Source organism: Coregonus clupeaformis, chromosome 2 (genome assembly GCF_020615455.1).
Source record: "Coregonus clupeaformis isolate EN_2021a chromosome 2, ASM2061545v1, whole genome shotgun sequence".
In the NCBI taxonomy this organism is placed as follows: Eukaryota; Metazoa; Chordata; class Actinopteri; order Salmoniformes; family Salmonidae; genus Coregonus; species Coregonus clupeaformis.
The window spans coordinates 33,778,402-33,900,297 of record NC_059193.1 but is presented as its reverse complement, the minus strand read 5'-3'; the positions used below and the strand labels follow the sequence as shown (position 1 = coordinate 33,900,297).

The 121,896-nt window shown below is 43.0% G+C and overlaps 1 protein-coding gene across 1 annotated transcript; it reads right to left on the bottom strand.

The window, feature by feature from the left end:
* Nucleotides 1–266: 266 nt before the first annotated feature.
* Nucleotides 267–101,655, bottom strand: LOC121537320 (relaxin receptor 1-like). The gene is made up of 17 exons (XM_041844978.2): nt 101,541–101,655; nt 53,893–53,976; nt 38,116–38,221; nt 36,968–37,039; nt 28,746–28,817; nt 28,490–28,561; nt 28,216–28,287; nt 27,690–27,758; nt 27,530–27,601; nt 27,212–27,283; nt 22,894–22,965; nt 22,690–22,761; nt 16,537–16,608; nt 9,053–9,282; nt 3,272–3,682; nt 1,669–1,887; nt 267–994 (listed from the first exon to the last, which is right to left on the bottom strand). The coding sequence occupies exons 1-17, from the start codon at nt 101,653–101,655 to the stop codon at nt 690–692; spliced, it is 2,187 nt and encodes a 728-aa protein (XP_041700912.2). The 3' UTR covers nt 267–689.
* Nucleotides 101,656–121,896: the final 20,241 nt, after the last annotated feature.

Here is a 121,896-nt window from a genome sequence, read left to right as displayed (position 1 = left end):
CCAATCAAGTTGTATAAACAGCTCAAGAATGATCAATGGAAACAGGATGCACCTGAGCTCAATTTTGAGTCTCATAGCAAAGTGTCTGAATACCTATTTAAATAAGGTATTTTATTTTGAATACATTTTCTAAAAACCTGTTTTTGCTTAGTCATTATGGGGTATTGTGTGTAGATTGAGGCAAATGTTTTATTTAATCAATTTTAGAATAAGGCTGTAACGTAACAAAATGTGGAAAAAGGGAAGGGGTCTGAATACTTTCCGAATGCACTGTATTTGAGACAAAATAAAAATCATTAAAACATACATGATGACAAATCCAAGTCCAGAACAGAGAATGACAGTGATTGCTTTATTCTATACAATACTGTATACAGTCTGTAGGCTACATTACATATGGAGCAATTAACTATACAGAAATGAATGCTCATGGGAGTGATTTGTTTTTTCTTATATTCATAAATCAAAGGCATAAGTGTGTCAATAATCACATCAAACTGAAGGCATTCACAAATCCAAAGTCTAAGCGTCAGCAGAGTAGAATGGCACATAGTCAAATGTGTACAAATGAGCTCCTTTTGATGTCTGTACAAATCACAGTGCAAAATGTTAATCGACTCTACAACCGTCAACATGCTGTAAACGTACTATTCACATGAACCCACATGAATTGTTGAAACCGAAGGGCATTATACACCGTTTGTACTTTCCACGGGCGGTAGCTGAGACGTGCAGGATATTTTTGAGGGACGCGCCAGGTAGGCGCCGGGCTTAGTCAGGGTCTGGCTGTTCTCTTGGAGAGGCCACATCTCCTGCAACGTGAATGAGGGTTGATGGGCTGGGTGGTTGCTCATCAGAGGTCTCCTCTGCCTGTAGTTGGCCCACACCTGGAGGATGGTCTCTTTGAATGGCCGTGTGGTCAGGGTGTACAGTATGGGGTTGAGGGCGCTGTTGATGGGCAGAATGAAGATCACCACCCAGGAGCTGATGGTTCCTATTCGGGAAGAAGGAGAAGATTACATTATTGTCCATTTACTATATGAGCAACGGAAATATGTTTTTTAAAATGCCATTCTCCCTGAAGACAATATGTATAACATACAGTCAGGGATGGAAATCAAGCTAGAACTAGCCCGCAAGTACTTTTCAGACCAGGCTAGGAGAAAATGTGCCAAACTAGCCTGTCAGGCCAGTGAAATGTTGTCTTTTCAAATATTGCATGGCAGAAAATGTGCACCCTAATTTACCCAGGCTAGTTGAAATCATGTTCTAGTAACTCGGCGGGCTAGTGCTCAAAAGTTCCATTCCTGTATACAGTACATACATAGGAAGTAGGGGTGAGGTGATGTGACGTGGGTTGGTGGGCTGAAAGAGAAGTAGATGGATGGAGGATGTTCTGTGATGCTGGTCCATTTGTAAACATGCAAACACCCATCTGCCTGGAAGTTTGGTATTCAATTTACAACCAGGAAATAGGATTGATTATGGAACTAATCTGAATGATGCAAATATAATATCTGTAAAAAGGACTTATATTTTGATGTAAGATGGCACTGCATAGTAGCCTACGTACGTTTAATAGGCTACACATTGAGCCTGTCTGGGTTTCCAAATGAAATGTATGAAATTATACAAATTGTCAGATTATGACAGTACTGAAACTCCTACCTGGAATCTCCACCTGCAACAGTGATAGAATCTTGAGGACAAAGATGGGTATCCAGCAAAGAGAGTCTGTGATGACGATGGAAAAGAACCTCTTGGCTATGGTCACCTCCTTTTTGATGTGGTTACTATATTTTGTCGTCTGTGTCCCTGTCCTCTGGATGTTGTAGAACATACTCCCGTAGGACAATATGATTATGAGGAACGCAACCAGGTTCAGGCCTGTTGAGGGAAAATAAATTAATCAGCTCCTTGGAACTTATTCAATGGTAGATCCATTATCATACAAAGTAAAACATGAAATTGCTTTTACAGCACAATTCAAACAAGTATTGCAGTTGTACACACATGGGACAAAGGCCAGTGTGGCAACTTTAATGAGACAAAAGCAATGCATTTATTTTAGGGGCCTAATGTGGTACTGCCTTTGTAACGGATAACAAAATAGATAATAGAAAAACACTTTGAAACATTTTGCGATAATGGACATTTGTCTTCTCTACCAAACCCTCATTGAAAGGCTGATAGTGGAACACTAGCACCCACAGTGTAGAAACCCTGAAGAAAACCGCTCAAGGGCACAATGGAAGTATACACTGAGTGTACAAAACATTAGGAACACCTGCTCCTTCATGACAGACTGATCAGGTGAAAACTATGATCCCTTATTGATGTCACTTGTTAAATCCACTTCAATCCGTGTAGATGAAGGGGAGGAGACAGGTTGAAGAAGGACTTTTAAGCCTTGAGACAATTGAGACATGGATTGTGTATGTGTGCTATTCAGAGGGTGAATGGGCAAGACAAAATATTGAAGTGCCTTTGGACGGGGTATAGTAGTAGCAGAGGAGGCTGGTGGGAGGAGCTATAGGAGGACAGGCTCATTGTAATGGCTGGAATGGAATTAATGGAACGGTATCAAACATATGGAAACCACGTTTGACTCCGTTCCATTTATTCCATTCCAGCCATTGGAATGAGCCCGTCCTCCTATAGCTCCTCACACCAGCTTCCTCTGGGTAGTAGGTGCCAGGCGCATCGGTTTGAGTGTGTCAAGAACTGCAACGCTGCTGGGTTTTTCCCGCTCAACAGTTTCCTGTGTGTTTCAAGAATTGTCCACCACCCAAAGGACATCCAGCCAACTTGACACAACTGTGGGACACATTGGAGTCAACATGGGCCACCATCCCTGTGAAACGCTTTCAACACCTTGTAGTACATGCTCCGACAAATTGAGGCTGTTCTGAGGGCAAAAGGGGGTGCAACTCAATATTAGGAAGGTGTTCCTAATGTTTTGTACACTCAGTTTATATGGTAGTTTGGATTCTGACAACAGCAGCCTTGTTGCCAGGCTTGGGAGTTGAACCAGGCAGCAACCCTCCGGCTACTGGCATGCTTCTCAAACCTCTGATGTAATAAGAGAGCCCCGTGATTAGGACATTAAAATGTAGGCTACATCTAATAACAGCAGCACTTGGAACTATATTGAAAAAAACAATGCTCTTGTCAGAGTGACATTGGAACAATTGTCATTTCAGAATGACATTGGAAATAGACAACACTCATTTGACCTTGACAGTAACATTGAATTAGATAAGACACCCACCCAGGAAGATGACGATGGAGTACACCTGCGCCCCCGTTGTCTCAGGCTGCTCCGAGTGTAACGGAAAACACACGCCGTTGGTACCATAGAAGTTCCTGAACAATCCTTTGAAGACCAGGGGGAGGAAGGCGATGATGAAGCCAATAAACCAGATGCTCAGAAGGATCGAGACAGTGCGCCGGCAGCCCGGGGTTAAATACCGGAAGGGGTAGACGATACAGATGTACTTCTCCAGGGTGAGGTAGGTGAGAAGGAGGACGGAAACCTCAGTGGAGAGCATGGCGAGGGAGCCGATCACCTGACACTGGACGCTGTCCATCCAGGCCTGGGCGTGGCGGTTGTACTCACCGCGGAACTTGAGGTCGTAGGCGCCAATCATGAAGAGGTAAACGCCCATCAGTCCGTCGGCACCTGGGTGGTGGAAGTGAGTTGCTAGAGTAATTACTATTACCAAATTGAACTCAGTATGTGCATTAATACTATCTGCTCAACTTTTTACAGTGAAACGTCGTACTTCGGTTAGCGCTAATTTCTTTTCAATCTAACTCCTTGGTTACATGGACTTACTCTATAGTCAATTAATTCTAAAGTCATTTAAGAGTCATAAAGTGCAGAAAATAGTAACTGTAGACTTGGAGCAATGCAAACTTCAGTAATGTAATGGGCCAAGCTTTTAGTCTCAGTAGTAGGCCTTCAGAGCATCTACAAGTGGAATAAAAGCACAGCTCAACTTCGACACTTCTGAGGTATAAATGTGAAGGACAAATTGATTTCAGAGTGAACAATCCATTCAGGGTTAATAGCATTGTCATGTACAAACTTTGTAATACAACCAGTGCTTAATTTGAGCCGGATCAGAGGATCAAGAGCTTATTTTAAAAAATAGCCTAGCTGTGGATTGAAAATATTTCAAATACAATTTAGGGAAAACACAGGTTGGAAAGCAAATGGCCCATGCTGAAAAGAGAAGACTATGCTGTAGGCTACCAAAATATTTGATCAACTTCCAAATATTGTTTTACAAAATAAAACAAGAAAGAGAGAGGCTTTTGGCACGAGTGCATCAGCCATCACCAGCGAGTGAGCTGCGCATCATTGGGTGAGTCAGTGAAACTGGAATGCATTTTTAGGACTAATTTCCTCCTCATTGTAGCCTACAATATGTGTCTCCACACACCTAGTCCTGGGCTATTGATGGATTCAAGTCAAGGTCGTTTTTTTTATCTCAGATTCTCAATTTGTCAGTGTCAAAGTACCATTTTGATCATTTGTGCGGTATTAAAAAAGATTCTGCCATGTAAAATGATGTAGAATTGCATGAAAGGCGTTTATAAAAGGCCCAATTTTTCCCGGACCCTAGGCTACTAAAGATATTCCCCATGTGTGCAAGTTCTGTAAGTGCCTCTACTCTACTGCTCTATGCCACTTTTTTTCATGCGTTCCAGTACCTCACAACCTCAGAACTCCCCAGGTCACCCCCCTCTCGCGCTCACTTTTTGTTCCGGCACCTCCCGAATTTACAATGACAAACTTTTCTGGTAATATATTAACTTTATCTTAAACCTCCATATTTGCAATAAGCTTTAACCAAACTTTGAAGTCTGTTTGACTCTGCTGAGATGTCCCCTTTTTCAGTAAGCCATCAATCAACTTAGAGATGAAATATTTGCGCAAGGAAATCAAACAGAAATGTCACATGGAAATTGAATACATATGACATTTTGGTCCAAGACAAATTCATCTGGCTGGTTTTTGACTGCAGTAACGGTGATGCCAAAACAGACAACAACATATTTACAGCTCACATTTCCTCTGTATGGCACTGGGCTCTCTCTCTTACACGACTCAGTGACTCATTCCATAACATAGCTCTAGACCGTGTCATTGCACATCCTTTGATGTGGAAAGGTACCAAATGTGCAAATCAAAAAAGCTTTTTTCATCTGACACCTACCAACATTAAAGTGTAAAGGATGGTGGGGGGTCTGCCAAACACATTCTGATCTTCACAAGGATAAGTCCTAAATACATAGAGAGCTTGGGACTATAAGGTTCTATCTGCATTTTTGTTTAGTTATTGACATAGCCTTGTTCTGTTCAATGTTCTCTACCTATATAGTCCTATTAATACCCCAATTCATGTTGTTAAGTTCAAAAGAATAAAATATAAAAATTGCTGACACCATTCAAACCAATGAGGGTTCGGAACTTTAAAGCCATTTAATATTTTTGCAGATTGAACCTTATAGTCCCAAGCTTTCGACATACTGTATATCTCAAGCTTTTTCTTTTTTGGGGGATGGGGGGGTGGTGGTACAGTGAGGGGAAAAAAAGTGTTTGATCCCCTGCTGATTTTGTACGTTTGCCCACTGACAAAGAAATGATCAGTCTATCATTTTAATGGGAGGTTTATTTGAACAGTGAGAGACAGAATAACAACATAAATCCAGAAAAACGCATGTCAAAAATGTTATAAATTGATTTGCATTTTAATGAGGGAAATAAGTATTTGACCCCTCTGCAAAACATGACTTAGTACTTGGTGGCAAAACCCTTGTTGGCAATCACAGAGGTCAGACGTTTCTTGTAGTTGGCCACCAGGTTTGCACACATCTCTGGAAGGATTTTGTCCCACTCCTCTTTGCAGATCTTCTCCAAGTCATTAAGGTTTCGAGGCTGACGTTTGGCAACTCGAACCTTCAGCTCCCTCCACAGATTTTCTATGTGATTAAGGTCTGGAGACTGGCTAGGCCACTCCAGGGTCTTAAGGTGCTTCTTCTTGAGCCACTCCTTTGTTGCCTTGGCCGTGTGTTTTGGGTCATTGTCATGCTGGAATACCCAGCTACGACCCATTTTCAATGCCCTGGCTGAGGGAAGGAGGTTCTCACCCAAGATTTGACGGTACATGGCCCCGTCCATCGTCCCTTTGATGCGGTGAAGTTGTCCTGGCCCCTTAGCAGAAAAACACCCCCAAAGCATAATGTTTCCACCTCCATGTTTGACGGTGGGGATGGTGTTCTTGGGGTCATAGGCAGCATTCTTCCTCCTCCAAACACGGCAAGTTGAGTTGATGCCAAAGAGCTCCATTTTGGTCTCATCTGACCACAACACTTTCACCCAGTTCTCCTCTGAATCATTCAGATGTTCATTGGCAAACTTCAGACAGGCATGTATATGTGCTTTCTTGAGCAGGGGGACCTTGCGGGCACTGCAGGATTTCAGTCCTTCATGGCGTAGTGTGTTACCAATTGTTTTCTTGGTGACTATGGTCCCAGCTGCCTTGAGATCATTGACAAGATCCTCCTGTGTAGTTCTGGGCTGATTGCTCACCGTTCTCACGATCATTGCAACTCCACGAGGTGAGATCTTGCATGGAGCCCCATGCCGAGGGAGATTGACAGTTCTTTTGTGTTTCTTCCATTTGCGAATAATCGCACCAACTGTTGTCACCTTCTCACCAAGCTGCTTGGCGATGGTCTTGTAGCCCATTCCAGCCTTGTGTAGGTCTACAATCTTGTCCCTGACATCCTTGGAGAGCTCTTTGGTCTTGGCCATGGTGGAGAGTTTGGAATCTGATTGATTGATTGCTTCTGTGGACAGGTGTCTTTTATACAGGTAACAAGCTGAGATTAGGAGCACTCCCTTTAAGAGTGTGCTCCTAATCTCATCTCGTTACCTGTATAAAAGACACCTGGGAGCCAGAAATCTTTCTGATTGAGAGGGGGTCAAATACTTATTTCCCTCATTAAAATGTAAATCAATTTATAACATTTTTGACATGCGTTTTTCTGGATTTCTTTGTTGTTATTCTCTCTCACTGTTCAAATAAACCTACCATTAAAATTATAGACTGATCATTTCTTTGTCAGTGGGCAAACGTACAAAATCAGCAGGGGATCAAATACTTTTTTCCCTCACTGTAGATCAGCTTTAATATTATCTCAAGCCTTGCATACTGTAGCAAAGTTTAGTTAAATTGAACAGAAAGGTGTGCCTCACTGTGCAGGGCACAGATACAGGGAAAATGCAGGTAATATAGCTATCCTGCTGACTTCCAAGGAAGTAACCATTAATATGTCTATCTCATTCCCTGCATCACCGCATTTGTGACAAAGCTAGTTTAATTGAGCAGAAAGGTGGGCCTGGCTTGTAGCGAAGGCACAAAGACATGTTATGTAGCCAGATAATGTAGCCCTCTCTCCGACTCCCAGGGTAGTAAGACATAAACATACTATGTACCAATGGTTTGGTGGTGGCCACTGTGAATGTCGACAGTTCAAAAGCTAAACCTGCATATCAAAGCTAAAGACCCCAATTCATTTGTTTGCTGAAAAGAGAAACCTGCACTTAGAGTTCAATAAGAATGTTCACTCTATCTGAGGTGTTCACCACGTCTTAAATGACACACCCAGAACGCTGTCCCTCTCGCGGACATTGTCACTGGATATTGACGCAAAACCTCACCTTCCCTTACAATACAGCATAAACATTCTGATTGAAGCTGCAGTGTGGTTTTTCTTTATTTTAATGAAATTGGGCTGTCCCCCCCCCCCCATTGAGCTTGTCTGATGCTTTAAGCTCACTGTTTGATGAAATAAATCACAAATTACTCAAGAGGGAGCCAAAGATCAAGATAACTTGAAGAAAAAAACCTTAACCTGTCCCGACCATCATCCTCCAGCTCCTACTGGCTTTCGCAGATTCTGCAGTTACTCTCCTGAAATTGCCGGTAATAGGCTACACGAGGAGTCGGCAAACTTTCTCATGTGGAATGCCAATTTATCTTACCATTTCTACTGATCTGCGTGCCAGTTATGGTTTTCAGATGCACATTTTCGTGGAACAGTTTAATTTAACAACTAAAAACATTGCAGCCTGCCCGTAGAAAATATCCAGATTATTTATTTTGATCTTATAAATCACATTGGCTACGCATGGCCTGTCTGCAACAAACTTGAACCATTGTATCAACTATTAACTTGGGTCCAGCCTGAAGATCCTTGCCACATTGTATAAAATATTCTGGGCCCTCAGAGTTTCCTGTGCCAGTGAGCTCCGGACAGACACAGCTGTAGGCTATTTCTACAACGGATAAGAAGTTATCAGGTAGGCCTATTTTATGACGTTTTATGGATCAGAGCATGACATTTTTCCCTTTCACGCTGAGTGGTTATCGAAAGGGAGAGAGCTGGAATGATTTTTCAAATACATTGAAGAATTGTCATTCTCAATGGATGTAAAAACAGACTTTTTTTTCTTGCTGTGTGAGGTGAAGAAAACATTACTTGTTTCTCACAAGTGTAGCATAGGTTGTGCACTCTGCAAACAATGTGTCCACTCCGACAATGTGAACGGTAAAAGACTAGAATAATAATATATTGAATGCATTAACAGACATTACCGTAACCAAACAAACATTGTAGATTAGAAATGATAGGAATTAACGGGAAATGTACTAATGGTGATATGTAATGGGGACTTGATAGACACTAACAATCAAATGCAAACAATTCACACAATGAAGTTATGAAACAATGAATGTGCACAAATTGACGGGAGATAGACGTGCATTGCGCAGCCACACTCCCCTTCTACTGTGCCATCACCAAGGCCTTCGCAATGGATTAGTCTTGGCCTCCGCAATGGATTAGTTCACTGAGATGGGCACAAATAAGACAGGTGTCTCGTGTGCCATAAAAAAATAATATATATAATTGGGGTCAGCCCTAAAATCTATTGAATCGGGGCCTGAGTTGAATTGATATGAAAGGTGTCTCTTACAACATAGGGAGATGATACACATGGCATGGAGCTTGTTCTCCGATCGGATGTAGGAGCGCATGCAGATGACGAAGACGTTGCCGAAGCACGTGGTGGCAGACACCACCCAGACGAACACCCTCAGGACGATGTTGGCCAGGAGGTCCTCGAAGGACGAGATGCCGTCCGTGTTGGGCTTGCAGCTGCGCACGTGAGGGGCGTAGCCGCAGTACTGGAACTTCTTAAAGTAACTAAACACAAAGAGGGAAATCAATGAACAGGATGAAAGCAGGAGACTCCAGATACCATTCCTAGCCCCTAGCCTCTAAGCCAGTGGTCACCAACCTTTTCTGAGTCAAGATCACTTTCTGAGTCAAAATGCAAGCCGAGATCTACCGCTCAGATATTTTTTTTAAACATGACTTCAAAAACTAAAAACATTAACCAATTAAAAACAGATCTGTAGCAATGAGGTTTGTGCAGTAGGCCATAGGCCCAATACATTATCACTGCATGTTGTTCTTCTCAGACCATTTTGAAATTATATTTCAAAATTGTAGGTAGCCTATATGATTACACTGGTAATATATAATTTGTTGTATTACCTGTGAGGCACAGCTGAGTGAGCATAATATATATATAATATATATATATTTATATATATATATTTTACTGGACTGATGGCCTGCATCTGATGGTAAGTCTGAGGGGAGGGAGCAGCGGTCTATGGCGCAAGGTAACTGTGCAGACACTGTGATCTGAGCTATCTTATTGGCCAGCGGTAGGCCTATAGGCAATGTTCCCTCAAATGTTTTCGTGCACTGAGCAAATTTTTGGTCTTGTGAGCGGAAAACTTGAACATTGCGAGAATTTTGAACACTGAAGCTGAACCCTTACAGTTTTAGACAGCAGCCAATAGGCTATTGTGGCTATTTGAGCATAATGTAGGCCTTCCAACAAAACCAATGGAGCAAATCCCATAACATTTTCACATGAAAATAGCTTTTGATTTCTATGGCCTACAGTAGCCTATATGTGGTGTTCAATGCAGGCCTACATTGCATGAGACTTTAAAACAGTTTTCATGTTATGAAGGGCTTGACATTATTTATTTTTATTTTTTACTTGGTCTGTAAAACCATGGGTCAAATTGGTGACTGTAAATTGCATTGTTGCATGATGCAAGAAACCACTTTACAAAATCAAATGAATTATTATTACCATACAGAGAATTAGACAATGCAGGCTTCCCCTCTCCTATTGGCTTATTTACATATTCAAGCCTGTCTCAAAATACAACACTGCCCTTTAATTAAGACACCGGACTGGCTTTTCAAAGACACATTTTGTGCTTGCATGAAGCAGTAACTCCCCATTGCTGACCCATACTTACCTATAACTGGGCTAATAACTCGCTAACTAGCAAATAATATCAACAAATGTGCGCACGCTTGGCTCTGCGCTCTGATCTAAACTGATCTGAAAAGCGCATTTACTCACAGGTGATTGAAATAACGCTCATGGGCTACCCCGCCAAGAGAATTCTTCTCCATTGCACTCTATCTCTGCCTACAACAAAATCAAAGACGCAATCTTACAAAGTTAGATTTGTTGCATTGACAAGGGCCTGATATAATGTTGATTCGATCACAGAAAAAATCTACAGTACCAGTAAACATTTTGGACAGACCAAAATTTTGGACAGACCATTTTTTTTCTTCTTTGCTTTGATGATAGCTTTGCACACTCTTGGAATTCTCTCAACCAGCTTCATGAGGAATGCTTTTCCAATAGTCTTGAGGGAGACTACATATGCTGAGCACTTGTTGGCTGCTTCTCCTTCACTCTGCGGTCCAACTCATCCCAAACCATCTCAATTGGGTTGAGGTCGAGTGATTGTGGAGGCCAGGTCATCTGATGCAGCACTCCATCACTCTCCTTCTTGGTCAAATAGCCCTTACACAGCTTGGAGGTGTGTTTTGGGTCATTGTCCTGTTGAAAAACAAATGATAGTCCCACTAAGCGCAAACCAGATGGGATGGCGTATCGCTGCAGAATGCTGTGGTAGCCATGCTGGTTAAGTGTGCCTTGAATTCTAAATAAATCACTGACATTGTCACCAGCAAAGCACCCCCACACCATCAAACCACCTCCTCCATGCTTCACGGTGGGAACCACAGATGCGGAGATAATCCGTTCACCTACTCTGCGTCTCACAAAGACACCGCGGTTGGAACCAAAAATTGCAAATTTGGACTCATCAGACCAAATGACAGATTTCCACCAGTCTAATGTCGATTGCTCGTGCTTCTTGGCCCAAGCAAGTCTCTTCTTCTTGATGGTAGTGGTTTCTTTGCAGCAATTCGACCATGAAGGCCTGATTCACGCAGTCTCCTCTGAACAGTTGATTTTGAGATGTGTCTTTTACTTGAACTCTGTGAAGCATTTATTTGGGCTGCAATTTCTGCGGCTGGTAACTCTAATGACCTTATCCTCTGCAGCAGTGGTAACTCTGGGTCTTCCTTTCCTGTGGCGGTCCTCATGAGAGCCAGTTTCATCATTGTGCTTGATGGTTTTTGCGACTTTACTTGAAGAAACTTTCAAAGTTCTTGACATTTTCTGGGCAGTTCATGCCTTTAAAGTAATGATGGACTGTCGTTTCTCTTTGCTCATTTGAGCTGTTCTTTGCCTGTCATCAAGGCAAAGGGTGGCTACTTTGAAGAATCTCATATATAAAATATATTTTGATTTTTCATGGTTTTGATGTCTTCACTATTATTCTACAATGTAGAAAATAGCCAAAATAAAGAAAAACCCTGGAATGAGTAGGTGTGTCCAAACTTTTGACTGGTACTGTATATAGTGCAAACTAATGGGTTGGTCAGGGAATTTCAATCTCTTGCCTCTCTGCGCAGCATGGCATTTCTTCTGCCCAGCAGTCCTGGAGGAAGTGTGCGGTCACTCACGTGCGTAGCTTAGAGGGAACATTGCCTATAGGTGCACTTGATTTGCACTCTGGGCCTGCCAGGTAGGCAGAGTTCTATCTTCAGACACATGAAATGGTTCAAAATGGGAACACTATGCCTTCCCGGCACAAGGGCTGCTGAATCTAGTGCACCTACCGACAACAGCGCGAAACACATTTAAAAAAAATAGGAACGCAAGGCTTTAACATTGTTTTTTTCCAGAAATGTTTGGTGATCAACTAGGAATGGCTTGGAGATCGACCAGTCGATCGCTATCGACCGGTTGGTAACCACTGCTCTAGGCAGTTCATGATCTGAAGCAATATGTGATTAAGCTCTACCTTGCGCTCTGATAGGCTAGGTGGTATTTCTGCCATATTGCTTACATCTATCATGTCCTTTCAGATCTACACAATTGCCTAGGGTGTAGGGGTTAGTGATTGTTTCAGGGCCCCTATCAGGATAGGGGATAGTGCACATCCAAAGGTTGCATAGAAGCGGAGCAAAAAAGTATATGATACAAAGTTGTGCAGCACACGGTGAGAGGACAAGGATTGGTTTTTCAATTAATCTCATCCTGGACCAACAGTGTTTTGGGATGACCTTACTCACAGGCATGTCAATTATGTAACGCACAGCTTGGGATCTGTCACGGATTCAGCCGAGGCTGCTCCTCCTCCTTGCTCGGGCAGGCTTCGGCATTCGTCGTCCCTGGAGTACTAGCTGCTACCGATCGATGTTTCGGTGTTTGTCTTGTTTGGTCTTTATTGTTTACACCTGTTTCCCATTATGTTGGATTGTATTCCCTATATTACCCTCTGTCTCTCATTGGTTATTTTGTGTGTTATTGTTCGTTTGTCATTCCGGCAGTTTCTTGTATGTACGGGTCTTTGTGTTTTCCTCCCTGTTTGGAGGTTTGTTGTTTTTGTACGTTTATTTTACTGTGTTCAGTAAAGAACGTTGCCAGCCGCTCTGTGTCCTGCATTTGACTTCGCTAACCGCATACACGTCGCCTGACAGAATAACACACCAAGACATGTCAGCAGGAGTGGCGGTGCCAGATGGATCACTGGAGGAGCGTGTAACACAACAAGCGGCCATGATCCAGGCTCTTGGCACCGCCATGGAAGGGGTGATGAACACCTTGGAGCGATGGGAAAGAGGAGGTTTGCCCACACCTCCTCCGAGGATACCACCACCATCAACTATACCCATCGCCTCACCTCCGGAGTCCAGTGGGATTCGGCTCTCGCTCCCGAGGGCTTATGATGGCACCGCGGCCGGGTGTCAGGGTTTCCTGCTCCAAGTGGAACTCTACCTGGCAACCATCCACCCGGTGCCCTCGGGATACGAGAGCGTGTCCGCCCTCATCTCCTGTCTGTCCGGCAAGGCACTGGAGTGGGCCAACGCCGAGTGGGGGGGAATAGACGCCGCTACAGTCAACTATGCAGAGTTCACCCGCCGCTTCAGGGCAGTGTTCGATCATCCCCCCCAGAGTGGAAGACAGCGTTCAGTACCACCTCGGGTCACTATGAGTACCTCATCATGCCATACAGTTTAATGAATGCTCCTTCAGTCTTCCAATCATTTGTGGACAAGATTTTCCGGGATTTGCATGGACAGGGTGTAGTGGTGTATATTGATGACATTCTAATATTCTCCGCTACACGAGCCGAGCATGTGTTCCTGGTGCGTCGGATGCTGGGTAGACTGTTGGAGCATGACCTGTATGTGAAGGCGGAGAAATGTCTGTTCTTCCAGGAGTCCATCTCCTTCCTGGGACATTGGTTGTCCGCGTCAGGGGTGGAGATGGAGATTGACCGCGTTTCAGCCGTGCGTAATTGGCAGACTCCCACCACGGTGAAGGAGGTGCAGCGGTTTTTGGGTTTTGCCAATTACTACCGGAGGTTTATCCGGGGTTTTGGACAGGTAGCAGCTCCCATCACCTCCCTGCTAAGGGGGGGCCCGGTGCGTTTGCAGTGGTCGGCTGAGGCGGACAGGGCGTTTAGACATCTGAAGGACCTGTTCACCTCGGCTCCGGTGCTGGCACATCCGGATCCCTCTTTGGCGTTCCAAGTTGAGGTGGATGCTTCCGAGGCGGGGATCGGTGCTATACTGTCTCAGCGCTCGGGCACGCCTCCAAAACTCCGCCCCTGTGCTTTCTATTCTAAGAAGCTCAGTCCGGCGGAACGCAATTATGACGTGGGGGACAGGGAGCTGCTAGCGGTGGTCCAAGCCCTGAAGGTGTGGAGGCATTGGCTTGAGTGGGCTAGACACCCTTTTCTCATTCTGACTGACCATCGTAACCTGGAATACATCCGGGCAGCGAGGAGACTGAACCCTCGTCAGGCTAGGTGGGCCATGTTTCTTACCCGGTTTGTATTTAAGCTCACTTATATACCAGGGTCACAGAACGCTAAGGCAGACGCCCTGTCCCGACGTTATGACGCAGAGGAGAGGTCCATTGAGCCCACTCCCATACTTCCAGAGTATTGTCTGGTGGCACCGGTGGTGTGGGAGGTCGATGCGGACAACGAGCGGGTGTTACGTGCCGACCCTACTCCCCCAGAGTGTCCAGAGGGACGGAGGTACGTGCCGCTCGAGGTTCGTGATCGACTGATATATTGGGCTCACACGTCACCCTCCTCTGGTCATCCTGGTATTGGTCGGACAGTGCACTGCCTTAGTGGGAAGTACTGGTGGCCCACCTTAGCTAGGGACGTGAGGGTTTACGTTTCTTCCTGCTCGGCGTGCGCCCAGTGTAAGGCGCCTAGACACCTGCCCAGAGTGAAGTAACAACCCTTACCCGTTCCACAACGGCTGTGGTCTCACCTATCGGTGAATTTTGTCACGGACCTTCCCCCCTCCCAGGGGAATACCACGATCTTGGTCGTTGTGGATCGGTTTTCTAAGGCCTGCCGTCTCATTCCTATGCCAGGTCTTCCTACAGCCCTACAAACGGCTGACGCCCTGTTTACTCACGTCTTCCGGCACTACGGGGTGCCTGAGGATATAGTGTCTGATCGGGGTCCCCAGTTCACCTCTAGAGTCTGGAGGGCGTTTATGGAACGTCTGGGGGTCTCGATTAGCCTTACCTCGGGTTTTCACCCTGAGAGTAATGGGCAGGTGTAGAGAGTAAACCAGGATGTGGGTAGGTTTCTGAGGTCCTATTGCCAGGACCGGCAGGAGGAGTGGTCGGGGTATATCCCCTGGGCAGAGATAGCCCAAAACTCACTCCGCCACTCCTCCACTAATCTTACGCCTTTTCAGTGTGTGCTGGGTTATCAGCCGGTCCTGGCACCCTGGCATCAGAGCCAGATCGAAGCCCCTGCGGTGGATGAGTGGTTTCGGCGCTCGGAGGAAACATGGAACGCTGCGCATGTCCATCTGCAGCGGGCTATTAGATGGCAAAAGTGAGGCTCCGGTTTATGCACCGGGAGATCGGGTCTGGCTCTCGACCCGAAACCTGCCCCTCGGTTTGTGGGGCCATTTAAAGTCCTGAGGAGAATGAACGAGGTATGTTATAGGTTACAACTGCCCATTAATTACCGCATTAACCACTCGTTCCATGTGTCTCTCCTCAGGCCGGTGGTAGCTGGTCCACTCCAGGAGAATGAGATACGAGAGGCTCCTCCGCCCCCACTAGACATCGAGGGGGCTCCGGCGTACTCAGTCCGTTCCATCGTGGATTCGAGGCGTCGGATGGGGGGTCTGCAGTATCTCGTGGAGTGGGAGGGGTACGGTCCGGAGGAACGGTGCTGGGTCCCTAGGAGGGACATCCTAGATCCGTCCCTGTTGAGGGATTTCCACCGGAGTCATCCGACTCGCCCTGCTCCGCGTCCTCCTGGCTGTCACGGATTCAGCCGAGGCTGCTCCTCCTTGCTCGGGCAGGCTTCGGCGTTCGTCGTCCCCGGAGTACTAGCTGCTGCCGATCGATGTTTCGGTGTTTGTCTTGTTTGGTCTTTATTGTTTACACCTGTTTCCCATTATGTTGGATTGTATTCCCTATATTACCCCCTCTCTCTCATTGGTTATTTTGTGTGTTATTGTTCGTTTGTCATTCCGGCAGTTTCTTGTATGTACGGGTCTTTGTGTTTTCCTCCCTGTTTGGAGGTTTGTTGTTTTTGTACGTTTATTTTACTGTGTTCAGTAAAGAACGTTGCCAGCCGCTCTGTGTCCTGCATTTGACTTCGCTAACCGCATACACGTCGCCTGACAGGATCACACCGTTGGGAGTGAACATCTTGAAGCTTCAGATAAGGACCTGGGGCCAGATTGACTAGGACACTTTTACAATAGTGGTGGAAAAGTTTGCAACTGCAATGGTTTGAAAGATAAAAGGAAGAGCAAAAGTTAAAGTAAATATTGGATGAGGGATAAGAATTAAGAGGTGCAAATGCTTTTTAAATAACTTACGAAAGCATTAAACTCAATCTTTTTGCCAGATAAAAATGATTTTGTTCATAGTGTAATTTCGGATTGGTCTTCAATTTAATTTCCAAAAACGTTATGATAAAACAAAATGAACAAAGTACATACATGTGGGTCAATTGTTTGAGTGGTTCAAACATCCTTCGTTGTATGTTCCCAATCTCGATTCCCTCTATGCTCCTAAAAAACACAAACAAAAGTTGTTCCCCTTAGGAGCTCACATAGAAAAACAAAATATTTGAATTTCAGAGACCCTCTTTGCAACATTCTTTCCCCAAAATTGTTGGTCTTTTACACATTTGTTTGGTGGGGGAAGCTTTGATGTTTGACCTAAAATGCTATTTGTTGTCTTTCCTGATATGTGTGAATAAGGGAATTCCTCATGTATGGGCCAGTAAGTGCACTCTGTTCCAATAGGATAACACATAAAACACTGCATGTTATGTAGCCACATAATTGTCTTGTATTATAAAAGGGTGCACATTGGAAGGTCACGTGCCTTTGTTCTGGGGATGATGCAAGCTATGATTGTATGTGAAATTGCATGGAGTAGATCATGGATTTCTAGTTAGTCTGAAAGGGCCACAGAAAGGGATGTATAGAGAAGATGTACTACCTCTACACAACTTCCCTTTATCAATCTCTCATGCTTGCCTAATTGTTAATTTTTTATTATTATGTACATTTAATTTAAATGGCCCCTTGCATATTTACTAGAACTATATATATATTTTAAACATGGTATTACTACTGATGGGTAGCACTTTATAATAACTCCACATAATCAAGCATTAATAATGGATTAGTAAATAGTTAATCATTTATTAATCATTACTCCCACATTTGTTCATGTTAGGTAGCTAGTTATTCACACATTTATAAAAACTTTTTAAAGTAGGCTATGTAATAATGATTCATAAGATGTTTAATATAGGTCCTTAAACCATTTACCAATCATTAGTAAAGTATGTTTGCATGGTCTCATCTAAAGTGAGGGCTATTTATACTTTGTTTCAAGTGACCAGTTAAATTTCTCACAAAAAGATGGATATGCCATTGGTAGACATTCCAGCAGTACCTAATGCTCATTAATGTCGCAAAATGGACCCTAGAACATATTAATGGTTAAACAATAAGCATACAATACAGAGGATGTGTACCCCTTTCTTGCAGTCGAATGACCAAAGCAACCTCTAGTGGCCTCATGGGTTGAGGGAGTGTTATTAGAATTTAAAAGAAAACACAGAACATCCAGTGTTTCTATGTCAAAAGATTTTGTTATATTTCAGTCTTCTGTGATGTACAGTACCAGTCAAAAATTTGGACACACCTACTCATTCAAGGGTATTTCTTTATTTTTTACTATTTTCTACATTGCAGAATAATAGTGAAGACATCAAAACTATGAAATCACACATATGGAATCATGTAGTAACCAAAAACGTGTTAAACAAATCCAAATATATGTGTGCAAAGCTGTCATCAAGGCAAAGGGTGGCTACTTTGACGAATATAAAATATATTTTGATTTGTTTAACACTTTTTTTTTGGTTACTACATGATTCCATATGTGTTATTTCATAGTTTTGATGTCTTCACTATTATTCTACAATGTAGAAAATAGTAAAAGTAAAGAAAAACCCTGGAATGAGTAGGTGTGTCCAAACTTTTGACTGGTACTGTATATAAAGTGTAATATTGGGATGCAAACACAAAATTGAACAATATTTCAACTCTATATCTGACATGGTAAAGGTGTCTTCTTTTTTTAAGCCCATAACCATACTTTTGTTTCAAAGTAGATTTGTTTAAGACAAGAAACACTCTGTGTGACCCTGATTTAGCCCAATGTAGTAAAAGGTTTTAAGAAAATATATTGAGCATTTTATTCCAAAACAGCCACACTGTTGTAATAGTATGATGTGTGACTATGCTGAGTGAAGTGCTAACATTAGTAGAGTTGCATTCTTATGCTTAGTTTGGCAATGCTAGTCCCTGTGTATTTTGCTTTGTTAGGTATCCAATGTTGGCTAACTAGCTAGCTGTGCTAATTTGCTATTGTTGTAGAAAGCCCTTGTTGATACTAGCCAGATGGCCACAGCTAGATAACTAGCTAGCAAGATGACAAAGGAACAATTTAATTAACTCTCCATAATCCCATACTGCCAGTGCCAGCCCATATATACAGTGGGGAGAACAAGTATTTGATACACTGCCGATTTTGCAGGTTTTCCTACTTACAAAGCATGTAGAGGTCTGTAATTTTTATCATAGGTACACTTCAACTGTGAGAGACGGAATCCAGAAAATCACATTGTATGATTTTTAAGTAATTAATTTGCATTTTATTGCATGACATAAGTATTTGATACATCAGAAAAGCAGAACTTTAAAATTTGGTACAGAAACCTTTGTTTGCAATTACAGAGATCATACGTTTCCTGTAGGTCTTGACCAGGTTTGCACACACTGCAGCAGGGATTTTGGCCCACTCCTCCATACAGACCTTCTCCAGATCCTTCAGGTTTCGGGGCTGTCGCTGGGCAATACGGACTTTCAGCTCCCTCCAAAGATGTTCTATTGGGTTCAGGTCTGGAGACTGGCTAGGCCACTCCAGGACCTTGAGATGCTTCTTACGGAGCCACTCCTTAGTTGCCCTGGCTGTGTGTTTCGGGTGGTTGTCATGCTGGAAGACCCAGCCACGACCCATCTTCAATGCTCTTACTGAGGGAAGGTGGTTGTTGGCCAAGATCTCGCGATACATGGCCCCATCCATCCTCCCCTCTATACGGTGCAGTCGTCCTGTCCCCTTTGCAGAAAAGCATCCCCAAAGAATGATGTTTCCACATCCATGCTTCACGGTTGGGATGGTGTTCTTGGGGTTGTACTCATCCTTCTTCTTCCTCCAAACTCGGCGAGTGGAGTTTAGACCAAAAAGCTCTATTTTTGTCTCATCAGACCACATGACCTTCTCCCATTCCTCCTCTGGATCATCCAGATGGTCATTGGCAAACTTCAGACGGGCCTGGACATGTGCTGGCTTGAGCAGGGGGACCTTGCGTGCCCTGCAGGATTTTAATCCATGACGGCGTAGTGTGTTACTAATGGTTTTCTTTGAGACTGTGGTCCCAGCTCTCTTCAGGTCATTGACCAGGTCCTGCTGTGTAGTTCTGGGCTGATCCCTCACCTTCCTCATGATCATTGATGCCCCACGAGGTGAGATCTTGCATGGAGCCCCAGACCGAGGGTGATTGACCGTCATCTTGAACTTCTTCTATTTTCTAATAATTGCGCCAACAGTTGTTGCCTTCTCACCAAGCTGCTTGCCTATTGTCCTGTAGCCCATCCCAGCCTTGTGCAGGTCTACAATTTTATCCCTGATGTCCTTACACAGCTCTCTGGTCTTGGCCATTGTGGAGAGGTTGGAGTCTGTTTGATTGAGTGTGTGGACAGGTGTCTTTTATACAGGTAACTAGTTCAAACAGGTGCAGTTAATACAGGTAATGAGTGGAGAACAGGAGGGCTTCTTAAAGAAAAACTAACAGGTCTGTGAGAGACGGAATTCTTACTGGTTGGTAGGTGATCAAATACTTATGTCATGCAATAAAATGCAAATTAATTACTTAAAAATCATACAATGTGATTTTCTGGATTTTTGTTTTAGATTCCGTCTCTCACAGTTGAAGTGTACCTATGATAAAAATTACAGACCTCTACATGCTTTGTAAGTAGGAAAACCTGCAAAATCGGCAGTGTATCAAATACTTGTTCTCCCCGCTGTATATAAATAAGATGTTGTGCAAGCTAGCGAATAAAAAATTATATATATATATATTAATTTTTTTATTCGCTAGCTTGCACAACATATTTTTTCCTTTTTGTTGTCACTCCTGTCAGCTCTCCCACTTGGAGGTTCATGACCTCTGATTGGCTTTAAGTCAAGTTGTTGGCCACTGAGGAGCATTGCGATTCTACAAGTAGAAATGGCAGGTTCGTCAGGTATGCAGCAGGTACGTCTTTTGTTCTAGCAAGAGAAGGAACGGCCTCCTACTGTAATGAGTACTTATCGGCAGTCAGATTCTCAGTGTGTTTCATGGTTTAGAGCAGTCCATAGACTGCTTACGAGGTAAGGAAACAAATACACTGAATCACCAAAAGTATGTGGACACCTGCTCGTCGAACATCTAATTCCAAAATCATGGGCATTAATATGGAGTTGGTCCCCCCTTTACTGCTATAACTGCCTCCACTCTTCTGGGAAGGCTTTCCACTAGATGTTGGAACATTGCTGCGGTGACTTGCTTCCATTCAGCCACAAGAGCATTAGGGAGGACGGGCACTGATGTTGGGCGATTAGGCCTGGCTCGCAGTCTGCGTTCCAATTCATCCCAAAGGTGTTCGATGGGGTTGAGGTCAGGGCTCTGTGCAGGCCAGTCATGTTCTTCCACACCGATCTCGACAAACCATTTCTGTATGGACCTCGCTTTGTGCACGTGGGCATTGTCATGCTGAAACAGGAAAGGGCCTTCCCCAAACTGTTCCCACAAAGTTCCCTTCAATGGAACTAAGGGGCCGAGCCCGAACCATGAAAAACAGCCCCAGACCATTATTCCTCCTTCACCAAACTTTACAGTTAGCACTATGCATTCGGGAAGGTAGCATTCTCCTGGCATCCACCAAAACCAGATTCGTCCGTCGGACTGCCAGATGGTGAAGCATGATTCATTACTCCAGAGAACGCGTTTCCACTGCTCTAGAGTCCAATGGCAGTGAGCTTTACACCACTCCAGCCAACGCTTGGCATTGCGCATGGTGATCTTAGGCTTGTGTGCGGCTGCTCAGCCATGGAAACCCATTTCATGAAGCTCCCAACGAACAGTTCTTGTGCTGACGTTGCTTCCAGGGGCAGTTTGGAACTAGGTAGTGAGTATTGCAACCGAGGACAGACGATTTTTACGCGCTTCAGCACTCTGCGGTCCCATTCTGTGAGCTTGTGTGGCGTACAACTTAACGGCTGAGCCGTTGTTGACCTAGACGTTTCCACTTCACAATAACAGCACTTACAGTTGACCGGGGCAGCACTAGCAGGGCCGAAGTCCACATACTTTTGTATATATAGTGTATCTAAATACATTATTTTGCTGAACTAGCCAAGAGTTACTACCTTCAAATATTATTAAAGGCCCAGTAAAAATGCCGCCAAACAAAGCAAAGTGTGAAAATAGTTAAATGGTTAAAACACTGACGCACTGGAAACATTTAAAGGTTATACATGTAACATATTTATACCTGAATCACATATCAGTAGTAATGAAGGAATAAAAATCTACTAGAGAAAAACTGGCCGGTCCAGCCTAATGTTGTGTGTGAGGGTACATCTCCCTGTTTTATGATTAGTTTGCATTTGCGAGGTTGACATTAGACATTCACAAATAAGAATTTGTTCTTAACTGACTTGCCTAGTTAAATAAAGGTTAAATAAAAAAAATTTAAAAAAATAATTGCAACTCTTCCTTACGTCCTTGCAACAGTTGTTTTACAACAGTTTTTGTGAATAAAATGTTAATAAATATTTCCTTAAACATCCTGTGTTGTGTGCTTATTCTTTTACCATTTTGAGACCTTAAAGAGCATCAGGTACTGCTGGAATGTCTACCAATGTGAGAAATTACACTGGTAATTCAAAAGTATCTCAGCATGGACACCGAATTAGCATAATAATTAAGAAACATGAACGTTTAAGCTATGGTACCTCCATGGAAAGAGGAGACTCACGAACAAGAACATGTTGGTTGTTTTGCTCTAAGATGCCCACAAGCCTCACAAGCCTCATCTGAAGGTAACATGGTACCAGTTTATTTTAAAATATGGAAGTATACACTCACCGGCCAGTTTATTAGCTACACCACCCCGTTCAGAAAAATGGATCGCTCTTACAGACAGTGAGTCACGTTGCCATGGCTTGCTATGTAAAGCAGGCAGACAGGCATCAAGGCATTCAGTTACGGTTTGATTGAATGTTAGAAAGTTACGGTTTTGATTGAATGTTTTTTTTTTTTATCAATGTGTGAATAACTAGCTTACTAACATTAACACGTGGGTGTAATGATTCATAAATGATAAACAAACTATTTACTAAACCATTATAAATGCCTTATTACAAGGTGTTATTATAAAGTGCTACCCTACTGATTCTTTTCCCTCTCAAGTGTAACATTCATGCACAAAGTGAGCAGTAAAACAAACATAAAGGTTACTTACAATGATTTCAATTTATGCAAGTTATCAAAGTGGTCAACTTGGAGATCCACGATAGGGTTATACGAGATGTTCCTAAAAAACATGTAAAAGTATTGACATCAGAGCTCCAATAACAGCATCAATTATAAGACATAATATTCAACGATAACTATAGCATAACATATTCAAAGAATGTGCATATAGCAGAGTGTGGATCTGACTCACAGTTGTAGTAAATCTCCCAGATGAACAAAGAGATTGGGAGGGATTGCCACGAGTCTGTTGCTGGACAGATCTCTGTGTAGACAAAGCTATTTACTGGAAACAAACTATAAGAACCATTTATACCACGGCATTGTTGAATACTCATTTCCGATTGTCCAGAAGTGCATTCTAGAATGGGCATTAAAACCAGATAATGGACAGTTGGAAAAGATATTGGGACACCTTGGAATCATGACGCAATATGCGCCTACACATGCAGACCGTACTTGCTACAAAGATACAGAAAGCTAAACCAACAACTGCACAAACCAAAATTGGATACATTGTAAACGCAGGTCCAACGATGAAAAACATAGCTAGCTAACATTGATTTGTTTTTGCAGAGAGATATATTTTTGGAGCATCTGATGACCTAAAATGGTGAGTGATGAACATGACTTTCTCTGGTCCTTACTGTTGCAGTCATGACGCAAGTGGCGTTACGCTGTCAAATCCTCCCACGTTTCTAGTTTGACCAGCTGTTTTCAGCAACTTTTATTTTTTTATTCAGTTGTCATATTGGCAGCTAGCAACAAACTATTTAGCTAGCTTCTAGCCTAGTGTTTGATATGCAGTACGATCTCCTCGTAATGAACAGTGTCGAGTGTCCTGACGAGAAGGCAAACCTTTCTAGCTATGCCACGCAAAATCGGGCATTATCAGCTCATTGTTATGGATGTATCTAAATGAATGTCAATAGAAAACAGCTTAAACAAACACATATGCAGCTAGTTTGCTGTTATTCTGGCTGTAGGGGTCGTGACTGTGTTAGCCATAGCTAGTTGGCGAGCTAGCAAGCAAGGGATAAGAACGTTGCCAGCGAGCATGGCAACGGAACATATACAGTTGAAGTCGGAAGTTTACATACACCTTAGCTAAATACATTTAAACTCAGTTTTTCACAATTCCTGACATTTAATCCTAGAAAAAATGTCCTGTCTTAGGTCAGTTAGGATCACCACTTTATTTTAAGAATGTGAAATGTCAGAATAATAGTAGAGAGAATGATTTATTTCAGCTTTTATTTATTTCATCACATTCCCAGTGGGTCAGAAGTTTACATACACTCAATTAGTATTTGGTAGCATTGCCTTTAAGTTGTTTAACTTGGGTCAAACGTTTTGGGTAGCCTTCCACAAGCTTCCCACAATAAGTTGGGTGAATTTTGGCCCATTCCTCCTGACAGAGCAGGTGTAACTGAGTGAGGTTTGTAGGCCTCCTTGCTCGCACACGCTTTTTCAGTTCTGCCCACTGATTTTGTATAGGATTGAGGTCAGGGCTTTGTGATGGCCAATCCAATACCTTGACTTTGTTGTCCTTAAGCCATTTTGCCACAACTTTGGAAGTATGCTTGGGGTCATTGTCTATTTGGAAGACCCATTTGCGACCAAGCTTTAACTTCCTGACTGATGTCTTGAGATGTTGCTTCAATATATCCACATCATTTTCCTTCCTCATGATGCCATCTATTTTGTGAAGTGCACCAGTCCCTCCAGCAGCAAAGCACCCCCACAGCATGATGCTGCCACCCCCGTGCTTCATGGTTGGGATGGTGTTCTTCGGCTTGCAAGCTACCCCCTTTTTTCTCCAAACATACAATGGTCATTATGGCCGAACAGTTCTATTTTTGTTTAATCAGACCAGAGGACATTTCTCCAAAAAGTACGATCTTTGTCCCCATGTGCAGTTGCAAACCGTAGTCTGGCTTTTTTATGGTGGTTTTGGAGCAGTGGCTTCTTCCTTGCTGAGCAGCCTTTCAGGTTATGTCAACATAGGACTTGTTTTACTGTGGATATAGATACGTTTGTACCTGTTTCCTCCAGCATCTTCACAAGGTCCTTTGCTGTTGTTCTGGGATTGATTTGCACTTTTCGCACCAAAGTACATTCATCTCTAGGGGTCAGAAAGCGTGTCCTTCTTGAGCGGTATGACGGCTGCATGGTCCCATGATGTTTATACTTGCTTACTATTGTTTGTACAGATGAAAGTGGTACCTTCAGGCGTTTGGAATTGCTCCCAAGGATGATCCAGACTTGTGGAGGTCTACAATTATTTTTCTGAGGTCTTGGCTGATTTCTTTTGATTTTCCCATGATGTCAAGCAAAGAGGCACTGTGTTTGAAGGTAGGCCTTGAAATACATCCACAGGTACACCTCCAATTGACTCAAATGATGTAAATTAGCCTATCAGAAGCTTCTAAAGACTTGACATCATTTTCTGGAATTTTCCAAGCTGTTTAAAGGCACATTCAACTTAGTCTATGTAAACTTCTGACCCACTGGAATTGTGATACAGTGAATTATAAGTGACATAATCTGTCTGTAAACAATTGTTGGAAAGATTACTTGTGTCATGCACAAAGTATATGTCCTAACCGACTTGCCAAAACTATAGTTTGTTAACAAGAAATTTGTGGAGTGATTTTGCAGGTTTTCCTACTTACAAAGCATGTAGAGGTCTGGATTTCTATCATAGGTACACTTCAACTGTGAGAGACGGAATCTAAAACAAAAATCAAACAGACTCCAACCTCTCCACAATGGCCAAGACCAGAGAGCTGTGTAAGGACATCAGGGATACAATTGTAGACCTGCACAAGGCTGGGATGGGCTACAGGACAATAGGCAAGCAGCTTGGTGAGAAGGCAACAACTGTTGGCGCAATTATTAGAAAATGGAAGAAGTTCAAGATGACGGTCAATCACCCTCGGTCTGGGGCTCCATGCAAGATCTCACCTCGTGGGGCATCAATGATCATGAGGAAGGTGAGGGATCAGCCCAGAACTATATGGCAGGACCTGGTCAATGACCTGAAGAGAGCTGGGACCACAGTCTCAAAGAAAACCATTAGTAACACACTACGCCGTCATGGATTAAAATCCTGCAGCGCACGCAAGGTCCCCCTGCTCAAGCCAGCGCATGTCCAGGCCCGTCTGAAGTTTGCCAATGACCATCTGGATGATCCAGAGGAGGAATGGGAGAAGGTCATGTGGTCTGATGAGACAAAAATAGAGCTTTTTGGTCTAAACTCCACTCGCCGTGTTCGGAGGAAGAAGAAGGATGAGTACAACCCCAAGAACACCATCCCAACCGTGAAGCATGGAGGTGGAAACATCATTACATCATTCTTTGGGGATGCTTTTCTGCAAAGGGGACAGGATGACTGCACCGTATTGAGTGGAGGATGGATGGGGCCATGTATCGCGAGATCTTGGCCAACAACCTCCTTCCCTCAGTAAGAGCATTGAAGATGGGTCGTGGCTGGGTCTTCCAGCATGACAACCACCCGAAACACACAGCCAGGGCAACTAAGGAGTGGCTCCGTAAGAAGCATCTCAAGGTCCTGGAGTGGCCTAGCCAGTCTCCAGACCTGAACCCAATAGAACATCTTTGGAGGGAGCTGAAAGTCCGTATTGCCCAGCGACAGCCCCGAAACCTGAAGGATCTGGAGAAGGTCTGTATGGAGGAGTGGGCCAAAATCCCTGCTGCAGTGTGTGCAAACCTGGTCAAGACCTACAGAAAACGTATGATCTCTGTATTTGAAACAAAGGTTTCTGTACCAAATATTAAGTTCTGCTTTTCTGATGTATCAAATACTTATGTCATGCAATAAAATGCAAATGAATTACTTAAAAATCATATGATGTGATTTTCTGGATTTTTGTTTTAGATTCCGTCTCTCAAAGTTGAAGTGTACCTATGATAACAATTACAGACCTCTACATGCTTTGTAAGTAGGAAAACCTGCAAAATCGGCAGTGTATCAAATACTTGTTCTCCCCACTGTACTTTTTTATTATATATATACCGGTAAATGAGTGCTTTAGTATTGTTTTCTTTGGCAACTGTTGTATAAGCAGTATAAACGCCTCCGTTCTGTACATTACCTTGGAAATAATGGGCAATGCAGCGGGACGAGGCGGAGCCAAGTCCCTTTGTGGAGTTCATTTTTCCAAGGTAATGTACAGAACGGAGACATTTATCCATTACATATATGAAACTTACACAAGGTTTACATGGCTTACATGACCACCTGTTCTGCAAATCCGGAAACCAGTGGAAATGCATGTCAGAATAATTGTTAGAATTAACCAAAACTCATGAAATATAAATCATAATGAACATCTTCTTGGCCTGGGAACATGTTGTATATTTATAGTGCAGTCTGAACTGATTATATGGTATTATCTGAATTCTTCAAAAAGTCAGTGGAATAGGTGAAGATGTGCAGTATCACTGTGTCTGGGTATTTCTGAGGCATACAAAACATAACAACTTACAATTCCCCAAGTTTCTGTAGAAATGAGAACGCCTGTTCATGTATGTGACTGATTCTGTTACTCTGTAGGACACTAGAAAGAGTTAAGGAAAGAATTATAAAACAGACAAAGACATTTTCTCACTTTATTCCCCTCATCTTCTTTGTTGGTTCTAAAAGCAATTAAACAAGATTGTTGTTTTGGGGTCCACTATTTAGAATCCCTTGTGGAAACAAATAGATATTTGGCATTTGAATGGGTTATAGCCAAGGACACAATAACAAAAATGGGGAAAACAAAATCTATTCTAAAGATTGAAAATAATTAAGTCACACTTACAGCACAGTCATCATGTTGCACGACCAGAATGTTACGTTTCCGACACTTTCAATTTGATTTCCCTCCATGTCCCTGGAGACACACAAGTGCACAAAAACATATTTAAAAGTCATATCATGCCGATAACAAAGCTCTTTGATTTGCTGACTTCCAAACTTACAGCCAGTTTAGTCTTGGCATTTCCAGGCAGATGTCATCCAGCTTTGTCAGAGCGTTGTTCAACAAAACCCTGCGAACAAAAACATCAAAACAAGAGAGGTCAGATTTTTGTGCCATTCAAAGAAACAACACTCGCTGACAATATGCTTTAGCATATCACATTGGCCCTTAATAATACTGGGGCACTTCAATAAAGTGCATATGAAAGCATAGCCGCGGGAAGTAGTTTTGGGGGTGGGGGTGCTGGTGCTGGGATATTTTATTTTGCCAGCTGGGGGGGTTGGGCTGATTGTCTCTATTTATTTTATTTTTTACAGCACTAGTAAAGGCAATACTTTAGTGATTTTTTTATTTGATTTTTTTAAATAAATACAAATAATAATAATGATTTTCTTTTTATTTATTTTTTCAGGGGGTGAAGCAGCACCCTCAGCACCCCTACTTCCCACTGCTATGTATGAAATAACTTATTAGATGGAAAAAGCAAAAGCCCAACTCAAGAAGGTAAAGGTAGAAATGAAACTCACAGGAGTACCAAGGAACGCAAGCCTGAAAAGGTCATGGGGGATATCTCATGGATACTGTTGTTTTCAAGGATCCTACAACCAAAGGGTAGAGTTTATTTTCAGCTCACTTAATAAATTAAGTATTTGGTTGAACATTGGTTTAAAGGAAACTGCAGCGACACAAGCTTTATGCGAGAGTTCTGAAGGCTGTCTAAAAATGTAGTCTTTGTACGCATTTGTTAGCAGTATGTCTTGCAAACAGGATATACAGAATGTGCCAGTTAGGGAAACCTACAACCACTCCAGTTTGTGTAGATCTTGGAACACCCCGGGCATCAGGATGGATATCTTGTTGTAGCTTAAATATCTGGGGCAGAAAATACTAATTTGAAATATGCACAGTTCACTGATACAATTCATAGGAATTATTTACCCTTTATTTCAAACATAAGCAACTTTGATAAGGAAAACTTAAATCAACAAAATTCATTATAAAGTCCAACATAACACGGTCAAGTGCACGGATGGATGGATGAATATAATGAACTTACAGTCTTGTTAGATTGTATAGTCCTCTGAATGCGTTAGGGCTCACAGCTCGAATTCTGTTATGTTGTAAATATCTGAAAAGTAGTACGTTAGAAGTATGTTAAAAAATATATTGTTTAAAATAACATTGGCTGTGTCCAAAATATGTACTACTTACTAAAACGACATACTGTGTACTAATAGTACTACATACTATTTAAAACGCTTTGTTTAGCAAAAACGTATGCAGTAAGCAACAAATATCAACAATCCATACTGAGAAGTATGTGCAATTGCGCTTCTAATGCACAATAGCGCTTGTTCCCTGCCATTTGTATATTTTTGTAAAGCACCCCTATTTTGATTATCCGCTGTTGTCAAAATACGTGAGTGTGAAATGACAATTCTCAATAGTGTGCATCGACTTCTACTTGATGAAAAGCCGAAATGAGTATGACATCCTGGCATTTAAAGCCTACTATTAAGAATGCAAGGACAGGTATTCGGACACGGCCATAGTCTTATATTCATTTGTGTGTTGAGGAGAACAATTGTCACGATGACAAACAAGTGAAAAATGAGTTACAACAAGTATAGAAGCCTCACATGTATACATTAAATACCTAAATATAAACGGGTCCCTGTAGAACAACAAAATAAAAATACCAATTGGTACATACTTTTATGGTATGTGGTTTGATAACAGTTTTTTTAGAAGAAGAAAATTACCCAAACAATACTGCATAGCTGACTTTATTCTATAGATAGTTATTGGCAGTCAATGAGGCATGTTTTTAGTCTCCTCATCATGCTACTACTTCCATGCTGCCAATATGTTTCAAGGCCAATGTGATCCAGACTACTGCATTTGGGGCCACGGGGCACCTACCTCCAGAGGCACCCCCTCCTGTGCTGTTTTATAGCTTACCCTATTTTTTATTTATTTATTATATTATTTTTTTTTAATGGTGGGGGGTGGGGGAGGGGGGGTAGAAGGATTACTGTTATACTATTCCAGGTATTCTTTAAAGAGGTAGGGTTTCAAGTGTCTCTGGAAGGTGGTCAGTGACTCCAGGACAGCGTAGTCACTGACCACCTTCCGGAGACACTTGAAACCCTACCTCTTTAAGGAATACCTGGAATAGTATAACAGTAATCCTTCTACGACTTAGTATCTCATTCAAATTTACTCTTTTTTTTTTTTTTTACGAAGTCGTTCAAACGAGATACTAAGTCGTTCAAACCAGATAATTCCAATAGTCTATTATATATTTTTTGCCTTGCGCTTCAGGGCATTTTGTACAAAACGTGTAGAATAGCAGGAAATGAACTGCAAGATGTCCTCTCATCCTCATGGCAAAATGTGAAGAAGAGCATGAAATTGAACATTTAAGTCATTTAGCAGACGCTCTTATCCAGAGTCCGAATTAGTGTCTCGTTTGAACGACTTAATTGTTATTTTGTCTAATTAGGCCTCATTTGTAATGCAGCTTGTCAGACCATGTAATGGTTGCTGCAGCCATTCATTCACTGATTCCTTCCATTGATATGATTATTCATTGCCAGTTCTTTGTCAGCCTAAAGCAGGGCTGCTTTTAGGGCCAGGACGTTTTTTTTTTAAAGCAAAAATGTAAACACGAAGCAGACCAAACACTTTGGTCCTTTAAAAACCTGCTGTATGTCAAATATTGTGTGCTATAGCATGGAAAATAAATACATGTGACTCTGGATGTCAACATAATGATGTTTGTTTCCAACATTAGGGCTGTTTTCCTGAAGAAGTTAAATCCGCCTCGTGTTTTGTTTCCTTGCCATGACACTGAGTATTGCGATACTGGTATTGTTCTGCCACTAGCTGCTTTTGAATGCCAGAGCATGTAAGTGGGCGAGTGTGGAGCGAGGAGCACAGTGTAATTCGAGCAGATAAAACAAATTGTGTCGACCTTCTCTTTAAAATACACTGAGATTAAGCCTCCCCTGTGTGTGGATTCTATAAAAATAAAAAATACAGAGATTTCGTAGTGTCTATTGTGCTAAAATATATATATATATATATATATTCGACAAAGAAACCAAGTAGGCGGCCAGTATGGTGCAATAAACTTGAGTGAACTATTTACAGAAAATGCAGTGCCTTCGGAAAGTATTCAGACCTTTTCACTTTTTCCACATTTTGTTAGGTTACAGCCTTATTCTAAAATTGATTAAATTGTTTTTTTCCCCTCATCAATATACACACAACACCTCATAATGAAATTGTTGCTAATGTATTACAAATAAAAAACTGAAATATCACATTTACATAAGTATTCAGACCTTTTACTCAGTACTTTGTTGAAGCACCTTTGGCTAGGATTACAACCTCAAGTCTTCTTGGGTATGACGCTACAACCTTGGCACACCTGTATTTGGGGTGTTTCTCCCATTCTTCTTTGCAGATCCTGTCAAGCTCTGTCAGGTTGGATGGGGAGCGTTGCTGCACAGCTATTTTCAGGTCTCTCCAGAGATGTTCTATCGGGTTCAAGTCCGGGTTCTGGCTGGGCCCCTCAAGGACATTTAGAGACTTGTCCCGAAGCCACTCCTGTGTTGTCTTGGCTGTGTGCTTAGGGTCGTGTCCTGTTGGAAGGTGAACCTTCGCCCCCAGTCGGAGGTCCTGAGCGCTCTGGAGCAGGTTTTCATTAAGGGTCTCTCTGTACTTTGCTCCGTTCATCTTTGCCTCGATCCTGACTAGTCTCCCAGTCCCTGCTGCTGAAAAACATCCCCACAGCATGATGCTGCCACCACCATGCTTCACCGTAGGGATGGTGCCAGGTTTACTCCAGACGTGACTCTTGTCAATCAGTTCAATCTTGGTTTCATCAGACCAGAGAATCTTGTTTCGCGTGGTCTGAGAGTCCTTTAGGTGCCTTTTGGCAAACTCCAAGCGGGCTGTCATGTGCCTTTTACTGAGGAGCGACTTCCGTCTGGCCACTCTACCATAAAGGCCTGATTGGTGGAGTTCTGCAGAGATGGTTGTCCTTCTGGAAGGTTCTCCCATCTCCACAGAGGAACTCTAGAGCTCTGTCAGAGTGACCATCGGGTTCTTGGTCACCTCCCTGACCAAGGCCCTTCTCCCCCGATTGCTCAATTTGGCCAGGTGGCCAGCTCTAGGAAGAGTCTTGGTGGTTCCAAACTTCTTCCATTTAAGAATGATGGAGGCCACTGTGTTCTTGGTGACCTTCAATGCTGCAGAAACGTTTTCGTTCCCTTCCCCAGATCTGTGCCTCGACACAATCCTGTCTCGGAGCTCTATGGACAATTCCTTCGACCTCATGGCTTGGTTTTTGCTCTGACATGCACTGTCAACTGTGGGACCTTATATAGACAGGTGTGTGCCTTTCCAAATCATGTCCAATCAAATGAATTTACCACAGATAGACTCCAATCAAGTTGTAGAAACATCTCAAGTATGATCAATGGAAACAGGATGCACCTGAGCTCAATTTCGAGTCTCATAGCAAAGGGTCTGAATACTTATGTAAATAAGGTATTTCTAAAAAACCTGTGTTCGCTTTGTCATTATGGTGTATTGTGTGTAGATTGCTGAGGAATTTGTTTTATTTAATCCATTTTAGAATAAGGCTGTAACAAAATGTGGAAAAAGTCAAGGGGTCTGAATACTTTCCGAAGGCACTGTATATACAAAATAATACATATAGGATTATACAGCCTGAATATCAGGACGCACAACTGCAACGCTCTTCGACTACTAATTCATACGCACATTGCATCTGAAACTGTTCTTTAGAGATTGCAACCCCTTTGTCTCCAATAAAAGTGTTTTTAGGTCTCCATCTACGTTCAATCCACCTGGGCCTATTGACCAAGCTGTGGATACGTACTACAGACTGGTGCGTATAGACATATCCAATGGTGATATCACCGAAAGAGAACACAGATTATTGGTGCATAATATGAAATCCACGCTGGTAATCTGCAGTCCCTAAAATAAGGGAAAAAAGTATTTGATCCCCTGCTGATTTTGTACGTTTGTCCACTGACAAAGACATGATCAGTCTATAATTTTAATGGTAGGTTTATTTGAACAGTGAGAGACAGAATAACAACAAAAAAATCCAGATAAACGCATGTCAAAAATGTTATAAATTGATTTGCATTTTAATGAGGGAAATAAGTATTTGACCCCCTCTCAATCAGAAAGATTTCTGGCTCCCAGGTGTCTTTTATACAGGTAATGAGCTGAGATTAGGAGCACACTCTTAAAGGGAGTGCTCCTAATCTCAGTTTGTTACCTGTATAAAAGACACCTGTCCACAGAAGCAATCAATCAATCAGATTCCAAACTCTCCACCATGGCCAAGACCAAAGAGCTCTCCAAGTATGTCAGGGACAAGATTGTAGACCTACACAAGGCTGGAATGGGCTACAAGACCATCGCCAAGCAGATTGGTGAGAAGGTGACAACAGTTGGTGCGATTATTCGCAAATGGAAGAAACAAGCAAAAGAACTGTCAATCTCCCTCGGCCTGGGGCTCCATGCAAGATCTCACCTCGTGGAGTTGCAATGATTGTGAGAACGGTGAGTAATCAGCCCAGAACTACACGGGAGGATCTTGTCAATGATCTCAAGGCAGCTGGGACCATAGTCACCAAGAAAACAATTGGTAACACACGCCGTGAAGGACTGAAATCCTGCAGCGCCCGCAAGGTCCCCCTGCTCAAGAAAGCACATATACAGGTCCGTCTGAAGTTTGCCAATGAACATCTGAATGATTCAGAAGAGAACTGGGTGAAAGTGTTGTGGTCAGATGAGACCAAAATCAAGCTCTTTGCCATCAACTCAACTCGCCGTGTTTGGAGGAGGAGGAATGCTGCCTATGACCCCAAGAACACCATCCCCACCGTCAAACATGGAGGTGGAAACATTATGCTTTGGGGGTGTTTTTCTGCTAAGGGGACAGGACAACTTCACCGCATCAAAGGGACGATGGACGGGGCCATGTACCGTCAAATCTTGGGTGAGAACCACCTTCCCTCAGCCAGGGCATTGAAAATGGGTCGTGGATGGGTATTCCAGCATGACAATGACCCAAAACACACGGCCAAGGCAACAAAGGAGTGGCTCAAGAAGAAGCACATTAAGGTCCTGGAGTGGCCTAGCCAGTCACCAGACCATAATCCCATAGAAAATCTGTGGAGGGAGCTGAAGGTTCGAGTTGTCAAACGTCAGCCTCGAAACCTTAATGACTTGGAGAAGATCTGCAAAGAGGAGTGGGACAAAATCCCTCCTGGTGGCCAACTACAAGAAATGTCTGACCTCTGTGATTGCCAACAAGGGTTTTGCCACCAAGTACTAAGTCATGCAGAGGGGTCAAATACTTATTTCCCTCATTCATATTGCAAATCAATTTATAACATTTTTGACATGCATTTTTCTGGATTTTTTTGTTGTTATTCTGTCTCTCACTGTTCAAATAAACCTACCATTCAAATGTATAGACTGATCATGTCTTTGTCAGTGGGCAAACGTACAAAATCAGCAGGGGATCAAATAATTTTTTCCCTCACTGTACTTATCTAAATCCCCAAAGGGACAAATCTTCTTTGCGATATCAGACCAGGTTTGGCAGAAGGCATGAAGATCACTGCTCGGCTTCAAATGCCCTGACTGATAAATATGCCCCTATGTATTGTGACACTTTTGTTTACCAAAGACCCCACAATTAGACATTAGTTTAACTTCTTCCCGCTAATAAAAACGACTCCACACAACATTATTGTCCAAATAATCAGACCTCAGACATTTTTTGCCCAGTAGGTGGCTTTTGACTCCTGGTAGCTTGAAGTGTTTGAAATAGCTTAATCGGTCTGCGTCAGCCTGCGCAGAATAGAAAGGTAGTAATCAATGTATTATTATTATTATTATTATTATTATTATTATTATTATTATTACTGCTACTAATGCATGAGGCTATAAAACTGCCACAGCAAGTTGATCCCTGCAATGCAAGGATTTATTTCGCAACCCGTCTGCCAAATCTATCCATGCACGGTTCTCCCTCTCAAGCAGTCCATCTCAAGGATGCTTTCAAATCAATACTTTTTCTTTGCCTTATCATCAAATTAATAGGTTGTTATCATCGGTGCGATTGAAAATCGTATAGCTTACTTATGTTTCAGTAAACCGTTAGCCAACACTTCAAAGATTAAACCAAGTAATAATATAATAATAATATGCTATTTTTTTGCCTTTTATCCAAAGCGACTTACAGTCATGTGTGCATAAATCTTTACATATGGGTGGTCCCGGGGATCGAACCCACTACCCTGGCGTTACAAGCGCCATGCTCTACCAATTGAGCTACTGAGGACCACCAGTGTCATCATGAAAGTTTACTATCTCTTCATTTTAGTTCAGTGATTTAAATGTACTTTTTCCTGTTATGGTAAAACCTTTCAATTGAAGGCCTATCACAAACCTCTTTTTGTAGGTGATTCTGGTAGGCTAATAAAAGCATGTTGTTCGCAGCATAAACCAGCCTATTATCTCTGAAGTTCATTCATTTATTAGTGATGGATCCTTTAACTGTACGTTTAGGCTACTATTAAAGCGCTCACATAGGCTTCTTCTCTGCCAGAGTGTGTGAGATAACTAGTCTTAGCGGTAAGTGTGGTCTAAGCAATTCCCATATGATATCACGTTACCTCCCAACATTGATTCCACACATTTCATTCTAGCTCACAATCAAGGACGGCTGTGTATTCCCTCCAGCAGTGGTGAAGTGTAGGCTTATGGCTATGTAGCCTTGTGACACTGTCCTACTGGACTCTGTGCCAGTCCCTACTTAAATGAAATAGATTTTTGAGAAATAGCATCCTCACATGGGGCGGCTTCATTTCAATGCATTTTTCAATTTTAGGCTTTTTAAATATATTCCATTCTCCTTTCTCTTGTTTATATTTTGGCTATAATACCACTTATATTCCTTAATGTAATTTAGCTTTTACGTGTATTTTTTGCCTTTATTATTATAATAATAATAATAATAATAATAATAATAATAATAATATTTAATTTGTAGAGCGCATTTGACCGCTGCAGTTTGAGATGATTTATTCTCTTTTATTTATGAAATGAAGCTGATACTGGCCTTTATTATTAACGGTTTTGTTCTGATATTTTAACTTCATTAAATAGATTTATATTATGATGTTTCTATTCCAAGATAAACCAAAATACATTTTACAGTAGCCTATGTATTGCCTACCTAAAACATCCGTTAATACATTTGAAGTCCTTCAAAATAAACAACATATCCTAATGTTAGAAAGTCAAATATAATCTAGATATAGGCTACTGTGGGTGGGCAGGCTAAATAATTACAACCGAATAGGCCTAATTAAAAGAATAGTGATAAAGGAAATGAAAAATGCTAGGCAGAGCATGCCCAGAGCTTGTGGCTGAGCAGTACCAGAGCGAAATTGGAGCGGGAGAGAAGGCCGACACCATTTTAAAAATCTGCTCGTATTAAGCTCTGCTCCTTGCTCCACGCTCGCCCACTTACATTCTCTGGCATTCAAAAGCAGCCCTGCTTTATATCAAATAACTTTTCAATGAATAATCATATCAATGATGAAATCAGTGAATGAATGGCTGCAGCAACCATTACATGGTCTGACAAGATGCATAACAAATGGGGCCTATAATGTTTGAACGACTTGATACATTTTGCCATGAGCCTGAGAGAAAATGTGGCAGTTTTAAAGCGAACTCCCTGCAATTCTACATGTTTTGCCATTGCTTATGATGTGTTCATATGCTATCTGGGGGGGGGCCCTGACCTCCGGGGGCCCCCAACAACAAAAAAGTATAATACGGTAATCCGGCCTCGAATGTGATGGCACAACAAGATGGACTGAATGATGTGCTGAACAATTGTGAAAGTCTATTTTCCTCACACCATCATCTAAAGGTAAGTCTTGCTGAATTAATGTTAAAAACAGCCAATGTAAGCTTGTTTTGGCCATCACAAGCATCAAAAGGGGACGGAAAATGCTTTGAATTTTTTCCGCGGCTATCAAAGTGGCCTTGAGTGGTTAGTCTATCAGAAAGTGTTTTTGAAGTGCTATCAAAAATATTTTCTGAATGACAAAATGCTTTACTTGCTGACTACAACTTAATCAAGTGACTTCTCTCGCCTGAAGTCATTTTTAAAACGCAATAAATAATTCAACGACAACTTACAGTTTCTGAAGACTCTGGTACTTATAGAATATGTCGCCGTTCAATATCCGGAGTCGGTTCCTTTGCAGGGACCTATGGGATGTGAATAGTTCATAAGGTCAACCAGGTTAAAAAAAACATCATAAACACAACATTGTGCCACCAAACAATACTGTGTGAATTAAAAAAGGCCAAAACCTTTTATTCATTTTAATTACTAGGTTCTCGGGCCATTGTCTGTTTGAGGTTGGAACTAATCACATTTCTATGTGACCACACATTGTCCCGAATACAAACAATCTTCCAATTACATTTGAAATGGAATTGGTGATAGAGCATATCATTATTCCAAACAGAAGGAGCATCTTTCTTTATAGTGTGACAGAGATCATGCATAATTTTGCCATTTTAATCATTATCTAAACTCATTCCACCTCGATTAGCACGGTGACCACGTTTACCCGAGGTTTTGGAGATAAGCTTTAAATTAGCGAAGAAAGGATTTTAATTGAAAGTGAATAATGCGGAGCATGCCGCAGCAGTCTACAGGACCTTGATGAAAGACGAGCCAATTTGAGAAGGAGGAGGCGGCAATGATATGCAATTGGGCTTTCGAGGTTTACCCATCGAGCAAATGAATAGTGAAGTGGAACTGGATGGGGACAGATGAGAAATATAGGGCCCCAATGTGCCATTATCTAAACAATGTGGGGACAATATGACAGGCAGACACACACAATTGTGAGACCAAGTAAGGGCGAGCTCTATGTGATAATTTATAGTCATTGCAGTCATTCTTTTGCATAATGTATGGATTGAAATGATAATGTATATAATATATCCTCCTTTGATAAATTACTTCTGTCATAATGATTTCCTTGTTTTCAGTTTTTCTCACATTACATTAGGCTTCAGTAAAGAAGTTAATGTCTCGTTTTACTCTTCCAATTCAGAAAAATAATGTTCCATTACAGGAGAGAACAGCCCTAAGACTTAAACCAACCTTCACAAACAAACTTCCATCGAGACACTCATTAGCTAAGTGCGAGAAACGCTTGGATAACTGCAAGAGACACTTTCTTTGAATCCTTCTCTTCTAATTCATAGAAGTATCTGCACACTTCCAGTCAGATGCAAATGTGTGTGTTTGTGTGTGTGTGGCAACTCACATCATGGTGACGTTAACGGACACCGCTGGGACATGGTGAAACTGGGCGCCGTCACAGTCTAGCTCCAGGTCTCTGCACTGGCACAGCTCTGGAACGGCCACCAGCACTGGATGAGGAAGAGACAAGATAGAGGGAAGAAAGGTATTAATGACTGATGCACATCCACGTGTCATATAGGAACTGGACCAAAAAAGATAGCATTGTTGTTGTAGAACTAGCTTTACTTAAGATTACAGGGAGACATAGGAGAGCATCAGGGACCAACCTCAATCACTGCATACAGTAGAGCCACACGTGACGGATGTCACTGTGCTTGCTTTGCAGTTTAGTTTCCTTCCCTGTCTGGGAACACTGTCCTTGCAAAGGCTCCAGGTACCCTCTGCTTCGCAAACACACGTTACCGCCCACTTGACAACGTCTTAGCCCATTATGCCACCGAAAAGGTACCAATTTGTTAGCATGAGTGGAGACATTTCAAGATGTGGAATGAGGTTACTGCACAATCTCAACACCGTTACACATGGCCACAGAGAATTTAATTGAAGCTGCAATCGATTGAATTGGGGCCTCATGCCAGAGGAAAAGACAGACTGGGTAGCTCCAGAAATGGAGAGAAGGACTGTGATTACGAGATTAGTTTATGGATTATTTGTTAAAGACAAGAAGTCCAGGTTCCGACAGGAAATTTGTAAAGGGATAAGGGACTATGTTTTATATAGCATTCAGTAAAGTAGGTATCAGAAATAATTCCTTTATAATGTATCTGAGGGGATTTATAATCAGGCATAAAGGAAATGATTAGACTCCATGGGAATACTAAAATATCAAGGGTATTCAAATCACATCTTCACGTTCTGTAGTGTTGATTTCCTTTTACCTTGCTAGTTAATTGATTGATCAATGTCATCGAGTACACTCATTGGGTCCTGACTAAATTAGTCTCTGATTAAAAGGGAAGAATGGAAATCAGCGGTCTGGTTTTGAATACTGATGTTCTGATGGGGACATATTTGAGAACACATTTGAATCATGTTCTGATATTCAAATAATTAAATACACTGCTCAAAAAAATAAAGGGAACACTAAAATAACACATCCTAGATCTGAATGAATGAAATAATCTTATTAAGTACTTTTTTCTTTACATAGTTGAATGTGCTGACAACAAAATCACACAAAAATTATCAATGGAAATCAAATTTATCAACCCATGGAGGTCTGGATTTGGAGTCACACTCAAAATTAAAGTGGAAAACCACACTACAGGCTGATCCAACTTTGATGTAATGTCCTTAAAACAAGTCAAAATGAGGCTCAGTAGTGTGTGTGGCCTCCACGTGCCTGTATGACCTCCCTACAACGCTTGGGCATGCTCCTGATGAGGTGGCGGATGGTCTCCTGAGGGATCACCTCCCAGACCTGGACTAAAGCAACCGCCAACTCCTGGACAGTCTGTGGTGTTGGTGGATGTAGCGAGACATGATGTCCCAGATGTGCTCAATTGGATTCAGGTCTGGGGAACGGGCGAGCCAGTCCATAGCATCAATGTGTTCCTCTTGCAGGAACTGCTGACACACTCCAGCCTCATGAGGTCTAGCATTGTCTTGCATTAGGAGGAACCCAGGGCCAACCGCACCATCATATGGTCTCACAAGTGGTCTGAGGATCTCATCTCGGTACCTAATGGCAGTCAGGCTACCTCTGGCGAGCACATGGAGGGCTGTGCGGCCCCCCAAAGAAATGCCACCCCACACCATGACTGACCCACCGCCAAACCGGTCATGCTGGAGGATGTTGCAAGCAGCAGAACGTTCTCCACGACGTCTCCAGACTCTGTCACGTCTGTCACATGTGCTCAGTGTGAACCTGCTTTCATCTGTGAAGAGCACAGGGCGCCAGTGGCGAATTTGCCAATCTTGGTGTTCTCTGGCAAATGCCAAACGTCCTGCACGGTGTTGGGCTGTAAGCACAACCCCCACCTGTGGACATCGGCCCTCATACCACCCTCATGGAGTCTGTTTCTGACCAATTGAGCAGACACATGCACATTTGTGGCCTGCTGGAGGTCATTTTGTAGGGCTCTGGCAGTGCTCCTCCTGCTCCTCCTTGCACAAAGGCAGAGGTAGCAGTCCTGCTGCTGGGTTGTTGCCCTCCTACGGCCTCCTCCACGTCTCCTGATGTACTGGCCTGTCTCCTGGTAGCGCCTCCATGCTCTGGATACTACGCTGACAGACACAGCAAACCTTCTTGCCACAGCTCGCGTTGATGTGCCATCCTGGATGAGCTGCACTACCTGAGCCACTTGTGTGGGTTGTAGACTCCGTCTCATGCTACCACTAGAGTGAAAGCACCGCCAGCATTCAAAAGTGACCAAAACATCAGCCAGGAAGCATAGGAACTGAGAAGTGGTCTGTGGTCACCACCTGCAGAACCACTCCTTTATTGGGGGTGTCTTGCTAATTGCCTATAATTTTCACCTGTTGTCTATTCCATTTGCACAACAGCATGTGAACTTTATTGTCAATCAGTGTTGCTTCCTAAGTGGACAGTTTGATTTCACAGAAGTGTGATCTACTTGGAGTTACATTGTGTTGTTTAAGTGTTCCCTTTATTTTTTTGAGCAGTGTATATGAAGAAAGAATAATCTTCTGTACATCTGACATCTAATGCAATGCATGTCTAATGAATAAAATGAATCCAAGATTTGCATTTCACCTAAAGTGTGAAATCCCATACTCGTCACTCATTTCAAAAGTATTTTTGAAAGATGGAGAATTTGCTATTTTAATACTTTCTTATCAGTGACCTCTGTTGTACTAAGAATAAAGTTACTAATTAATTGAAAACCTCTGACTCTGCCAAGGAGAATTGAGAGAACATTGGATATAATCAAAGAATTACAGTGAGGGAAAAAAGTATTTGATCCCCTGCTGATTTTGTACGTTTACCCACTGACAAAGAAATTATCAGTCTATAATTTTAATGGTAGGTTTATTTGAACAGTGAGAAACAGAATAACAACAAAAAAATCCAGAAACACGCATGTCAAAAATGTTATTAAGTGATTTTCATTTTAATGAGGGAAATAAATATTTGACCCCCTCTCAATCAGAAAGATTTCTGACTCCCAGGTGTCTTTTATACAGGTAACGAGCTGAGATTAGGAGCACACTCTTAAAAGGAGTGCTCCTAATCTCAGCTTGTTACCTGTATAAAAGACACCTGTCCACAGAAGCAATCAATCAATCAGATTCCAAAATCTCCACCATGGCCAAGACCAAAGAGCTCTCCAAGGATGTCAGGGACAAGATTGTAGACCTACACAAGGCTGGAATGGGCTACAAGACCATCGCCAAGCAGCTTGGTGAGAAGGTGAGAAGGTGACAACAGTTGGTGCGACTATTTTCAAATGGAAGAAACACAAAATAACTGTCAATCTCCCTCTGCCTTGGGCTCCATGCAAGATCTCACCTCGTGGAGTTGCAATGATAATGAGAACGGTGAGGAATCAGCCCAGAACTACACGGGAGGATCTTGTCAATGATCTCAAGGCAGCTGGGACCATAGTCATCAAGAAAACAATTGGTAACACACTATGCCGTGAAGGATTGAAATCCTGCAGCGCCCGCAAGTCCCCCTGCTCAAGAAAGCACATATACAGTGGGGAGAACAAGTATTTGATACACTGCCGATTTTGCAGGTTTTCCTACTTACAAAGCATGTAGAGGTCTGTAATTTTTATCATAGGTACACTCAACTGTGAGAGATGGAATCTAAAACAAAAATCCAGAAAATCACATTGTATGATTTTTAAGTAATTAATTTGCATTTTATTGCATGACATAAGTATTTGATCACCTACCAACCAGTAAGAATTCCAGCTCTCACAGACCTGTTAATTTTTCTTTAAGAAGCCCTCCTGTTCTCCACTCATTACCTGTATTAACTGCACCTGTTTGAACTTGTTACCTGTATAAAAGACACCTGTCCACACACTCAATCAAACAGACTCCAACCTCTCCACAATGGCCAAGACCAGAGAGCTGTGTAAGGACATCAGGGATAAAATTGTAGACCTACACAAGGCTGGGATGGGCTACAGGACAATAGGCAAGCAGCTTGGTGAGAAGGCAACAACTGTTGGCGCAATTATTGGAAAATGGAAGAAGTTCAAGATGACAGTCAATCACCCTCGGTCTGGGGCTCCATGCAAGATCTCACCTCGTGGGGCATCAATGATCATGAGGAAGGTGAGGGATCAGCCCAGAACTACACGGCAGGACCTGGTCAATGACCTGAAGAGAGCTGGGACCACAGTCTCAAAGAAAACCATTAGTAACACACTACGCCGTCATGGATTAAAATCCTGCAGCGCACGCAAGGTCCCCCTGCTCAAGCCAGCGCATGTCCAGGCCTCCTGAAGTTTGCCAATGACCATATGGATAATCCAGAGGAGGAATGGGATAGGGACATGTGGTCTGATGAGACAAAAATAGAGCTTTTTGGTCTAAACTCCACTCACCATGTTTGGAGGAAGAAGAAGGATGAGTACAACCCCAAGAACACCATCCCAACCGTGAAGCATGGAGGTGAAAAAATCATTCTTTGGGGATGCTTTTCTGCAAAGGGGACAGGACGACTGCACCGTATTGAGGGGAGGATGGATGGGCCCATGTATTGCGAGATCTTGGCCAACAACCTCCTTCCCTCAGTAAGAGCATTGAAGATGGGTCGTGGCTGGGTCTTCCAGCATGACAACAACCCGAAACACACAGCCAGGGCAACTAAGGAGTGGCTCCGTAAGAAGCATCTCAAGGTCCTGGAGTAGCCTAGCCAGTCTCCAGACCTGAACCCAATAGAAAATCTTTGGAGGGAGTTGAAAGTCCGTGTTACCCAGCGACAGCCCCAAAACATCACTGCTCTAGAGGAGATCTGCATGGAGGAATGGGCCAAAATACCAGCAACAGTGTGTGAAAACCTTGTGAAGACTTACAGAAAACGTTTGACCTGTGTCATTGCCAACAAAGGGTATATAACAAAGTATTGAGAAAGTTTTGTTATTGACCAAATATTGATTTTCCACCATAATTTGCAAATAAATTCATAAAAAATCCTACAATGTGATTTTCTGGATTTTTTTTCCTCATTTTGTATGTCATAGTTGACGTGTACCTATGATGAAAATTACAGGCCTCTCTCATCTTTTTAAGTGGGAGAACTTGCACAATTGGTGGCTGACTAAATACTTTTTTCCCCCACTGTATATGTGCTAATATGCATCTACTTCATCTACCCACAGTCGAATAGAGGAGAATATATTATTTCTAATAATGCCTATTTTAATTCTCAACTCCTAATATTGAGCAAATTACACTCATTTGAGCCTGTATTGGAGTACATTGGAGCCTGTATTGGATACATTGGAGTATCTGACATGCAGTGCATTCAGAAAGTATTCAGACCCTTTGACTTTTACCACATTTTATTACGTTACAGCCTTATTCTAAAATTGATTAGATTGATTAAGGAAAAAAAACAATCTACACACAATGCCCCATAATGACGAAGCAAAAACAGGTTTTTAGACAATTTTTGCTAATTTGTAAAAAACAGAAATATCATATTTACGTAAGTATTCAGACCCTATACGCAGCACTTTGTTGAAGCACCTTTGGCAGCGATCACAGCCTTGAGTCTTCTTGGGTATGATGCTACAAGCTTGGCACACGTGTTTTTGGGGAGTTTCTCCCATTCTTCTCTGCAGATCCTCTCAAGTTCTGTCAGGTTGGATGGGGAGCGTCGCTGCACAGCTATTTTCAGGTCTCTTCAGAGTTGTTAGATCGGGTTCAAGTCCGGGCTCTGGCTGGGCCACTCAAAGATGTTCAGAGACTTGTCCCAAAGCCACTCCTGCGTTGTCATGGCTGTGTGCTTAGGGTCGTTGTCCTGTTGGAAGGTGAACCTTCACCCCAGTCTGAGGTCCTGAGTGCTCTGGAGCAGGTTTTCATCAAGGATCTCTCTGTACTTTGCTCCGTTCATCTTTCCCTTGATCCTGACTAGTCACCCAGTCCCTACTGCTGAAAAACATCCCTATAGCATGATGCTGCCAACCCAATGCTTCACCGTAGGGATGATGCCAGGTTTACTCCAGACGTGACGCTTGGCATTCAGGGCAAAGAGTTCAATCTTGGTTTCATCAGACCAGAGAATCTTGTTTCTCATGGTCTGAGAGTCCTTTAGGTGCTGTTTGGCAAACTCCAAGCGGACTGTCATGTGCCTTTTACTGACGAGTGGCTTCCGTCTGGCCACTCTACCATAAAGGTCTGATTGGTGGAGTGCTGCAGAGATGGTTGTCCTTCTGGAAGGTTCTCCCATCTCCACAGAGGAACTCTGGAGCTCTGTCAGAGTGACCATCGGGTTCTTGGTCACCTCCCTGACCAAGGCCCTTCTCCCCTGATTGCTCAGTTTGGCCGGGCGGCCAGCTCTAGGAAGAGTCTTGGTGTTTCCAAACTTCTTCTATTTAAGAATAATGGAGGCCACCGTGTTTTGGTACCCTTCCCCAGATCTGTGGCTCGACAAAATCCTGTCTCTGAGCTCTACGGACAATTCCTTCGACCTCATGGCTTGGTTTTTGCTCTGACATGCACTGTCAACTGTGGGACCTTATATAGACAGGTGTGTGCCTTTCCAAATCATGTCCAGTCAATTGAATTTACCACAGGTGGACTCCAATCAAGTTGTAGAAACATATCAAGAATGATCAATGGAAACCGGATGCACCTGATCTCAATTTCGAGTCTCATAGCAATGGTTCTGAATACTTATGTAAGTAAGGTATTTTAAAAAAACGGATTGTGCTTTGTCATTATGGAGTATTGTGTGTAGATTGATGAGGAAAATGTAAAAAATGATTTTTAAAAAATTATATAATCCACTTTAGTATAACGCTGTAAAGTAACACAATGTGGAAAAAGTCAAGGGGCCTGAATACTTTCCGAATGCACTATAGTTTTTGAAAAATCACCCACGAATAGACTGGCTTAGACATACATTTTTGCCAACACATGGCTAACCTTTGTTTAACCAGCTAAACAGCTGCTCTTAATGTTAAGGGAGTTACCTTTCTAGCTAATAGGCTATGTTAGAGTTTATACTTCCTCTTCCAATTATAATGTGGGGAGGTCAAAATAATGAAAAACTATCTACCAAATCTATTCATTTTTAAATGTTGATTACTTCTCCTTGCCATTATTATTCACCTGATGATAAGACAAGATGTCTTTTTTATTTTATTTTGCTAATATATGATGGAGGTCCCTGGGTCCCCAGTTTGCCTGGGAGGGGGTCCCTGGGCAAGGAAAGATTGAAGACCCCTGATCTACTGGTATAGTGTGGCCATCTTATAATTCATCAACATTATTTTCTCAAACTCTTTAGGGACTATTGTGATGAGTCCAAAGACCAAATTTGGAGTGAATCTGACTTTTAGTCCATGAGAAGAAGATTTTATATGATTATTTTAAGCATTAGCGTTACATAGTGAAAAAAGTGAATTGTTAATAATTTCCTTATTCTTTAAGATATCAATGCCAAACTTAACATGGTTCATCATGGTGGCCCCAAATAGTTAAGTTATAGGCCATTGTGGAGTGGATTTAAATGGATATGTAAAATCTGAGTTCCTGATTTATTAATAACTCAACCATCTCTTAACCAATCCCTTAGCTTTTCTCAAACTAATTTAAGATATGTACCATGGGCCTACGTACCGAATTGTCTTATGAGAATATGTTTCTTTCAAATGTTTTCCCAAATTTCCAAGAAGGAGGAAAATGTATCCTGACAGATCTTATGGGTCCTTGAGGCAAATTTGTTCAGCATTAGGAAAGACACATAAAGTTTCAAGGTCAAACGGGGCAACAGATATGAGGGTTTAAATGAGTCTGCTTTTAACAGCACCCCCTTTAGGCCAATTATTATTAACCTTTATTTAACTAGGCAAGTCAGTTAAGAACAAATTCTTATTTACAATGACGGCCTGCACCGGCCAAACCCGGATGACGCTGGGCCAATTGTGCGCCGCCCTATGGGACTCCCAATCACGGCCGGTTGTTATACAGCCTGGATTCGAACCAGGAGGTCTGTAGTGACGCCTCAAGCATTGAGATGCAGTTCCTTAGACCGCTGCGCCACAATGCTATTCTTTTTAACCAAGTTACTCATGGCCTCTAGTTTCTGTGTTCTGACTTAGAAAAAAAGTTAGCAATCTATGCTTGAGTTATTACACCATTTCAAGAAAACAAAATCTAACAATAGGTTTCACAGCTTTGCTGTGAACCCCTAATAAATAAAGGCATCTGAATGTTTGAATTGGAGATTAGGGATTAATTAAATACCTGGACAGGACATCGAGCGAATTGGAATGAAGCAGTTGTTATATCAAAACTTTGCTTCAGTCGATATGTTTTTGTCTACATTCAAAGATAGTATAGTTGTTCTTTCACATTACAATACACAATAGGGGTTCAAACAACTAGCTTACACATTTGGGAGGAACACAGGGTCAGTTAAAGGGTCAGCTGCAGTGCAGCGGCTCTGGAGATATTTAGCTCACGAGCACATATTGGTACCTTGGATCTCAAACCCTGGCTGGTAGGCATCCACCCCCACATTTTTTACTTTAATTGAATAAGCAAAATATAACTTGTAAGGGTATTTCTTACCCATGGCTGTTTAACCATTCACTATCATATGCTATGTCAAATACATCAAAGTATTAATATTCTAAGTAGCTCCTCATTAATTAATGCATATCATGGATGTGTAATAAATACTTTTTATATACATAGTTTATGTAAATTACTAAAGGGCATTTATAGTATGCTCTTGGACGAATTTCTCATGTACAGTAAACAATCCAATAATACAATCTGAACTGTGTGAACTCCTGTTTATCATTCGGACTTTTGCAAATCAAGTTCGCGACAACTACAATTGCTTCATAAATCTGTCAAGCATTGCTTGATAAATCTAAAACTGAATGTGGAGATAGCTAATTGACTGAGATTGTGTTTTTTGGTCCAATACTTTTGAAGAGTACCAATTGTGCACGACCCACATCCTACACAGAGTGCTATATGGACATCTGATGAAAGGCCTAATACTGAGTCGATATTCACATGATAACAAGGAATTCCCCTCGACCACGCCCACAAATTAGGGAAAACAAACATACTTTCCTATTGACCCCCATTGTAAAAAAGCAAACTTTGTTATACAGAAATAACAAAAAATGCTGAAAATCTACTGTTGTTCAATGTACATGTAACCAGGTAAAAAAATCCCGACCTACGGTTTCACAATTCTCCCACGAAGGGAAATAGAGCCTCGAGAAGAGCCCTGTGGCTTCAGGCTATTCGGCATGAGAGTATGAAATGTGGGGACCCGGTGTCCAAGTAGGTTACACGTAGTTATGTGTGGAAAAGATTTAATCACAGGTAAAACATTTAACTTGTTTAGTATAGTCCGTTTTTAACTCCAATTTCTACTTCTAGCTACTGTATATAGTCAGTTTGGCTAGCTTAATGTTCCGTATTATGTGTAGATGGGCGAGAGAAAAAAACGATTGAATCCATTTTATATTCAGACTGTCACACAACAAAATGTGGAATAAGTCAAGGGATATGAATACTTTCTGAAGGCACTGTATCTAATACCGACTGGGACTATATAAATGTGATACTCTTATTGTCTATTTGATTCCATGGTTGCCATGGCGCCCTTATGGCAGCCTTATTCTGCCCTACAAAGGCAAAATGCAGTGCTAAGTAATTTTCTTTAAAGCAAAATCTGACTTCAAAGTCTTTTTCTGTCTAGACAGACAGCAATTTCTGATACTCTATGATATATTCTGATCAACTGGCTTGTTCTTGTGTCAGGAAACTACATACCACATTAATCAGATAATATACCTGGCCATTAGAACAGATGAAATACTTTTAACCAAATTAGTAGTTACTGCGTTTTGCCTTTGTAGGGCAGTATTGCTCTACTATTTTAGTTGCAATTTAGTGTTAAGTGTTTTTTAAATGTGCATTTTTCTTGAATAACCTTTTGTTTTTGAGTAGCTAATCAAGTACGGATCGTTTTAATTTAGTAATTCTGAACCTCAATGTTAAAATCAGTTAAGAAATTGGACTTTCCTGCCACCAACAAAGTATAGATAGCTGTTTGTTTTCTTTGTAATACCTGCATTGAAGAGTGTTTCACCTACTATCTCCTGAGGACTGCAAAGGACTACAAAGTACAGAAATGGGGGACACTCGCATATTTTACTCAGGAGGATTCCTTCATAGTTTCAAGAGGATTAAACAAACCCTGAGTAAGGAGTAAAAAAAATGACTTTTTCAACTTATATACTATGGAAAAAGCTCACAAATTGAGGACGGAGAAGCGGTACGAATTCCATTCATAAAACAAAAGAGTCCACACAGAACTGTACGTCTTCCATTCTTCCCCCTCTATGCAGCGCAGATTCTGACTCTGCAGCCTGTTAAAAAAGTCCATGTACCGCCTCTATCTTAGGCCCCTTTAAAACTAGGCACTGTTTAATGTGTAGTCTCTAACAAATAAGTCTCTACTAGTACAAGAGTTCATCACTGACAATGACCTGGGACTAATATGTTTGACGGAAACGTGGCACAGAAATTGTGATTTATACCTACTCAATGAAATATCTCCACCTGGTTATAAATATCTGGAAAAGGCCCGTGCCCATGGCAGGGGTGGTGGTCTTGCGGTTTTCCACATAGACTGTTTTGACCTGAAAATGTTGCCTGCCCCTGCTGTCTTATCATTTGAGTACATGGCTTTTAGAATGAAATCTCAGTCCTCTCACTGTGATACATATCTATCGCCTCCCTAAAATAAACAGTCTCTTTTAACAGTTTTCTGAGTTGATCACCTCTCTGTGTCCTACCCTCTCCAATGTTGTTATCCTAGGTGATTTCAACATTCACATTGATTCAACAAAATGTTCCTCTGCTACTGACTTCCTGAATGTGCTTGACTGTCTCAACTTGGTACAGCATGTCAATGTCCCCACACACAATCGTGTGCATACAACTAGACCTCATCACTGGAGAAGTCCTGGATGTACATGAGCTAGGTGTATCTGACCATAGGGCCATGACAATGTCTGAGTACTCCTTCACTTCAGCTCCGCCCCAAGCACACTATTAAAAAACATCCCTTGACACATCCCTCTTCCAGGAGTCTGTTCGCTCTGCCCTACAAGCTGACTGACTGCCTTGAGTCCATTCCTGACGAGATGGTCGACCTGTAAAATAGCACTCTAAGCAACAGCCTTGCCCCTGAAAAAACATGTAAAGTATCCTTCCAACGGTCCTCCCCATGGTTCACAGAGGAGCTGCGCAGCATGAAGACCCATGGCCTCAGTTTAGAGCGTCTGCCAAACTGTCCACCTACTGGCCTAACTGTCCACCTACTGGCCTTAATGACCACCAGGCTTGCTATTTCCCGTGTGGCTCAGTTGGTAGAGCATCGCGCTTGCAACGCCAGGGTTGTGGGTTCGATTCCTATGGGGGACCAATATGAAAATGTATGCACTCACTACTGTAAGTTGCTCTGGATAAGAGAGTCTACTAAATGACAACATTTGTAATGTATTTCAAAGCACTAAAAGAAGCCCGGTCCACTTTCTACTCTGCCATTATAGACAATGACCGAGGAAATCCCAGGATCTTGTTTTCCACCATCAGTCACCTCCTCCACCCTACAGACTCTGGCCCTCCCACAGCAACTACCGAACAATGCAACCGATTTGCTAAGTTCTTCAAGGCTAAAATCAACGCAATCCGACAGAACATTGTATCCTCAACTCCCCCCCCGTGAACCCCTCGACCCTATTCCAACATCACTGTTCAAAACATACTCAGCTGCTCTCATCCAGTTTGTAACCAACCTGTTCAACAAGCCCCTCCACACTGGGCAGGTGCCATCACTGTTCACAATCACTGCCATCACCCCTTTGCTCAAGAAACCATCCCTTGACCAAGACCACCTCTCAAACTACAGGCCTATTTCAAACCTCCCATTTTTATCTAAAGTCCTGGAGAAGACAGTGGCAACTCCACTTCACTTACACCTCAGTGCTAACCAGCTTTATGAGGCTCTCCCATCTGGCTTTAGACCCATGTTCAGTACAGAGACAGCGCTGGTGAAGGTTGTAAATTACCTGCTCATGGCTGCAGATCCAGGATCCTCCACTATCTTGATTCTTCTGGACCTCAGTGCTGCTTTTGACAGAGTAGATCACACCATTCTACTGCAGCGCCTCAGAGAGCACACTGTCGTCTGTGGGACTGCACTTAACTGGTTCACCTCCTACCTCTCTAACCGCAAGCAGTACATCACCCTCGGTGAGGCAAGATCAGAGGAGGCCACCATAACCTGCAGTGTCCCACAAGGGGTCGGTGTTGAGACCTGTCCTCTTCCTTTACGTCTCTCCCATCTTCAGACAGCACAGTGTCCAATTCCACTGCTACGCAGACGACACACAGGTGTACTTTAAAACAAAGCCTGACACAAAATCTGCTCTGTCAACATTGTCCAACTGTCTGGAAGAGGTAAAATATTGGATGCAAAACAACTTCCTCCAGCTCAACAGCAGCAAGACAGAGGCAATGCTGATAGGCACCCCCCAGCAGATCACCAAATCCTACAGCATCTACCATGTCATGGATGGCTGTAGGGCAGCCCCCAAAGTTACTCTTCTTATCAACACTCTTATAAAAAAGGTTTTATTTTCATCTCAGGAATTCAGCCTTCTCTGTATTATTTCTCGAACCTCCAATCAGTCACAGCTCTGAGAAGCAGAGGCTCCATTGTCGTTATAGGTCTGTAGTTCTGATGTCTGATTGGAGGTTAACTTTACAGTAATACTATTGGTCAACAAATCAGATTTTGGATCCAAACAACTCAGATGTTATGAAGGGTCATAGATTCACTGTCTCTTTCTCTTATGGTCCTGACCTGCGTTGGTGAGATACCTATACTCTTTCTTTCTCTCTCCCTCTCCCATGAGCTATGGGCCATGGCACAAGCCATGATTTCTTTGTCTCTTTCTCTCTCTGATCATGCTTACAATAACGCCTTGTAATGCTTGTTAATGCTTTGTAACTTAAGCTTCATGCCTTGTATGTGAATCCATTAATTTTACAAAGTAATGAAATACACTTGTATTTAGAATTCCATTCTCAGACATTTCCTGATTGCTTGTTACTGTATCAACTATAGTCTCAAGCATATTGCTAAATCATCTTCTGGATTCAGATAATAAATGTAATAGACTTTGTTAACATATTAATTGCATAGTCTTATTACGAGTCACATGTGAGGTGTATATAATATGCATATATGATCATTATTACCCTACTACATGGACACATCATCCCTCTCTCCTCAGTCATCACTAATTTGGGTATGAAATTCAACTCCGCTCTCTCTTTCCATGCCCACATTAGTCACGTCTGTAAAACGTCATTCTTTCACCTGAAGAACATCTCCCGCCTAAAATCGTCTGGCCTACCTTTAATGGCCTTCCTCCTAGAGTCTACCAAGACGACATTGAATGTGGCCGAGTTACAGTTTTGTCTTAAATCGTCTTAAATCTATGCCAAGACTTGAAAATAGCTGTCTACCAATGATCAACAACCAACTTGACAGAGCTTGAAGAATTTTTTTAAAGAATGTGCAAATATTGTACAATCCAAATGTGCAAAGCTCTTAGAGACTTACCCAGAAAGACTCAAAGCTGTAATCGCTGCCAAAGGTGATTCTAACATGTACAATGCACTCTGAAAGTATTCAGACCCCTTTACTTTTTCCACATTTTGTTACCTTACAGCCTTATTCTAAAATTGATTGAATTAAACATGTTCCTCATCAATCTACACACAATACCCCATAATGACAAAGTGAAAACAGGTTTGAATAAATTTTGCACATGTATAAAAAATAAAAAACAAATACCTTATTTACATAAGCATTCAGACCCTTTGCTATATGACTCAAAATTGAGCTCAGGTGCAACCTGTTTCCATTGACCATCCTTGAGATGCTTCTACAACTTCATTGGAGTCCACCTGTGGTAAATTCAATTGATTGGACATTATTTGGAAAGGCACACACCTGTCTATATAAGGTCCCACAGTTGACAGTGCATGTCAGAGCAAAAACCAAGCCATGAGGTCGAAGGAATTGTCCGTAGACCTCCGAGAAAGGATTGTGTTGAGGCACAGATCTGTGGAAGGGTACCAAAAAATGTCTGCAGCATTGAAGGTCCCCAAGAACACAGTGGCCTCCATCATTCTGAAATGGAAGAGGTTTGGAACCACCAACATTCTTCCTAGAGCTGGCCACCCGGCCAAACTGAGCAATCGGGAGAGAAGGGCCTTGGTCAGGGAGGTGACCAAGAACCCGATGGTCACTCTGACAGAGCTCCAGAGTTCCTCTGTGGAGATGGGAGAACTTTCCAGAAGGACAACCATCTCTGCAGCTCTCCACCAATCAGGCCAGACGGAAGTCATTCAGTAAAATGCACGACAGCCCGCTTGGAGTTTGCCAAAAGGCGCCTAAAGGACTCTCAGACCATGTGAAACAAGAATCTCTCTCAAGATTGAACTATTTGACCTGAATGCCAAGCTTCACGTCTGGAGAAACGTGGCACCATCCCTACGGTGAAGCATGGTGGTGGCAGCATCATGCTGTGGGGATGTTTTTCAGCGGCAGGGACTGGGAGACTAGTCAGGATCGAGGGAAAGATGAACGGAGCAAAGTACAGAGACATCCTTGATGAATAGTCCCATGTAGCTAAGTTTGTAGAGCATAGCGTTTGCAACGCCAGGGTTGTGGGTTTGATTCCCACGGGGGACCAGTATGAAAATGTATGCATTCACTAACTGTAAGTCGCTCTGGATAAGAGCGTCTGCTAAATGACTAAAATGTAAAATGTAATGAAAACCTGCTCCAGAGCGCTCAGGACCTCAGACTGGGGTGAAGGTTCACCTTCCAACAGGAAAATGACCCTAAGCTCACAGCCAAGACAATAGCTGTGCAGCGACGCTCCCCATCCAACCTGACAGAGCTTGAGAGGATCTGCAAAGAAGAATGGGAGAAACTACCCAAATATAGGTGTGCCAAGCTTGTAGCGTCATACCCAAGAAGACTCAAGGCTATAATCGCTGCAAAAGGTCCTTCAACAAAGTACTGAGTAAAGTGTCTGAATACTTATGTAAATGTCATATTTCCGTTTTTGGAATACATTTGCTACAATTTCTAAAAAGCTATTTTTCCTTTGTCATTATGCGGTATTGTGTGTAGATTGATGAGGGGAAAAAAACGATTTACTCAATTTTAGAATAAGGCTGTAACATAACAAAATATGGAAAAAGTCAAGGGGTCTGAATACTTTCCGAATGCACTGTATTTGCTTGGTAGTATTTCTGTCAAGACGACTTGAAGAAATGTTCCTGTATACTGCTTGTGAGTTGTGAAGTTATAAAACTGCCAAAAAAGATTGACGGATAAAAAATAAATAAAACTAAAAGCACTGATCCAGTAGGTAGATAGGTTGTCGTTCTGCACTAATGCACTTGCTTATTGGTTCCTTGAATACATTTGACTCAACTTACCTGTCATAAGCATAATGGATATTGGCGAAAGGGGAGACAGTACATTTATGAACTGTACAGTACTTACAGCATTTATCAGATTTGGTCCCAATGTCGATGTTGGGCATCCCAAAATACTTGTCAAAAAGATGGGGCCATCCGTTGTTATCTCCTAGGAAACAAAATATAAACACATTATTTTACTGGTCAGAAATAATACAAAGTATGTCAAATCAAATCAAATCAAATGTTATTTGCCACATGCGCCGAATACAACAGGTGTAGACATTACAGTGAAATGCTTACTTACAAGCCCTTAACCAACAATGCATTTTTTAAATAATCTTTTTTTTAAAAGTGTTAAGTAAAAAAATAAAAGCAAATAACTAAAGAGCAGCAGAAAAATAAAATAACAGTAGGGAGGCTATATACAGGGGGGTACCGGTGTAGAGTCAATGTGCGGGGGCACCGGCTAGTCGAGGTAATTGAGGTAATATGTACATGTGGGTAGAGTTAAAGTGACTGCATAAATAATAAACAGAGTAGCAGCAGCGTAAAAGAGGGGGGTGGGGGGGCAGTGCAAATAGTCCGGGTAGCAATGATTAGCTGTTCAGGAGTCTTATGGCTTGGGAGTAGAAGCTGTTGAGAAGCCTTTTGGACCTAGACTTGGCGCTCCGGTACCGCTTGCCATGCGGTAGCAGAGAGAACAGTCTATGACTAGGGTGGCTGGAGTCTTTGACAATTTTGAGGGCCTTCCTCTGACACCGCCTGGTATAGAGGTCCTGGATGGCAGGAAGCTTGGCCCCAGTGATGTACTGGGCCGTACGCACTACACTCTGTAGTGCCTTGCGGCCGAGCAGTTGCCATACCAGGCGGTGATGCAACCAGTCAGGATGCTCTCGATGTGTAATGATCATGCTGTTTAATCATCTTCTTGATATGGCACACCTGTCACATTTACATTTACATTTTAGTCATTTAGCAGACACTCTTATCCAGAGCGACTTACAGTTAGTGAGTGCATACATTTTCATACTGGTCCCCCGTGGGAATCGAACCCACAACCCTGGCGTTGCAAGCGCCATGCTCTACCAACTGAGCCTGTCCATCTTCCACAGAGCAAACATCAATGTTGTAGCATGCTTCTATTAATAATTTAGATGCATGCCAAGGTGTTCTTTTAATACCTTCTACAACACAGCAGGAAAAATCTACTTTCAGCTTGACATCAGCTTGACATCCATAAACAAGCCAGTAGGCCTCAGGTTTTGACACTGCAGATTCTCCCTTAAGAAGTCTTAGACTAGGTGCCAATCTGTTTCTGCTCTCTTGCCAATTCCTTATGGAATTATCATGTTTGGCTTGACAATGACAGCAATGGAGTTGGCAGGAGCACTACGGGATATGGGACCAGGCTTTCTAGGGCTCATTCATTTAACCTATTTCGGTAGATCAATCTGGAATGAAGTTTGGGATTGCCAATATACACTGAACAAAAATAAAAATGCAACATGTAAAGTGTTGGTCCCATGTTTCATGAGCTGAAAGATCCCAGAAATGGTCCATAAGCACAAAAAGCTTATTTCTCAAAGATATGTTGTGCACAAATTTGTTTTCATTCCTGTTAATGAGCATTTCTCCTTTGCCAAGATAATCCATCCACCTGACATGTGTGCCATATCAAGAAGATGATTAAACAGCATGATTATTACACAGGTGAACCTTGTGCTGGGGACCAAAGGCCAATCTAAAATGTGCAGTTTTGTCACACAACACAATGCCACAGATGTCTCATGTTTTGAGGGAGTGTGGAATTGGCATGCTGACTGTAAGAATGTCCACCAGAGCTGTTGCCAGAGAAATTAATGTTAATTTCGCTACCATAAGCCACTTCCAACGTCATTTTAGACAATTTGGCAATATTGTCCAACTGGTCTCAGAACCGCAGACCCCATGTATGGTGTCGTGTAGGCAAAAAGTTTGCTGATGTCAACAATGTAAACAGTGCCCCATGGTGGCGGTGGGGTTATGGTATGGGCAGGCATAAGCTACGGACAATGGACACAATTGCTTTTTATCTGTGGCAATTGAAATGCACAGAGATACCATGACGAGATCCTAAGGCCCATTGTCGTGCCATTCATCTGTCGCCGTCACCTCAGGTTTCAGCATGATAATGCATGGCCCCATGTCTCAAGGATATGTACACAGTTCCTGTAAGCTGAAAATGTCCCAGTTCTTCCATGGCCTGCATACTCACCAGACATGTCACCCATTGAGCATGTTTGGGATGCTCTGGATCAACGTGTACGACAGCGTGTTCAAGTTCCCTCCCAATATCCAGTAACTTTGCACAGCCATTGAAGAGGAGTGGGACAACATTCCACAGGCCACGATCAACAGCCTGATCAACTCTATGCGAAGGAGATGTGTCGAGCTGCATTAGGCAAATGGTGGTCACATCAGATACTGAATGGTTTTGTGTTCCACGCCCCTACCTTTTCTTTTTAAGATATCTGTGACCAACAGATGCATATCTGTATTCCCAGTCATATGAAACCTCTTCCAAGATCCAAGATGGCGTAGCAGTGCGGTCGTGTTCTCTGTTGTGTCCATGTAAATAGCCAGTTTTTTGTATTTTTTTTGTTGTATTTTATGTATATATTTCCCTATCACACATTTCATCCTTCTACTAAATATACTTTCCTGCAACCCACCTCATTCAATGTGGAACAGATTCTATTATTTACTCACCTTTATCTAGAATCTCCAGTTGAAACTAGCTAGCCAGCTAACTAGCTACTTGCTATTAGCCACCGTTAGCGGTTTTCACCCAGAACATCGGATTTTCTGCCGGAATAACTGAATCACTGGACCTTAACACCGGATCGCAACTAGCTAGCCGCAACCAAATGGATGTTGCTGTAGGCTAATCACCACTGCCCCCGAAGCAAGCACCAGTTAGCCTTGAGCTAGCCTCGAGCCAGGCCCATATCCCGGCTATCTACCTCTTTGTCTACCGGACGGGAGTAGCCAGCTAACTAGCTACTTGCTATTAGCCACCGTTAGCGGTTTTTCACCATTGTCCGTGGCCTGCACTACCTACCAGCCAGCTCTAGCCTGGACTATTATCGGCCAGTCTGCACTGTCTGCACAGTGCGTTATCGACCCAGAACATATAGAATTTTCTGCCAGAATCACTAAATCACTGGACCTTTAACACCAGATCATCACAACTAGCTAGCTGCAACCAGCAGCAGCGGTCGGGAGAGGTTGTGTTTTTCTCTAGCTCTCTAGCTGGAGGTAAGCAGGAGGTAAGCTTCTCATTTGGTGTTGAGTAAAGCTTAACCATGTATTAGATCGTAGGTTGGTAGTTAGTTGTAGTTAGGTATTGTATTTATTATAGGTTAGTATTGTTGTTATTGTAGGTTTCCGTAGGTAATTGTAGGTTAGTATCGAAGCACGAGGCTAGCTAGCTAGCGGGTAGCTACTGGTAACGATTAGCTGTTTCCAATGTTAAATGTGCTGCTAGCCAACGTTTAATTTTTGCTGCGTTATGCGTTATGAAAGGAACTAGACACGGACATGAATTATCTGTTTAGTGTGCTAACACACTCTTGGCAGTTTGTTGTAACCAAGTATTGGTGCTAAATTGTGTGTTAATGGATGCTAGCTTGCTAGTTAGCTACGGCGTCATAGCTAGGTATCGTGGGTAGTTACTGTGTCTTGGCAGTGTCTTCCGCCGTGCCGGCTGTAGCACGAAGCGAGCTAACTAGCCGTTTTTTCGAACAGAGTCAGAGTCAACACAGTAGCCATTGTGTGCCGGGTGTATCACGAAGCTAGCTAGCTAGCCGTTCTTCAAACAAAGTCAACACAGTGGCCATTGCTAGCTACCCAACACGACCAGCGAACTGTACGGTAGTAGCTAATTACAATATACTTGTCCTAGCTAGCCAACGTTGAATCATTGCTGCGTCATGAAAGGAACTTGACACAGACACGAATGATCTGTTTAGTGTGTTATCACACTATTGGTGGTTTGCTGTGACCAAGTGTTTGTGCTAAACTGTGTGTTACTGGATGCTAGCATGCTAGTTAGCTAGTTAACACACTATTGGTGGTTTGTTGTGACCAAGTATTGGTGCTTAACTGTGTGTTAAACTGTGTGTTATTGGATGCTAGCATGCTAGTCAGCTATGGTGTCATAGTTAGCTAGCTGAATAAAGTGGGTTGAGTCTATTCCTTTAAACATTGAACAACTGTGGTTCACAACAATTTCTGATTTCTAAAGGTGGAAGTTGGGAGAGTTTTTTGTTCGGGTGGTTCAGTGAAACAATTTTAGTTTCTGAGGTAGAAGTTTTTGGTGAGGGAGGCCCCCCTCTCTCCTCTCCCAGATGCTTAGCTCATTTCATTCCGATCTCCTCTGCATTTTTGTAGCCATTTGCTACAGCCTGTCAACTATGCCTCTGCCTATCCCTGTTCTCTCCTCTCTGCACAGGCTACACAAACAACGCACCACACCGCGCGGCTGCTGCCTCTCTAACCTGGTGGTCCCTGCACGCACCCCTCACCTGGAGTTCCAGGTCGCAGGCAGCCTCTGGAACTGCCGTTCTGCTGCCAACAAAGCTGACTTCATCCCAGCCTATGCCAACCTCCAGTCCCTCGACTTCCTGGCGCTGACGGAAACATGGATCACCACTGAAAACACGGCTACTCCTACTGCTCTCTCCTCGTCTGACCATGTGTTCTCGCATACCCCGAGAGCATCTGGTCAGAGGGGTGGTGGTACAGGAATCCTCATCTCTCCCAAGTGGACATTCTCAATTTTTCCCCTAACCCATCTGTCTATCTCCTCATTTGAATTCCATGCTGTCACAGTCACTAGCCCATTTAAGCTTAATATCCTTGTCATCTATCGCCCTCCAGGTTCCCTTGGAGAGTTCATCAACGAGCTTGACGCCTTGATAAGTTCCTTTCCTGAGGATGGCTCACCCCTCACAGTTTTGGGGGATTTCAACCTCCCTATGTCCACGTTTGACTCATTTCTCTCTGCCTCCTTCTTTCCACTCCTCTCCTCTTTTGACCTCACCCTCTCACCGTCCCCCTACTCACAAGGCAGGCAATACGCTTGACCTCATCTTCACTAGATGCTGCTCCTCTACTAATCTCACTGCAACTCCCCTCCAAGTCTCCGACCACTACTTTGTTTCCTTTTCTCTCTCGCTCTCCTCCCACACTACTCACTCTGCCCCTACACAGATGGTAATGCGCCGCCGCAACCTTCGCTCTCTCTCTCCCACTACTCTCTCCTCTTCCATCCTATCATCTCTTCCCTCTGCTCAATCCTTCTCCCTCCAATCTCCTGATTCTGCCTCCTCAACCCTCCTCTCCTCCCTTTCTGCATCCTTTGACTCTCTGTGTCCCCTATCCTCCCGGCCGGCTCGGTCCTCCCCTCCAGCTCCGTGGCTTGATGACTCACTGCGAGCTCACAGAACAGAGCTCCGGGCAGCGGAGCGGAAATGGAAGAAAACTAAACTCCCTACCGACCTGGCATCTTTTCACTCCCTCCTCTCTACATTTTCTTCATCTGTTTCTGCTGCTAAGGCCACCTTCTACCACTCTAAATTCCAAGCATCTGCCTCTAACCCTAGGAAGCTCTTTGCCACATTTTCCTCCCTCCTGAATCCCCCCCTCTCTCTCTGTGGATGACTTCGTCAACCACTTTGAAAAGAAGGTTGACGACATCCGATCCTCGTTTGTTAAGTCTAATGACACTGCTGGTCCTGCTCACACTGCCCTACCCTATGCTTTGACTTCTTTCTCCCCTCTCTCTCCAGATAAAATCCTGCGACTTGTGACTGCAGGCCGCCCAACAACCTGCCCGCTTGACCCCATCCCCTCCTCCCTTCTCCAGACCATCTCCGGTGACCTTACCTCACCTCACCTCCCCTACCTCACCTCGCTGATCAACTCATCCTTGACCGCCGGCCATGTCCCTTCCGTCTTCAAGAGAGCGAGAGTTGCTCCCCTTCTCAAAAAACCAACACTCGACCCCACTGATGTCAACAACTACAGACCAGTATCCCTTCTCTCTTTTCTTTCCAAAACTATTGAGCGTGCCGTCTTTAGCCAACTCTCTTGCTATCTCTCTCAGAATGACCTTCTTGATCCAAACCAATCAGGTTTCAGGACTGGTCATTCAACTGAGACTGCTCTCCTCTGTGTCACGGAGACTCTCCGCACTGCTAAAGCTAACTCTCTCTCCTCTGCTCTTGTCCTTCTAGACCTGTCTGCTGCCTTTGATACTGTGAACCATCAGATCCTCCTCTCCACCCTCTCCGAGCTGGGCATCTCCCGGCGCGGCTCACTCCTGGATTGCGTCCTACCTGACCGGTCGCTCCTACCAAGTGGCGTGGCGAGAAGCTGTCTCCGCACCACGTGCTCTCACCACTGGTGTCCCCCAAGGCTCAGTTCTAGGCCCTCTCCTTTTCTCCCTATACACCAAGTCACTTGGCTCTGTCATATCCTCACATGGTCTCTCCTATCATTGCTACGCTGACGATACACAACTAATCTTCTCCTTTCCCCCCTTCTGATAACCAGGTGGCGAATCGCATCTCTGCATGTCTGGCAGACATATCAGCATGGATGACGGATCACCACCTCAAGCTGAACCCTGGCAAGACGGAGCTGCTCTTCCTCCCGGGGAAGGACTGCCCGTTCCATGATCTCGCCATCACGGTTGACAACTCCGCTGTGTCCTCCTCCCAGAGTGCGAAGAGCCTAGGCGTGACCCTGGACAACACCCTGTCGTTCTCCGCCAACATCAAGGCGGTGACCCGCTCCTGCAGGTTCATGCTCTACAACATTCGGAGAGTACGACCCTGCCTTACACAGGAAGCGGCACAGGTCCTAATCCAGGCACTTGTCATCTCCCGTCTGGACTACTGCAACTCGCTGTTGGCTGGCCTCCCTGCCTGTGCCATTAAACCCCTACAACTCATCCAGAATGCCGCAGCCCGTCTGGTGTTCAACCTTCCCAAGTTCTCTCACGTCACCCCCCTCCTCCGCACACTCCACTGGCTTCCAGTTGAAGCTCGCATCCGCTACAAGACCATGGTGCTTGCCTATGGAGCAGTGGGGGAACGGCACCTCTGTACCTTCAGGCTCTGATCAGTCCCTACACCCAAACGAGGGCATTGCGCTCATCCACCTCTGGCCTGCTGGCTCCCCTTCCTCTGCGGAAGCATAGTTCCCGCTCAGCCCAGTCAAAACTGTTCGCTGCTCTGGCACCCCAATGGTGGAACAAGCTCCCTCACGACGCCAGGACAGCGGAGTCACTCACCACCTTCCGGAGACATTTGAAACCCCTGGGATAGGATAAAGGAATCCTTCCCCCCCCCCCCAATTGTAAAGTGGTTATCCCACTGGCTATAGGGTGAACGCACCAATTTGTGAGTCGCTCTGGCTAAGAGCGTCTGCTAAATGACGTTAATGTGCCCTTGAGCAAGGCACTTAACCCTAATTGCTCCTGTAAGTCGCTCTGGATAAGAGCGTCTGCTAAATGACTAAAATGTAAATGTAATAATCGTCTGTGCTTTCAACAGGCTTCCCGTTGCGACGACCACGAAGATCCATCTGCTAGCCCCGGCCCGCTAGCACACGCAAACAACAGCCGTGCTTCCTGCTCGCTGTGCTGTAGCACCAATTCGAACTGCTCTCGGACTCACATATTGCTGTTCACTGGACCTTATGATCACTCAGCTGCACAGCTGATGCCTGCTGGACTGTTCCTTTACACGGTACCCTGTCCTGTTTATCTGTTTAGCCTCAGCCCAAACTTTCATCGCCATTACCAGTTGTTGTCTTAGCTCTCTCTAATAACACCTGTGATTGCTTTATGCCTCTCTCCCATGTCAATATGCCTTGCCTATTGCTGTTCCAGTTAGTTATTATTATACAATTTCAATATAGAACCCCAAGTCATTCTCAAACTGCCTCAAATAGCTCCTTTGTTCCACCCCCCATACACGCCGAGACCGGCTCAATCGGTGCCTCCAGTGATGCTATCGCTTTCATTGTTACCCAACGCTTAGGTTTACCTCCACTGTACTCATATCCTTCCATATCCTTGTCTGTACATAATGCCCTGAATCTATTCTACAACGCCCGGAAATCTGCCCCCTTTATTCTCTGTACCCAACGCACTAGAAGACCAGTTCTTAAAGCCTTTAGCCGTATCCTTATTCTAGTCCTCCTCTATTCCTCTGGTGATGTAAAATCAGAGGGCCTGTTGTCTGGACCTATGGCAGTCTCTATGGGGGTGCCACAGGGTTTAATTCTTGGGCCGACTCTTTTCTCCGTGTGTATCAATGATGTCGCTCTAGCTGCTGGTGACTCTCAGATCCACCTCTACGCAGACGACACCATTTTGTATACATCTGGCCCTTCATTGGACACTGTGTTAACAAACCTCCAAACGAGCTTCAATGCCATTCAACACTCCTTCCGTAGCCTCCAACTGCTCTTAAACACTAGTAAAACTAAATGCATGCTCTTCAATCGAATGCTGCTGGCACCCGCCCACCCGACTACTCTCGACGGGTCTGACCTAGAGTATGTGGACAACTACAAATACCTAGATGTCTGGTTAGACTGTAAACTCTCCTTCCAGACTCACATTAAGCATCTCCAATCCAAAGTTAAATCTAGAATCGGCTTCATATTTCGCAACAAAGCCTCCTTCACTCATGCTGCCAAACATGCCCTCGTAAAACTGACTATCCTACTGATCCTTGACTTTGGCAATGTAATTTACAAAATAGCCTCCGACACTCTACTCAGCAAATTGGATGTAGTCTATCACAGTGCCATCCGTTTTGTCACCAAAGCCCCATATACTACCCACCACTGTGACCTGTATGCTCTTGTTGGCTGGTCCTCACTACATATCCGTCGCCAAACCCACTGGCTCCAGGCCATCTATAAATCCCTGCTAGGCAAATCTCTGCCTTATCTTATCTTATTGGCCACCATTGCAACACCCACCCATAGTATGCGCTCCAGCAGGTATATCTCACTGGTCATCCCCAAAGCCAACACCTCCTTTGGCCACCATTCCTTCCAGTTCTCTGCTGCCAATGACTGGAACGAACTGCAAAAATCTCTGAAGCTGGAGACTCTTATCTCCCTCACTAACTTTAAGCATCAGTTGTCAGAGCACCTTACCGATCACTGCACCTGTACACAGCCCTTCTGAAATTAGCCCACTCAACTACCTCATCCCCATATTGTTATTTATTTTGCTCATTTGCACCCCAGTATCTCTATTTGCACATCATCTCTTGCACATCTATCATTCCAGTGTTAATACTAATTGTAATTATTTTGCACTATGGCCTTTTTATTGCCTTACCTCCATAACTTGCTACATTTGCACACACTGTATATATATTTTCTGTTGTATTTTTGACTTTATGTTTTGTTTTACCCCATATGTAACTCTGTGTTGTTGTTTTTTATCGCACTGCTTTGCTTTATCTTGGCCAGGTCGCAGTTGTAAATGAGAACTTGTTCTCAACTGGCTTACCTGGTTAAATAAAGGTGAAATAAACAAAATATTTTAAAATATCCATAGACTAGGGCCTAATTTATTTATTTCAATTGACTGATTTCCTTCTATGAACTGTAACTCAGTAAAACCTTTGAAATTGTTGCAGTTTATTGTTGCAGTTGCAGTTTATTGTTGCTGTTTATTTTAGTAAATACTTTCTTAACACTTATTTTTCTTAAAACTGCATTGTTGATTAAGGGTAAGAATTTCACTGTAAGGTCTACACCTGTTGTATTCGGCGCATGTGACAAATAACATTTGATTAGATTTTGATTTTACATTTATATTTTTGTTCAGTACAAATACTACAAGCTTTTAGGATAAACCATCTCAATAGATCCATTCATTTTTTTTTTTTACTTCCTTAGACACAGAAAGATGCCATTATGTTAACAATGAATAATGTATCCTTTCTAACAGCTCCCCCATTACCAGTGCAAATGGTTATGCTGTTTTTGCTGCCCTTCAACCTACTGCAGCATCATCAATCACCACAGTCACATATTTCAAAAGTTCAGCATGGATCTTCTGCTTCACTGATCATATACAGATGTAGGATCATAATTTGAGCCAGTTTGCTACAGCAGGAAAATAATCCTTCAACAACAGCAAATGTTAATTATTATGTGCATTATAATTAATGGACATTTTTGTAGGGGTTGATGCATTTTCAGTAAGGGAAAATTAAATCTGAAATTTCAAAGTGGAAATTATTAACTTCAGTAGCCTTTTTAAACCTCAAATTCACTACAAGTAAAACATTTCCAACAGGGTGATCAAATTATGATCCTATTTCTATACAAGTTAGGGCCTTAAACACCATGTACAGCAAACACACATACTCACAAGCCCAGGCACATACCCAAACATACATGCACCCAAACATACAGTATACACACACGTTTGATTTACTATCCCTCTGGAGACCAAACATTTGATTCCCATTCAAAATCCTATTTTCCTTAACCTTAACCCCAAACCCCTAATCCTAATTTCTAACCCTAAACCTAACCCCTAAGCCTTAAAATAGGCTTGTGTGGACCGACGAAATGTACCTGCTTGTCCAAATTTTCCTTGTCTTATCTTCCTTGTGAGGACTTCTGGTCCCCACAAGAATAGTAAGACCAAACACACGCACGCACACGCATCTTCACGGTCACTTTCAACCTGTCCTTGTCCCAGTCTGTAATCCCCACTAGAATTCACATTCTCAGCCCCAACCCGACGGGCCCGGTCTTATACCGGCCTCAAATTCTGTGAATTGATTCGGGTAGGGCGGGTCTCAGGCTTGCGGTGCTGTGTGAATAAAAAATGTACTACGTGTCTGCACTCCTTTTAGCCTACTACGGCTCTTTCTCAGCCACAGCTGCCACTAGCGGCGACAGGATTCCGTTATTGGCTGGGCCAGGGAAATTTGTGGATATGCTGACATTTATTTTTTTGATGACTGTCATGTTTCAAATTGCGATACAAATAGGCTGGGGTGCACTCGGTAGAACGATGAACCACAAGACCACGATAGGCAGTGCATTTCAGTATTAGGAGAAGCCCATATTCCAATGGCATCATAACGCCGATATAGCCTAAAAAATACTGACCTGCTAATGTGCCTTGGTGAACCTTGAAAACTATTGAAAGTAGACCCATAACTGATCCGAATGGATGTTTGGCGGAAAATTGTATTTATTTATTCAAGGCTCCCTTTGTTATTTCACTTCAAAATAAAATGCTTGATTTCAATTAAAGGCATGAATGACTCATATGCTGTGTAATGAAATGAATTAATTATTGTTTCATTATATTAAACTAAGCAAAGTTACGTTAAGAAAGATAAAACAGGACACGCTCTTACAGCTTGATGATGGATAGATTATATTAGGCTACTAGAGTCCAGAGCAAAATAATACACTTGATTTCGGCTACATTATTGCATGCTAAATGTTTCTGGTCAGTGATAGATGAGCACACAAATAAATGAGCTACCACCTCCATTTGCCCAGCCAGAGATCAAGTAACCAAATATACGAAGATTCAGTGAAACAATATCACATTGATTGATTATCAGACAAGTCACAGGCTTTTGGTCAGGAGTAGGACCGGCTACTAAATTATGTGAGTGAAGAGCAAAATTAACTTGTTAAGCTACATAACATGCTAGCAAAATGTTCTGATCAGCTAATATATGAGTAAACTAAAATAAAGATGATCATGAGCACTCACCTTAACTTAGCTAACATCTTCCTAGCCTAATTGTTACCAAATATCCAAACGGAGATTCAGTGAAAACATAAATCTGACATTGATTGATTTATCAAGACGAGTCCCCCATGCTTGTCTCAAAGCTGTGCAATGGCGCTGTCCCAATCTAACTGGTGGTGCTGAAAGTATTATCTAGGTGACCACACACCACTATTGCTTGAAATTAGCATAATGGTTTGATATGACTTTGGGGGCTCTATTTTCGGCTGCCGTTAAGGCGGCGCTAGTGTCTAATGCTAGTCTGTAATTTTGTCATGTAAAAACTGTCGTACAGGCATTTTCCGGCCCTAATGTCAGGTTCGGCCATTTACCTGTCTAACATCAGCAAGCTTGCGCTCAGATGGGAGGGGTGGAAATATTTGAGGCGTGTCCTTAAAAACATGACCCAAAGTCCTAATTTCAGGCAGCGCTGGTAGGGATATTTAAGTCCAACCAAAAGCTGGTTTTAGCGGTAACGAAGTTGGTAATGGCATGAATTTTGACAGCAGAAACGCAGCCTATCCAGCCGTGTCGCACACTGCCCATATGCACATGGAACAAAATGTGATTTGGTGCCTGTATACTTAGTATTTAGAAACATAAAACACTAATGTTTCTTCCCCATTTTGTTTTATTTGATTAAAAACCAAGCATAGGCTCCCCTTCTCTCAATTAAGTTTGTTTTATTTTTGTCCTGCCAAATGTAATCAAGTAGGCTAGTCAAGCCCATTGACCATTGATAAAGTGTTTGGGTCATGAGACTGCTTGGAAATAAATCTTAACCACCCAAGCTAAAAACGATCAGATTGCTTGTTTTTCGTTGAATTTGATTAAAACCAGATTTATGAGAATGATTCACTGTCCTGGTTTTATGGTGAGAACGTCCATGGCACGCATGCAATGCAACTTCTGAAGAATTGTGAATGCGTTCCAATATGTACACTACCGGTCAAAAGTTTTAGAACACCTTCTCATTCAAGGGTTTTTCTTTATTTTTTACAATTTTCTACATTGTAGAATAATAGTGAAGACATCAGAACTATGAAATAACACATATGGAATCATGTATTAACCAAAAACGTGTTAAACAAATCAAAATATATTTTATATTTGAGATTCTTCAAATGGACACCCTTTGTCTTGATGACAGCTTTGCACACTCTTGGCATTCTCTCAACCAGCTTCATGAGGTAGTCACCTGGAATACATTTCAATTAACAGGTGTGCCTTCTTAAAATTTAATTTGTGGCATTTCTTTCCTTCTTAATGCGTTTGAGCCAATCAGTTGTGCTGTGACAAGGTGGTATACAGAAGATAGCCCTATTTGGTAAAAGACCTAGTCCATATTATGGCAAGAACAGCTCAAATAAGAAAAGAGAAACGACAGTCCATCATTACTTTGAGACATTAAGGTCAGTCAATACGGAACATTTCAAGAACTTTGAAAGTTTCTTAAAGTGCAGTCGCAAAAACCATCAAGCGCTACGATGAAACTGGCTCTCATGAGGACCGCCACAGGAATGGAAGACCCAGAGTTACATCTGCTGCAGAGGATAAGTTCATTAGAGTTACCAGCCTCAGAAATTGCAGCCCAAATAAATGCTTCACAGAGTTCAAGTAACAGACACATCTCAGCATCAACTGTTTAGAGGAGACTGTGTGAATTAGGCCTTCATGGTCGAATTGCTGCAAAGAAACCACTACTAAAGGACACCAATAATAATAAGAGACTTGCTTGGGCCAAGAAACACGAGCAATGGACATTAGACCGGTGGAAATCTGTCCTTTGGTCTGGAGTCAAAATCTGACATTTTTGGTTCCAACCGCCGTGTCTTTGTGAGACGCAGTGTGGGTGAACGGATGATCTCTGCATGTGTATTTCCCACCGTAAAGCATGGAGGAGTAGGTGTTATGGTGTGGGGGTGCTTTGCTGGTGACGCTGTCTGTGATTTATTTAGAATTCAAGGCACAATTAACCAGCATGGCTACCACAGCATTCTGCAGCGATATGCCATCCCATCTGGTTTGGGCTTAGTGGGACTATCATTTGTTTTTCAACAGGACAATGACCTAATACACCTCCAGGCTGTGTAAGGGCTATTTTACCAAGAAGGAGAGTTATGGAGTGCTGCATCAGATGACCTGGCCTCCACAATCCCCCGACCTCAACCAAATTGAGATGGTTTGGGATGAGTCGGACCACAGAGTGAAGGAAAAGCAGCCAACAAGTGCTCAGCATATTTACATTTTAGCAGACACTCTTATCCAGAGCGACTTACAGTAGTGAGTGCATACATTTTCATACTTGTCCCCCGTGGGAATCGAACCCACAACCCTGGTGCTGCAACCACCATGCTCTACCAACTGAGCTACACGAGACTACAGTTTTAGAACACCTACTCATTCAAGGGTTTTGTGGGAACTCCTTCTAGGCTGTTGGAAAAGCCTTCCAGGTGAAGCTGGTTGAGAGAATGCCAAAGAGAGTGTGCAAAGCTGTCATCAAGGAAAAGGGTGGTTACTACATGATTCCATATGAGTTATTTCATAGTTTTGATGTCTTCTCTATTATTCTACAATGTAGAAAATTGTAACAATAAAGAAAAGCCCTTGAATGAGTAGGTGTTCTAAAACTTTTGACCGGTAGTATATATAAAACATTATATTTGGGAGCAGTATAACATTGAGTGGACATTCTATTTTTTTGTTTATTATTATTATTATTATTATTATTATTTTTCACACCAATTTCGTGACATCCAATTGGTAGTTACAGTCCCATCGCTGTAACTCCCGTTGCGTTCTCCAAAACACGAATCTGCCAAGCCGCACTGCTCGCTTAACCAGCTGCACCAATGTGTGGAAGGAAACACAGAACAACCGAAGTCAGCGTGCATGCACCCGTCCGCCACAAGGAGTCGCTAGAGCACGATGGGACAAGGACATCCCGGCTGGCCAAACCCTTCCCTGGACAACGCTGGGCCAATTGTGCACCGCCTCATGGGTCTCCTGGTCTAGGAGACCCATGAGGCGGTGCACATCCTGGGATCGATCCCGGGTCTGTAGCGATGCCTCTAGCGCTGCGATGCAGTACCTTAGACCGCTGCGCCACTTGGGAGGCCATTGAGTGGACATTCTCCCTTTCTCTTTATATTGGATCTTTGTCCAGCTACTGTGAAAAGTTTGGATGTGTGTTAGAACCTCCATAGTCTGCAATGTTTTAATATTATATGCCCAAGGGAAGCAATTATGGCTGCAGTGGAGAGGTTCAAGAGCTTTAAGTTCCTCTGTGTCCACATCACTGAGGACCTAACATGGTCCTCTCGAACCAGACGTTTTGAAGAAAGCATGGCAGCGCCTTTTCTCACTCAGGAGGCTGAAATGATTTGACATGTCCGCTCAGATCCTCAGGAACTTTTACAGCTGCACCATTGAGAGCATCCTGACTGGTTCTATCACCATCTGGTATGGCAACTGCACCGCACTCGACCGGAAGACACTACAAAGGGTGGTGCGGACGGCCCAGCGCATCACTGGGGGTGAGCTCCCAGCCATCCAAGACGTATATGCCAGGCAGTGTCTGAGAAAGTCCACAAAAATTGCCAAAGACTCCAGCCACCTGAGACATGGACTGTTCTCCATGCTCCCGTCTGGAGCATCAAGGCTTAGACAAACAGACTTCTAAATAGCTTCTATCCCCTGGCCGTAAGACTGTTAAATGGCTAACAGCTACTGCTCTCCCTCTCCCACAGACTATCCACACTGACTATGCCCATCCACACACACCTACGCTGCTGCAAAAATGATTATTGATTAGATTTATTACTACCATTACGATGCTGTTCAATTATTATTGATTTCCATTACCATGCGTATCCATCTATTTGTCACTATTACTCCTGTTTACATATATTATCATTAATATATTACCATAAGTATTTATACATTCCTGCAGCAGGAATCCTGCTACCAGTTGCTTTTCAGCTCTGTTTACACTGCTATATTGTTTATTATTATTATTATTATTATTATTATTATTATTATTATTATTATGTATTATTTATCCTGCTACCAGTCACTTTCTCCTAATCCCTGCCAACATGTAAATATCTAGCTCAGCTACTGCTCCAGTTGTTGAAACTGCTGCTGTATCCTTCCAATATAAGCAGCATAGACATATCATTTATAATTTCATGATGAAATCTTGTATTCACAAACCAAAAATAAAATGCATATATATTGAGAGCATAACAAATGGCCCCAAGAAGACTTTGCGGGTAAATCTTTGTCATTTCAACGTTTTATCTGCATTCTATTTAGGGTGAAATATGAATGTGACTCATATATTGGATGCACAGATACCCCCAACACACACACAAAAGTTATTGTTTTCCTTCCTTGTCAGGACATTCGGGTGAATTGTTAGGACATTGGGGTCCTGATAAGGTAGGAAAACAAGTACACACACACACACACACACACACACACACACACACACACACACACACACACACACACACACACACACACACACACACACACACACACACACACACACACACTTCCTTTGCTCAGACTAGGCTATTGCAATGTTCCTAGGATACAGTACATTAACTACAGACAGACACTGAGGCCACCAACACGACCCAAAATGAATTGGTTTGGGTCCTCTTTCCTCTCGTCAAAACAGTAGTTGGCCACATCTGGCCCACAGCAAATAGGCCACAAACTTCCCAATGTTTTTCCAGTATGAATGGTGACAGGAGAGTGTCATCAAAAATGTACATTCCAATGACAGAATGGTGACATGCAGGATTAGTAATTAACAGATTGTTTTTAAACACAGTGTGAATTTTCACAAGCTATAAGTCTGACAATAGTAAAGACCGAGCACATATTGTTCTCCTGACATTCTCCTGTATGGTGCCAGGCAAAACTATTCAACATATTAGCATGCAGAGCATGTGTTTCTTTAGATAATCAATTTACAAGGTAATAATATGAACTTTTGCCGTATGCTTTAATTGCAGGCAAAGGCCACCATTCAATAACCGTTATGTAGTACTGTTTCATTTATTTCTGTAAAAATCCACCGATTTTTATGCTCTTCTCTTTTGAAAAGCGAGATTATCCCGATTGCTTTGATGTTGTCTAGAGGAGTGTCAAGTTATGTTCATTGCATATAAAAAATCCGCTACAAAAAACACAAAGTCCAATGATTTTCAGACTTTCCAATTCTCCACGAATTTGTGACCAAAGTATCTATTATCAAGTAAATATTTGTAGTTGCTACCAACAAGTTGTGAGTCCTTCGGCTGATGGGAGTAGTACTTTACTTATTTTTCACATTGCATACTGTAGTTGTTAACGCTTAAGCACTCAGACCGAGTCATTAGTAACAGAGGTAATGGAAATTCATATCTCAAAAGGATTGCACCTGATTGACTAGTCAATGGAATTGGTATGCTAAACAATGGATTGATGCAGGTGATCATGATATTCTCCCAGGTAGGCATAGACTACTTTGTAGTTAACATTTAATTGAGAAGGTTTTTGGGAAAGCGTTTTCATCTACCAGAAGATGGTTAGCATCATCGCTACGGACTACACAAAGTGGTAGACAAACGCGCTCACACAGACAGGGGCATTCCTGTGCCATTGCCTCTTCAGAAACTTGAAGGAAAATACAAAACACTGATGCATTTTGTTCATGGCATGATTATCTTGGGCACATTTATGAATGTTCCAATAAGTTCAATTCATTTAGTTGATTTCCTACTAAGTTCAATAAATACATATATATTGTTGAATTCCGTTTGAATGTCTGGATTCCGTGATTCCGTCCGTGCTCTCCGCATCGCAGATTTTATAGGGCCCTACAAAGAGTGACTGTATTATTGTGTTCTATTAAGTGTGCAGAGAGAGAAAGACGGAGATGAAATATATTTATGTAGAACACCACCCCGCCGCTTAGACAGGGCTTTGACTTTTGAGGATTAATGGACCTTTTAAGAGCAAAGATGCCCTCCTACTATTTTGATGGCTAAAGCCCAACATGAATAACTGTTGAGGTCTGAAAAAGCATGCACACCCACACAAACACATGCACACCCACACTCAATCACACACACACTTTCGTGAACACGTACACTCATACACCCAACCGCAATGGGGATGACTTATCTACTTTCCCCAGACCGTTAGGACCAAGACCATCTATCTGTGTCGCGCATATGGCCGCCTGCTAAGCCTCATGGTCCTCTGCCCTGGCGAGACATTTCCCAAGCACATTTGTCAAAGAATACCACCATGCATAAAGATAAAAAAAAATATGTTTTAATGATACCTGCAGAGACTGACACACACAGCCACCAGACATGAATCATAATTATCTAGTATCTAGCAGCCGATGCGAGCCACCATTTGACAAATTATCATGATTATATGCACTCCACCTCCTTGAGAGGATCTCTGGCAGCTAGGATGAGAGAGTGCAGCACACATAAGAAAGGGGGGATGAAAACAACTTGAAAGAAGAGGATGAAGTTCAAGGGAAAAGGGTGATTCAGCTTTGCAATTATGCAAGAGTATGTTGGGCCAAATATAGAGAGAAGGCTCCCCTGCCTTTCTTCTTCCAATTTGGTTCTGACTCATCAACGAGCAAAGGGGAGACATTTCGACAATCGTGGGCTGATCTCAATGAACTCAATCCCACCTTGTTTGGGAGAGTAAAGGTCCGCGCAGCCTGTATGATTTTAGCAATCTTATGCCACGATTTTGCCTTCCTAGACCCAATATCCACGTTGTGTGCCAATTCTTAGGTCGAAACGATTGTCGGACGTCTTGGCTCATTCAGTATGACAGGGTCTAGGTCTGCCAATGATCCTGTTTTGTAGTACACCCCTCTGGTCTAAGTGGGCATAACAATCCCACTCTCACCTGGACCAGATGGTGATAAGTCTGGCAGACTGGCAATAGAAGCTGGATCAGCCCAGGAGGCTCCTCCACTTAGCTGAAAGGTGGGCCCAGGTGGTCAGTTTCTAAAACAGACGTGGCTTCTTATTATATTCAGTGCTATGAAAAAGTATTTGCCCCCTTTCTAATTTTCTCTACTTTTGCATATTTGTGATACTGAATGTTATCAGATCTTCAACTAAAACCTAATATTAGATAAAGGGAACATAAGTGAATAAATAACACAACAATTACATATTTATTTCATAAACAAAGTTATGCAACACCCAATTCCCCTGTGTGAAAAAGTTATTGCCCCCTTACACTCAATAACTGGTTGTGCCACCTTTAGCTGCAATGACTCCAACCAAATGTTTCCTGTAGTTGTTGATCCGTCTCTCACATCGCTGTGGAGGAATTTTGGCCCACTCTTCCATGCAGAACTGCTTTAACTCAGTGACATGTGGGTTTTCAAGCATGAACTGCTCGTTTCAAGTCCTCCCACAACGTCTCAATTGGGATTAGGTCTGGACTTTGACTAGGCCATTCCAAAACTTCCAATTTGTTGCTTTTTAGCAATTTTCATGTAGACTTGATTGTGTGTTTTGGATCATTGTCTTGCTGCATGACCCAGCTACGCTTCAGCTTCAGCTCACAGACGGATGGTCTGACATTCTCCTGTAGAATTCTCTGATACAGAGCAGAATTCATGGTTCCTTCTATTAACGCAAGTCGTCCAGGTCCTGAGGCAGCAAAGCATCCCCAAACCATCACACCACCACCACCATGCTTGACCTTTGGTATGATGTTCTTACTGTGGAATGCAGAGTTTGGTTTTCGCCAGGCATTACCATGTCGTCCAAAAAGTAATACTTTTGAATCATCTGTCCATACAACGTTCTTCCAAGAGTCTTGATGATCATCCAGGTGCTTTTTGGATAACTTGAGTCAACTTTTTGGACGAGATGGGTCCCAAACGCTACAAGCTTGGCACACCTGTATTTGGGGAGTTTCCCCCATTCTTCTCTGCAGATCCTCTCAAGCTCTGTCAGGTTGGATGGGGAGCGTCGCTGCACAGCTAGTTTCAGGTCTCTGCAGAGATGTTTGATCAGGTTCAAGTCTGGGCTCTGGCTGGGCCACTCAAGGGCATTCAGAGACTTGTCCCGAAGCCACTCCTGCGTTGTCTTGGCTGTGTGCTTAGGGTCGTTGTCCTGTTGGAAGGTGAACATTCGCCCCAGTCTGAGCGCTCTGGAGAAGGTTTTCATCAAGGATCTCTCTATACATTGCTCCATTCATCTTTCCCTCAATCCTGACTAGTCTCCCAGTCCCTGCGGCTGAAAAACATTCCCACGACCATGCTTCGCCGTAGGGATGGTGCCAGGTTTCCTCCAGACGTGACGCTTGGTATTCAGGCCAAAGAGTTCAATCTTGGTTTCATTAGACCAGAGAATCTTGTTTCTCATGGTCTGAGAGTCCTTTAGGTGCCTTTTGGCAAACTCTAAGCGGGCTGTCATGTGCCTTTTACTGAGGAGAGGCTTCCGTCTGACCACTCTACCATAAAGGCCTGATTGGTGGTGAGCAGATATGGTTGTCCTTCTGGAAGGTTCTTCCATCTCCACAGAGGAACTCTGGAGTTCTGTCAGAGGGACCATCGGGTTCTTGGTCACCTCCCTGACCAAGGCCCTTCTCCCCCGATTGCTCAGTTTGGCCAGGCGGCCATCTCTAGGAAGAGTGTTGGTGGTTTCAAACTTCTTCCATTTAAGAATGATGGAGGCCACTGTGTCCTTGGGGACCTTCAATGCTGCAGCCTTTTTTGGTACCCTTCCCCAGATCTGTGCCTCGACACAATCCTGTCTCGGAGGTCTACGGAAAATTCCTTCGACCTCATGGCTTGGTTTTTGCTCTGACATGCACTGTCAACTCTGGGACCTTATATAGACAGGTGTGTGCCTTTCCAAATCATGTACAATCAATGTAATTTACCACACAGGTGGACTCCAATCAAGTTGTAGATACATCAAAATGATGATCAATGGAAACAGGATACACCTGAGCTCAATTTAGAGTCTCATAGTAAAGGGTCTGAATACTTATGCAAATAAGGTATTTCTGTTTTTTATTTTTTATAAATGTGCACAAAAACAATTAAACTGTTTTCGCTTTGTCATTACGGGGTATGTTGTCATTATGGGGTATGTAGGTTGAGGATTATTATTATTTTTAATCAATTTTAGAATAAGCTGTAACGTAACAAAAGGTGGAAAAAGTCAAGGGGTCTGAATACTTTCCAAATGCACTGTATGTCACCATGAGGCCATTGGTGATTTAAAACAGCTACGGAGTTCAATGGCTGTGATGGGAGAAAACTGAGGATAGATCAGCAACATTTGAGTGACTCCACAATAATCAGCTACTGTAAATGACAGTGAAAGAATACAAATATCAGAATACAAAATATTTCAAAATATGCATCCTGTATGCAACAAGGCACTAAAGTAATACAAATAAACAAACAAAAATGGCAAAGGAATACACTTTTTGGCCTAAATGCAAAGCCTTATGTTTGGGGCAAGTCCAACACAACACATCACTGAGTATCTGTCTCCTTATTTTCAAGCATGGTGGTTGCTGCATCATGGTATGGGTATGCTTTTTCAGGATGAAATGAAATGGTATGGAGCAAAGCACAAGCAAAATCCTAGAGGAAAACCTGCTTCAGTCTGGCCAGATATACACTGGAGTTGCTTACCAAAACGACATTGAATGTTCCTGAGTGGCCTAGTTACAGTTTTGACATAAATCGTCTTGAACATTTATGGCAAGACTTGAAAATGGCTGTCTAGCAATGATCAACAACCAACTTGACAGAGCTTGAAGAATTTAAAAAAGAATAATGGGCAAATACAGTATTGTACAATCCAGGTGTGCAAAGCTCTTAGAGACTTACCCAGAATGGCTGACAGCGGTAATCGCTGCCAAAGGGGATTCTAACATGAATTGACTCTGGGGGTTGAAAACGTATCTAATCAAGAAATATTCTTTTTTTTTTTCTCCAAATATTATAATTGTTTGTATTTTGTGTAGATAGTTGACAAAAAGACAATTACAGTAAATTCATTCTAAATGTGGAGAAAATAAAGGGGTGTGAATACTTTCTGAAGGCACCGTAAGTGTCTCTCAATCAATAGGTTTGAACACTTATTTCCTCTTCACATCATGGAACAGATAAACACAGATAGGGTTATTTACAGATAGCCTATGCTGAATCACTGCCATTTTACATTACAGTAATCAATACAACACAACCAGTAAAGTCATCTGCATACATACTGTAGGTTCGCTCCTACAAGAACTCGGCTAAGCGAAGTGAACGCCTTTGCTCGCATACTTCCTTAACATACCTTTGCATGAAAAAGGCTGTTGCGCCTGTCTGTGTGGATGGAACATTTCAGGTTGTCAGTGATGTGCACGCAGAGGAACTTGAAGCTTTTCAGCCTCTCCACTCCCCGTCGATCTGGATGGGGGTGTGCTCCCTCTGCTGTCTCCTGAAGTCCACGATCAGCTCCTTCGGTTTGTTGACGTTGAGGAAGAGGCCTAATATGCATGAACTGTTTTGACTGGGAAGCATATAGTAAGCTTATGACCATAGAAGGGCTCTAGACTAAGGTTTTCCCCTGGTGGCACTGGTGCCACTAACTCTTTCAATTAGTGGCACCAATCCATGATTTGGTCGCACCAAAATCCTGTGCCGGCGTAATGCAAAATCAAAAATGTTCTTCTTAGAAAGCCATTCACAGGGCTATATTGCCAAAAATGAACTACTGAGATTAAATAAATGCATTTTTTTCATCAAGCATGTGAACGTAATTTCGATGTGCAACCTAAACCAGGGATTGTCATGAATTTTGGGTAGACAGTGAGGTTTTTGTTGCTATATTTTACTGTCAAAATAGGGCTCCAAAATGTTCATATTTTCTTTGCTCAATAGAGAGCCATTTGCCTACATGTTGTGCACTAGCTAATAGGCTAATTTATTTGGGGCTAATTCGCCACCTGAGCAAGTGGAAACTCAAAACACTTTAGCTAGATCGTTAACTGTAAATATTGCTGATAGCAAGCCGTGTAGTTGATTCATCTAACATAAATTGAATGTCCTAAAAAAATACTTTCCAGTGGTAGCCTACTAGCACTCACCTTAAATGGCCAACGTGCGCCTTGTGCGCTCTGCAACTCAAAGACATATTGCTCAATATCGAGAGCGCTCTTCAACAGCACTCATTTTATAAACTGTGTTTTTCCCGCAACTGCATTTTGCATGAATCAGTTCAAGTCTCAGCTCTCCCCAATCTGCCAATATCTTATTTATGAGACATTTAAGTGTCTTTCAATCATTGGGATTTAATAATTATTTCCTATTTTCACGTCATGGAATGTTAATAATATTAATTGGTCTTTATCATGAAATAAACACAGATAGGATACCTGTAAATAACATCCGGCCATTACTGCCATCTTATATTACAGAATTCAATACAACAGAACCTGTAAGACCATAGACATGCATATTTATACTGAACAAAAATATAAACACAATATGCAACAATTTCAAAGATTTTACTGAGTTACAGTTCATAAGGAAATCAGTAAATTAGGCCCTAATCTATGGATTTCACATGACTGTGCAGGGGCACAGCCATGGGTGGGAGACAGGGCCACCCAATCAGAATTAGTTTTTCCCCACAGAAGGGCTTCATTACAGACAGAAATACTCCTCAGCAACCCCCCACCCCAGATGATCCCGCAGGTGAAGAAGCCGAATGTGGAGGTCCTGGGCTGGCGTGGTTACACATGGTCTGCGGTTGTGAGGCCGGTTGGACGTACTGTCAAATCTTCCAAAACAACGTTGGAGAGAAATGGTAGCAGGCAACAGCTCTGGTGGACATTCATTCAGTCAGCATGCCAATTGTACACTCCCTCAACACTTGAGACATCTGTGGCATTGTGTTGTGTGACAAAACTGCACATTTTAGTACTTTTATTGTCCCCAGCACAAGGTGCACCTGTGGAATGAGCATGCTGTTTAACCCTCCCGTTGTCCTAGGGTCAAAATGACCCGCCACTGTGTTGAACCAACTTTATTTAATTTTTATATTTTTGGGATCATTTGTGAGAAGGAGGCAGTGATACTTTCTTTAAAGTCTCACTGCCTCCTTCTCACAAATGATCCCAAAAATATAAAAATTAAATAAAGTTGGTTCAACACAGTGGCGGGTCATTTTGACCCTAGGACAACGGGAGGGTTAATCATCTTCATGATATGCCACACCTGCCAGGTAGATGGATTATATTGGCAAAGGAGAAATGCTCACTAACATGGATGTAAAACATTTGTGCACAACATTTTTTGTGCGAATGGAAGATTTCTGGGATATTTTATTTCAGCTCATGAAACATGGGACCAACACTGTTCAGTGTATATAGGTCAGCTTGTGAATTTCAGCACCTTCCCCTATTTGTCAATTTCTTGCATTACCAGCTCCATCGGATAGCTGGCCTCTATCTTTTCAGATGCTTTATAAAAGACTAACAGATCAGTCTCCAGCCGTCACCTGCTGTTTTAGGTTAAACATGTAAAACCTCTTGGACTCTTTGCCAGAGTCGATGAAGGGTTGTCAAGATCCTCCACTTGGCCTAGTCACTGTACTAATTCATGTCACCTCTCCCCACAACTGTGAGTTATGTCCCTGACTCTCTAAACCATAATTCATTTGAAAATGCCTCTCAGTCAAAGCCCTTATTCCTTCCTCCATGATTCATTTGAGTGATGTTCAAAGGCGGTGCTTAGGACACAGTTCAACGTCTAGTTTTGATTTACATTTGGTTGAATCGTCAACTAACGTGAATTCAATGTGAAATCAACAAATGACACCACGTCATTGGATTTAGGATAAAAGTTTGGTGAAAAAAAAGATGACGTTCCCTTACGTTGATGAATAAAATAAAATAAATTAATCTGTTTTCCACGTTGATTCAACGTCATCTCATTTAATGTTTTTGTTGAAATGGCATGGGAACAACACTGATCCAACCAGTTTTTGCCCAGTGGGACAGACAGCCCAATTCTGATATTTTATTAACTCATGGGTGTTTTGACCAATCAGATCAGCTCTTTTGCCAACAATTGGGCATAAGAATTGGGCTGCCTGTCCCACTGGGCAAAAACTAGTTGGATCAATGTGATTTCCAAGTCATTTCAACACAAAAATGCAATATGATGACGTTGAATCAACAATTCTTCTGAGAACTTGATTAAGAAGATTCATTAGACAAAGTTCAGATGGCTTTGATGTTTCACACATGCCAACAGTCTTTATGTAACACCCCCTGATAGTTACTTCAGGTTTTTCTGACTAATCTAAATCTCCTTGAGGCGATATAATATAATATAATCTTATGATCTCAACTAATTAATGCAAAACAGAGACGAGCATTGAGATTATTTACATTTTAGTCATTTAGCAGACCCTATTTATCCAGAGCGACTTAGAAAAGCAATTAGGGTTAAGTGCCTTGCTCAAGGGCACCGACAGATTTGTCACTTAGTTGGCTTGGGGAATCGAATCAGCGACCTTTGGTTACTGGCCCAAGGCACTTAACCCTAATTGTAAGTCGCTCTGGATAAGAGCCTCTGCTAAATGACTAAAATGTTCCAAATGTATTATCTGACCGGCACTACCGCATTTGGGACCCCGACCTCCTGCAATACTTATCTAAATAGATCACACCGATTTGAATGTGAAATACATTTTTTGTAGTTCTATGAGGCAATTGAAATTCTGAAGGTATTTCAGTTGGACCGTTTTCTTGCATATATCTACTTTATTGGGTGTCCTTGAATAACAAGAGCAAGTGACATCCTTTGTTCACTATGCCAGGGTTGATGCAACCCCATTTTGAACAACAGAATACCCCTTTATTATTTAAAATGTGGTTGTCAATGCAGTGATAACAGTTATTGGAGGCACAGTAACCAATCTGCTTTTCTTTGTGGATTCTGAGCATTAGCTTTGAAAGTTGAATTACAAAGTCAAAGGAGGCAGCATGATGCATTTCAGCATGATTCCTCTCAGCAGTACATGCCCATGGATGTGCACTAGAGTGGTATACTATGAAGCAAGCTAGATCTACTCAGGCTTTTATAAAGCTAGCCGGCTTCAATTGGCTTCACTTTCCAGCCCAGGCTTAATCTGTACTATGATGGTGGATATTGCTCGTCTGCCTGCCGCAAACTCCAGCAGGATTGTAACTGAGAATGCATGTCGCACATGGCTAATCGAACACTGAACTCTTCATTGAGACAATGCTGAAAAGTCAATCCATGGGTTGGTCAGTGCCACATTTTAATTTGTGCCAAAATCAAAATGAAAGAAAGGTTATCTTGCAAATTTAGCATGCTATGGTGTGAAATAGGCTTTTAGAAGTGCATCTTTATTTGATTACTTCTCCTTAATGCTGCCTTTGGTGTGCTTATCAATGCACAAACACCTTTTCCCCCTACTCCTATCGCTCCTTCTTCTGTGGAACAGCTTGTTGCATTGTGGCCATAGATATATAATCCAACCCTGACAATTTTACTGTTAAACTAGCAATGGCTGCCAGTCTTGACTTGAATGGGAACTGCCATCTATGGATTATATGTCTATGGTGGTTAGTTGCTGCTGTCAATTTGCCTTTCACAAATTTCAAAATGTAATTGTGCGAAATACGTGCAGTTTGGAAAGCAAATGCTGTCATTACTAAGTGTGTAACATGATGGGAGGAGGGGATCTGCTTTAATATTGTAGGTTCTATCAATGTATATCCCCCTTTACTCTACCACCCCAAATTGGAGTAAACTAATTGTCGTGACGTGACTTTCATTATTGTGATGACTATTATTTATAGAATAATTACCTACTATTTTTAATTGTTACTAGATTAAACTAATCATGTAACAATTAACTCATTAGGAATTTGGGGCACCACAGGAAAAGTTGTTTAACGAGTTACCGTTTCCCGAATTAACTCTAGATATCTCTTATAATTTAACAGTCATTTATTAATCATTTACCTCATATCAGTCTCACTCTGAAAGTCGTAGACTCTTTAAGTCTGCACGAACCCGGGTCTTACTGATCATTCCGTACCACAGAAATTTGAGTTCCTCCAGATGGTACAGGGGGGAAAAAAAGTATTTAGTCAGCCACCAATTGTGCAAGTTCTCCCACTTAAAAAGATGAGAGAGGCCTGTAATTTTCATCATAGGTACACGTCAACTATGACAGACAAATTGAGGGGAAAAAATCCAGAAAATCACATTGTAGGATTTTTTATGAATTTATTTGCAAATTATGGTGGAAAATAAGTATTTGGTCACCTACAAACAAGCAAGATTTCTGGCTCTCACAGACCTGTAACTTCTTCTTTAATAGGCTCCTCTGTCCTCCACTCGTTACCTGTATTAATGGCACCTGTTTGAACTTGTTATCAGTATAAAAGACACCTGTCCACAACCTCAAACAGTCACACTCCAAACTCCACTATGGCCAAGACCAAAGAGCTGTCAAAGGACACCAGAAACAAAATTGTAGACCTGCACCAGGCTGGGAAGACTGAATCTGCAATAGGTAAGCAGCTTGGTTTGAAGAAATCAACTGTGGGAGCAATTATTAGGAAATGGAAGACATACAAGACCACTGATAATCTCCCTCGATCTGGGATTCCACGCAAGATCTCACCCCGTGGGGTCAAAATGATCACAAGAACGGTGAGCAAAAATCCCAGAACCACACGGGGGGACCTAGTGAATGACCTGCAGAGAGCTGGGACCAAAGTAACAAAGCCTACCATCAGTAACACACTACGCCGCCAGGGACTCAAATCCTGCAGTGCCAGACGTGTCCCCCTGCTTAAGCCAGTACATGTCCAGGCCCGTCTGAAGTTTGCTAGAGTGCATTTGGATGATCCAGAAGAGGATTGGGAGAATGTCATATGGTCAGATGAAACCAAAATATATCTCTTTGGTAAAAACTCATCTCGTCATGTTTGGAGGACAAAGAATGCTGAGTTGCATCCAAAGAACACCATACCTACTGTGAAGCATGGGGGTGGAAACATCATGCTTTGGGGCTGTTTTTCTGCAAAGGGACCAGGACGACTGATCCGTGTAAAGGAAAGAATGAATGGGGCCATGTATCGTGAGATTTTGAGTGAAAACCTCCTTCCATCAGCAAGGGCATTGAAGATGAAACGTGGCTGGGTCTTTGAGCATGACAATGATCCCAAACACACCGCCTGGGCAACGAAGGAGTGGCTTCGTAAGAAGCATTTCAAGGTCCTGGAGTGGCCTAGCCAGTCTCCAGATCTCAACCCCATAGAAAATCTTTGGAGGGAGTTGAAAGTCCGTGTTGCCCAGCGACAGCCCCAAAACATCACTGCTCTAGAGGAGATCTGCATGAAGGAATGGGCCAAAATACCACTAACAGTGTGTGAAAACCTTGTGAAGACTTACAGAAAACGTTAGACCTGTGTCATTGCCAACAAAGGGTATATAACAAAGTATTGAGAAACTTTTGTTATTGACCAAATACTTATTTTCCACCATAATTTGCAAATAAATTAATGAAAAATCTTGCAATGTGATTTTCTGGATTTTTTTTCCTCATTTTGTCTGTCATAGTTGACGTGTACCTATGATGAAAATTACAGGCCTCTCTCATCTTTTTAAGTGGGAGAACTTGCACAATTGGTGGCTGACTAAATAATTTTTCCCCCCACTGTACCTAAGGGTGGTGTTCTGCTGCATCGCAGAGTCCACTTGGGAACTGAGGGTATATATTTTAGTCGTGTGAGTGTTGCAGTTGCTCCGTTCGGCCTCATACTTATCTGTCATGGTTTGCAGGGAGAGGTCTCGAGTGCGGAGCGAGAGATTCAGTGATGAGATGTCCTCCGCTTGCTTAGAGGTCAACTTTTCCAACTTCCTCACCTGGGTTCTTTCATTGTTCATTCGGTCAGCGACTTCAATGAGTTCCGCTGTTTTGTCTTCCAACTTGGTCAAGGTGTTCATTAACTGATCATCTTTGGTCTGCAGCTTTTGGAATAGAACAGTATTGCTTTGAGTGGTGTCATGTAAAACTGCTTGCTGCACATCAAGTTGGTCACCCTTGGTTTTAGCTAGCTCGTCAGATTCATCTAGTTTTGCGTGGACTTCGTTGTATTTACTGTTGGCTAAATCGAGTTGTTCTTGTAGAAAACGGATTTGTTAGAGAGTTTGTGCTCGTTCTTCGTCATAAGTGTTTGCCAGATCTTTTAATTTATCCGTTCTCAAATGCAGCTCCTCGGCAAGCAGCATCTTGTCTTTGTCAGCTTTCATTAGCTTCCTGATTCTCTCCACCTGTCCCTTCATCTCAACAGTTTATTGCTCTTGCGTCTGCTGAGCACAGCGGTATTGGACCAATGCCCATCTCTGCTGGTGGGCAAAGTTCAGGTCTAAACTCGAGAGAACCTTTAATATTGTAGGTCCTATCAATGTACTTTCACTCGTTCTGGAAGTGGTCTTCTGAGGACGGCTAATCAGCCGTGTTGATGATCCCCTGTGGGTTTATGAGAGCAGTGTAGTAGACGATGGTTTGAAGAGAGTAACAGGATGGTCCCACTTAAATTCACCTTCTTAGATACAGTACTTAGAACGAGCTACTCAGCCGTAACATTGATTGTTAGTAGAGGCAACTTTGTCGTCTTCACCTCGTGTTGATTTTCAGGGTCGGGACCAATATGGACAATCTAGTCTGATCTGATAATTGTTATCTCAATCTTTTATGCACTCTGGTAAAGAGGGGCGTTTCCGTCATACTGACACGCTCTCTGAGCTCCCTCGGGCGTGGCTAGTTATGAGGCAAAAGTATTATCATCACCATGATTTTGTTAAAGGCTAAAATCACATTCCTATCTTCACGAAAACATTGTCTTCCTCCTTGATATTTTCTACACAAGGTAAAGGATGTAAGCCTGATATACACAGTGTAAAAGCTCTTCAAGTCACAATGTTTTCCTTATAACGCCTTTATACCATTTTTAATGGCATCACAAAATAGACATTAATTTTCCATATATCATTTCCCATCATTCCCAACGTTAGGATGTTGAAATATATTGTCCCATTGTTCATTGTTGGATGTTGAGGTTTTTGGGCGGCAAAAAGTCTCTGAAACAAATGCATTATTTTCACCATACTAGAATGCCAGAGATCGATTATCCTCCTCTCTAATTTATGGCAGTATTAATAATAATAATAATAATATGCCATTTAGCAGACGCTTTTATCCAAAGCGACTTACAGTCATGTGTGCATACATTTTTACGTATGGGTGGTCCCGGGGATCGAACCCACTACCCTGGCGTTACAAGCGCCGTGCTCTACCAGCTGAGCTACAGAGGACCACATTAACGTGTCAAGACCGGCACAGCCCCGCTGTGTGTAAGAGGTTCTGGTTGTTGTCGGCCATTTTCCAAGCTGATGTGAGGCCTTTGATCCTCACCAAGGGAGAGTCATGACATAATGGACAACAATACTTAGGCTTCTACTTCCAGTTTATACATATTATATACACTATATATACACAAAAGTGTGTGGGCACCCCTTCTAATTAGTGGATTTGGCTATTTCAGCCACGCCGGTTTCTGGCAGGTGTATAAAATCGAGCACACAGCCATGCAATCTCCATAGACAAAGATTGGCAGTAGAATAGCCTTACTGAAGAGCTCAGTGACTTTCAACGTGGCACCGTCACAGGATGCCACCTTTCCAACAAGACAGTTCATAAAATGTCTGCCCTGATAGAGCTGCCCCGGTCAACTGTAAGTGCTATTATTGTGAAGTGGAAACATCTAGGAGAAACAACGGCTCAGCCGCAAAGTGATAGGCTACACAAACTCACAGAACGGAACAGCCGAGTGCTTTAGCCCGTAAACATTGTCTGTCCTCGGTTGCAACACTCACTACCGAGTTCCAAACTGCCTCTGGAAGCAACGTCAGCACAAGAACTGTTGGTCAGGAGCTTCATGAAATGGGTTTCCATGGCCGAGCAGCAGCACATACAGTGCCTTGCAAAAGTATTCATCCCCCTTGGCGTTTTTCCTATTTTGTTGCATTACAACCTGTAATTTAAACAGATTTTATTTGGATTTCTTGTAACGGACATACACAAAATAGTCCAAATAGGTGAAGTGAAATGAAAAAATAACTTATTAAAAAAAAATCTAAAAAATAAGTAATGGAAAAGTGGTGCGTGCATATGTATTCACCCCCTTTGCTATGAAGCCCCTACATAAGATCTGGTGCAACCAATTACCTTCAGAAGTCACATAATTAGTTAAATAAAGTCCACCAGTGTGCAATCTAAGTGTCACATGATATGTCACATGATCTCAGTATATATACACCTGTTCTGAAAGGCCCCAGAGTCTGCAACACCACTAAGCAAGGGGCACCACCAAGCAAGCGAATATGGCACCAAGAGAGGGCCGCCCACCTAAACTCACGAACCAGGCAAGGAGGGCATTAATCAGAGAGGCAACAAAGAGACCAAAGATAACCCTGAAGGAGCTGCAAAGCTCCACAGCGGAGATTGGATTATCTGTCTATAGAACCACTTTAAGCCGTACACGCCACAGAGCTGGGCTTTATGGAAGAGTGGCCAGAAAAAAAGCCATTGCTTAAAGAAAAGAATAAGCAAACACGTTTGGTGTTCGCCAAAAGGCATGTGGGAGACTCCCCAAACATATGGAAGAAGGTACTCTGGTCAGATGAGACTAAAATTGAGCTTTTTGGCCTTCAAGGAAAACGCTATGTCTGGTGCAAACCCAACACCTCTCATCACCCCGAGAACACCGTCCCCTGCTGTGGGGATGTTTTTAATCGGCAGGGACTGGGAAACTGGTCAGCATTGAAGGAATGATGGATGGTGCTAAATACAGGGAAATTCTTGAGGGAAACCTGTTTCAGTCTTCCAGAGATTAGTGAATAGTTATGCTCAAGTTGTCAATTTTTTTGTCTTCTTTTTTGTTTGTTTCACACAAAAAAATATTTTGCATCTTCAAAGTGGTAGGCATGTTGTGTAAATCAAATGATACAAATCCCCCAAAAATATATTTTAATTCCAGGTTGTAAGGCAACAAAATAGGAAAAATGCCAAGGGGAGTGAATACTTTCGCAAGCCACTGTATACCTAAGATCACCATGCGCAATGCCAAATGTCGGCTGGAGTGGTTTAAAGCCCGCCGCCATTCTACTCTGGAGCAGAGGAAACTTGTTCTCTGGAGTGATGAATCACACTTCACCATCTGGCAGTCCGACAGACGAATCTGGGTTTGGCGGATATATGATCGATTGACTATGGCTTTTCAAGTCACCCAGCAGTGCTATTTGCAGAGTTAGCTCCAGGTAAATGTTGCAATTCCTAAGCCATTCCTGAACCTGCGACCAGAAACAAGCTATGGGCAGTACCAAAGCAAGTGATCTAATGATTCTGTCTCTTCGCAGCAAAATCTGCAGAGCTGGGATGGTTGTATTAATTGTGTATAATAATTTAAATTGAAAAACTCAACATTTTGAATCAACCGTTGTTTTGTGTATCAGTTCATAAGCCTTGTGCCATGGAATCGGCATTTAGAAAATCTCTTCCCAACTATTTTGCAACCTGTATGGCACAGCTGTCAATTGTTTGGTCCTTAAATAAAACTGATACACTTTTTTATTTATCACAATTTTCTTTAACCAATTTTGGTCTTTAATGCAGGGCCGACAGACAAGTTCCTTATCTTCTCCCCATTGATAGGTATTATAACACTACTATTTTTGTACACACATAAAATATCGGTCAATGACAATCTTTGCAGAGGGTATCTGATTGAATTGGTCCTCAACTCGTGGCTCAGACACCTCATTCAGGATAAATGGAGTTAGCCCTGCATTAGCCTGCCCCGGAGCAGGTTAGTTCTGAAGGATTCATTGCCATAGAAATTTACCTGGACCGAGTTTGGGAAACCTTGGCTTGATGTACAGTATTGTGATGACATATTACATATTGAACCCAGTAAGCAAAAATACCTTGAAAATACCTATTTTCCAAACATTGACGTCAGGTGCACTTTAGGTGCTGAATGGAAGAATGCTGTGGTAGCCATGCTGGTTAAGTGTGCCTTGAATTCTAAATAAATCACAGACAGTGTCACCAGAAAAGCACCCCCATGCCGTAACACCTCCTCCTCCATGCTTTACGGTGGGAACCACACATGCGGAGATCATCCGTTCACCCACACCGCCTCTCACAAAGACAGCGGTTTGAACCAAAAATCTCAAATTTGGACTCCAGACCAAAGGACAAATTTCCACCGGTCTAATGTCCATCACTCGTGTTTCTTGGCCCAAGGAGGTCTCTTCTTCTGATTGGTGTCCTTTAGTAGTGGTTTCTTTGCAGCAATTCGACCATGAAGGCCTGATTCACACAGTCCCCTCTGAACAGTTGATGTTGAGATGTGTCTGTTACTTGAACTCTGTGAAGCATTTATTTGGGCAGCAATTTCTGAGGCTGGTAACTCTAATGAACTTATCCTCTGCAGCAGAGGTAACTCTGGCTCTTCCATTCCTGTGGCGGTCCTCAGGAGAGCCAGTTTCATCATAGTGCTTGATGGTTTTTGCGACTGCACTTGAAGAAACTTTCAAAGTTCTTCAAATGTTCCGTATTGACTGTCCTTCATGTCTTAAAGTAATGATGGACTGTTGTTTCTCTGATCTTGCCATAATATGGACTTGATTTGACCAAATAGGGCTATCTTCTGTATACCACCCCTACCTTGGCACAACACAACTGATTGGCTCAAACGCATTAAGAAGGAAATAAATTCCACAAATTAACTTTTAACAAGGCACACCTGTTAATTGAAATGCATTCCAGGTGACTACCTCATGAAGCTGGTTGAGAGAATGCCAAGAGTGTGCAAAGCTATCATCAAGGCAAAGGGTGGCTATTTTGTAGAATGTCAAATATAAAATATATTTTGATTTGTTTAAGACTTTTTCGGTTACTACATGATTCCATATGTGTTATTTCATAATTTTGATGTCTTATATTTATATATTATATTATATTTATGTATTATATTTATATTATACATTTTAGTCATTTAGCAAACGCTCTTATCCAGAGCGACTTACAGGAGCAATTAGGGTTAAGTGCCTTGCTCAAGGGCACATCGACATTTTTCACCTAGGGGCACATCGACATTTTTCACCCAGTTGGCTCAGGGATTCGAACCAGCGACCTTTCAGTTACCGGCCCAACGCTCTTAACCACCCACCATTCTTCACTGTCTCCACACATATACTTCCCCATGTACCACTCCAACTTTACTTGTTTCTATCCGTCTACCACCCACGCACTGTCTATCCATTCTACACCCTCTTCTCCCGTATCCCTCAATCCCTGCCTGCTGTCCCACCTCTGTAGAAGGGGGTACACACTTTCCCTGGCACAGCTTTCCCCAACAGGTCCTGCAGAAACCGTTCCCTCTGTCAAGGGACAACATGTTTGTGGCGTCTGTCTTCCGTTTACACACAGGTGTTTGAGATGCAGATAGCTAATTAGCACTGGTAGTCCACTCCGTCTTCCGTTAGCAAGCTCTGTAACACTATTCATTATTATTTTACAATGTAAACATTTTAAAAATAAAAACCTTGAATGAGTAGGTGTGTCCAAACTTTTGACTGGTAGTGTATATAACTTTTAAAACTCAAATCAAAAGAACTTCTTAAATTAGTTAATCATATAACTGCTCATTAGTTCCATCCACTTCACGTAGCCATTAATGCCATCGAAACATAGCCTATCAAACAGACACCTCGTCCATTCCAAATATTAAATTAGGCTGACTTTTAAAAACAAATATCATTAATCAGTCATCTTCCTGAGCGGAGACTATCAGATTCAGAGATTAATTGCATTCGGGATGGCAAAATAAAAAGTTAACCAACAGGATAATAGGATATTGCCTATCATTGTGCGGGCTGCTGCGCTGTAGCAAGATAAAATAGATGGACAGCGCAGAGTTGCTGAAATTATGCATTCGTCAGACATGTGACATACCGGCGACTTTCTCCCGTCTAAAAACAACATCTTGAACATAATACAAAATTCAATGCATCTCCTTTCCATATAACCATTAAGACTCAAATCAAAACAAATAACGTATTGCATCCACCTTATCAATAGCATATAATGACATCAAGACAAAACCGTCCATTTCAAATCATTTGTAGGCTGTGGAGATATATTTCAAAGGCACTTCCAGAGAGGTGCGTATTAGCTCTCTCTTGTCTTGCCATGCCATGCAGTTGAATGAGCTGCCATCCTCCCTTTACCCAACCAGGACCTAACGTGGGGTGATGGGTTCCATTTGTGGCAGGGAGGACACGTGTGGGATGGTCAGTCGGCTTCTTAGGTCAGTGACAATAATGTTCATTGTACTGAACTCATGCTCACAGTCGGCGTTGCTTGCAGAAAGTGTGTCCACTGCAGGAAGGAGTTTTTCCCAACTTTCCAGGCACATTTCTCCCAGTGCAGGACTTGAACTCCACAAACCCCAGATGTGCGTCCTGGTGATCTACCGGTAGCCTCTTGCAAAATGCATCGGTCTCCACCTCTCCGAATCGTGGGTTTTCGGTTTGTTCATGCCAGTTTGTTTGCAGTTCATGTTTCCTACCACGGCCTGGATGAACTGGGCTGAATCGATGACAGGACTCCTTCCTTTTCCTCGCAACTCAGTGTTTTTGCTGTGGCTCGCTGGGCCTCCTCTTTGTTTGACCCAGTATATCTCTCTACACTGTGTATTCTCTATATGTACGTGTGCATCAGGTGGTCTGCCCTGGGGATGGTCATCTGCCTCTGCTGTAGAAGTTCAGACAAGTTCTTAAGTTCGGTCAGCACATCTAGCATCATCCCAAGGTTGTTCACAAAGTTCACAGAGCACAGCTTGCAAAGCATACCTTGGAACTTGGCTCGGTCTTTGCTGTCCCACTGTGGATCCTAGGAATCCTCTTCGAACTGCTTAGCGAGAGTGGGGAAGGATTTCCATACTGCGCTAACAGCTGTCCAAGATGACGCAACCCACCTCACACTAACCACCCTCCATATTTTATTAAGCAAGGTGTCTAGTTCCTCCACTATTGCGCCTATCTCCCTGTTGTTTTTATTGGACTGATGATACAGCGTGTAAAGCGAGTCGAGGAATGACTTAGTCATTAGTTCCCTCTGTAGCCTCCAAGGCCTGGTCCACCGCCAGCTCCAGATTGTGGTTCAGGCAGTGCCAAAGGATGATATCAGGAAAGTTTCCCCACCCCAGCTTTAACTCCAAGCATGACGTTGGCTCCATCCCTCAAAAACTCATCAGTGAAGCCATTACGCATGAGACAGGTCAGTATCTGTTATGTTATGTGGGCTGCAGTCATGCTTTTGGAGCTCTGCGAGGTCCAGGGGGAAAGCAATGGACTCCATGATGCCATCAACACTTGCTCTCAGGAAAATGATGAGGGTTGATTTTTGAGACAAGATGGTGGACTCATCAACAAGCACAGTCATTTTTGATTTGTTTTTAATCGTCTGCTGCACAAGCATTTTCCGCATGTCAGCGGAGATGTGCTCAATTATTTTCCCACACACAGTCTTGCTGTGTAGCAGTCGTCCTATATCTACCTTGTTTGCAGCCTGCATGTCTAGAAGACTTTCAAAATCTGTGTACGGCTTATTCTGTTTTGCAACGTAGTGTGCCATGCGAAACATTTTGGAAGTTGACTGAAATGCTGCCTCCTCACTGTTGACGCTTAAGTTAAGGAGTACTTTTTTGGCTGCGTCTAAAACCCTAGTGGCCTCCATGTGTTCAATGCTGTTTTTGTGCTCGTTGGGTTTCTTTCGTTTTCCCATAGGGTGCTATTTTGCAGTCAGCCCACTGCAATGCTGACACCCCTGGCAGGTCAAGGCAGGTCGCCCAGCCCAATTTTCCCCCCGACGAAGAGAGACATCTGTTTTTTTCTTTGAATGCTCATATTGGGTACATGACCAGACAGACAGGAATACCTGGGTATGGTTCATCCCCTTGCCATTTTCAGCGGTTCCCTGTCTACTGCTTCAGCATCCACACTGCTAGTTGCCCTAGTGTTTCCCACCACAACAGCAGCCCGCTCCTCCTCCTGCTCCATCCCCACTGTGGCCAATAACAGTCCCGCTGTCCCTCCGCTGGTGGTTGCCTCTTCATGCTGCACTCTGGCTCTTTTGTTTGAGGATGATGATGGGCCTGCTGCCTGCTTTATTATATAAAATGCAAATAATAGCCTAATGGATTAGCTAGCTAGCACAGGCGAGCGAAGAAACCGGCCAAACGTCACTACAATCACAACTGGACAGCGCTTTCTATTGGACAATACACATAAAAATATGGTTTTGATTTCATTACTGCTATTAACTTAATGGTGACTTAAGATAGAAGGGTGGGACTATTATGTTTGGTGTGTGTGGTGAACGTGAAGAATGACGTGATGCCACAGATAGTCAAGTTCCCTAGGCGCTGATCAGCAGCTTCTAAGCTGACGATTCTCTCTCTCTCTTCGCGACCTGAAAGTGTATCATATTGGCCCTGGTCAGAGGTGTCTTTCTTGGAAAGGAGAGGTGAGTGAAGTCGTCTAGTGAGAGCTCTGTAATGCAATAACAACTCAGGACAACATTCCAGAATGTAATTGGAATGTTTATTTGTTGGAGGAGTGAAGGTGTGGGGGTGCTTTGCTGGTGACACTCTCTGTGATTTATTTAGAATTCAATGCAACCAGCACGGCTACCACAGCATTCTGCAGCAATACGCTGTCCCAGCTTATTGGGACAATCATTTGTTTTTCAACAGGACAATGACCCAAAACACACCTCCATGCTCTGTAAGGGCTATTTGACCAAGAAGGAGAGTGATGGAGTGCTGCATCAGATGACCTGTCCTCCACAATCACCCGACCTCAACCCAATTGAGATGGTTTAGGATAAGTTGGACCGCAGAGTGACGGAAAAGCAGCCAACAAGTGCTCAGCATATGTGGGAACTCCTTCAAGACTATTGCAAAAGCATTCCTCATGAAGCTGGTGGAGATTATGCCAAGAGTGTACAAAGCTGTCATCAAGGAAAAGGGTGGCTACTTTGAAGAATCTAAAATATAAACTATATTTTAATTTGTTTTACACATTTTTGGTTACTACATAATTCCATATGTGTTATTTCATAGTTTTGATGTCTTCACAATTATTCTACAATGTAGAAAATAGTAAAAATAAAGAAAAACCCTGGAATGAGTAGGTGTGTCCAAACATTTGACTGGTACTGTAAGTATTCAGACCTGTTACTCAGTACTTTGTTGAAGCACCTTTGGCAGCGATTACAGCCTCGAGTCCTCTTGTGTATGACGCTACAAGCTTGGCACACCTGTATTTGGGGAGTTTCTCCCATTCTTCTCTGCAGATCCTCTCAAGCTCTGTTAGGTTGGATAGGGAGCATCGCTGCACAGCTATATACAGAGATGTTCGATCGGTTTCAATTCCGGGCTCTGGCTGGGCCACGCAAGGACATTCAGAGACTTGTCCCGAAGCCACTCCTATGTTATTTTGGCTGTGTGCTTAGGGTTGTTGTTCTGTTGGAAGGTGAACCTTCGCCCCAGTCTGAGATCCTGAGTGCTCTGGAGACAGGTTTTCATCAAGGAACTCTGTACTTTGCTCCGTTCATCTTTCCCTCGATCCTGACAAGTCTCCCAGTCCCTGCTGCTGAATAACATCCCCACAGCATGATGCTGCCCCCACCATGCTTCAATGTAGGGATGGTGCCAGGTTTCCTCCAGACGTGAAGCTTGACATTTAGGCCAAAGAGTTCAATCTTGGTTTCATCAGGCCAGAGAATCTTGTTTCTCATGGTCTGAGAGTACTTTCATGTGCCTCTTACTGAGGAGTGGCTTCCGTCTGGCCACTCTACAATAAAGGTCTGATTGGTGGAGTGCTGCAGAGATGGTTGTCCTTCTGGAAGGTTCTTCTATCTCCACAGAGGAACTCTGGAGGTCTGTCAGAGTGACCATCGGGTTCTTGGTCACCTCCCTGACCAAGGCCCTTCTCCCCCGATTTCTCAGTTTGGCCGGGCGGCCAGCTCTAAGAAGAGTATTGGTGGTTCCAAACTTCTTCCATTTAACAATGATGGAGGCCACTGTGTTCTTGTGGACCTTCAATGCTGCAGACATTTTTTGGTACCCTTCACAAGATCTGTGCCTCGACACAATCCTGTCTCGGAGCTCTACGGACAATTCCTTCGACCTCATTGCTTGGTTTTTGCTCTGACATGCACTGTCAACTCTGGGACCTTATATATATTTTTCATAGCTGTCTATTTACCACCACAAACCATTGCTGGCATTAAGATTGCACTGAATGAGCTGTATAAGGCCATAAGTGAACAGGAAAACGCTCATCCAGAGGCAGCGCTCCTAATGGCCGTGGACTTTAATGCAGGGAAACTTAAATCAGTTCTACCTCATTTCTACCAGCATTTTAAATGTGCAACCAGAGGAAAAAAAAACTCTAGACCACCTTTACTCCACACACAGAGACGCATACAAAGCTCTCCCTCGCCCTCCATTTGGCAAATCTGACCATAACTCTATCCTTCTGATTCCTGCTGATAAGCAAAAACTAAAGCAGGAAGCACCAGTGACTCCGTTAATAAAACAGTGGTCAGATGATGCAGTTGCTAAGCTACAGGACTATTTTGCTAGCACAGACTGGAACATGTTTCGGGATTCTTCAGATAACATTGAGGAGTACACCACATCAGTCACTGGCTTCATCAATAAGTGCATTGATGATGTCATCCCCACAGTGACCGTACGTACATACTCGAACCAGAAGCCATGGATTACAGGCAACATCTGCATTGAGCTAAAGGGTAGAGCTGCCACTTTCAAGGAGCGGGACTCTAACCCGGACACTTATAAGAAATCCCGCTATGCCCTCAGACGAACCATCAAACAGGCAAAGAGTCAGTACAGGACTAAGATTGAATCGTACACCACCGGCTCTGACGCTCGTCGGAATTGGCAGGGCTTGAAAACTGTTACAGACTACAAAGGGAAGCACAGCCGCGAGCTGCCCAGTGACACAAGACTTCCAGACGAGCTAAACCACTTCTATGCTCGCTTCGAGGCAAGCAACACTGAAGCATGCATGAGAGCATCAGCTGTTCCGGATGACTATGTGATCACGCTCTCCGTAACCAATGTGAGTAAGACTTTTAAGCAGGTCAACATTCATTCACAAGGCCGCAGGGCCAGACGGATTACCAGGACGTGTACTCCGAGCATGTGCTGACCAACTGGCAAGTGTCTTCACTGACATTTTCAACATGTCCCTGACTGAGTCTGTAATACCAACATGTTTCAAGCAGACCACCATTGTCCCTGTGCCCAAGGACACTAAGATAACCTGCCTAAATGACTACCGACCCGTAGCACTGACGTCTGTAGCCATGGAGTGCTTTGAAAGGCTGGTCATGGCTCACAACAACACCATTATCCCAGAAACCCTAGACCCACTCCAATTTGCATACCGCAACAACAGATCCACAGATGATGCAATCTCTATTGCACTCTACACTGCCCTTTCCCACCTGGACAAGAGGAACACTTACGTGAGAATGCTATTCATTGACTACAGTTCAGCATTCAACACCATAGTGCCCTCAAAGCTCATCACTAAGCTAAGGATCCTAGGACTAAACACCTCCCTCTGCAACTGGATCCTGGACTTCCTGACGGGCCGCCCCCAGGTGGTAAGGGTAGGTAACAACACATCTGCCACACTGATCCTCAACACGGGGGCCCCTCAGGGGTGCATGCTCAGTCCCCTCCTGTACTCCCTGTTCACCCATGACTGCAAGGCCAGGCACGATTCCAACACCATCATTAAGTTTGCCGACAACACAACAGTGGTAGGCCTGATCACCGACAACGATGAGACAGCCTATAGGGAGGAGGTCAGAGACCTGGCCGTGTGGTGCCAGGATAACAACCTCTCCCTCAACGTGACCAAGACAAAGGAGATGATTGTGGACTACAGGAAAAAAAAGAGGACTGTGCACGCCCCCATTCTCATCGAAGGGGCTGTAGTGGAACAGGTTGAGAGCTTCAAGTTCCTTGATGTCCACATCACCAACAAACTATCATGGTCCAAACACACCAAGACAGTCGTGAAGAGGGCACGACAAAGCCTATTCTCCCTCAGGAGTGAAAAGATTTGGCATGGGTCCTCAGATCCTCAAAAAATTCTACAGCTGCACCATCGAGAGCATCCTGACTGGTTGCATCACCGCCTGGTATGGCAACTGCTCGGCCTCCGACCGCAAGGCACTACAGATGGTAGTGCATACGGCCCAGTACATCACTGGGGCCAAGCTTCCTGCCATCCAGGCGGTGTCAGAGGAAGACCCTCAAAATTGGCAAAAACTCCAGCCACCCTAGTCATAGACTGTTCTCTCTGCTACCGCTCGGCAAGCGGTACCGGAGTGCTAAGTCTAGGTCCAAAAGACTTCTAAACAGCTTCTACCCCCAAGCCATAAGACTCCTGAACAGCTAATCATGGCTACCCAAACTAGTTGCACTGCCCCCCCACTCCCACCCCCACCCCATCTTTTTACGCTGCTGCTACTCTGTTAATTATTTATGCTTAGTCACTTTAACTCTACCCACATGTACATATTACCTCAACTACCTCAACTGCACCGGTACCCCCCTTTATATATATATATATATAGCCTCCCTACTGTTATTTTATTTTACTTCTGCTCTTTTTTTCTCAACACTTTTTTGTTGTTGTTTTATTTTACTTTTTTTATAAAAAAATAAATTCATTGTTGGTTAAGGGCTGTAAGTAAGCATTTCACTGTAATTTCTACACCTGTTGTATTCGGCGCATGTGGCCAATAAAATTAGATTTGATTTGATTTGTCAGTCTGGACTCACATCATCTTGCAAGTCTCCAAGTGTTGGCTACATACAGTGAGCTCCAAAAGTATTGGGACAGTGACAATGTTTTTGTTGATTTGGCTCTGTACTCCAGCACTTTAGATTTGAAATGATACAATGAGTATGAGGTTAAATTTCAGAGTGGCACAAATATCATACCCCCAAAAACGCTAACCTCCCATGTTATTGTTATGGTGAGAGGTTAGCAAGTCTTGGATGTATGCTATTTGTGCATCTGTAACTTTCTCACTCATCACTATTCACAATTCATTCAGGATGATCTGTAATCATGGTAGCATCTACATCAATGTAGAAGTGTTTAGAAACATATTATATTCTTATGTACAATAAAAGTGACTCCAAAATGACGCAATACATTAGTTACCATTCATTTCTATTGAGCACAAAATAATCTGAAACACAACCAAAACAAACGGCAAATGCATCCAAAAAATGTGTAGAGTCACAAGGTTGATGTAGTCATTGCGTGCTATGAACATGGGATGAAATACTTAACTTTTTACTACTCTAATTAACATAAGTGAATTTGTCCCAATACATTTGGCCCCCTAAAATGGGGGGACTATGTACAAAAAGTGCTTTAATTTCTAAAAGGTTCATTCGATATGGATGATATTACCCTCAAATTAAAGCTGACAGTCTGCAATTTAACCTCATAGTCATGGTATCATTTCAAATCCAAAGTGCTGGAGTACAGATCAAAAACAACAAAAACAGACCCGTGCTGGTTCGGATCAGAGAGTAGAAAGAAACTTCCAACTGGGCGCTGCCAGTGCCATCAATAAACAAGCGATATTGGCCAAATGATCCACAGTTTCGTGTCCTTAAAAACTGCCTATAACAAATTACAAAACAACTATTTGTTGTGTTTCGATTTGTAGCATATTCAAACCTTTATAGTCTATTGCTTTATTGGTTTTTACTTTCCAATAATTGTCTACCTCACGGTTCAGCTGTTGGAGATTTGTGCGCTCAATTCATCAAGGAATTACATGCATTTAGGCCTATAGGTCTAGGCGTCCACTGTATGATACTCATATTTAAAAAATAAATATTAGCCTAGCCCTAGAGAGACCAAGACATGATGGCGCCATGTTCCCGACATCGACATGGATTTCTTTATACTTGTCAGATAAGCTACAACTGCTATACAGATATAGGCATACAAAAGGAGGCTAATTCGTACATTTCCAATCATAATATATATTTTTATAAAGATAAATTAGATTAAAGGAGTATCTCTGGTAGGCCTAAAAAACATTCTTCCTCACCTGAAAGTTGCTTAACTTTATTAGAGTAATATCAAAAGTAAGTCAAGTTATTGTTTATAGGGAAAATGCGAACAGGTTATTATATTGCGGCATTGAATTCAGTTTTGCATCTTGCCCTCTTTGGTTTTTCCTTTTCATGGTTTGAGTGCGAGTAGCATAGTATGTCTACCGGTAATTCTGTTATATAGCAGCAAACACAACATTACATGATTAAATAGGCCTACAATAATAATAATAATAATAATTTATAATAATAATAATGACTAAACAACTGATAATAAATACGAAAATAAATCAAATGAAAGGTAGAAAATTGCATAAAACCTGAATAGCTTGTTGCAGACAGTCCATTTGGCCGCACCAATGTTCTTCTCATCTTTGTCCACTACAATATTCAACCTTGTCCCCGAGGACATTCCCCTTGTCGGCTTCTTTTCACTATACTCTTTCTCCTCTAACTTTTGTTTTACTTCAATGAAAAATAACTCCATCTTCACAATCAACAGTAGCCAAGGCCAAGGTGCCTTTTACTCACTCTCTCTCCTCAGCAGCAGGCACACGTGAGGTGAGCAGCTGGAACCAGTTTCAGCTGGACATAAGCTATACGTTTTATGAGTTGCAATTGGCTGACAAAGATAACACGCTCATGCAGTTCTCATCACACAAACACTAAATTAACAGAGGACAGGTCCAATCGGGTCCAGCCGGTAAATCAATTTTAATTGCACATACACGAGACCCGTGGCAATGAAATCATACCCAACCCAGATCCAAGACAAAAGTCTGAGTTTAGGACCCGGACCCGCTCGGGACCTGGGTCTTATCTCGGAATTTCAGGTCTGTTGAAACCGTGAAGACCTCAAATACACAGTCACTGTTCTATTCCCAATGGCAGTTAGGATAGGTGATATCTGACAAACAAACATATACTATGTTGAAGTTTGAACAGGCCAGACTAAACCTACGTTATTTTGGTCTCACCATTAGGGATTAACATGGGTAACCAGGATCCCTGGACCACTCTTCACATTTTCGGAAATAAACGTATGACAACATTTCCCCCCAATGTCGCACTAATGCAATTCCACAAAATACACAACATGTGCCGCAGCAGATTGGCCAAAAACGTAAGAGCAAATTATCCAAACAGGTTGTTGCATGGAAGCATTTCGCCTAGCGTATTTACTTCACACAAATTTGCCATAAATTCAAAGAACACGCATAATTGACACTGCCAGATTGCACACCAGGCCCAAATTCAGTTTAGAATTCTCATTAAGAGCTGAGCATTTGATCCAGGTCTGACCCAAGCCCGGTGAGTTGAAGTCCGGCCTAGTCCGACCTCCCAGAAATTAAATGAGCCCTAACCTGAAAAAATTGCTGATTTCTAGAAAACAGTAGGCTTTATTGATTTAAACTGGTGTTGAGAACAACGTGACGGAGGCGGGTGGCAGTGGAATGAGGAGACGAGGAAACAGCCTTTGGGCCTAGAAAAAGCGCAAAGAGAGGAAAACTCACCTTAGTTATGATCAACTGAATGATGAAAATATTGGAATAAAGTCGGCTAATGGAATTGAAGGCATGTATCAAATTGTTGCTTATACTGAAACTCCCAAAGTCATATACAACCGTTAAATCAACAGTTGTGTGTGGTCACCTAGACTATCATTTCAGCACTGTTTTGGTTGGGACAGCGCCATCACGCTGCTTTGGGATAAATCAAATCAATCAATGTCAGATATTTGTTTTCACAGAATCTCCATTTGGACGTTTCGTAACAATTAGGCTGGGGAATGTTAGCTAAGTTGAGGTGAGTACTAATTATCATCTTTACTCTAGTTTGCTCATATATTTTGCTAGCATGTTATACAAGTGGATTTTGCTCATCACTCGCGTAGTAGCCTGTCCTTCTCCCAACCAAAAGCCTGTGACTTGTCTGATAATCAATCAATGTGATTTTATTTCACTGAATCTGTCTGTATATTTGGTTACTTGATCTCTGGCTGGGCAAATGGAAGTGGTAGCTCATTTATATGTTGGCTCATCTATCACTGATCAGAAACATTTAGAATGCAATAATGTAGCATAAATCAAGTGTAGTATTTATCTATTGACTCACGTAGTATCCTTATATAGCCTTATATAAAGGCTATTTTCCTATCATCCCAATCCCACTGATACCCAAAATCTTGACCCCTGTCTTGCATGAACATTTCTAACTTTATTCTGTAATCAGTAGGTTGCATTATCAAAGCACATCTCGCCTATGCAGGTCAAAATACCGCTATAACATTTCACCCACTTCTCTGCGCTGTCTGGTATTGCTGCCCATATGAGAGCTTCGGTAGATAATGTGTGATCAACAAATGGTATGAGAGTCCATATGGATATTTTTTTTTATAGAGTTGGTCCCTGTTTAATATACCTTGATATTTAAACATTTCCTCTCTACATCTCACCGTTATTCATGAGCTGATCTCCTATATGTACAGTGGGGAAAAAAAGTATTTAGTCAGCCACCAATTGTGCAAGTTCTCCCACTTAAAAAGATGAGAGAGGCCTGTAATTTTCATCATAGGTACACGTCAACTATGACAGACAAATTGAGGAAAAAAAATCCAGAAAATCACATTGTAGGATTTTTTATGAATTTATTTGCAAATTATGGTGGAAAATAAGTATTTGGTCACCTACAAACAAGCAAGATTTCTGGCTCTCACAGACCTGTAACTTCTTCTTTAAGAGGCTCCTCTGTCCTCCACTCGTTACCTGTATTAATGGCACCTGTTTGAACTTGTTATCAGTATAAAAGACACCTGTCCACAACCTCAAACAGTCACACTCCAAACTCCACTATGGCCAAGACCAAAGAGCTGTCAAAGGACACCAGAAACAAAATTGTAGACCTGCACCAGGCTGGGAAGACTGAATCTGCAATAGGTAAGCAGCTTGTTTTGAAGAAATCAACTGTGGGAGCAATTATTAGGAAATGGAAGACATACAAGACCACTGATAATCTCCCTCGATCTGGGGCTCCACGCAAGATCTCACCCCGTGGGGTCAAAATGATCACAAGAACGGTGAGCAAAAATCCCAGAACCACATGGGGGACCTAGTGAATGACCTGCAGAGAGCTGAGACCAAAGTAACAAAGCCTACCATCAGTAACACACTACGCCGCCAGGGACTCAAATCCTGCAGTGCGAGACGTGTCCCCCTGCTTAAGCCAGTACATGTCCAGGCCCGTCTGAAGTTTGCTAGAGTGCATTTGGATGATCCAGAAGAGGATTGGGAGAATGTCATATGGTCAGATGAAACCAAAATAGAACTTTTTGGTAAAAACTCAACTCATCGTGTTTGGAGGACAAAGAATGATGAGTTGCATCCAAAGAACACCATACCTACTGTGAAGCATGGGGGTGGAAACATCATGCTTTGGGGCTGTTTTTCTGCAAAGGGACCAGGACGACTGATCCGTGTAAAGGAAAGAATGAATGGGGCCATGTATCGTGAGATTTTGAGTGAAAACCTCCTTCCATCAGCAAGGGCATTGAAGATTAAAACGTGGCTGGGTCTTTCAGCATGACAATGATCCCAAACACACCGCCAGGGCAATGAAGGAGTGGCTTCGTAAGAAGCATTTCAAGGTCCTGGAGTGGCCTAGCCAGTCTCCAGATCTCAACCCCATAGAAAATCTTTGGAGGGAGTTGAAAGTCCGTGTTGCCCAGCGACAGCCCCAAAACATCACTGCTCTAGAGGAGATCTGCATGGAGGAATGGGCCAAAATACCAGCAACAGTGTGTGAAAACCTTGTGAAGACTTACAGAAAACGTTTGACCTGTGTCATTGCCAACAAAGGGTATATAACAAAGTATTGAGAAACTTTTGTTATTGACCAAATACTTATTTTCCACCATAATTTGCAAATAAATTCATTAAAAATCCTACAATGTGATTATCTGGATTTTTTTTCCTCATTTTGTCTGTCATAGTTGACGTGTACCTATGATGAAAATTACAGGCCTCTCTCATCTTTTTAAGTGGGAGAACTTGCACAATTGGTGGCTGACTAAATACTTGTTTTCCCCACTGTATAATCATCAACTCAATTTAGCCAAATAGGAGATAATCTGAGCGCACTCTGTCGAGATAGCCTAGGCAGGCCTACTGCTGAAATGCACTGAATTAATTGAGGAAATTGATAGCGCTCTGAATTTATGAATGGCCTGTTTCTCAATTCACAACAAAGTAATTGGCGATCAAAGTTACTCCATCATTACTAAATATCAGTTTCACTTGCTGTGAAATCTTTACATAGTGGCGCAGCAAAACGGCAATGTGGCGCAGCAACAATCTTATGTTGGGAGAACCCTGGCATAGTGACCATATCTTGGTTTTAAACGCTATATATGAGTGCTTCCGATTTTTGGTATGGTATTTCCCGGGACTCTCCGGATAAATATGAATTATTGCCGGTATTTAAACATGGTAGATTTTCGGGAAAATATTCATTCCTACTCTGCATCGATGACTGTTGGTGAGCAGGCAAGAGGTGAGGCAGGCTGGGAGGTAAGGTCTTTGCCAGCGCCCCATTGATAGGCATGGCAGCATAGATCAGCTCCTGGCCCCTCATCAAAGATACTGGTCGGTCACACACAAACACACACACAGAGCACTGATTACATTATCAATGGTGGTTATGATTAGCATGGTGGAACCAACCTGATCACTGCATTCACCTTTCTATTTCACTTCAGATATCATGATATGTGAAGTGAAATAGAACGGTAAATGTAGTGATCAGGCTGGTTCCACCAGGTTAAGTAGGTTATGAAGGTGAATTGGGACAAAACGCAAAACAGTTTTGACCTTTGACCAGGTCAAATATCAATGAAGTCGTTAGCTAAGTTATACCAGAGCGGTAATTATATTCCAGTATCTCTGGTTATACTCACCACCACCGGTCGTTGCACACCAAGCTAGTTTTACTGGTGCAGACTTGGGGTCCGACAAACTCCAAGCACCTATTCCGACAGCATACTAAGTTCCTTCGGCAGGGCATGCAAACCATAGAACTTTGGCTGTGGAGGTATGGTCAATTCGTCCGTATAGGTCCCGGGATCCTTTGAACGCATTTGGGGGCGATGAAACAATGGAGCCCCATTCAATGAAGGGATGTGAAGTGGGAGCAGGGGTGATTTGCACATGGATCTTGGCAAAAGGAGGCATGATTTGTTGACATAATTGTAATCCAAACCCAACCTTTATTTACTTGTTGTGACGCACTGAGGTTCCAAACTCAGTTTTAGACAAGACTGACTTTATGACCAAAATTATCCTATTTACACTTTGTAGTCCATTTTGACACTAGAATCAATGTTTCTGACTCATATCGATGCCACAAAGGCCGTTTTCAAAGGGATTAGTTGCTTTTTAGGGGCAGACGTTTTTTAAATAATATCTCCTTTCTACTTAGGCCTAAGTGTAGGTCTACACTCGTTCACCACAGTATTTCGCACAAATCTAAAAGCAGGAACAATGGAATTATGGGCTAGTAGAAGGAGTTTCCACCATATTGCTTAGGATACCAGTCATTATATGACTCAAGGGGGAGCCACCAATGGAGAGAATAGTGAGACTGTCACGCCCTGGCTCTGGGGACACTTGTATGTTGAGCCAGGGTGTGCGTTTCATTTGTTTATCTGGTAGTTGCATTTCTATGTTGGCCAGATTGGTTCCCAATCAGAGGCAACGAGTGTCAGCTGGTGCTGGTTGTCTCTGATTGGGAACCATATTTATACAGGCTGTTTTCCCACAGTTGTTGTGGGATCTTGTTCTAGTTGGTTTGTGTTAGACCGTTGACTGTCACGTTATCGTTTTGATCGTGTATCAGCTATAATAAATATGTTCGCATTCAACGCTGCGCCTTGGTCCTCCTCTCTTACCGACGATCGTGACGCTGGACGGAGGGAGCGGAATACTGATTGGAATATGTTCAAGGACTCATCTACCCATGATTCATCCACTAACATTGAGGAATAAACATCATCAGTCACGAGTTTCAGCAAAAAATGTGTTGATGATATTGTACCCCAACCAAAAACCATGGATGAACGGAGGAATCCATGCCATGCTGAGAGCACGTACTGCAGAATTCAACGTCCGCATAGCAAACCCTGATGACACGGTTGGGCTCGATGCACACAAGGCGAGCAGGTACGAGCTCCGGAATCCGTTAGGGATGCAATAAGACAATATAGACTCAAACTGGAATCACAATACAACAGCTCAGAAACACGACACATGTGGCAAGGACTACAGGCCATTATGAACTACAAGGGCATATCCAGCTGTGTGATGCCCACCGAGTCCTCCCTCCCAGATGAGCTCAACACATTCTATGCTCGCTTTGAGGTGAACAACACAGAGCCATCCAGTAGGGCTCCCACTGCTCTCCAAGGCTGACTGAGGAATAGTCTCAAGAGAGTGAATACTCACAATGCCGCCGGCCTAGATGGCATCCCTGGCCATGTCCTCAGAGCGTGCGCCGACCAGCTGGCAGGCGTCAACATGTCCCTATCCCTAGCTGTAGTCCCCACATGCTACAACCACCATCGTTCCAGTGCCGAAGAACACCAAGGTGACATGCATAAATGACTATTGCCCCATTGTACTCACCCCGTCAAGTTCAATTTCAAGTTTTATTTGTCACATGCACAAGTACAATGAAATGCTTAACTTAGTTTACCTTCGCAAACAGTGCAGTATTCGATATCAAAAAAGTATTTTAAGTGCCAGTACCAAAATGACAATGTGCAGGGATACTGGAGTATTGAGGTAGATATGTACATATAGGCAGGGATTAGGAGAAAGTGGCTGGTAGCAGGATAAATAATAATAATAAATAATAATAATAATAATAAAAATAATAGTAAACAGTATAGTAGCAGCAGCATACGTGGTGGGTGGGTGTGTGCTTGGTGGTGATTGTGTGTATGTAAGTGTGTGTGTGTGTGTGCACGCAAGAGTGTCAGTGTAGGCGTGATAGGCGGATATACATGTAAATAGGGCTGAAAAGTGACTGGTAGCAGGAATATATACAGTAAATATAATGTAAATACTTATTGTAATTACTAATGGTAAGATCTACATGTAAACAGGAGTAATAGTGACCAGTAGCAGGATAAATATATAGATACTAATGGCAGGTAGCTTAGTGGGTAAGAGCGTTGTGCCAGTAACCGAAAGGTCGCTGGTTCTAATCGCAGAGCCGACTAGGTGAAAAATCTGTCGATGTGCCCTTGCAGCAAGACACTTAACCCTAATTGCTCCTGTAAGTCGCTCTGGATAAGAGCGTCTGCTAAATGACTAAAAATGTTAAAAAAAATGTTATCAATGAACAGCAGCATAGGGGTAATAATACATTGAATCAATAATACGTTTAGTAGCAGTGTAGATGTGAGGGGGAGCAATAGTTGTTAGCTATTTAACAGTCTTATGGCCAGGTGATAGAAGCTGTTTAAGAGTCTGTTGGTCTGAGACATGATGCACCAGTACCACCTTCCGGACGGGAGCATGGAGAACAGTTCAACATTTTTTGGGAGACTTTCTCATCATGAAGTGCTTCGAGAGGCTGGTCATGGCCCACATTTGTCAAGGCCCACATCAAGGACAGCATGCTAGACACACTGGACCCATTCCAATTTGCCTACCATTCCAACAGATCCATGGAAAATGCCATCTCCATCGCTATCCACATGGCCTTATCACACCTGGACAAGAGGAACACCTATGTAAGAATGTTGTTCAATGACTAGGTCAGCATTCAACACCATTGTTCCCTCCAAGCTTGTCACCAAGCTCAGGGCCCTGGGTCTCCAAACCACCCTCACCCTCTGCAACTGGATCCTGGACTTCCTGACGGGCAGGCCACAGGCTGTGAGGATTGGCAACAACACCTCCCCCACTCTGACTCTCAACACGGGCGCCCCCCAGGGATGTGTCCTCAGCCTGCTGCTGTACTCCCTGTTCATGACTGCGTGGCGAAGCATGACACCAACCCAATCATCAAGTTTGCAGACGACACCACGGTGGTAGGCCTGAACACTGATAACAACGAGTCAGCCTAAAGGGAGGAGGTCAGAGACCTGGCAGTGTGGTGCCAAAACAACAGCCTCTCCCTCAACGTCAGCAAAACGAAGGAGTTGATTGTTGACTTCAGGAAGCAGGGAGGAGGACATGCCCCGATTTACATCCACGGGACTGCCGAGGGTGCTATGGTCTGCCCAGTGCATCGCTGGAGACATGCTCCCCACCATACAGGATATCTACTCCAAATGGTGCTTGAGGAAGGCCCGCAACATCATCAAGGACCCCGATCACCCTAGCCACGGACTATTCACTCCATTAATGTCTGCATTTTGGAGTAGAATGTCCTTTTAAAAAGTGAACAGAACTGACCTTCTGTGCACTGATAATCTAATTGTGAGTTGTCCAATGATTTATTCTGCCTACTACTTGAACATACTGTATAATAAAACAGTTGCTAGAAAAAAAGAACTGACCTTCTCATGGTCATACAAAAAATGTCTCCTGGTGGGGCATGTCCCCGGCACAGTCAGAATACTTGCGAACATAATAAATTAGTCAGTAAATCAGGGGTTTCAAACTCAATTCCTGGAGGGCTGTGTGTCTACTGGTTTTTGCTATTTCCTTTTAATTTGTGTCCAATTAAGACCTAGACAACCAGGTTAGGGTAGTTCCTAACTAATCGATTACCTTAATTGATCAATCAACTATAAAGGAGGAGTAAAAACCCCAGACACTCGTCCCTCAAGGACTGGAGTTTGACACGTGCTATAATTAAATATATAAATGAATAAACTGATGACTCACCACAGTTCTCCTCGTCCGCTTCATTTCCACAGTCATCTATACCATTGCAGTGCATGAGCTGGGGCAGGCACATGCTCAGGTTGCCACAAGGAAAATATCCTAGGGGGCAATTCGTCTTCTCCTCTGAGATGTTGAACGAAGTTCCTGCTGAAAATTCAAGAGCCGTGTTTCAATTTCAAAGTTGGTGTCTCTAGTTGAGGGTAAACACATACTACACTGAACAAAAATATAAACGCAACATGTAAAGTATTGGTCCCATGAGCTGAAATAAAAAAATGTAGTTTACATCCCTGTTAGTGAGCATTTCTCCTTTGCCAAGATAATCCATCCACCTGACAGGTGTGGCATATCAAGAAACTGATTAAACAGAATGATCATTACACAGGTGCACCTTGTGCCGGGGACAATAAAAGGCCACTTTAAAATCAAATCAAATCAAATGTATTGGTCACATACACATGGTTAGCAGATGTTATTGCGAGTATAGCTAAATGCTTGTGCTTCTGGTTCCGACAGTGCAGCAATATCTAGCAAGTAATATCTAACAATTCCACAACAAATACCTAATACACACAAAATCTAAGTAAAGGAATGGGATAAGAATATATAATATATGGATGAGCAATGTCATTGTCAGAGCGGCATAGGCTAAGATGCAATAAATTGTATAGAATACAGTATATACATATGAGATGGGTAATGCAAGATATGTAAACATTATTAAAGTGGCATTATTAAAGTGGCCAGTGATTTTCAAGTCTGTATGTTGGCAGCAGCCTCTCTGTGCTAGTGATGGCTGTTCAACAGTCTGATGGCCTTGAGATATAAGCTGTTTTTCAGTCTCTCGGTCCCAGCTTTGATGCACCTGTACTGACCTCGCCTTCTGGATGATAGCGGGGTGAACAGGCAGTGGCTCTGGTTGTTGTTGTCCTTGATGATCTTTTTGGTCTTCCTGTGACATCGGGTGCTGTAGGTGTCCTGGAGGGCAGGTAGTTTGCCTCTGGTGATGCGTTGTGCAGACCGCACCACCCTCTGGAGAGCCCTGTGGTTGTGGGCGGTGCAGTTACCGTACCAGGCGGTGATACAGCCCGACAGGATGCTCTCAATTGTGCATCTGTAAAAGTTTGTGAGGGTTTTAGGTGACAGGCCAAATTTTTTCAGAGACGCTGTTGCGCCTTCTTCACCACACTGTCTGTGTGGTTGGACCATTTCAGTTCGTCAGTGATATGTATGCCGAGGAACTTAAAACTTTCCACCTTCTCCACTTCTCCACAGATGTCTCAAGTTTTGAGGGAGCGTGCAATTCGCATGTTGACTGCATGAATGTCCAGCAGAGCTGTTGCCAGAGAAATGAATGTTAATTTCTCTACGATAAGCTGCCTCCAACGTCAATTTAGAGAATTTGGCAGTACGTCCAACCGCAGACCACGTTTAACCACGCCAGCCCAGGACCTCCACATCCGGCTTCTTCACCCGTGTGTGTGTGTGGGGGGGGGAGCGGGAGCCAGGCAATATCGTCCGCTATTATCCTCAGTAATTTTCCATCCAAGTTGTCAGACCCAGTTGGCTTGTCATTGTTGATAGAAAACACTCACTTTACGGAATTCTAAATTACAATGCTTTTCTTTCATAATTTGGTCAGTTACAGTATACTTGGATGTGTAGGGTTGTCATGCCTAAGTTTGCTGATCTTGCCAATGAAAAAATAATTAAAGTATTTGGCAATATCAGTGGGTTTTGTAATGAATGAGCCATCTGATTCAATGAATGATGGAGCTGTTTGTCTTTTTGCCCAAAATGTCATTTAAGGTGCTCCAAAGCTTTTTACTATTATGCTTTATATAATTTATCTTTGTTTCATAGCATAGTTTCTTCTTCTTTTTATTCAGTAACCATACAATTTTTCAGTTCCTCAAAACCGCCATAAAAAAGCCACACTACGGTTTGCAACTGCACATGGAGACAAAGATCGTAGTTTTTGGAGAAATGTCCTCTGTTCTGATTAAACAAAAAGGGGGGGATATCATTCTTTTGTGTGGAAATAAATCATTCTGATTGGCTGGGCCTGGCTCCCCAGTGGGTGGGCCTATGCCCTCCAAGGGCCTAATGAATTTATTTTCTATTGACTTATTTCCTTCTATGAACTGTAACTCAGTAAAAATGTTTAAATTGTTGCATATTGCGTTTATATTTTTGTTCAGTATATAAGTGGAGAGTTGGAACACGTAACACCACAGAAAATTAAAAAGCGGTTGACAATTTTAAACTGGGTGTATTTCCTGACTGGGAACACATTTAAATATTAAAGGAGCCCTCTAAAAATTATACAAGGAAACATCTCACTGTATCATCAACTCAAGGGGAGCTAGCTGTACATAATCAGCCAGTGAGTTCTGGATGGGTTTTTCCAAAACACTTGAGCGTTTTTCTATCAATGTTTCAATTAGCAGTCATTTATGAAAATTTGTGAAACATGAAGTATTAACAGGACTCCCATGGTTTTCCGTTCACAGAGTTGATTTATTCTTAGTTCAGAGTGTTTATGTGCTCTCTGGAGGAAAGGCTAGATGCATAATACAAAAGATGAACATCTTTTATCTGCTTTCATGATAATCAAACTAAACGGGTGCACTTTTACATACAAAGGCCACTCACTGCCTATATGTTCCTGAAATATACCCACACGTCATACTATAGTTGGTTATATGTTTCTGAAGCACACAGCTCTGACTGCTTACTGAAGCATTTGTCAGTGCAGGCTTGAACCTCAATTTCCATCCCAATTTCCACTAACAATCAAAAACCAATGCAAAGCTGCTGACTGGTTGAGTGCCTCGTTTATGGAATATTGATCCATATTCAACCAATGGACCAGATACTTTATTGTCCATTCGTTAGAACAGAAATTTGTCTTCTGCCTTTCCCAACACCCCCAGATATACGCACACACACACACACACGCACGCACACACACACAAACACACACACTGAGAGGCACAGGGTCAGCCGCAGTGAAGCACCCCTGGATGGAGAGCAATTGTGGGGGGTTAAGTGCCTTGCTCAAGGGCACAACGGCACATGGCATCAGAGATCAGCAGCTGCCAGTTCAGTTCCATTACCATGTTTTGTGTCGCCCGGCCCGGACCGGGGCAGCTGGTCTGCCTCACTAACCTCTAGGCCAGAGATCATCAACTAGATTCAGCCCAGGACATTTTTTTTCTTGAGCAGATGGTCAGGGGGCTGGAAGATAATTACAAATAATTTGTAGACTGCAAAGTGACTACAAGAATTAAGCTCAAACAGATATAACATTTGACTAAGACATAATCATTTCTAATCTTGCTTAAATGTGTATACGATCACATCTATCTCTCTTTGGTACAGATTTCCTAAATTAAAATCACTTGGAGATGATTTGCTGGTGCTGGGGGGCCAAATAAAATCACTGCGGGCCTCCAGTTGGGGAACCCTGCTCTAGGCTACTGCCGCACAGCACTTATATTTCCATGACTGATCAAAACTCATTTTCTCATGTCTCTCTCTTGTCCCTGGTGAGCAATATGTTTAGAACATCGAATCGCAAAGAAATTGCAGTATCGAGTCACAATACATACAGAATCGAGAGAATCGCAATATATATAATATCGGTACCTAAGTATCATAATAATATTGTGAGGTCCCTGGGAATTCCTAGCCCTAGTTGACACATGGTCATCATAGTTTACTGACCAGATAACAACCAAAACTATGACATCTTTCCCAGTCGTCTTGATGTCATCATGAAAATACATCTTTACCTGGTTGTAATTTGGTTATCCAACGCCTCTCCAATCAGAAAATTTTAATGACACATTTTCTCACTGAGATCATGAGCCTAAAGACTATATGAACCCAAAATCCTATAGGGAGGAGGTCAGAGACCTGGCCGTGTGGTGCCAGGTTAACAACCTCTCCCTCAACGTGACCAAGACAAGGAGATGATTGTGGACTACAGGAAAAAAAGAGGACTGAGCACGCCCCCATTCTCATCGACGGGGCTGTAGTGGAACAGGTTGAGAGCTTCAAGTTCCTTGGTGTCCACATCAACCACGAACTACCATGGTCCAAACACACCAAGACAGTTGTGAATAGGGTACGACAAAGCCTATTCCCCCTCAGGAGACTGAAAAGATTTGGCATGGGTCCTCAGATCCTCAAAAAATTATACAGCTGCACCATCGAGAGCATCCTGACTGGTTGCATCACCGCCTGGTATGGCAACTGCTTGGCCTCCGACCGCAAGGCACTACAGAGGGTAGTGCGTACGGCCCAGTACATCACTGGGGCCAAGCCTTCATGCCATCCAGGACCTCTATACCAGGCGGTGTCAGAGGAAGGCCCTCAAAATTGTCAAAGACTCCAGCCACCCTAGTCATAGACTGTTCTCTCTGCTACCGCACGGCAAGCGGTACCGGAGTGTCAAGTCTAGATCCAAAAGACTTCTCAACAGCTTCTACCCCCAAGCCATAAGACTCATGAACAGCTAATCATGGCTACCCGGACTATTTGCACTGCCCCCCACCCCATCTTTTTACGCTGCTGCTACTAATTAATTATTTATGCATAGTCACTTTAACTCTACCCACATGTACATATTACTTCAACTACCTCAACTAGCCGGTGCCCCCGCACATTGACTCTGCACCGGTACCCCCCTGTATATATAGCCTCCCTACTGTTATTTTATTTGACTACTGCTTTTTTTTTCTCAACACTTTTTTGTTGTTGTTTTGTTTTACTTTTTTATTAAAAATAAATGCACTGTTGGTTAAGGGCTATAAGTAAGCATTTCACTGTAATGTCTGCACCTGTTGTATTCGGCGCATGTGGCCAATAACATTTTATTTTATTTGAAATAAGCTCCTATCCTAGTTTTGAGAAACCCGAAGAAGATGCCTTGGATCTGCTGATCTTAGACGAGATACTGTGGAATGTAAACATCTTATCCTGTTTACTGTTGTTTTTTGCAGTCTGTGCAGGCTCAATTTAGCATATTTTCACCTTTGAAGTTCAGATGGGAAAAGTAATGGTTGAATAGTGACTGATGTCTGTACACTGACTGTAGGCCTCAAATGTAGCTATTATAATAACTCCTGCAGAACTAAGAGTTTCTTGCAGTAAAATGATAAACCAAATATACATTTTGTCTCGGGAACAGGAGTGAAAAAATATGAATTCATTCATCTTGAGGAAATGCGAATGCGCACTTATTAATAAAAAATCGTGTGTAGCCTAAAACCGAAAGAAATTCAAGCAACACCCAATCTGACAGTATTTGACTTTTAACCACGTAAAATATGCATCCAATACTAATTGAAATACTTTGAGAAACATGGTGGATCGTTTTCACAGCTTTTCATTTCCTTAAAACAAATCAACAAACTGATGTCATTAGGAAATGTAGCACCGGAAATCTCCCCGGTCCCTAAACGTCTTCGCTCTGTGAGAGAAGTAGAAATTAAACTTTACAGATGTCAACTAGATTGTTGATGATGCATTCATTCTATCGATTTATGACATTATTCCAGTGAGCAAGGCTTTATTTAGTATTCTAGAGCAGGGTTTCCCAAACTCTGAAAGTTTTAAGCCTCATTTAGATATTTTTCTGCTTATAAATTCTAACATTTGGTAGGCTATTTGTTAGTCAACTTGTCATATAATTAGATACAAGCAGCTTCTCTTCTGTCATTACTTGATGCTATAGAACAGGGTTTCCCAGACAATGATAATTTGGTAAAATGGATGTCTCAGGTAGTTATTGACAGGATGAATTAGCATCACCCCTGGAAGTTCCGTGGCACTTGGTCAACCCCTTGCCAATGGCTGATCTGATGAATGCTCGTTCCCCATCCCACAGTTTCCATGGATTAATGGAGCGTTACTGCTAGGTAGCATTAGCAAGGCTAACTGCTTGGTATCCAATGGAGAATCTACTGTATGTTTTTTTTTTTTTGTGGGTAGATCAGCTTTAATATTGCAGATAGATTGTAACTTCCATCAATGTAATTGTCTGCATCACTTCCAATCCCCCATATGTTTTTTGTCTCTCATATATACAATGGGGAAAAAGTATTTAGTCAGCCACCAATTGTGCAAGTTCTCCCACTTAAAAAGATGAGAGAGGCCTGTAATTTTCATCATAGGTACACGTCAACTATGACAGACAAATTGAGAATTTTTTTTCCAGAAAATCACATTGGAGGATTTTTAATGAATTTATTTGCAAATTATGGTGGAAAATAAGTATTTGGTCACCTACAAACAAGCAAGATTTCTGGCTCTCACAGACCTGTAACTTCTTCTTTAAGAGGCTCCTCTGTCCTCCACTCGTTACCTGTATTAATGGCACCTGTTTGAACTTGTTATCAGTATAAAAGACACCTGTCCACAACCTCAAACAGTCACACTCCAAACTCCACTATGGCCAAGACCAAAGAGCTGTCAAAGGACACCAGAAACAAAATTGTAGACCTGCACCAGGCTGGGAAGACTGAATCTGCAATAGGTACGCAGCTTGGTTTGAAGAAATCAACTGTGGGAGCAATTATTAGGAAATGGAAGACATAGAAGACCACTGATAATCTCCCTCGATCTGGGGCTCCACGCAAGATCTCACCCCGTGGGGTCAAAATGATCACAAGAACGGTGAGCAAAAATCCCAGAACCACACGGGGGACCTAGTGAATGACCTGCAGAGAGCTGGGACCAAAGTAACAAAGCCTACCATCAGTAACATACTACGCCGCCAGGGACTCAAATCCTGCAGTGCCAGACGTGTCCCCCTGCTTAAGCCAGTACATGTCCAGGCCCGTCTGAAGTTTGCTAGAGTGCATTTGGATGATCCAGAAGAGGATTGGGAGAATGTCATATGGTCAGATAAAACCAAAATAGAACTTTTTGGTAAAAACTCAACTCGTCGTGTTTGGAGGACAAAGAATGCTGAGTTGCATCCAAAGAACACCATACCTACTGTGAAGCATGGGGGTGGAAACATCATGCTTTGGGGCTGTTTTTCTGCAAAGGGACCAGGACGACTGATCCGTGTAAAGGAAAGAATGAATGGGGCCATGTATCGTGAGATTTTGAGTGAAAACCTCCTTCCATCAGCAAGGGCATTGAAGATGAAACGTGGCTGGGTCTTTCAGCATGACAATGATCCCAAACACACCGCCCGGGCAACGAAGGAGTGGCTTCATAAGAAGCATTTCAAGGTCCTGGAGTGGCCTAGCCAGTCTCCAGATCTCAACCCCATAGAAAATCTTTGGAGGGAGTTGAAAGTCCATGTTGCCCAGCGACAGCCCCAAAACATCACTGCTCTAGAGGAGATCTGCATGGAGGAATGGGCCAAAATACCAGCAACAGTGTGTGAAAACCTTGTGAAGACTTACAGAAAACGTTTGACCTGTGTCATTGCCAGCAAAGGGTATATCACAAAGTATTGAGAAACTTTTGTTATTGACCAAATACTTATTTTCCACCATAATTTGCAAATAAATTCATAAAAAATCCTACAATGTGATTTTCTGATGTTTTTTTTCTCATTTTGTCTGTCATAGTTGACGTGTACCTATGATGAAAATTACAGGCCTCTCTCATCTTTTTAAGTGGGAGAACTTGCACAATTGGTGGCTGACTAAATACTTTTTTCCCCCACTGTATATATATATATATATATATATACAGTGGGGAGAACAAGTATTTGATACACTGCCGATTTTGCAGGTTTTCCTACTTACAAAGCATGTAGAGGTCTGTAATTTTTATCATAGGTACACTTCAACTGTGAGAGACGGAACCTAAAACAAAATCCAGAAAATCACATTGTATGATTTTTAAGTAATTAATTTGCATTTTATTGCATGACATAAGTATTTGATCACCTACCAACCAGTAAGAATTCCGTCTCTCACAGACCTGTTAGTTTTTATTTAAGAAGCCCTCCTGTTCTCAACTCATTACCTGTATTAACTGCACCTGTTTGAACTCATTACCTGTATAAAAGACACCTGTCCACACACTCAATCAAACAGACTCCAACCTCTCCACAATGGCCAAGACCAGAGCGTTGTGTAAGGACATCAGGGTTAAAATTGTAGACCTGCACAAGGCTGGGATGGGCTACAGGACAATAGGCAAGCAGCTTGGTGAGAAGGCAACAACTGTTGGCGCAATTATTAGAAAATGGAAGAAGTTCAAGATGACGGTCAATCACCCTCGGTCTGGGGCTCCATGCAAGATCTCACCTCGTGGGGCATCAATGATCATGAGGAAGGTGAGGGATCAGCCCAGAACTACACGGCAGGACCTGGTCAATGACCTGAAGAGAGCTGGGACCACAGTCTCAAAGAAAACCATTAGTAACACACTACGCCGTCATGGATTAAAATCCTGCAGCACACGCAAGGTCCCCCTGCTCAAGCCAGCGCATGTCCAGGCCCGTCTGAAGTTTGCCAATGACCATCTGGATGATCCAGAGGAGGAATGGGAGAAGGTCATGTGGTCTGATGAGACAAAAATAGAGCTTTTTGGTCTAAACTCCACTCGCCGTGTTTGGAGGAAGAAGAAGGATGAGTACAACCCCAAGAACACCATCCCAACCGTGAAGCATGGAGGTGGAAAAATCATTATTTGGTGATGCTTTTCTGCAAAGGGGACAGGACGACTGCACCGTATTGAGGGGAGGATGGAAGGGGCCATGTATCGCGAGATCTTGGCCAACAACCTCCTTCCCTCAGTAAGATCATTGAAGATGGGTCGTGGCTGGGTCTTCCAGCATGACAACGAGCCGAAACACACAGCCAGGGCAACTAAGGAGTAGCTCCGTAAGAAGCATCTCAAGGTCCTGGAGTGGCCTAGCCAGTCTCCAGACCTGAACCCAATAGAAGATCTTTGGAGGGAGCTGAAAGTCCGTATTGCCCAGCAACAGCCCCGAAACCTGAAGGATCTGGAGAAGGTCTGTATGGAGGAGTGGGCCAAAATCCCTGCTGCAGTGTGTGCAATCCTGGTCAAGACCTACAGGAAACGTATGATCTCTGTAATTGCAAACAAAGGTTTCTGTACCAAATATTAAGTTCTGCTTTTCTGATGTATCAAATACTTATGTCATGCAATAAAATGCAAATTAATTACTTAAAAATCATACAATGTGATTTTCTGGATTTTTGTTTTAGATTCCGTCTCTCACAGTTGAAGTGTACCTATGATAAAAATTACAGACCTCTACATGCTTTGTAAGTAGGAAAACCTGCAAAATCGGCAGTGTATCAAATACTTGTTCTCCCCACGGTATATGGGATGGCTGTCAATCCTTTGGTCCTTAAATGAAACTGGTATACTTTGTTATTTATCGCAGTTTTCTTTAACCAATTATGTTTTTTAATGCATATTTGGGTCATTATTTCCTTTTCAAATAACTGAAAGTGTGAGGTTGTAATCTGAATAAAGGGAGAAAGGCCATTCTTGAACATTGGGTGAGACAATCTTACTACTTTGCTAGAGAAGCAGTTCGGATTTAAGTATAACTTTTGTATGACTGAAGCTTTTAGTGATAGGTCTAATGCTTTAATATCTAATCATTTCTGTCCTCCGAATTCATATTCATTATATAAATAGGCCCATTTAATTTTGTCTGGCTTGCCGTTCCAAATAAAATGGAACTTTCTATTCAAATGTATTGGAGTGAGATCATTTATTTCATTTGGGATATGTATTCTGAGTATATCCACATCACCATCAGACCATTTTATTGGTAAACTACATGGTAATGTAAATTTTTAATTTTTTAGTGATCCAATACATAATGTAGTACATTTATCATAATTTGGTTGTAATCCAGAGAGGTTAGACAATGTATCTAGATCCTTTATGAGGCTGTGGAGGGATTCAAGTTGTGGATTTAAAAGAAAACATGAATCATCAGCGTACAATGACACCTTTGTTTTTAAGCCCTGAATTTCTAATCCTTTGATATTATTGTTGGATCTGATTTTAATAGGTAACATCTCGATGGCCATAATAAATAGATATGCCGATAGTGGACAACCTTGTTTCACTCCTCTTGACAGTTTAAAACTTTCAGAGAAATAGCCATTATTGACTATTTTACACCTAGTGTTACTATACATGATTTTAACCCATTTTATAAGATATTCTCCAAAATTGAAATGCTCCAGGCATTTATATATAAACCCCAGTCGTACTTTATCAAATGCCTTTTCGAAGTCTGCTATGAATAGCAGGCCTGGTTTCCCAGATTTTTCATAGTGTTCTATTGTTTCCAGTACTTGCCTTATATTATTTCCAATGTATCTTCCATGTAAAAAACCTGTCTGATTAGAATGAACAATGTCCAACAAAACCTTTTTAATTCTATGAGCTATACATTTTGCTAGAATTTTTGCATCACAACACTGAAGTGTAAGGGGGCTCCAATTTTTTTAATGGACTGGATCTTTGTATTTTCCACTTGTATCCTTTTTCAGTAATAATGAAATCAGACCTTCTTCTTGAGTGTCTGATAATCTACCATTTACATAGGAGTGGTTAAAATATGCAAATAACGGTCCTCTGAGTATATCAAAAAAGGTTTAGTATACCTCGACTGGTATGCCATCCAACCCTGGAGTTTTCTCGGACTTAAAGACTTTAATTGCATCCAGAAGTTCCTCCTCTGTAATTTCACCTTCACATGAGCCTTTCTGTATGGCTCTCTACAATTAGCTTCAGTTAGAGGAGATGGAGGCGACTGAAACAAAAACATATGCTTAAAGTACTTTGTTTCCTCCTTCATAATATAATTTGGTGAATCATGGGTGACTCCGTCATTTGTAACCAGTTTCAGTAAATTATTTTTGGTAGCATTCCTATGCTGAAGATTTAAAAATAATTTGGTGCATTTTTCCCCATATTCCATCCATGTGTGTTCTTAGACAAATAGGTATTCCCAATCCATACAGCTGGATAGAAGCTTTAGATAAGAGGGAATCATCTCACTGGCAAACAACCCAGTATCCTTGGGTATTACTTTACATTGAAGGTACACAGTGGGGTAACTTTGTGTTTAGAGACACCAACAACAGAAATAAAATATGCCAAGACTGCAACTTGTCACTTCCCAATTTGTGCCTTCCATAGAGGCGTGGGTACATTGGGAAGAGCCAATGGCAGTCTTGGCAAATTTGAATTCTGCTGTGGTCGATTTCTGTAAGCAGGAAATTGCCCAGCTGCTATGTAGGATGATGTCATATTGCTTTAGTTTATAAATAGCTTCAACGATCCAGTTTTTTTTGTTTTTACATCTAATTCTCTACTTTTGATGTAAATGGCATGTTATAGAAGGATCCAGACACCTTTTTTTGTGATTTCACTTGTTTTTGATAGACTTACCCCAAACAGCAAATCACTTTCTCGTACTTGTACTGCAGTATGATCCAGGATGGCGTAGTAGTGCGGTCGTGTATTCTGTTCTGTCCTCGTGTAAATAGCCATTTTTTTTCTTTTTTTTTCTTTCTTTTTTTCATATATATTTATATCTCACTTTCCATCCTTTAACTCAATATACTTTCCTGCAACCCGCCTCACCCAATGTGGAACGGACTCTATTATTTCTTAATTTTTATCAAGAACCTACGGCTGAAACTAGCCAGCTAGCCAGCTAACTAGGTCTTCACCACTGTCCGTGGCCTGCACTACCTACCAGCCAGCTCTAGCCTGGACAATTATCGGCCAGTCTGCACAGCGTGCTATCGACCCAGAACATATCGGATTTTCTGCCGGAATCACTGAATCACTGGACCTTAACATCGGACCATTGCAACTAGCTAGCTGCAACCGAATGGCTGTTGTTGGCTAATCACCACTGTCCCGACGTACCAGTTAGCCTTGAGCTAGCCTCGAGCCAGGCCCATCTCCCGGCTATCTACCTCTCTGTCAACCGGATGGGACCTCCTAGTGTCGACACAGAGCCCCGCCGATCCATCACGACTGGTCTGCCGACGTAATCATCTGATGTGGTTTCAACAGGCTTCCCGTTACGACCACGAAGTTCCATCTGCTAGCCCCGGCCTGCTAGGACGCGCAATCAACAGCCGTGCCTCCTGCTCGCCTGTGCTGTAGCAGCCTATGAACTGCTCCCGGACTTACTTATTACTGTTCACTGGACCTTATGATCACTCAACTACACAGCTAATGCCTGCTAGACTGTCCCTTTACATGGTACCCCATCCTGTTTATCTGTTTATCCTCAGCCCAAACTTTCGTCGCCATTACCAGTTGTTGTCTTAGCCCTCTCGAATAACACCTGTGATTGCGTTATGCCTCTCTCACATGTCAATATGCCTAGCCTATTGCTGAGCTCCTTTGTCCCACCCCCCATACACGCGGAGACCGGCTCAATCGGTACCTCCAGTGATGCTATCTCTTTTATAGTTACCCAATGCTTAGGTGTACCTCCACTGTCCTCATATCCTTCCATATCCTTGTCTGTACATAATTCCCTGAATCTATTCTACAACGCCCGGAAATCTGCCCCTTTAATTCTCTGTACCCAACGCACTAGAAGACCAGTTCTTAAAGCCTTTAGCCGTATCCTTATTCTATTCCTCCTCTGTTCCTCTGGTGATGTCGAGGTTAACACAGGCCCTGTAGACCCCAGTATCACTCCTACCCCCCAGGCGCTATCATTTGTTGATTTCTGTAAACGTAAAAGCCTTGGTTTCTTGCATGTTAAGATTAGAAGCCTCCTCCCCAAGTTTGAGTTATTAACTGCGTTAGCACACTCTGCCAACCCTGAGGTTCTAGCAGTGTCTGAATTTTGGCTTAGGAAGGTTGCCAAAAATTCAGAAATGTCCATCCCGAACTACAAAATTTTCCGTCTAGATAGAACTGCCAAAGGGGGCGGAGTTGCAATCTACTGTAGAGATAGCCTGCAGAGTTCTATCATACTATCCAGGTCTGTGCCCAAACAGTTTGAGCTTCTACTTCTAAAAATCCACTTTTCCAGAAATAAGTCTCTCACTGTTGCCGCTTGTTACAGACCCCCCTCAGCCCCCAGTTGTGCCCTGGACACCATATGTGAATTGCTTGCCCCCCATCTATCCTCAGAGTTCGTACTGCTTGGTGACCTAAACTGGGATATGCTTAACACCCCGGCCGTCCTACAAACTAGATGCCCTCAAACCTGTAAACTAGATGCCCTCAATCTCACACAAATTATCAAGGAACCTACCAGGGACAACCTTAAATCCATAAACATGGGCACCCTCATAGATTACATTCTGACTAATTTACCCTCTAAATACACCTCCGCTGTCTTCAACCAGGATCTCAGCGATCACTGCCTCATTGCCTGCGTCCGTAATGGTTCTGCGGTCAAACGACCACCCCTCATCACTGTCAAACGCTCCTTAAAACACTTCAGCAAGCAGGCCTTTCTAATTGACCTGGCCCGGGTATCCTGGATGGATATCTATCTCATTCCGTCAGTAGAGGATGCCTGGATGTTCTTCAAAAGTTCTTTCCTCTCCAACTTCAATAAGCATGCCCCATTCAAAAAATTCAGAACTAAGAACAGATATAGCCCCTGGTTCACCCCAGACTTGACTGCACTTGACCAGCACAAAAACATTCTGTAGCGTACTGCATTTGCATCGAACAGCCCCTGCGATATACACATTTTCAGGGAAGTCAGGAACCAATATACACAATCAGTTAGGAAAGCAATGGCTAGCTTTTTCAAACAGAAATTTGCATCCTGTAGCACTAACTCCAAAACGTTTTGGGACACTGTAAAGTCCAAGGAGAATAAGAGCACCTCCTCCCAGCTACCCACTGCACTGAGGCTAGGAAACACTGTTACCACCAATAAATCTACGATAATCGAGAATTTCAATAAGCATTTTGCTACGGCTGGCCATGCTTTCCACCTGGCTACCCCTACCCCCGCCACCAGCTCTACACCCTCCGCTGCAACTTGCCCATGCCGACCCCCCGCTTCTCCTTCACCCAAATTCAGATAGCTGATGTCCTGACAGAGCTGCTAAATCTGGACCCCTACAAATCAGCTGGGCTAGACAATCTGGACCCTTCTTATTAGAATTAGCTGCTGAAATTGTCGCAACCCCTATTACTAGCCTGTTCAACCTCTCTTTCATATCGTCTGAGATCCCCAGAGATTGGAAAGCTGCCGCGGTCATCCCCCTCTTCAAAGGGGGTGACACTCTAGATCCAAACTGTTACAGACCTATATGCATCCTGCCCTTCGAAAGTATTTGAAAGCCAAGTTAACAAACAGATCACCAACCATTTCTGTCACGCCCTGGCCTTGAGAGCCCGGTTTTCTTTAGTGGGTTTGGTCAGGGTGTGAATTTCTATGTGTAAGAACTAGATATTGTAGATCTATGTTGGCCGGGTGTGGTTCCCAATCAGAGGCAGCTGTCAATCGTTGTCTCTGATTGGGGATCATACTTAGGCAGCCATGTTGCCTACCTATGTTGTGGGATCTTGTTTCTGTGTGTTTGGCTTGTTTGATGTTAGCCTTTAGAACTTCACGTTACGTTGCTTTTGTTGTTTTGTTCGGTGTTTATTCAATAAACGAACATGTACGCATACCACGCTGCACCTTGGTCCAATCCTGTACTCAACGAGCGGAGGAGCGTGTGACCGTGCAGGCACCAGGCTATGCGCCGGCTTTACGCACTGTGCTGCCAGTGCGCCTTCACAGACCGGTAAAGCCTGTGCCTGCTCCCCGCACCAAACCAGTGGTGCGTGTTGCCAGCCCGGTACGCCCCGTACCTGCTCCCCGCACCAAACCTGTGGTGCGTGTCTCCAGTCCGGTACAGCCCGTACCTGCTCCCCGCATAAAAAACAGTGGTGCATGTCTCCAGTCCGGTACGGGCCGGTCCTGCTCCTCGCACCAAACAAGTGGTGTGTGTCGCCAGCCCGGTACGGCCTGTACCTGCTCCTCGCACCAAACCTGTGGTGCGTGTCTCCAGTCCGGTACGGCCCGTACCTGCTCCCCGCATAAAAACCAGTGGTGCGTGTCTCCAGTCCAGTACGGCCCGTACCTGCTCCTCGCACCAAACCAGTGGTGCGTGTCGCCAGCCCGGTACGCCCCGTACCTGCTCCCCGCACCAAACCTGTGGTGCGTGTCTCCAGTCCGGTACGGCCCGTACCTGCTCCCCGCACAAAACTAGTGGTGCGTGTCTCCAGTCCAGTACGGCCCGTTCCTGCTCCTCGCACCAAACCAGTGGTGCGTGTATCCAGTCCAGCACGGCCCGTGCCTGCTCCTCGCACCAGACCAGTGGTGCGTATCCCCAGCCCGGTACGGCTGGTGCCAGAGCAGTCCGCTCCACCGGTGTTCAGTCCAGCTCCGGTCAGCTGCTCCACTCCAGTGCCAGAGCAGTCCGCTCCACCGGTGCCTAGTCCAGCTCCGGTCAGCTGCTCTACTCCAGTGCCAGAGCAGTCCGCTCCACCGGTGCCCAGTCCAGCTCCGGTCAGCTGCTCCACTCCAGTGCCAGAGTAGTCCGCTCCACCAGTGCCCAGTCCAGCTCTGGTCAGCTGCTCCAGTCCAGAGCCAGAGCAGTCCGCTTCACCGGGGTCCAGTTCAGCTCCGGTCAGCGGCTCCACTCAAGAGCCAGAGCAGTCCGCTCCACCGGGGTCCAGTTCAGCTCCGGTCAGCGGCTCCACTCCAGAACCAGACGTCAATCCCTCTCCAGGGTCCAGACAGGGCTTGGTGCATCACGGGGGGATTGCCGGTCCAGGCCCAGACGTCAGCCCCTCTCCAGGGTCGGGGGCCTCCCACACCAGGGTCCAGACAGGGCTTGGTGCATCGTGGGAGGACTGAGAGGGGAAGCATCACGCCGAGGTCCAGACCGGACCAGGGGTGCAACGGGGAGGCAGAAAGGGAGAGGGCGTTACGCCCGGAGCTGGAGCCGCCACCGAG

What these genes read in the sequence shown, in the direction of transcription:
- LOC121537320 (XM_041844978.2), bottom strand. Translation starts at nt 101,655, where the DNA reads ATGAGGGGCCAGGAGCTGATCTATGCTGCCATGCCTATCAATGGGGCG. An exon ending in ATGCCAAGACTAAACTGGCT is followed by an intron (nt 27,602 to 27,689) that starts GTAAGTTTGGAA and finishes GTGTGTCTCCAG; the next exon opens with GGACATGGAGGGAAATCAAA. An exon ending in TGCAACATGATGACTGTGCT is followed by an intron (nt 27,284 to 27,529) that starts GTAAGTGTGACT and finishes AACTCTTTCTAG; the next exon opens with TGTCCTACAGAGTAACAGAA.